This window comes from Chionomys nivalis, chromosome 17, assembly GCF_950005125.1.
Source record: "Chionomys nivalis chromosome 17, mChiNiv1.1, whole genome shotgun sequence".
Classification (NCBI taxonomy): domain Eukaryota; kingdom Metazoa; phylum Chordata; class Mammalia; order Rodentia; family Cricetidae; genus Chionomys; species Chionomys nivalis.
In genome coordinates, this window is record NC_080102.1 from 47,579,884 (window position 1) to 47,724,062 (window position 144,179).

The 144,179-nt window shown below is 39.9% G+C and overlaps 1 protein-coding gene across 19 annotated transcripts; it reads right to left on the bottom strand.

Moving 5' to 3' along the window:
- Positions 1 to 7,251: 7,251 nt before the first annotated feature.
- Kif21a (kinesin family member 21A) lies at positions 7,252 to 119,214 on the bottom strand. Of its 19 annotated transcripts, XM_057792586.1 has the most exons (38): positions 118,926 to 119,214; positions 63,847 to 64,069; positions 63,561 to 63,743; positions 61,650 to 61,799; positions 60,503 to 60,637; positions 59,884 to 60,051; positions 58,603 to 58,718; positions 56,664 to 56,859; positions 56,130 to 56,319; positions 55,683 to 55,746; positions 53,299 to 53,502; positions 49,159 to 49,197; positions 45,134 to 45,224; positions 44,319 to 44,445; positions 43,744 to 43,932; positions 43,326 to 43,525; positions 42,506 to 42,613; positions 40,945 to 41,013; positions 40,529 to 40,743; positions 40,236 to 40,389; positions 39,855 to 40,049; positions 39,191 to 39,292; positions 38,297 to 38,462; positions 37,798 to 37,818; positions 34,458 to 34,518; positions 33,798 to 33,852; positions 31,526 to 31,740; positions 27,913 to 28,020; positions 26,463 to 26,591; positions 24,337 to 24,375; positions 23,480 to 23,494; positions 18,818 to 18,954; positions 17,661 to 17,841; positions 16,853 to 17,017; positions 15,634 to 15,751; positions 13,858 to 14,028; positions 11,966 to 12,165; positions 7,252 to 8,478 (listed from the first exon to the last, which is right to left on the bottom strand). In XM_057792586.1, the coding sequence occupies exons 1-38, from the start codon at positions 118,967 to 118,969 to the stop codon at positions 8,385 to 8,387; spliced, it is 5,037 nt and encodes a 1,678-aa protein (XP_057648569.1). In that variant the 5' UTR covers positions 118,970 to 119,214; the 3' UTR covers positions 7,252 to 8,384. The 19 variants fall into 19 exon arrangements, with proteins under 19 accessions (XP_057648569.1, XP_057648572.1, XP_057648571.1 ...); XM_057792589.1 differs by lacking the exon at positions 49,159 to 49,197; XM_057792588.1 differs by lacking the exon at positions 37,798 to 37,818.
- Positions 119,215 to 144,179: the final 24,965 nt, after the last annotated feature.

Consider the following 144,179-nt stretch of genomic DNA (forward strand, 5'->3'; position numbering starts at 1 on the left):
CAGCCCTGGATGCTCAGCAGAACCGTTGGCAAAGTTGGAGTTTTATCATTAGTGTTAGACATTTTTGTGGTTTAATTCAGACATTAAATCAAGATTTCAGAGAATAGGAATTGAAATTGTTTTTATGAATGAGTAAAATTTTTAAGTAAACTGTTAATTCTTGGAGAACATTTTCTGACCTAACAGACCATAAGAAATTGTTTTTTCTCAATTGCCACTACTTTTTTAAGATTGAAATCATGCAGTGGTCTTAGGTTATAAAAGGTGATTTTACATGGGAACTCTAAGGTATAGTAAGGTAGGTTACAGATTTTTTTTCTTTCTTTGTTTGTTTTGGTTTTTCGAGACAGGGTTTCTCTGTAGCTTTGGAGCCTGTCCTGGAACTAGCTCTTGTAGACCAGGCTGGTCTCAAACTCACAGAGATCCACCTGCCTCTGCCTCCCGAGGGCTGGGATTAAAGGCGTGCACCATTACATGTTACAGTTTTCTAAAGACAACTTAAAACTAAATAGGTCAAGTACACAGTAGGATAGCAGGTCATGTACAAGGTCTTAAATTAAATCAAGGAATATTATTAACTTGGCTGCAAGGTCCAGTAAAAATATCACCCCCTTTGGAGTCAAGAGATATTTTTAGAAAAATATATCATTACAGTTCCTTCCTTTGCCACCGCTTTTGTGTACATGTGATCAGTCGGTTGTTGGCAATATAGTGTGATAGTCTTATTTTTAAATCACCAATACCATAAGTAAATAAGTAAAAGATGACAGATAGATGATGAATAGATAGGTAGATAGATAGATAGATAGATAGATAGATAGATAGATAGATAGATAGATAGACAGACAATGAGGTAATGACAGAAGGAAAAAAGAAAGGAAGAAAGGAAAGCAGGCTATTTTTCTTGTTTATTCTCTGAAAGAACATTCCACAGATACAGTCTCAAATCTGAGCTCTAACTCAGAAATCATCTTCGTTATGGGGCTGTTTAAGATCCCTGCTCACAACAGCACTGTTGAATATTGGGAGCCAAAAATCAGCATGTATGGCTGAGCAATGACTTGCAAAATCTGCTAAGACTCTCAGAAGGAGGATAAGATTAACCTCTTTAATAGAATGAATTAATAACTAATGACCCTTCAAACAAAAGTATACCAGGATCCTGACAGAGAGATGGTTAAGTGGTTAAGGTACTTGCTACGTTTGGACAGAATGGGGGTTGGTTTCTCAACCTGTAACTCCAACTCCAGGACACCTCTTCTGGTCACCATAGGCAGCTGTATATACATGGTGCACACACAGACAAGCAGGCAGACTTACATACACATAAATAAAAGTAAATTTAAAAAATAATTAAAACATATCAGGGTCAAAGAAGGTCACTGGTGAAGTCTGTCATTGCTTGGAATCTGGAGATCATGTTTGAAGGAAGTCTGATAGATAAGTTAGAGCTAAGAGTCTAAAACTTCTAAGCACAGGGTGGAAGTTTATAAGGGCCTGGTAACATAACCCTATAGGCAGACTTTTCTTTCCCACCACCAGTTCCCAAATAACCAATATAAAGACTCAATATTAATTACAAATGCTCAACCAGTAGCTCGGGCTTATTACTAACTAACTCTTACAACTTAAATTAACCCATATTTCTTATCTATGCTTTGTCATGTGGCTTGGTACCTTTTTTCAGTATGTCATGTCAATCTTGCTTCTTTCTGCATCTGCTCATGACTGACTCCTGACTCTGCCATTCTTCTTCCCAGCATTCTCAGTTTGGCTCTTCTGCCTATTCTTATCCTGAATAGCTGTTGGGCAGTCAGCTTGTTTATTAAGCCAATCACAGCAGCATATACTCACACAGTGTAAAGGAATATTCCACAGTGCCCTTTGTCATTGCCTGGAGAAGGATGAAATCCTTTGAATCCTTCTAAGCATAGGGAACCTGGATAAAGATTTACATGGAAAATGCACCCCCCTGGAGAAGTTTGAAAGTGTGACTGGAACAGGTAGCTACTGATGTTTGAATAGGTAATGTTGACCATAGACTCTTGCATTTGAGTGCTTGGCACCCCATTGGTGGTGCTATTTAAGAAGGTATTGGAACTTTTTGGAGGTGTAGTCTTGCTGGCGGAAGTACGTAGGCCTTGAGGTTTTATAACCTTGGCCAACATCCTATTCTCTTCTTTTTCCAGTGCATAGATGAAATGTGAGCACTCTGCCTCCTGGCTTCCAGGTTCCTGCTGTTCTGTCTCCATTGCGTGTTTGCTTAGACAGTTCTCAGCCCTCCACTGTCTTCTTCCAATGGCCACATCTGCCTTGACAACACATTTGAGGATTCCAAGTTCTTAACTATGTATTAATCCAAATGATTAGCACATTATGTCTAAAATAACTACTATATTCTGCTAGGAATGAATGTTTTGACGTTACTCTGATCCTCATCTAAATTTGATGCAAATTGTGGTCTTTGTGGTATGGTGTTTTGCCTTTAAAAACTCTGTGTCCCTGAACTTGGGCCCCAGGTGACTTTTCAGGGGCACAAGCCTGCTCTTGGTCTGGTCATCAGTGAAAAGGACCTAAACCATAATTGTCAGCATGGTTATCAACAACTGTCTCTTGTGAATCATCACACTGCTGCCATGCCTTTCTCACCATGCTGGCATGTCTCTCAGATTGTAAGCCCAAATAACCCCTTTTCTTCTCTAAGCTGCTTTCTGTGATTAAATTCTGTCACAGCAACAGAAAAACAACTAATCCAACCACAGAAGACCAGGAGCCAAGGGATGTTGGCATGGAATAGCAGTGGAGCTAGAAAAAGGATAAGACAATACAAGATCACACACAGCCCTAGATCAGTGGTTCTCAACCTGTGAGTCATGACTCCCAATGAACCTTTCTTAGGGGTTGCCCAAAACTATCAGAAAACACAGACATTCACATTATCATTCACAACAGTAGCAAAATTAGTTATGAAGTAGCAATGGAAATAATTTTGTGATTGAGGGTCATCATGACATGAGGAACTGTATGAAAGGGTCCCAGTGTTAGGAAGATTGAGAACCACTGCATCAGATGCTGATGTCAAGGACAGCTTCCAGACTTCTTCCTCTTCCTCCTTCCTCTCAGGACACTATAATCATCAAATTAAACCATGGCAGAGTCATGGGAGCTTCTGTCACCCTTGTATTCTGAAATCCAAAAGACCGTTTAGAATCCTTTCTCTCTCCAATCATGAACAGCCTCTCTGTTTGCAAGCTTGGCACCTACTTTGTGCCCAGGAAACACTCCAAAGGGACTATTCCAACTGGCTCTAATGAGTCTGGCAACATAAAAGATCTGTTTCCTTCTGTCCATTAGCAACGGGATAGTTTGCTACACAGCAGAAGCTTTCTCGGCTTCCTCAGGGGAAGCAAAGTTTGAACCGCCACCCACTCCACAACCCATCATACTCTGGGATTCCCATTTTCCTCTTCCCTTTGTGCTTTTATGTTTCATTACTACTTCTCTATGCTAGAATTCAAGCATTACCCCCCAGAAAGGGAGAAAACAATCTTTACTCTTCCACTTATTTGAAATAAAGGTAAGGGAAACCTGGGCCAAGAGTTTTAGGCACGGTACTTTCCAGAAAGCAGATTCTGGAACTATTCCACAAATTCCTACATATTACCTTTCAATAAATTATTCCTTGAAGCCTACGTCAACTGATAACATTGAGGTAATTACAGTACCTTAAAGGACAAGAAAGGAAAGCCAGGCCCAGTATACTTACACAAGTGCACTGACTGTCTCACACAATGGGGAAACACGTGTAGGTGTGGTGCCATGCTCTTCTCAAGCTGCTGTCCCTGTCACTATTTGAAAGCTATATTCCTCTCACACATGGCCTCCAGGAACAGTGGGAGCTGCAGGCATGTGAACTGACGTCTCCCAGTCATGGCATGGTAATACTTTTATGCTCAGAGTAGAGGAGAGGCCTGACCATCGACCACTGTTGGGAAAAGCCTGCATTTTAGTGGGTTGTAACTGCTCGTACTAAACTGGATCTCAGCACTGAGCAGAACAGAATTCCCTCACAACTGGGGTTCTCAAGGTGAAGGGTTCTCCACCAGTGTTATCTGGGAAGAAAGTAGCTAGATATGCAGATTCTTGTGAATCAAAGTCAGGGAGGAAGCCGGGTAATGTGCGCTTTAACATGTCCCCCGGGCGAAATGAGAAACTGGGTTCAGATCATTCTTCTCAGCCCTGAGCATTCCCAGCGCCACCTGGGCTGTGGAGAGCAGACTGGATTCCTGAAAGGGAGATTGTGATTCATGTAGTACATGCTTGTGTCTCAGGAACTGCCTCTTCTTTCTCTGAGTTAGACTGCACTTTGGTGTTGTATTGTAATAAGAAACTCTCAAGAACAACAAAATACAAGGCAGTTTACACATAACACAAAGAAAAATTTCAAATATTTATCTAGATTTTTTTTCAGCTGAAGGAGGGAATCTAGTTTTTGCTCACACAGAGGTGGGCACAGTGGGTCATTTCTCACCTCCATTCTATAGGAATGCTTAGACCACGTTCAGTAATTAGAGTTCCCGCCCCATAAAATATTTTGCTTAAGTCAGAGATGTTTGTTGATTTTGGTTTTACTCTTTACTCTTTTGACTTTTGGGGGGCCCACAACCCAGCTCCCAAAAAAATCACACAAGGAGGCTTATTCTTAGCTATGCCTGACCTTAGCTTGACTTGTTTCTTGCCAACTTCTCTTAACTTACATTATTTTGTCTATCTTTGGCCTTAGTGCTTTTATCTTTCTCTATTCTGGTATATCTTTTCTTTTCTTCTTTCTCCATTTCTGGCTGTGTAGCTGGGTAGCTGGGTGAGTGGCCCCTGAAGTCCTCCTCCTTCCTCTCTTGTCAGATCCCTTTCTCCCAGATTTCTCCTTATATTTATCTTCTCTACCCGCCAGTCCTAGCCACTCCTCTTTCCTGCCTCACTATTGACCGTTCAGCTCTTTATTAGACCATCAGGTGTTTTAGACAGGCACAGTAACACAGCTTCACAGAGTTAAACAAATGCAGCATAAATAAAAGTAACACATCTTAAAATAATATTCCCCAACAGGTATTGGTTTCATGGGGAAATCTATGTATCTCTTCACTGTATTTAATATAAAAACAAATAAGTTTAAATGGCGCAGTGGCACAGCCATATCATCCCTGTACTTGGAAGGCAGAGGCAGGCGGATCATATTTTATGAGGCAACCTGCTCCCCGTGGTGAGGTTCTGTCTCAAAACAAACAGCAAATCCCCACCAACTAAAACCGAAACAAAATCCTCAATCTTTCCCTTATTTATTTGGGGAAATATCAAAATCAAATACAATAAATAATGATACTTCACAGAAAGATTTTTAGGTAAGAGATTATAGGTGCAATTGTCCTCAGACCACCAGTCACCAGGTTAGGGTGTTGTCGCCTGGATGAAAAGCATCTTCATCCCAGAAGACTTGGCAACTCAGGCACGTGGAGACCTTTCTCTGCAGGGTGGTTCTTTTATAGGAAGATGAACTAGATGAGGCCACTTTACCCCGAAGAAATGCCTAGAGTAAAAGTTAGACAAGAAAGTCTTCTCAAGTTGCTGATTCTTTGTTGCTGGTATCTATGCCACTTCCAGGGACTGGGAACCCAGTTTCTGGAACTCTTTATTACTTGTCTAAGCTGCAAGAACATCAACCTAGCTGGCCAGGTAAATCAGGGAAAGAACTTACTTATGGATATTAGGCAAAGTGAAAGGTTCCTAAGTCTCCAGATAATGAGATTGGCCACTGTTAAAGATTGTCTCTGTTACTTTCCCATAGCACACACAGCTCTGCTCAAATCCTTGCTCCCTAATTGCCTCCTCTTCCCCTTCTTTCCCTTCTTTTCCTCCATTTTCCATTTTCCCCTCTTCTGCTTTCAAATACTCCTTTAGAAACTTTGCTGCTGCTGTTCTCCATATGAAAGAAAACATCTGATTTTGTCTGCATCTGGCTTCTAGCCCTAGTATGATGTAAACTCAATTTACATCCATTGCCCAGGAGATGACGCGATTTCATTCTTCTTCATGTGTATATATGCTGTTTTATTTCTCCACCTGTTGAAAGGCAATAATCATATCTTAGCCGTTGTGAGGATTGCTGCAATCTCCTTCAGGTATATTTCCAGGAGTGGTATATCTGGATTATATGGTTGTTTTAGATTTCTGTTTTGTGTTTTGTTTTGGTGGGTTGGTGGGTTTTGTGTGGGAGAGGTTGTTTGATTTTTGTTGGTGATTTGATGCTGATTCTTGGGCATGCTAATCTGTTCTACCACTGAGCTAGCTGTCCAGCCTTTAGCTTTCGAAATGTCTGGCTGGAGGCTGAAGGTACCTTTGGACCTATTTCACTCCAGCTGGGCTAGAATTCTGAAGCCATACCTCTGCCTCCCAGTGTTGGGATCACAGGCCTGTACCGCCACATCCAGCTAATTTTAGTTTCTTGAAGAGTTTTCATATTGTTTCCCATTATGGCTGGACTAATGTTATTATTACCAGCAGTTTTTGGTACGTTTCACAATAGCCGTTCTCACACGGGTGAGATGGCATCTCACTGCAGTTTTGATTTATTTTGTTGATGACTAACGTGTTTTTATGTAGTCCTCAGGTAACAACCAAAAACCTGTAAAAACAAGAACGCAGAGGCTGGAACTATGGCTTGGTGATTAAGAGCACTGGCTGCTCTTCCAGAGAACCAGAAGAATATGTCCCTTCATTTAAAAAAAAAATGCTTTCCCTAAAACACCATACACATGCATAAAGGAAGATAAAGAAATAGATGTAGAGCTCAACATAAAACAAACAGGTAATATCTGGGACCTAAGAAAAATTATAACACAGAGTTTGGCGCCCGAAAGCCTCTTCTGCAGCTTACACCTGCCCTGTCTTGTCTCTGTCCATGCCCTTTTCTGCTTGGAGGCAAGGTCACTGCCTTCACATTTATCACAATAATTTTTGTATTATTATCTATATTCAAATCCCTCTGGTTACATCAACTGATTTAATTTCTTTAACTAGCATTTCCATGGTTCATCAAACTGAGGTTACAGCTGGGGCTTTTCAAACTGTTTTCTATCTCATGAACAAGGAAAGAAACAGTTGGACAGCTGGGTCTTTGCTCACACCACACGCAGACGAACAAGTTTTACTACCACTGGAATTTTCTTCCAATTAGAAAAAGAGGAGCAGAATAAAAACAATTCATAGCATCATGTTTATTTAAGCACTAGCTAAACTTTCATTTACAAACAAATATTTTCAGGGCAAAAAAAAACACACAAGACAATCATTTCAAAAGTTATACCATTACATAAAATTAAACTTGCAGAATTTACAAATTAATATTCTGAGCAGACAGATAAATTATACATCCTTTAACAAAACCCAATCAAACAGTAGGTAGAAATTCATACAGCCATAATGCCAGATAGTCTCTCTTTACAATCTACCTATTTACATTGTTTCCCACCACAAAATGATAAAAGTCTACTGAGGTGTGCAAACACAGTATATTTAAAATATATTTAGCAGCATATAAAAAAATCAGAGGAAAGAGAAAGGAGCTATTACTATGAAATAAAAAGAAATTAAAAGATAATAATAGAAACAATTCCATAGGAAAATAGATGAAAATATCTTTCTGTTAGGAAATCAACAGCTCACCGTCACAGAATACAGGCCCAGCACTAAAAGCACAGCAGCTGTGTGGTAGTTCCGTGCTGAGCACAGAGTGCAGAACAACCGAAAGCTTTGGTCAATACAGGTAAACATGAACATTTTAGCACAAACTGTTACCTTTCTTAGCAGACTAAGATCAAGTATGAGAAACCATCAATAACAGTTTCTGATTCTATTATTCCATTACACTGAAAGAGCCTTGAAATTTGGAACGCCTTATAGCCTGACAAAATTCCTGATGAGCAGGATGAATGGTTCCAAGATGTGTTCACAAGGTGTCAGTTATGTGAACACATCGGAACGAGAAAACAGGGAGGCGTGTTTTACTCTGGGTATGCTTCTGGCTGCCACAAAAGCAGACATCTTAGAACTCAAATTACTTGAAAGTATCTTTTTCTAGCTAGGCACAAACATCCAGCCACAGTCAAAGTGTGGTTCAAGCAATACATCAATTGTAAGAAGCATATGTGTTGGTAGATATTAATATTACACATACAAGACAGTACAGTTTGATTAGAATACATTTTTATCTAGCAAACAGGTTCCGATATATTTCCAGTTGTTTCCATTACTAATAAGTGCAGGGCATCCTCTTCCTTAGGGAACGCAGAGTCCTCACAGTGTGGGTTTATGCTAATCTCCAGTCATGTTTAACTGCTGGCCGTGTCTTCGCCCAGATCGCCTGTGTCAGAGATTTGACCGTCTTGCAAATTGTGGGCTTTCCAGATCCTCACAGTCCGATCACTACAAGACAATGAATTTAAAATGGACATATGAGCAGTGGCAGGAACGTCCAAATAGCTCTCGGAATGACTTATAAAAATGACTTTCCTCAAAGGTCTTTCATTAATGCACGTAAAAGTTGTGCGATGTTGCGTAAGAAGAGCAAACACAAATCCGTAGAACACTTCCTGCCTGGAATGTTTCTGCATCACACAGCGCAGAGAGGAGAAAAGTGCACAGAGCACCAAGCTGAAGAGACAGGAAGCGGGATCCGGAGTTACAGAATTGGGAATTTACCCAGCAGAGACCCAAGGTCGCAGGATCTATTCAGGGAAGGACTTTGTAAACCTCTGTAGGAGTCAAGTCTTGTGTTCCATTGGAATAATAGAGTGCTTGTTAGATTGCAGCTCAGCAATCAGTTTTGATTAATAAAAGACAAGTGCCACTGAGTAAAATTATTTTTGTACTTCATTAAGACAATGCTGACTTGGAGGAGGTTGAACTATCACCCATGATTAGTAATCTCCTATTTTATGTTATTTACTTATTAATTTATCTATGTCATATATATTTTAAATGTAGCTTTTAAAATTTAAATATATTTTTATTTAAAATATAAAATTAATATAGTTTATTTATATTATATATTATTATAAATTACAAGATTAGTTATAAGAGCTCTGTTGAGGTGAAATCTTCTGAGACTCATTGAAACAATGGAAAAGTATTCCTACAGGGTCAACACCAAAAAGAAGGGGCTCAAAGGGGCCAAGGCTGCACTTCAAGTGGGCAGCAAACAGTGAGAGGCTGCTGGTGAAGAAGCATCCTCAGGTGCAGTGGAGAACCCAGGATAGTGGCAGATCTGCAATGGGGCTTGCCTGCACCCCTAAAACAAGCTCTGTGTGCCAGGGATGGCAGAGGAGGAGAACTGGGCCTGCCCAGGAATGTTAGAGCCAGAGGACTACTCAGTAAGTCCCAGATATCAGACACTGAGCTACAAAGCCAGAGGACTACTCAGTAAGTCCCAGATATCAGACACTGAGCTACGGAGCTGGATTGTTGTTTGCTTTAATCTTATTTGTTTATAGGCCCAGGTTTTTCCCTTTTGAAATAAGAAAGTTTCTTTATTTTACAGGAGTTGTCTGTTAAGACACTAGATTTTTAAAAGCTTTGGAACTTATAAAAGTTACATCAAACCTTGGAGACAAAGAATTAAAAAGTTACGGGATTATAGTTTAAAATCGTGTGTCTGTGTGACAAGTGGTCAAGGGGAGAGTGCTCTAGTTAGCTTTAACTGTCATCCTGACACAGCCTAGAGTAACATGAGAGGAAAGTCAACTGAAGAATTGCCCGGATCATATTGACTCATGTGCATGTCTATGGGAAGTTGTCTAAATTATTAATTGATGTAGGAGGGTCCAGCCTACTGTCCACAATACCATTCCCAGAGCTGTGTAAGAAAGCTAGCTAAGCATGATCCTGTGAACGAGCTCAGAAGAAGCATTCCTCCACAGTTTCTGCTTCGAGTTCCCGCTTGACTTCCCTTGATGATGGGCTGTAAGCTGTAACAATCTGCTCTAACTTGCTGTTGCTTGGTGTTTTATCACAGCAACAGAAGGGAACCTAAAACTTCTTTAAAAAATGCTTTATGGATAGTAGGCACTATAAAATGTTTGATAGGTAAAATATAAATAGCACTCGCTTTAAAATAGACCTTTGAGCTAGGGATGTAGCTCAGTTGTAGAGTAATTGCCAAGCAAGCATAAGACCCAAGGTTCCATTGTAGTACCCACACACACACAAAAGTATTTAGCTTCTTAGATTTTATTGGCATCTAATAGTCCTTGAGTAACAATGAAAAGTTTAATTCTCAAAAAAAAAATATAAGATCATGTCATGAAAGGTGAGTATAATTAGTTACTCACACACCAATCCCTGGTACCCAGTGATATACAACACTTAGACTTATCTTAAACATATTATCTTCATGGTCTGTGTTACCCTTCATCACCTGAGCTGTCACCATCACCCAGTCAGAGAAGAACCTGCATGGCCTGTGTCACTCTAGGTCACCTGAACTGTAGCCATCACTCATCAGAGAAGAACCGGCATGGCCTGTATCACCCTAGGTCACCTGAGCTGTAGCCATCACTCATCAGAGAAGAGCCTGCATGGCCTGTGTCACCCTAGGTCACCTGAGCTGTAGCTGTCACTCATGACAGAAGAGCCTGCATGGTCTGTGTGGCCCTAGGTCACCTGAGCCATAGCCATCACTCATGAGAGAAGAACCTGCATGGCCTGTGTCACCCTAGGTCACCTGAGCTGTAGCCATCACTCATGACAGAAGAGCCTGTATGGTCTGTGTGGCCCTAGGTCACCTGAGCCATAGCCATCCCTCATCAGAGAAGAACCTGCATGGCCTGTGTCGCCCTAGGTCACCTAAGCTGTAGCCATCACTCATCAGAGAAGAACCTATTTGGTATTTGAGACACCCTAGAGTCAATCCCCAGCAGAGAAACAATAAAGAAAAAGAATAGGGCATTTAGCAAGAAAATGCAAACACAGGCAAGCAATCCGGACTCAGTTGATGATGACTGCAGTACACACTGCATGGCAACGATGGCCGTCTTTCTACCTTGCTCAGGCATCTGAAATGCCACCGCAGGAGGCCTCCCTCCCTCCCTCCCTCCCTCCCTCCCTCCCTCCCTCCCTCCCTCCCTCCCTCCCTCCCTCCCTCCATTACTGCTGTTTTGTAACCCCACCCTTGCTCATTGTCATCATTGCAGTTTTTCCCTTCCTTATTTTCTGCTCCTTCTCGTTGGAATAGAAGGTAGAGTTTGTGTTTGCTCTGCTTCCTGCTCCCTTCCTAAGAATCTAGAATAAGACCAGGCACACAGAGGTTCATTATGAGTAATCAAATAAACAAGACATGAATTAGTCAATCGAACTCTTCACAGGAGGGAGGAAATATGTTATTATCACCTTCTTACATATTAAGTGAAGAAAGAAATGTAAAGACTGTTAAAAAAATAATTTGTTCTAAATATAAATCAAAGCAAATTAGCTGCTCTTCTAAAGACAGAAAAATTCAAAATTAGTCATTAATGCATTTTTTTAAGTCACCAAGAAAAGATCAGATGTCGGATTCATGATATGCAGGGTACTAACATGGAAGTAATGTCCCATTCTCATGCCAGCCTAAACTTGTAATGTATATCAGAAATTATAACTTAGGAGCCAGGTATGATGGCACACCACTACAATCTCATCTCTTGCGTACTAAGACAGAAGGATGATGAGTCCTAAGCCAGTCTGGACTAAAGAGCAAGGTTATATTACAAATAAATCAATGAAAGTAAATCAGTCATCACGAACTAGTTGCTAGGATGGCCGTAAAGAGAGAGGGATCCCCCTCCCTCCCCCCGGGCTATGTTTGCAAATCCTACAGGATTTGTTCAGTCTGAACACAAGCAACGTACCCAGGGCACAACCACAGGAGGAAACTTACTCTGCTGCGGTGAAAACGTGGGTAGAATTAACACAGATGGCATTGATGGGACTGTCATGACCTCTCATCTCTCCAACTGGCACAAAAGTATCCACGTTCCAGAGTTTCAAAATACCGCCTCTGCAGCCGCTGAGTAAAACCGGGTGGCCTGGCACCAGGCCCAGGGCACAGACCCAGTCCTTGTGTGCATTTGGGACTTGCTGGGAGAGAAGAGAGAAAGCAGCATGGAAGAGGAATCTTTCAAAACCAGTGGCCACACCAAAAGTGGTTATAGGACTCTTAGCGGCGAAACTCAGAGTCAGGGATGCAGAACGTTCTCAAAGTTACGGAGGCCAATTTCTACACATTCAGCGATTTAAACAATAGATCTACGACTTGCTTCCCAGTTTCCAACACCGTTTTCAGTATTAAAGACATAGCATTAATAATCTATAGCTTCTAAATGACTCAAAAAACACACAAAAGTTTTCTCCTTTTTCGTTACCTAAAATATCCATAACAAAACAAATTTGAAAACTACAAACTGGCATGCATATTGATTAGAAGAACTGTCTCATGAAAGCAGTCTTACACTTTGCTAGAGAATATGCAGGCCTAAGAAAATGGGAGTTTATTTATTTCATGATTAACACACACAGACAAAAAAAAGTACGACTAGATAATACCATATGACCAGATTTTATGTATAAACATATTTATGTTCACAATATTAAAAACTACGACCATGCATATATATATATATATATATATATGAAAGAGTCTGAAGTGTTCTTCTAATGTTCATGCTACTTGTGCATTTTCTCTTTACCTGCACTCTGGAAGCAGGGAAGGGTAGCAGCTGTAATGCATACATGCAGAGAATTGCAAACAGACTTCTCTGTTTACTAATTTCTTCCCTGATACACTACAGCCCCGCACTCATTCTATAGGAAATGGAAGCACTGCCTACTAAAATAGTCCCAGGACTGAGGAGTCTCTCAACTCCAGGTGATCTTCACGTAGCTTGGGGCAAACGTAAATGTTCTGCCTCAAGGTGTTTTTTTTTTTTTTAATTTATTTATTTAGTATGTATACAATAGTCTGTCTGTGTGTATGCCTGCAGGTCAGAAGAGGGCACCAGACCTCATTACAGATGGTTGTGAGCCACCATGTGGTTGCCGGGAATTGAACTCAGGACCTTTGGAAGAGCAGGCAATGCTCTTAACCGCTGAGCCATCTCTCCAGCCCCTCTCAAGGTGGTTTTTAATAAAGAGATCTACACAAAAATTCTCCGTCTTTCAACCTTCAGTAGTGGCATGTCTTTTCTTACCAAGCGTGTATTCATTGAATGTTTACCAACTTACCACTCTGATGGAAGTAGCTTTATTGGGGATAAAGTACAGAAAATACATTTGATATTGAAAGTGGAAAATTTAATGCGAATCTACACAACCTCCATTCTCAAACTGAGTCACAGCCCATCGGGGGGGGGGTTCAAATGACCTTTCACAGAGGCCACCTAAGGCCATCAGAAAGCATAGATATTTACATTACAATCCATAACAGTAGTAAAATTACAGTTATGAAGTGCAATGAAAATTTTATGGCTGGGGGTCACCACAACGTGAGTACTATATTAAAGGGTTACAGCATTAGGAAGGCTGAGAACCACTGATATAGAAGACCAATGAGATTTTTTTGGATCTAGTTGAATTTGGTTTGTGATGTTTAAATTTATTTGCAAAATGTTTTATAATAAAGACTGTAATATTATATTGAAAAAATTTTTAAAAATCTTTAAGAGAGACTCATGTTAAAGCAATGAGAATCTATATAGAACCCCCTGTCCCCCAAGTTGTTGGACTGACTCCTGTGTGGTTTGGTCACTTCATACCATGCAGTTTCTGAATTACCTGAAGAAGACCTTTCTGAGCCAAGTCCCACTTCTTGATTCCATTGTCTCTGGACCCACTGAATAGGTTATCCCCTTGAATGGTCAGTGCTTCTATGCCATCATAATGAGGAGGCTCAAAGTTGTGGGTGGGGCTTACAGTTCCAAGAGCCCCTCCGGTCACATCAAACATCTACAGGAGAGAAACAGAAAGACAGCAGTCATCCCGTGCGACTTTTAAACACACGTTTCCACGTGCCCATTCACTGGAAGACAAAGGTGCATCTAAGTGACCTGTTAGCCGCACGAACTTTGCAGGAATGACACGGAGGGATACTCCGAGCCCCATTCACACTGACTTCGTTTGCACATCACAGCCACAAACTTCACGAAAAGCAATTGGATTTTTTCATGTATGGTAAGGAAATGTGACATTCAATACTAAAGATGATATATAATATCAATACATTTGAAATTGAAATAATATCATGTTATTCAGTTAAAATTAGGTAGGTTTTCAGTTCCAGGTTCCTTCTCCACCTTCCCAAAGGTATCCTTCAAACCTTTTCATTTTTCTCTGTCACTTGGCTTAAAAGGACAACCTTTGCCTGAATAATATCAAAATCAGTCAATTAGCTCAGTTGGTAAAGTTCTTGCCTAGTATGCATGAAATCCAGTGTCAGTCTCTAGGACTAAATAAAATTGGATATAATGACTAATCTTGGTTGTCAACTGGACACATCTGGGAAGAAGAAACATCAGTTGAGGATTTGTCTTCATCAGATTAACTTGTAGGCATGTCTGTGGAACATTTCCTAGATTTACAATTAATGTGGAAGAGCCCAGTGTAAGTGGTAGCATCCCTAGGTAGGGAAGACTGGGCTGTATAAAAGGTAGCTAAACTTGAGCACTGGAGAAAACTCATAAACAGCATCCTTCTGTGTTTTCTACTGCAGTCTCTATATCCAGGATCCTGCCTGGAGTTCCTGCCTTATATTCCCTTCATGTTGGACTGTAACCTGTAATCTAAATAAACTCTTCTTTCCCAGATAGGCTTTGCTTAGTGTTTTACCATTGCAACAGAGAAGCAAACTAGGAAGCTGGCATGTGATGGTACAAGTCTATAGTCCCTGTGCTTGGGAGCTAGAGGCAGGAAGATTATAGGTTCAAAGTGATTTTGACCACAGAGAGTTCAAAGCCCAGCCTGGACTACATAATACCCTCTCTCACAAGAAACAAAAACAACCAAATTGGTAACTATAAATAAAGATTACGAAAACCAAAAAGCAAAGGGGAGAAAGGCGGGGAGAAGAGATCTGGTTAAGAGAAAGTGACCTTGCAAAGGGCCAAGAGTAAGTGACTGCGGAATGCTCTCAGCCCTAAGCAGGACATCTAGGTCACACCTCCAATGCCCAAGTGACATGGTAGAAGAGGCGGGCAGAAAGAAAGAATCAGAGGATGGGGAGCCCTACGAAACGCTGTCTTCCATACGTGACGTGACCGGTGCACTCAAGAATTCACAGCAGCCACGGTTGACTGCTGAAGAGTGGGGCCTGTCAACGCTCCATCACGGATGGAGAAGGCACACATGAGAACGCTCCCCTCCCCAAGGAGAAAATGACAGCCAGTATTTGCAGGAGGTGGGGGAGTTCCTGTTCTCATGCAAAACAAAACTAAGATGCTTAATCAACCTCAATGGTCACAGGAGAAAGAAAAGAGATGTGGGGCAGGGCTTAGATTAGTGAATACTTTGAAGCTATCACTCAAGAAAATGCAATTCCACGTCTATAACACACACCTTGATGTAGTGGTCCTTGGAACCAGTGATGATTAGGTCTTGCCCATTGGAGATCTGGTCTACTGTAAGGCACATAACAGGGCCCAGGTGGCCAGTTAGCTTTCCTGTAGACTGAAACCTTCAAAGAGAAATAAAAATGGCTGTTGAAAGCATTTAGAGCATAATGGAAGACTCATATAATCTATATTAATTCATGATATTTTTATTAATTTTCTTTTAGACTTGAGCCCTGCCTCTTGAAACCCTAGACAGAGTAACTAGAAATGACCAAATTAACATCCTAAGGTGGAATCTGGGAAATACTTAGATCTTATTCCAAAGCTTAACACAATTTATGAGATAAGCAAAATTCTGAGAAATTGTGAAACGATAATATTAATTCCTCCAAGAAAAGTTCAAACTAGTAAGTTCATGAACTCAGGAAAGACATGACTCATCCCTTTAGACTCAATTTGTCTTTGAATAAAACATTGATATCACTGCTTATAACATCAATGAAGCTATCAAGGAAGTGAGGTTATTTTATTCTATATATACACCTATTATATAACACAAGCACATACAGCATGCGTCTATGTACATATATACATTTATGTGCAGCTATGTATATGGGAAAATAGGCGAGCCCTTCATTAGTCCTTATAAAAACTGAACATGGCTAGAACTGGTATCTGACAGGTAAGAATGAACAACACCACACAGGCATGATGGCACACAGCTGTGACCCCAACCTTCAGCTGAACTATGAAGTTCGAGGCCAGTCTGAATGAAATAGCAAGACTTTTTTTTTTTTTTTAATGTGTGCAGTCAGTTGTCAGAGGGTAACAATGACCTTATGTTGCAGTCCTATCTTAAAGCAAGCTGCTGGAATACAGTAGTGCCTTTCACTTCTAGGATATCAATATTATAGCACCTCAAAATATGTTTTTCAGTCACTTTGTTAAGATAAACCTATATTTAATCCTGCTATTAAAAAAGAACACATTTACATTAACAAAGTAATTAAGAGAGCAGTTGTTTAAATTTTATCAAATCACTTTTTTTCACCCCATTGAATATGTAAATTGTACTGCTATTTGCAAAATAAAATATAATTGTAACAGTTTTCTAAATGGGAGCTAGAGGGGCATGTGGAAATTAGATCTCACAAGCATTATTGGTCTTGGTATTTAGAGCTGTATTTGATATATGCAAGAGATGCATTTTCTAAAAGTTCTACCTTTTCAGGTCCCACATCCTGACAGCATTTCCAGAGGCCGCGTAGAGGAAAGTACCAGTTGGGTTTAGTGCAATCTGATTGATCTGGCTCTCTCCAGAGGGAATAGCTACTGTCCGGCTGGCACTTGCAGAACAAGCTTCTCCAAGAGTAACTTGACCTGAAGATCTAGTAAGGAAGTAATAACAAAGTAAAATATATAATAACAAAGCAACCTAAGTCACGCTTTCTGCCACAAGCTTGGCTAGCAGCTCCCTAAATTCTCAAGACCCTGGCTGTGGACAATAGCAGAAGCCTGTGTGCTTATGGCCACATTCATAGTACCTAACACTAAGCAGGTGGTGACACCATGAACAAGTACTGGCCAATGAAGAGAATACGTGAATGAAGGTACCAAGGAGATCCCGCCTAAACTCTTAATGTGTGTGTAAATCCTTCCTCAATACTAACAATACAACTAACTGACAAATGGTCAGTTTAGTCATTTTCCAAGGACTGATACTTATAGAAATCACTTAATTCCATAAGGTAATAAATTGTATACTCAAGCATTGCCTTAGCATTTGGGAAAGGGAAACTATGAAATCCATACTTAGTGGCAGATTAATCCAGTCTATCTGTTCCTTTTCAGAATCCAGTCTTTGTTGTGCTCACCTTTTCCCTCAGTATTTTCACAGTGAACAATTAAACATCCTCTGAGAAGTAGATAAGTATCTTTTAAAAACTAAAGCTGTCAGCAGTTATTTAAAACTGTAATCAGTTTTATAAAAAAAACAGAGCAACTCTTGGTGTGTGTTTTCAAGGTACTTACGTTAATGTTCGAATGCACTTTGCTGAGTCTCTGATATCCCACACCTTAATATAAGATGTTGACACCGTGAAGACCAAACTGGTATAATTGCAGTATTTTACAGATACAACGTTGTTAGGGTGAACCCCTAGTGACATAATTTCCTGTCCAGTCACAAGATTCCAAACTTTACAGGTACGATCTACAACAAAAGAAATTAAGAAATGCTGTTGATATAAAATATTTTAGGTTCTTTTAACAACAGAAATTATTTTTTAAACAACATTCCACCATGGGAACAAAATTGCAGAAGATGGCGGTCTTCTCCAACTATCCGGCTTTAGGCATCATTGTACATCCTTCAATGTCTATGGAAACTTCATAGGCAAGAGAGGTAAAGTGGATCTAACCTAAGTGAGGTGTGTCTGGTGTCTTATTGTTTTAGGTTCTTGTAATGTAGCAAAGGGGCTTGTAGTGCAAGATTGGAGGTTTCTCAGTCTGGTTTGAACTACTAGCTAAATTAACACAGGAAAAACATTTTAGTATCTTGAGTTTATCTGTAACATGAAGCTGCAAGGTGTAGCTCATGGCAACTGTTATACTGAGACACATTTGTATCAAGGCTCAGTATCTCTGACATGTTTACCAGAAGTGGGGGTTGCTACTATTTTTTGCCACATTATATATTTTAGTGGTCTTTGATAAATTTGTATACTGTCCATTTCGAAAGCTAGAACACAGTATGCAGTAAGGGTCAATCACTGAAAGGAGGCGCGCTCTTAACACTGTGTTCACAAATATAAACAGTGGATTTACTGCCTTACCCACTAAGCAATGATTTTATATTTTATGCAATTTAGGAACTTGATTTAAGTAGTCTTTTAATTATTGTGTTTTAAAGCTATTTTTAAGTATATACATATGAGCATTATATGATTGCTAGCATCTTTCATTTTTAACTTTATTTTTAATTATGTGCATGGGTGTATATTTATGTGGAAGTATGTGCACGTGAGTGCAGGTGCACATGAAGGCCACAAGGGGTGCCAGATCCCCTGAAACTGGAGTTACAGGCAGTTGTGGGCGGCATAGCATGGGTTCTGGGAATAACTAAAATCCTACAGACCAGTACTACACACTCTGCACCACCAAGCCATCTCTCCAGCCATGGCTAGCACCTTTTGATCCAGTGAAGAGGAGATCGTCGGTAGAATCCACACAGAGCACAGCTTTCGTGTGCCCTTCAGCTATGTGAACACACTGGAGTGAAGACGGTCTGATTCCTTTGGAGGCAGGAAATGGGTTGATTATGCCCCTATGGTGGGGGAAAAAGATTGACTTCAGCATCTCTATTATGAAAGGAGGCTTATCTTTTCCTACCATTTTCAAAAAGCCTTTATAAATTATTATTAATATTCTCCAGACCGTCCCCTCCATTCGTTTAGTCAAAAGCAAGCTGATAAAGTGAGACATAACCGTGGTAGAGCACATATATTAATTAGACATCCACTAGTAACTAGTTTTGCAAGCAGTGAAAGGGACAATGTACCTGGTTTTCTTATTAACGATTTCATCTCTCTGATAATTCTTCCTTGTTATGACCAAAAGGGGGCAGAAATGACTGGCTGAAAGACCTGGCTTCATAGCGGGCAACATGGAATTCTATGCCTAAAGAGAACATGCTGGAGAATGTGTCACACATAACTCCTAAGCTACACAGAAAGCAGTATAAAGATGGAAAGAAGTTACAGATATCGGATGAGCAGAAAATTAAGGGAAGATGATGTTCAAGGACCAGCAACTGAAAGGGGTAGAAAAACCTTTGATGATCTCAAAGATTTTAAAGTGGAAGATGCAGGAAGTCAAGCTCCCTGGGAGCTGCTTACAGATGCTGCTTCTGCAGTGTCTGGGTTGTGCAGCAGGCCATGCGCTGGGGACTGCAAGAGTTATCAAATTACTGCCTGCCCCTAACTGGAAAGGGGTCTAAGGTAAGCTAAGAATGAAAATGAGTGTCAGAAAGAGTAAGGACGAGAATAACCCAAGAACAGAGAGAACCAGTCACTCAAATGCACTGCTAGTTTTTCTTCTTCCTGTGAGCTACACCATTAAATGTGTCTGTCTTTAAATTATTAGCGTTACTATTCATAATTCTCCGAAGGAAATTCCAGTGAAGAGGGAAAAGCATTATCAGTCCTTAGAAATCACAGAGGTTAATAAAGGGGAAAAACCAACTCAGACACTAACTTGTTGAGTCTCACATATTAAAAAAAAAAATGGGAAACTCTTTATAAACACTTTTAAAAGTAAATGTTCATCAGTACTACATAACACGGGCCAGCCAATCTCAGGGGGATGCCCCCTGTACGGTTATTAGGTGGTTAACAAGGGCATATGGTGTGCACATTTTACATTGACTCTAATAAAGTCTGAATGCCAAGCCTGTCAGAGAATATTCTTGAGAAGAGTGAGGTGAACTGATGTGTCACAGTGGCTGCACAGCACAGAGTTGCTCTAGAAGACCTCCGGCATTCAATTAATCTTTCCCTGACCCTCAAAACAGTCATGCCTTGCTAATGAAACCGATAAATTTTTTTTTTTTTTTTTTTTTTTTTTTTTTTTTTGGCCATCCAATGTGTCCCAGGCTTTATTTAAGAACAAAATGAGTGACAGGCTCACGATCAAAACAGCATCACTGAACTTCATCTTCCCCACCCTTTTTGTGCTTGCGACCCCTCCTCAGTAAAGGAGCTTCACCCCAAGGCTGTGGTGGCTCCAGGTTCTATCTACCTCTCTCCCCCTCGCCTCAGCTCACCTCATCCCCAGGCAGGGCTGGCGCCTCAGTTTGAATGCATGGGAGAGCCCAGAGCAGCGACGGGAACAGTAGGAAAGGCCTCGCCCTCAGGGAACGGGACTGGAGAGTAGAGTGTGGTAAAGTGGGGGCTCGCATAGCTTGGGGCACCAAAATGGGGCCCTGGGGGTAGAGGAAAAGATACAGGCCCCCCTGGGAAAGGGGACCCGGCAGCCTCATACTCTTCTCGTTGGGAATAATCAGCGCTTGATCGTTTGCCCTTCTGGCGACGGTTACAGAAACCGATAAATTTGATAGCTGAGTAATGTCCTGTGTTGCCTGGATAACAAAACTCACCCAAACAAGAAATTTATATGTAGCACTAACATAATAATTGGGTAAAAATTTAAACCTAGCACTAACGTCAAAGACAGAAGAGAATTATATAAGAGAAAAACAGAACTAACTTCCAGAAAAAGGGCTGTGTCTGTTCAGTACATAATCAAAGCTTAGCAATGTGTGTTCCCTGTACCAAAACTGCCAATGGCTTCTGGCAGAAGTAAACATCTCAGCAGGATGTACCGAGTCCATCCACATTCTGCCCAGGCCACGTCAGGCCTTAGCTCGAGGAGCTGTGTTTTAGGAACACTGAAAGTTAGGGTCTTTGTGAATTAAGGAAAAAGGAGAATAGAGCTGACAAGACAATAAAAGAAGGCATGCCGGAGAAAGGATGCAATTGTGAGATTGAAATTCTAAACATTTAGAGGGTGTCACACACACACAAAAAGATACTAAATCAATTCTCATGTAGCTGAAGACTTGGCTGGCAAAAAAAAAAATATGAAGAGACATGTAAAGGAAGTAAACAGGTTTATTTTTAAAACCATTATAATTAAGGTCTTTTTATACTGTAGTTCTTTTGGGTTTCTTTTTTTTAACTTAGAGGTGAAGGAAATTCCAAGTCACTAAAAGTGATCCTTGAGATTATCTCTGGATATACAAAGACAAAGATTATATACACATATATGCATATATAGATATATATATATACATATATATTCCAATTTATCTGCTGTGTGCAAAATTCCAGATTGAAATTAATAACAATAACTTGTTTATAATATAAGAATTTATATTTTGGTGCCAGACAGTGGTGGTGCATAACTTTAATCCCAGCACTGGGGAGGCAGAGGCAGGTGAATTTCTGTGAGTTTGAGGCCAGCCTGCTCTACTAAAGCTAGTTCCAGGACAGACTCCAAAGCTACAGAGAAATCTTGTCTCAAAGAAGAAAAAAAAAAAAAGGAATTTATATTTTTGATTGTGAGCCTAGCCTTTAATGGCTGAGCCATCTCTCTAGCCCTGTAATATAAAAATTTAAACAAAGTAAACCTAGAACAGGAGAGACACTATTCTCAAAAGTATGAGTCTGCTGTTTTGAAACCCTGTTGATACAAAATGCATAGCTATGAAATAATTCCATTAAAGTTATAAGAATCACTTCAAATATTTAAGAGGTGTTATTATTCTGGTAAAGGCTACTACTATAACTGTATAAATAGATAAGAAATAATTAATTAAAAACTGTATCAGCAGCATAAGAGCTGCTTGGAACCCAATGACACAAACCCTCCTCAGAACCCAAGCGCAATCACTTAAAAACCCTATACTTCCAGATTCTCTTCCCATGGGGCCCAGTTGTCTCCTGATACAACATAAAGCCACCTTCCTGGAAAGCAGGAAGTGTCTGTTATTCTCACACAGTCTTGCTGCACATGGATGTGTGGCATACATATGCGCATGCATGTTCCCACATAAGTTGGCCTACGTGAGTGAGGGCAGGTGCAAGTGCTTCCCATGCAGACAGATTTAGGCTGCTTCTTCTCAATGTCTGCATTTTCCTAGGCCGTGTTCTACCTTGTTTGTTGAGGAAGGTGGCTCTCCAGAATTTCAGCTACTCTAGCAGGTCACCTTACTTCCTAGTGCTGCCCAGCACAGTCCTCCATTCTTGCCCAGGAACAACAGTCCTCCACACCTGCCCAGCACAGTCCTCCACACCTGCCCAGGAACAGTCCTCCACACCTGCCCAGCACAGTCCTCCACACCTGCCCAGGAACAGTCCTCCACACCTGCCCAGTACAGTCCTCCACACCTGTTCATGACAGTCCTCCACACCTGCCCAGTACAGTCCTCCACTCCTGCTCATCACAGTCCTCCACACCTGCCCATCACAGTCCTCCACACCTGCCCAGCACAGCCCTCCACACCTGCCCAGCACAGTCCTCCACACCTGCCCAGTACAGTCCTCCACACCTGCCCAGTACAGCCCTCACACCTGCCCAGGAACAGTCCTCCACACCTGCCCAGTACAGTCCTCCACACCTGCCCAGGAACAGTCTTCCACACCTGCCCAGGAACAGTCCTCCACACCTGCTCAGTACAGTCCTCCACACCTGCCCAGTACAGTCCTCCACACCTGCCCAGGAACAGTCCTCCACACCTGTCCAGGCATCATGTAGAATCCAAACTTTAGTCTTTCTGCATCTACATCAACCACTCTACCCTTCGAGACATCTCCCCAACCCATTCTATTTTATTTCAATACCACTGGTTATTCAATGCTCTGAAGAAAAATAATCTTAATATTAAAAATTAAAAATATTAAATACTACTAGATAATTAAATTCTGAAGAAATATAATGTCAGTTTTAACAATTAAAATATTAAATATTCACTAGATAATTAAAGTGTTCTAAAATAATCATCATATTAGAGTCGGTAATATTTTTATAATTACCCTATACCTCTAAAGATGACAGGGAAACATGGGTATGGAAAGCATACGCATAAGGTGTCATTATCATATTCTAATTAAATCTCTTCACATTATGAAATATAAAAATGGCCTTTAAATCAGTTCTTTAAGTAAAATTAAAGTATATAAATTTGTACAACAATGCTGATCTGAGTGGAGAAAAAAACACTTATTTTGTCCCATGCAAACCAGTAAAATAATAACACTGTGAGGTTGATCTTTCTCCCTTCCCCTGCCTACCTTCTGGAGGATCTGCTGATGTTCAGAAAAATGGCCACAAAAAAAGGAAAACAAAGGGAAAATGGGGAAGAGACAAACGGGTAAGTTTGGGAAGAGGAAGAGAGAAAGAAGAAAAAAATTTAGCCCTTCCCCAAATCCGTAACATGAAAAAAAAAAGCAATGCTATTATTTTTTAAATTTCACTTATCAGTTTAAAATTTTTATTTATTTATTTATTTATTTATTTATTTATTTATTTATTTTGATTTTTCGAGACAAGGTTTCTCTGTGGTTTTGGAGCCTGTCCTGGAACTAGCTCTTGTAGACCAGGCTGGACTCAAACTCACAGAGATCCGCCTGCCTCTGCCTCCCAAGTGCTGGGATTAAAGGCGTGCGCCACCACCGCCCGGCCAGTTTAAAATTTTTAAATAAGTTTCTTTACTTTGTAATTTTGTTTTAATTTTGTCAGGGTAGTATCTTTTTTATAATTGAGTATACTGTTATGAAATGAACTTTTTACTTCAAATTGCTAAACCAACAAGGAAAGCTATGTATGCTATTCTTAGACTTAGAAAGAGGAAGCCCTCCTGATGGCGACACTGGGAAAATACGAATATCTTTTACAGACAAAAAATAAGATTAAAGACAGCAACAAACAACCAGCTTCTAAGTGTTCATAAAAAGTGTTTGCTACTACTTTACAAGATATACTCACAAGACACGTTAAAATGAATGTTTTATAGTATGAGTGCACTTACACGGCTTACAACAAGTTACGCATGCAATTAAAAAAAACAAACAGGTTTGCTTAGAATTTCTAGGAGGTGTTTAGGACATCAGTGGAAGGAAAGAACGTAGGGGAGACAGGAAGAAAGTACCTGTGCACCTCCGACAAAGAGGAGTCACTTTCATCAGACCTACGGTGAAAGAGTCATGAGGAGAAGAACAGATATCAAAACAGGTGAAGACATCAGACTGAAAACCAACAGTGTGGATAACAGAATCTTGTAAACACTGCCTTTGTGGCGTCTGCTTTTCTGTTTGCAAATTTAGACAAAAAATTAGACCCAGGTTTTCCACCGATCTTGGGGGTAAGACTGTGTACCTATTACTGACCCTGAGACTCCACTTTCACCTTGAAAACTCAGGCCCTGGCAAGGAAAATTATCAAGTATCTGAACTGCATCACATCCAGGCTTCACTTTATGACTACCTGAAAGAAAAATCCCCATTCCAGTAACTGCATGAATTTATCTTGAGAGTTACTGTTTTAGATGGATGCTAATGCAGAAATTTGACAAGTACATTCTATATCTGCACAGAAAGTAAATCACTCACATGTTTAAAGTTTTAACTGATTTCAACAGCAGAGAATTCTTCTGATGATGTGGTCCCTTGGTAAAAGCTAGTTGGGAAAGACACTGTCAGCCCTGTGCTCTGTACCCAAGTCTGCAGTGACTGTGTCTGTTAGGAACTTTGATTGTGCAGCTTTCCTGGGGAGAATGGGGAAGGTGATGGTGGCATGGAATGTAAGAACTGAACTGTGAAGGCTGCATGTCACAGATGAAATACGACAATCTCCAAACAGGACCCCAAAGGGAAGTTTTCCAAAGTGCAAATACAGTTGACTCAATGTATCCCTTATGGGATTACAACAGCAAGATTAGTGTAGTCCGTAAAACATATGAGTCACAAAATAGCAAACTAGAATGAGAGTATCAAGATTATTAAGCCTGGCAGAAAAACAATTTGAGACACGTTCTTGATCTGTAGCTCAGACTGTTCTGAAACTCACTATGTAGCCCAGTCTGGCCTTGAACATGTAGGTCCTCCCCCTACTTCAGTGTCTGAGGTGCTGGGTGACACTCGTGAGCCACCATACCCACCTTGTGACAGAAAATATTAAAACTACTGTGAATGAAAAATAAACAAAAATGAAGCAACTGTTCACATACTAGTGAAAATGGACTTTGAGCATCCTACCTTCCTCAGGTCATGGAACACATTAATAATACTAAGGTCTGTTTTGTTTAATAGGATATTTACCTTTCTAGATCAATTTAAAGGGCATGTCATCTACTGAATACATAAAAAAATTAATGAAGAATATATAAATAGCTGATATATGAATTAAGCAGATTAAAAATGATTCCCAAATGATGAGTGTAATTACATTTATAGAGCCATTTAATACAATCTACGTGTATTAGACAGATCTTTTAAATGGCGTCCTATAAATTTCAGAGCTGTTACATGCGGGAAGATGACAGCATAGGAAGCCAGCGGCTGCGGCTGGGGGAAGGGATGTCAAGTGCATGCGCTCAAAAAAGTGTTATTCATATTCTAAAGCAGACAAGCCAGGGCTCCTATCTATATTATGACAGTCATATTAGTATTGAATTTTTAGAAGAAAGATTCTGGCTCAATACAGGATACTTTTTCACTTCTAAGTTAGTGAAAATTATATTTTCCACCTCCTAGCCTCTCCCCTCAATTCCCTTCCAGTCCCACATCCTCTCTCCATCGGGTGGCAGTTTATTGCAGTGACAGAGTCAGTGAAATTTGTGGTAGATTTATCTGGAGCCACCGAGGGGCAGGAGCATATGGTCTTTGTAAGTTGTCTTATATACCAACAGTAACACATTTGCCACTTTTCGGTGTAGTCTATCATGGTCCGATGCCTGTGTGAGCTTACAGAAGCCGGAAAATTCAAAGACGTTTTAACACCTAATGCTCAAAGATCCAACTTGACCCCTACCAGAATAGGAGAGATCAGAACCGAGAGTACAGCTGTGCACAGCTACTGCAGGGAGCAATGTTCAGCAGGAAAAGAATCTCTTAGGTTTGCCTACATGGTGCCTTTCGGTTTAAAAATACAAAAATATGGCAAGAGTTTACTATTCAGACTCCACCTCCCAGACAGAAAGGGCGAAAGGTCCACACAGACTGTTGTGGGAGGTGCGGAGTCCTGGGTGAGAAGCCAGGGCTCACTTCCGTGACTTACTTATCCTGCTGAACTGACGTGTTTCCCTGAGAAACAGTAAGACGATTAAACACGTTCAGTTCGTTACGGGGCCGGCTTGGTGGGGAGGAAGGAGGTGAGAGACTAGCCTCGGAAGCACCAGAATCCGAGCTACAAGAAAAAAGAACATTAAACAGGTGGCTTTAGTTGGTTATGCTTTGTTAGGAAAGTTCTAGAAACATGCTTTTAAAAGGCTTTTTTATTAGAGGACTCCTTCTTTTCTTCCTCTCTTATTTATTTATTTATTTATTTATTGAGATCTTGCTTTCTGAATAATTTAAAAAATAATTTTACTGGATTTTGTCACATTGGTCACAAGATGGCACTGTAGAAAAAGAGTCTGCCTAGTGAGATCCAAAATCCACATCTAGAAGGCAAGCCCAACTTAATTATAAATCTAGACAAAATTGAGAGCTATTGCTTGCTTTGCAGGAGAAGCAGCAGGCCCAAACGACTCAGGAGCAATTCGCCTTATCAGTCGACTTTTAAATAATTTATTTTCTCCAGGCTACCATTTCTCAATGATTCCTGAGACACTGGATTCAATAATTAAGGCAGATTACTTCTTGAAACTATAAAAAACAAGGATGAATAGAAGGATAGTCAGTATGCCAATTAAGTCAGCTCTACGGATGGCCAGTGGAGAAAATGTATGAGTTATTTCTTTGCACAAGGGAACAGAGCGGTAGTACAAGACTGTCCACTAAAGGACAATCTATGAACATGTGTTTATGTTAAAGGAAAAAGCACACTAGTGTTTACTGATATTAAAAGGCAAATGGGCATGATTGTTCTCCACCATTGACACACCTGCCCCAGCATTTTGTATGAGGAAGCAGGGTGGTGGTGGAAGTTGGGGTGCTTTTATATAATGTCTTACTTATTTAAACCATTTAGCGTCTACATGTTGTGGTGGAGCAGTTTCTAAGCACCCTCGGAAGGGGTCAGCAGACTGCACTCTGTACTGCTACTTAAACCCTCACAGAATATTAAAGAAATGCTTGAGGATGATATCAACAGTCCAAACGTGAGTCGTAAGAAAACGACCCACATGCCACACCTTATGATGTGACTACTCAAGGGGGAAGGTCAAATTAGCTTCAGAGGAGAGGCTAAATTAATTTTGAGTTTTTATAGAAGACCATTTGCAATAGAAGCTTGATAACTTTTAGTTCGAATGCAGAGGAACCCTTTTCAGGGCTTTATGAAAATAACTGAAAACCGTTAGTGACATGAACGGGGAGACACGTGCTCAAGTGTATTAAAAGTGTATGGGTGATCATAAAGCCGGAAACCACTCAGCCAAGCCAATAGTTCACTTAATTGTCTGAGAAACAGGTCACGAGCTAACAGCAACTTGCAGCTGCCCCTCAGCGCCTGCTGCAGGGGACCTGCAGCCTTCTGAGTACGGAAAAGAGCGTTAGGAACTTACTGTTTATGCTCCTTGGCCTTGGGTTTCTCGGCTTTCTCGTATGCCTTTCTCCTTGCTACAGGGGAAGGCTCTGGCATTTTTTTTTCTGATAGAGATGGCTGTCTGGAACTAAAATAGGAAAACATTTTAATTATTTTTCTTATTTATTTTTCTTATTATTAATATTTTTTAAATTTAAAAACTTTGGCAGCTAATCTAATCTAAAAGTTCCAAATTTATTTTGGGGGGGAGGAAATAAAAGTAGGATAAGAAAATAATACATGACTTATTTTTAGTGGATAGAAGCCTAATAATCACAAACTTTTAAGTTACAATTTCGTTAATTACATGTGTTTATTATCTTTTAATGTAAAAAAATGACACTGCCAGACAAACAAAATAAATATTTTAAGTATCCAAATTTTATTGGAAACTATTTGATCTGGGGGGAAATTATCTAAAAGTTTTGCAAGAAAAAAACTATTAGGCTATGAGAAGTAATACAATTTAATAAATAAACATTAAAAAGTGGCTATAGCCGGGCGGTGGTGGAGCAAGCCTTTAATCCCAGCACTCGGGAGGCAGAGGCAGGCGGATCTCTGTGAGTTCGAGGCCAGCCTGGTCTACAAAGGGTAGTTCCAGGACAGGCTCCAAAGCTACAGAGAAACCCTGTCTCGAAAAAACAAAACAAAACAAAAAAAAAAAACAACCAAAAAGTGGCTATAAACCACATGGTTATAACATAGCAATGTAAGTAATAACACAAGCCAAGAATGACAACTATTTTTACTGAACTAGATTTAGACACTGATTAGTCATTTCCTATGTTTTAGTAATAAAACATTCTTGTCATTAACTTTAACTAATAAAAGTTAGGTGTGGTGGCTCAAGTCATTAATCCCAGCACTTAAGAGACTGAGGGACCAGGATGTTTAAGTAAAATCTGAAGTCCACACCCACAAGGCAAGCCTAATTCAAAATTATATAACTTAAGAGTTTAAGCCAAACCGCTCACTTTACATGTAAAGCAGCAGACTTAATAATCTTGAGAATAATTTTAAATTATTTATTTTTGCTAGTCTCCTATTTCTCAATTATTCTTGAGATATTGAGTTCAATAGAGACAGGGGATTATATTTCTGGATCCTGGGCTTCACACAGTGATTTTTCAAGCCAGCTTGGGGTCCAGTGAATGAGACCAAATGTCAGAAACTTTTTAAAATTAAAAACATGGAGTAGTTGATGAATAATTAAAACTTAAAGATATGAGTTTTGTGGATGCAATGATGAATATTACCATTCTCAGCGAGGAACACTGCTTAAAAAACCACAGAAAGGGTTTGCAAGCGATATTCAAAGGTGGAAACTACATGTGACTGAAGAAACCATAGTGTAGCAGTTCCACCCTGTGCACAAGATAAGGGAATGAAAGCCGTGTGGCAGGAGCTGCGGGTACTCCTGAACCAAGCGCAAACCTTCAGTCTGTGAGGACCTGGACCTGACAAAGTGATACAGGTATGAAATCTTAGCACTCGGGAGGTGGAGGCATTAGCCCTGACTACGTAGTGACTTTGGTGCCAGCCTAAGCTCCATGAGACTGCCTCAAACAAGGAAAGGAAGTGTCAGGAATTATAAATTTAGCCCTCTAAGTTCATGAAAACTTAAAGGCAAATTGTGTGAAGAAGCAAAGTCTAAGAGACATTTTCCATACTATGTCATAAAGGATACATTTATAAATCAATATATTACCTGAATGTGGATTCCAGGCCACAGCCTTAGTCTTGAGGTTCCTAAAGTGCCTGTCATAAGGCGGACTAAAGCTGAGCACACACAAGTCCCCGATAGTCCCTTATCTGTGTCACTATCCTGTCACAGCACTGAAGCCTTGGCTACGCTGGTTAGCAGCTTCCAGTATTAATCACATAAGCTCCTTAAGCACATGCAAGAAAATTCTATCATTAAAATTAATTCTGCAACTAAATATCAGTAGATGGGACTGATAAATGGAAGATAATAGAAATGCCGTCATGAAATGGAGAATATTATGGGAAACAGACATAGACAGCAAGCTTATTACTTGGGTATTATCTGTAGAGTTGCTTATTGCATGCTGCTTTAGGGGCAATATTGCCATATACATATATTCATATCAGGAACCATTCGCTAGATTATAACTTGAGAGTTAGTTTGCAAAAACATCACTGAAAATCCTTACAAGTGAGGGGCTGAAGAAATGGCTCACTGGATAAAAAAGGACTTGCTGCTTTTTAAAGGGACCCAGGTTCAACACCCAGCACTGTGGCTCACAGCAGTCTGCAATTCCAGTTTCAGGGTATCAGACACCATTTTCTGACCACCACAGGCATAACGCACACACATGCAAAACACTCAGAGTCATAAATAATAAATAAAAATCTAAAAGGTAATGTTTAAAAGAGAAACACACTACACACACACATGCACACACACACGCATGCACGCACGCACACACGCACGCAGGCTCACTAACAAAAACAGGGAAAGTATGCACATATACTATCCAGTGCAGGGAAGTCTCTCTTTGTTCTCAAAACAGAAAATGAGGGGCCATGGGGCACTTGTTGTAATAGAAGAAGAGCTTTGTTGTTACAACTGCAGCTCCTCACAGGCTGTGAAGTTCTTTGTATGGGCATTGGCCCCGACACACAGTGAGCTTCAAGGTGAAAGGTTGGAGGGGTGGGAGTGGTAGTGTACATCTTTCATATCAGCACTCAGGAGCCAGAGGGCAGTCTGCTTTACACAGGGCTGCTACACAGTGAGACCCTATCTCAAAAACAAAACAAAACAAAACAAAACAAAAAAACTAAACTAAAATAGGAAAACCTGAAAGGCACAAAGTTTATAATTAGTTTTAGCTTTTTTCCTTAAAGGGGTCAGCAATGATTTATTATCCTACCAGGTTATGAGAACCAGATCCTAGATAAGCTGGAGTAAACTTGAGTCTTAAAAGCTTATATTGACATGTAATTATTTTATTTGTATAACTTTAGCCTAATGGAAGTGTTTCTAAATAAACTGTGCCCATAATCATTACTCAGAAAATGGTATTGCCCTTAGAGCGATCCTAAAACTTAGAGATTAAAGTAAAAAGATAACATTGAATCTTAAGTTATTTTGACTTTCCAGATCACTAGGGTTAGGGTGAAAAACTTCCTTTTGCAGGGAAAGTATTTCCCACACAAACATGAAAGAATTTGGATGCCTAGCACCTACATAAAAAACAGGTGACTGTGGTAGCCCTCCTGTAATCCCAGCCAAGTGCAGGCAGAGAAAGGGAGTTCCAGGAGCAAGCTCGCTGGCCTGGAGAGAGAATTCTGGGTTTGGCAAAGGACCATGCCTCAATATGTACATTCAGAATGATTGAGCATGACACCTAACACCAGCTTTAGAGCCCCGCCCATACAGAACACACACACACACACACACAGCACATCTTCATACACAAACAAAAATTGGGGCCAGCAACACCTAACAGAAATTGCTTTGAAAACCAGAGACTGATTATTTTTCAACAGAAATAAGAAATTAGAAACATGCATATTAATAAAACAAAAAGCCAAAAGGAAGGGAATTAGTAGAGCCAGGTCAGACTTACATGCTGCCTATCTTAGAAGGTAAGCCAGATGGGGGAAGAAGCTCTTTGTCCCTAGCAGAAGTACCACTGGTCTCTGTGTGCATTCCAATCTCTTGCCCTTCTGCAACAGGTGTAAGAGAACCCGGCAAGGAGGCCTCTCCTGCACTAGTGTCTGAGGCTAGTTCACTGCTATCTGCATACAGCAACTCCATCTGAGTGGTGGTTCTCCTTCGCGCCTAGAGATGGAAAGAGAAGCAATCAGGGCCACACTTTTGCACAGAACTTGATTAGGGAACAGAGATTTTTTTTTTTTTAAATTAGTCTGCAATAGATAAAAACATTATGCACATCTTTTCCTTGCAGGTATGGAGTTTAAGAGATGGCTCAACAGTTAAGAGCACTGCCTGCTCTTCCAAAGGTCCTGAGTTCAATTCCTAGCAACCACATGATAGCTCACAACCATCTGTAATGAGATCTGGTGCCATCTTGAGGAAGAGGCCTGGTCAGTCATCCTTATCAACTTAGACCACGAAACCCAATATGGACAAGTTCAATAGAACCGCCCTATACAGGCTGCCCATGTATGCTTCAGCACTGCAAGGCATAGATTTCAAAAAGTTCAAAATGTCAAAGACAGCATGTGTGACAGTGACAAGGCAGAGTCACAGCCAGACAAGACCTTACAAGGCCACAGTAATAGCCAGCATTTGGATTGCACATATGTACCAGGGGCATTTTTAAATATTGTGATATCCGCAGTGGAGAGGTAACTTATTCACAAGAGAGGATGAGAAAGCACAGGATGCTGGACATCTCTCTGTGGTAACGCAAACAGAAGTGACAAAGTCAGCCGAAGGTGAGTCAAAGGCCACTAACACCACTGTGCTGTCCAGCGACAAGTGACCAGCTCCCTCAGCATGTAACTGCTTTTAAAGAGAGAAAGACAAGGGAATGAAGAAAGGAAGTGGGAAGGAATTAAGCCAAAGGAAAATCCATTGCAGTGAAGTTAACTAAACTCTAACATTGTTCATCTTTAAATACTTTGTTAATACAAATTTTTCATTTTTATTTTCAGTTAGTTTTTTGTGATATACTAAATAATGAGTTTACGCTACTCATTGGAAAATTCACTATGTTGTATTCTGTTGTTTATTCTATGTCATTAACACAGTACTGCTGTGGCCCTTATTAAAATCATGAAATGACTTCACTATTCAAAGGAAAAAAAAAAAAGAAATGAGCCCTTTGTCATATCTTTCCAGCTCAGAAGCAGCAAGTAAAAGAAAAGCTTTGGTGATTTGAAATGAGAAGCCCTGGGGACACCTTTTACCATCTTGGTTCTTCCCACCACACAGGTGGGAAGGCAGAGAGCCCTTCTCCGGGCAAATTCATAACCACAGTGGATTATTTTGTGGCCCTCACTTCCCAAGTCTCTTGGGCATCTCACGTAGGCTCGCTGAATAGGCTAGGCTTTCACAGAGCCTAAAACAGGAAACCCTGCGAGATTCTATCTGCTTTCAAACCACCAAAAAGAAAAAAAAAAATCTGAGTTTTGGTAGCTTGTTTGATCATTCAGAACAAAATACAAACTATATACTGGAAAGCAAGTACTTCAAGACCATACAAAAATCTACAGATGTATTTTCATCAGACTCATGAGTATTTTTCTAAAAAAAGAAAGAAAGAAAGAAAGGAAGGAAGAAAGAAAGAAAGAAAGAAAGAAAGAAAGAAAGAAAGAAAGAAATTTTACACTAAAAATCCATATTTAAGACTTATCATGGGGAAAATGGAGGATCTGATAGCCTTGGGCTGATATTCCTACAAAAAAAGAAAACTGATCAACACTTATTGGTGTTTATTGCTGAGCTAGGGCATGGTTCCTAACTCCCTGTCCCTAAATTTCTATTTTAAATAATCTCAGAATATTTAACAAGGAAGAAACACTTGAAAAAAAAACCAGTGCTAGAGTTTCACAAATCGTCACTTTAAGTGCCTGATACTCACACCATTGTAGAGTTTACTACTTCACTAACCAATTGTTAAGACTCTGCTTCCATTCTACATTGTATCATGCAGAAATAGTGTAAGAATTTAGGTAAACCCTAAGTCTCAAGTGAGAAGCTTTTAAAATTTTTTTTGAATTATTCCTTATAGAGAAGATAAAATAAGTTCCTTACGAACGAGAGAAGTTGAGCTTCCGCTCTACTGAGAGCCAGATAGGAAGCCGAGCAGTCCACCCGTGAGGTAGAGAACAATAGGAAAAGAGGTGCCTGACATTTGCGATTGTCCTTACCTTGTTCTTTGATTTCACTTCACCACAGAGTTTCATGAGGTCTGAAGACAGTGTGCTGCATATAAATAAGGACCAATTAAGAGATTAAATTCAAAATCACTACACAGAACTGCATGTCCTTTATGTGTACAACTATGAAAAAAATAAGTCTATGGAAATACAGAAAGGTAATCTTTAAAATCCAGATAGATTTATTAAAAATGAATCCATTTTTCTTCCTTAAATATTTTATTTTGAAATTTATGACAGGCATGTCTTTGGTTTTCATATTACTGTTCCTAGGGCTATTATTGACCATAAAATTAAAAATTATTTCTATTTTAAGGTAATTGCTTAATGCAGTAAGGGCTGAGTTTTACCAGTCTTAGATGATGGCCTGGAGGGATGGCTCAATGGTTAAGAACATTTACTGCTCTTAGAGAGGATCTGAGTTCGTTCCCGGCACCACAATGAGTGGCTCACAGCGGCCTGTAGCTCCAGATCCAGGGCATCCAATACCCTCTTGTGACCTCTGCAGGCTCCTACACTCATGTGCGCAAATCTCCACAGGCATACACATACATAATTAAATACACAAATACACATAGTTAAAATGAAAGACAATCATAAAAGAGAACGCTATGGAAGTAAGCCAAGTGTGGCGGCCTCTGCAGGTCTTACCTTCCCTCCGACCCTGGACTTTGTAAAGGTGCCTCTTCGTCACTACTGTCCTCGTCATTTTCTACAAAGAAGGGAAAAATGCAAGTGTTGCACAAGTTGGATGGGTTCTCATCCCCAGGCTAGACATACACACATCAGCTCAGCGTCTCAACACCAGCACTTTGGTTTGGATTGCTAAATCAAAATAGACTGTAGAAAAAAATACTTCCAAGAAGCGCCTTTGTTTGCATGTGTTAGGATGAGGAGAAATGTACGGAACGTACAGGAAAATCATGAGTTTGAACGGTGAAACATGGAAAAACGGTATTTAGAGAATGGGGATTTGGTTATATATTTATCTGATGAGTATACACTGTTACTTTACATGAATACTTTTTATATATCAGTCTTATTCAAACACACAGATTCACTGATGAAAAACAGAAGCTCACACAAAGGCTGCATGAGCTCCCGTCAGTGCACTTGGCCAATCACTAGCCTTCTGAACACATAAACATTCTAATACTGTACCAATTATGCAAGCTTAGTAAGGTACCTTCCCCCGTCTCAAAATTTCGAGCAGAAGGAGCATATATGAAGATATTCAGATGTCACACAACAGCATGCATGTCATCCACAGGGACACGGAAGACAAAGACAACAGGTGTGCATGCAACAGCTATGCCAACTACTGTAAAAACTGCCACATCAGCAAAAACTGTAGCAGGCAAGGGAAAACAGAAATAACTAGGAAATCAGCAGCTGAGGCCGCTACAAAACATAAACTAGTTAACTGTCAGCCATCCCCTAACACACATGCAGGTTTTTAAAACTCACATTTTATAACAAAGTCATTCTCAAAACAAAATAATATCGTGATGTAATTTAAGTATATAATGTATGGCGTTCACACATTTACACTGTGTAAGAATACTACGGACACGGATCAACTAATTCCTTCCTCTCTTCTAATGTTTCCTTCCTTCAACCACCGAGTACACACCTTGGTGAAAGTTTAGTAAAGATTGGAAATAATATCTAAAATGGAACCAAGTCTAGGATTCAGAGAGGGGAAGGAAATGGTGGTCTTGAAGACAATATGCCTCTCAAACCCTTTTCTTCAAAAGAGTCCTCTGTTTGAGGACTTAATCCTCAAACAGAATATTGAGTGGCTAGACAGTTGAATTAATTAATAATATAAAATTGGGGTTATAAAGAAATGGCGAGGTATGGTACTTTCCAATGAGAAATATCCCTTACAGGCTCAGGTATTTGACACTTGGTCCCCAGGTGGTGGAGTTGGATGGTGAGGCAGTGCTGTCTTATGGGGGAAGAATGTCCCTGGGGGTGAGCTTGGGGCATTTACAGCCTTGTCCTGCCCCCTTTCCAGTTTGCTCTCTTTGTTTGGTGTTTGCAGTTGGATGTGATTTCCTACCCTTTACCTTACAGACAGTGGGGGATATGAATAGAACTTGAGACATAAGGGAGAAGTTCAAACTCAGTTTTAAAGAATACTTAGCTCCTACTTATGAATATACACCTTCCAGAGAGATAACTTATGCTTTGTATATACACAACATGGTCAGAGTTAAGAGAACCCCACCCCAGTCGGTCACCAATTTAAATACGTCACCGATGTGAAGTACTTGCTCTGGGGAGCTAGCACGCAGTCCTTAGCATGAGCACAAACCCATCAGATGTGCTTCTCACCAAGCAGCACTCAGATTCAGGCAGACACAGAACTCCCAGGTGTTCTGCTTACCCATACCAGGGTAGAGACTTTACCATCTACCCTGGAAGTGAACCAAATGTTTGTGCTTTTCCACCATTTCTTATTAAGTTTTTTTTTTATAAAAGGGCTATGTTGGCATTCAGGAGTCGTATATGAAACAGAACTAATACAGAAGCCCTGTGGCTTCTTCCTGTAGAAACACCTACTTGCAAACCTATACACACCTTGGCTAACTTCCAAAACACCAACTCTCCCAGTATCCCCGGTCAACGACAAAATAATAAAGGATGCTCACGAGGTCTAAACTATACAAACAATGGTTGATGCTGACTTAGTGCTTTCTATATGGGGGCCTAGAATCTGGTACAAGTTAGGCACACATACTAAAGTCCCTTGGCCCCAACAGGAACCTTGGGTGGTGATGACCGTCCAGTACATTTCCCTGGCTCAGCCCACTGTGTTTGTTTCTAGGGCCTGTACTCTCTATGGTCTCTCACGGACAGAAGCAAACAAAGAAACTTGAACGTGGACTCCTGTGGGCTCATCTGTGTGCTTTCCCTTATACTACAGCTGTATATTCTTATATTTTCTCAATAAATCTTAACCACAAATACAACTATATGCTAAGTTCCGTGAGGCTCCTAGAAAATCTGTAGTAGAATAGGGGTACAGTAGAATATATGCCCCTAATAAAGACAGGAATAACGTGAGAAAAGCAAAAATGTTCCTCAAAATTTGTAGGATCCCTAAGTGTAGTAAGGGGTGGTGATCCCGCCTTAGCCTCTAACGTTGTTTCACCATTATAAGCCATGTACTTTTCCTTCAGAGCACTGATCTGCTGGTACACTTCTTCGCTGTGTGACCCCTCATCCTCTTTTTGTATCATATACCAGCTCAAATCCCATGCCCTCCCATATCTGGCAGAGATGGCTCAGAGGTTAAGAGCACAGGTTGTTCTTCCAGAGGTTCTGAGTTCAATTCCCAGCAATAACATGGTGACTCACAACCATCCATAATGAGATCTAGTGCCATCTTCTGACATACAGGAAGAATACTACACATAATAAGTAAATAAATCTCTAAAAAAAAAAAAACTTCTATGTACAATGATCTCTATAGTCTCTTCTACATTAAAAATATGATGCCTATGATTATAACCACGATATTAGTGTGCTCAAAGTCCTTGTATTTTATTCCATTTATAAAAATATATATTCTTAATTTTCTTTTTTGAAGGACTAGATAAGACCATACTAAAGAAAGTTATTTATGAAGTTAAAACAATGGATGCAAGTTAATACATATATTTTAAAAAATTAAAAAGGAAAATATACTGCATGTTTTCCTGTAGGAGAGAAAGCATTCAGAGAACATATCTAATCCCACAATTGAGCTCAAATGACGGTTAGCTCAAGCCCACCTCTTTCAACATCTAGAGATTTCAAAATCAAGAATGTTTAACACAAAGATTTAGTGGGTTTTGTTTTTTAATCATGAATATGTTTCAAAGAAGGTCATGCAGAAACAGTGGCTACCAAGGAAACGCTGTGATCTATGTGGCACAATTAGTGCACAGGACAATTAGTGACTCATGCAGCTGTCGATACACAGAAAGCTAAACATACTCACCTAGTGGGGCGCTATCTAGATCTGGATAAACAACAGCAGAAGGAAACAAAAAGCAATACTCCAATCAAAACAAATCCAACGTTAAAACTCTCACATAGCACAAGATCACGCTCCAATGTTAAGATGCACGGAACAGATGCCATAACAAACACAGATGAATTTTAGCACAGTAGGTACGCGGTGTGAAGGGAATGAGAGTTGGTTAATCTTTTAAGTCATTTAAATAACCAATTCAGAGACTTTCCTGGTCTCCTTTATCCATAAAAGCCAATGGTTTAATAAGGTTAAGTAACCTTAAGTGGGTAATTTTCTTGGAATGACAGTAACTACTTTCCCCCGAATTTACATACACATGCAAATTAAAGTAAGAATATTTATTTAAAATCTAAGTAAGTATAGCATCTATTCAAACAAGCCATAGAAGAAGGAGATATAGATACAATGTCCAAAGAGCAAAGCCACCATGCAAGTCATCAACGTAAAATTTAATCCAAATTACCTTGCAAAGCATGGCCTAGTAAGGCATCCAGCTCAGGGTTTAACTCGGCCTTCTCCTTTAACATATGGAATAAGAGCTGGTTTTGTGTAGCACTGGTGATTTCGGTTTGCTTGAGTCGACCTTCAAGGACTTTAATCTGAGCCTCTTTCTGGGCAGCCTGAAGACCCTGAAAGAACCAGAAAAGCAAACTCTTACATCATAGAAATCAAAGCCCTCTACATTAAAATGCTTAGGACACCAGACAGACCTTAATGCAAACCAGCTCCTCTGCTTGCTTTGTTCAGAGGTCACAGAGCAGTTTCCCTGTCCGAGATTGCATCATCCTCCTGACCCTCTGTTCCTGTGTGAAGTGCTATGAATCAAGACCTCCTTGGCTGGCACATTGTAAGGATGAAGTGTGAGAAGGCTGTGTAAGAAGGGTCTAATGCAGGTCCAGAATGGGGAGCAGGTGACTTAGCTGTCACCGCCTTCAGCAACTGGGAGTAAGTGTCCGACCAGTGACAAATTAGACCAGTGACATTCAAAGGAGCAGGGTGGTATTTCTCCTCTCTGATTTTCTTTTGAGGTATACAGAGCTAGCAGCAAGCCAGTTGTGATTAAAAAAAAAAAAAGAAAGAAAGAAAGAAAGAAAAAAAATCTGTTTTCCCTGAAAACCTTTTGTTAAAATAAAACAGGCTTTATTTCTTCTTGGTTTATTTGTTCTGATATACAAGTGTGACAGAGCCAGTAGAACACCGATGCTCATAACATTTTACGTAGCTCTAAAGAAAAATATTTATTTTTCAGTTAAGAATTTTATTGCACTCTACTTTCACCAAGAGGAGGGTGACTGGAAAAAGACATTCAAAACCGAAATGGTCAAAATGTAGGCTATCGAGAAGAGTTAAATCTCACCTTATTGATGCCCATTGACAAGAAGTGATCTAGCAGGTATCTGGCTTCAGTAAGGGTACAGGCATTAATGACAGCAGTGATATCCAACGTCTCACCTTCTTCCTACATCAAACCAGTGGGGAATGATCATTACTTATCTGGATTTATTTAAACAGAAGACAACAGGCTATGGAATTGACTTGACAGTATGGATAAATCAATGAAGCTACTCAGGAAAACATTACATGATTCTCACACTAATAAACATGTGTTTCAGTCAAAAGTAGACATCTATGAACAGCTAAAAATTCAATGCAAGACATAATAAACGACACATATATAATATAAGAACATCACAAGGTCAGAATAGAAATCAGGAGAGTAGACTATCTGTTCTATGCGTAAAACCTAAGAATCAGATTAAACCAATAAATAGAAAATGACAGAATATAAAACTCAATGTGTTCTTAAAGATAAATAAGACAAAAGTTCTTATTCTTAATTAAGCTATTAAATAGCTTTACCATCCTGAGCATCATATCTACTCATACTTCCAAAGGCAGGAGGATGAGAAATTGAAGGACATCTTTATTTACACACACAGAGTCTGAGGACAGCCAAAGTGAGAGACCTTCTCCTACAAACAAGTGAAAACAAGAAAAAAGCTGTCTTTTACAGTACACACCTTTGCCTCCTCCATCTGCATGATGTTAGCTTGACAGTCGGCAATACTATCATTGATGTAATCTATATTTGCAGTTAGGGACTCCACCTCTTCACTGATGCTAACCACGTTTTTATCTCCCTCTCCACTCTCTTTGACTATCTTCTCTCTCCTTTTTGAAAGTTTCTCTCGTCTTTTTGTGAGTTCTTCCCGTTGCTACGAGAAAAGGAAAAAAAATCAAAGAAACCCACATTGGAATTAAGAGTTTTAAGAGAACTCACACACAGTGCATTCAAGACAAGAATGACACTATAGAAGCAGACAGTGCTTCCAAGAACAAGTATGGAATAGCAAGACTAACAGTCAGCTAAGGAGGGAAGGTCTAGTTTCTATCTCCCATACCCTGAGGAGTCTGTTCATGTCGGCCTCCATGTTGGAAATGGTCATTTTCTGCATGATGATGTCAGTCACCCTGCGTTCGAGGAGCTGCCATTTCATGCGGGCAGTCTTGGAAGTGAACACCCGGCCAGTCAATCCCTTCCTCTGATATTTATTCCTGTAATCAGTTGCAAAGACAAATATAACTACTTATGATTTTATTTGATTGTGTACAACCAATAAGGAGACCTATTTACATAGCATTCAATATGAACACACACAAGGACCGCATCAGGGCAACTCAAAATCAGCAGGACCTGGTTCCATTTGTTGTAGGTGTTGGTAACGCCTGGACCCTTGCCACAGGAACCCTCATTTTCTGCTGGGTGCCCGCCCTGGATGCATCTGCTTCCCCTGCAGCTGCACTGGAACCTGTGTCCTGGACAGGGCTGTCAGATGAGCTCAGCTTCCGAGTGACCTTCCCAGCTACTTTATCAGACATGGGCCTTACTTGCCGACGGAGAGCTGTTACCTGGAATAGCATCAGAGGTTGGTCTAGGCTCTGTCTGTAGAAATGTGTGTTACAGGGACAGGGTAGAGTGGTAGAGGATTTGCCTATCACATGCAAAGCTCTAGATTTAATCCCCAGCACCACAAAGTAAAAAGAAAAGGAATACATGATTTTTCCCAAAGTCAAAATGCTCCCTCCAAATGGTAAGCTTGCTTACTGTACCTCTTCAGTTTTGCGTCGCAGAACTACTTCTTGATTTCTTTTCTGGGCTTCCAGAAGTCTAAGCTGATGCTATAAAACAAGATTCAGCATGCTGAAATGGACAACTGAAGTACAATGTAGTGTCCTGCTCTTAGACTAACACACTCCCTCTTACTGCCAGGAAACACAAGTTCTTCGCACAATCTGGGTTGATGACCTCATACTCATCATATGGTTATTGCTACTTTAATACAGCAAACGATGTTGAAACAACCGTCTCTGGGCTGGTGAGACAGCTCAGCAAGTAAAAGCAAAAACCTGAGTTCAAGCCCCTGAAAGTGCATGGTGGAAGGAGAGAACTGCCTCTTGAAAGCTGACCTCTGACCTCTACACTTGCACCATGGCATGTGCATGCCTACACCATGCCATGGGGGTGGGGACAAAAAAAAAAACCAAATCAAACAGAAAGTCATCTGCATGCTTACTGTTACTAACTACCACGGTGGTGCTTACTAGGTGCAAGTGCTTTACAGACGCTTCTCATCCAGCTATTCTTAGACATTTTAAGGACTCACTGAGGCACAAACAGTAGCAGACCTGACTGTTTTCAAGAGTCATTTTAAATACATACAATAAGTAAAATTGTTTTAAACACAGGAAAATGTGCACTCATGCAATTAGCCCTGGACAGTAACTTGGGTGTGCTGGCTAGTTCTCGTCAACTTGACAGGAACTTGAGCCACCAGGGAAAAGGAAACCTTAACTGGGAAGTTATCTCTAGCAGACTGTTCTGTGGGCGAGTCTGTGGAGGTGTTTTCTTGATGAATGATTGATGTAGAAGGCCCCAGTCTACTGTAGCCAATGTCATCCCTGGGCAGGTGGTCTTGAGTTGTAGAAGCAAGCAAGGTGAGCAAGGCATGGGAACGAAGTTGGTAAACTGCTTTCTCCATGGTCTCTGCTCAGTTCCCACGTTCTAATGTCAAGCAATATTTTTTTTACATTCATCAATAAGATTAAAGTGAAGATGTGGGGCCAACAAGATAGCTCAGGGGGTAAAAGGCATTAGTTGCCAGGATTGACAACTGAGTTCCATCCCCAGGACCTGCATGGTGGAAGAGAACTAACTCCTGAAGGTTGTCCTCTGACCTCTGCTTGAACACCGTATCACCTGCACTCGCTCTCGAGCTCCTGCTCCCTCACTTCCTCTCTCCTCCTTCTCTTCAACTAACCATAATAAAAGTAAAGATTTTAACAAAAACAAGGGTGTTTTTAATGAATTAGAATACCTTCAAAATCTGAATTCATGAAAGTAGAATTCTGAAGGTGAAGACAAAAATGCTTTGCATTCTCAGAAAATTATCTTTTATCAAGGACCAGTTATCATCCCAGAGGATACATCCTGGTCACCTCGCTTGGCAATAAATGAGCCCTAAATACTTATACTGAATTACTCTAATCTAGATGTGATAATAATTATAATTTTATATAACTAATACTTATTGCCCCCAACCTATACTTATGATAGTTAAAAATTTTTTCCTCCATTCATAAAACAGTCTTGCACAATGCAGAGTCTACTCACATCTCTTTTGCGTTGATCCTTTTTCAGCTGAGCAATTTCCCTGTTTCTCCTAGACTCTGTCAGTCTGGCTTTCTCTTGTTCTTCTTTCATTTGTTTCATTAGACGAACCTAAAGTTAGAGATATACATTATTGAACTTACTCCATCACCAGATACATTTGGTAAACTCCATGAAAGCATGTGGAATCCACAGTGTATTTCAGTCAACTGGTGTCTTCAGATGATTCTATTTTCAATGAACTTTTGTCAAGTTAGCTAGTGCTCTATGTATGTAATTTTGATACTTAGTATCAGTAGCTGAGTGAGCCTGAAACAAGTTCTATAACCTCTGTAGGCTTTGACTTGCTCATCTACAATGCCCTTGTGTACTGTGAAAACTCAATGGATTGATACTGGAAGGTGCTTATAGCAGAGTCTGGTACAGGGAAAGAACATAATAAATGTGGCTATGGTTATTACAACAACCATATAACATAAATTATTTACTTCTTAAGTCATGTCCATGTGATTATTTTAAAGGAACTGCCTTGATTTTGGTGCAATATTTAAGATAATCCTACTCAAAAATGGATGTAAACATGAAGTTTCCTTGGTTTTGCGTTACTCTACGCACGGAAATAATACAAATCAATCTCTAGATGTTACCTGTCGGTGAATGAGAACATGATCAAACAGACAGACACAGGAAGCTGAGTACCTCTTTAAGCTGGTAGGAAATATGGGCTACTCTTTTATTGACTTAAGAGAGAGTCACAATAATAGTTCTGTTTCAAGCTCTCAAGCTTGCCGTCCCCTGAGCGGAACAGGGACAGTACCAGTACCTTTGTTTTCTTCATTTCCATGACATCCTGCTGCAGTTTCTTTAGCTGTTTCTCATACTGAGACTGGTTTTTCAGCAGCCTTGCATGCTCCTTCTGGGCTGTTTGCAGTCGCTGCAACTCTTTGTTCATGGCGTGGAGCTTCTTTTCATATTCACACTTCACTTTCTTTGCCTTTTCTTCTGAGTATGACTCCACCGAGCCTGGGTGCAAAGGGGTAAAATGCAGGGTTCTTGTAAGGCACGGCTTTTCATTTCACAGACTTGGAACACCCAGTTCCCAGGACACGATAATGCCCCAGCTCTAATCTCCTGGAGGTTTGGGCTCATTTGCTTTATTATCTACTCAAGCCATTCAATGATTGCTAAGCTTTTCAACCGATGTGCCTCGAATGCGGACAGCGACGCCACAGAAGACCCACCTAAGTTCTGGAGCACCTGGTCTCTCTCCAGCTGTGTGTCGCGGATCTTATGCTGCAGCATCATCAGCTTCTCCTCGTACTGCTTCTTCAGCGTCTGCAGCCGTTTCTGGCTGTTTTCGAGCTCATCAATCAACTTCTGCTTAATGGCAATTTCACACGTGATATTCGCTAGGTCGGCTTGATAGTTAGCTATTCACAGAAGACAAAAATACTGAGAGTAGGCCAAAAGATCATCATCATCATACCAAGCAAGAATGTAAAGCCATTATCTACATTCATGTAGTCACTCGTCAGCTGTGTGGGGAAGTTCCCGGCTACACCATACTGTTCACGGTGGCCAATGGCGGGTGCCGAGTGCACCGAAGAAATGTGGAAATCACACAGTGACTAGATCTAATGTAGACAGGAGCAGGTCTTTGGCCTAGAGCATGCACGAGGCTAGAGTAGTCTTACAAGTCATGAAAATTGCTTTCATCTGAGATAAAATAGAAAATGTTGAGTTTCCCACCAACAGCTTCCCAATGTGACCAGCTGAGCAGCTTCCTGATGTGAGCTTCCTGCTAAGGAGTAGGTACCTTTTTCATCTGACTCAGAGTCAGATTCATCAGAGCTCTCTCCTCCTTCAATGTCATCCTCTTCTTCATCTTCTTCTTCCTCTTCTTCCTCCTCCTCCTCATGATCACTCACCTCCTGATTGTCTTCCTGCAATGTGATTTGGGTCTATTAACAGCACAGTATTGGCAAGCAAAGTCATCACCTCAGTAGGAGAGGTGCGGAAAGACAGACCTGTCATTGTGTATGTTTGTGCACGCTCCTGTATGCTGTGGACATCAACACTTAGCCATGCAGATGCCAGAGCAGGATGTCCAGTGTCTTCCTCTGTCACTTTCCACCACACTCCCTTCAGCCGGGCCTGTCATTGGATCTGAACCCAGTGCTCAGACTGGCTGGCTGGTGAACTCCCAGACAGAATCTGTCTGTCCTGCCATGCCAACTCGATCACAGGCCACGCTCAGTTTTTACACAGATGCCAGGGATCTGGGAAAGTCCTCACACTTTCCCGTGGGGCGTCTACCCACTAAGCCACCTCCCTGGACACCGAATCTTCCTTTTCTTTAATTCAAAACCACTGCAAGAGTTTAAGGTCATTACGCACTAACTTTGTCCTGCAGAGGTCTTCGTTTCTCAGGGTATCTCATCTGCATGCACACACAATTTTCACAATGCACTAGCCCAAGATTTGTCATACTTAAGAGCTGACCACTCTGAAAAAAAGTCCTTAAGCAAGCAGGAAATGGCAGATATGATTTAGTTCACAGATATGACTCACTTCCATCTAGTTCGTGTGTGTTAGTGACCACAATTTATAAGCTTACTCTCCTGTACTTACCGCTTCCAATCCATTATTTTCTTTCTCTGAAATGCCCTTTTCTTCTTTCTTCTCCTGGTCAGTGTCTGCATTATCCTCCTTCCCAGACACACTTCAAAATCAAAAAGAGAGAAAAGGAACATGAGATAAGTACAAAGGAAAGTCTTTACTTTTTTTCTCTCAGATTTAAAAAAAAAAAAACAATTTGTAAAAACGAAATGAAAGGGTTAATCACTTAACTAAGCAAAGCTGCTCTGTCTGATGATTAGAGAAAACGAGGTCTCACCACGTGACCAACAATGTAAACTTTTATAGCACTGAAGCAAGTTTCTCTTCTAAGAAATACTGACAACAGGCCATACACTGACGGGTAAGAGCTGATGAGACAGTAACGGCCAATGAAGTGCAACACACCGCAATCTAAATTCAAAAGAACCCCAAACAGAATGTTTGGGCTCCTGTCTAAATTCATGAAAATTTCTCTCATATAAATAGAAAGCTACAAAAGGATGCTTTCTAGTATCCTAATAAATTTAAGATTAATTTTACAAGTTCAAAATCACTCTCCACAGTGAGTCTGTCTCTATGGCTGTATCATTGAGGCTATTCTTAGGCTGTCTGCATGGCATATGGTGTTTTCTCATTGTATTAGGACTTCAAATCCCAAAATATTATATTAGGACCATGTGGGTCATCAAATTCCAAAATTGACTGAAGGTCAGGCTATCCTCTGACTGACTCAGAAACTGCAGAGTCTGCTACAATTTTCACCATAAGAACTGGAGCCGTTTGCTTCAGTTACCTGACGGCTACAGGCACAACCACACAATGGTTAGGGCTCCGCTCAGTTAGCTCTGGCAGTCAATCCTAAGTGAAGGATGAAGACTATGGTGAGTGAAGTTTTTGCGGACCCCAATCACTCTGATCTTTCTTGGGTTTAGCAGGCATAATAAACTATGCACAGAAGTTATACTAGACTCAGATGTTTCAGTAAAATAATGTTAACAAAGCAAATCTTAATTAATCTATATGGTTTGTGTTATTAGTGGAATTTTAAAATCCTTAAGATTAAAAGGAATAGTCAAATAGAGCAATAGTTCCAAAGAAATATTTTCTAGAAAGCACGTTATGATAGTCACTATTACCATTAGATATTCTGCTACACTAAAGAGCTTCCTGATTGATACCTGGGCTTATATCTAGGTTAAAAGCAAATAATTTGACCTCATTTGGGTTCTGTTATTATTATTTAACTCTAACTTTTAACTCCAGGTCCTATTCTTGCGCATATTTTTATAGTCAGAACAATAATATAAATATTTTTCCTCCTAAGCAGTTTCCTTTTTTAATTTTTTTATTTATGTGATTATTTGATCTGTCATTCCCACTGAGCTAGAAGTCCCTTGAGAGGAAGAATCATATGTATATGGTTATCACTCATTCATCTACAGCAAGCACAGAATAAATTAAACTAGTTTTATTAAGTGAGTCAATCCTTATGAATACCTGTGTTTGAGGATTCCTATGTGTCTCACATACCAGCTAAGTTAGAGTGGAAAATAAGGTTTGAAATATTATAAAGATGCATGGAACACAGTAATGCCTTTGGAGTGAGAAGTAAAGGCCAGTAAGAATAGCAATATGGGGCTGGAGAGATGGCTCAGTGGTTAAGAGCACTGGTTGTTCTTCCAGAGGTCCTGAGTTCAATTCCCAGCAACCATATGGTGGCTCATAACCATCTATAATAAGATCTGGTGCCCTCTTCTGGCGTGCAGGGATACATGCAGGCAGAACATACTATATGCATAGTAAATAAACCTTTTTTTTAAAAAAAAGAATAGCAATACAATAATCATAACTGGAGTCAAACTGCAACAGACTTTCATGAATATCATTAAGTCATTGTATTAGAGGAAAATAAACTGGGAGAAAACTAGGAACCATATGGAGTGAACAACTATGACAAATCGAATCATATTCAAAGGCCAGTAACACACACTCAAATACTACTGCACTAGAGGCTGCTCCCAAGGCTTAAGACACACAGAGGCTGTGTGGGGAAAGAGGATCACATTGGTCATTAGGTTTCTTCCTCCCCACTGCTCTCTTACTTCCTGTTAGTGTATATACAATCTCCACTACTGTGGCTTCTTATATTACAGTATGTGTGAAATTCCTTTCCTCTGGTTTATGGCCACACACCTTCAGTATGAGTAATTGACTACCACACCCTTCTGCTCCCTCAAGCAGTTAGCATCCAGCCTAGCTAATGTTATCGTTGACTTGTACCTCTGATCATAAATTCTCCTTGCATTCTGATACAGAAAAACCAGCATCATAGATATGTATTAACATGCTTCTAATACATACTTGTAAAGCTTAAGCTTTAAAGGTGATATTGATAAATACTGTATCTCAAGCACTCGAGTTATCTTTGACAAATGTTAACAAATTGATACTCCCAAATAGCTATCTAAGAAACAATGGGTCATAATTAAATTTATACTCTATACAAAATCAGAATCTAGAAATTAAACTCTTCATCTGGCAAATAAAAGAAATAAATAAATGTGCCCTTGGGAAGTCTTCTGCACAAAGGACTAAGAGCAGACGTCCCAACTGCCAGAGTGAAGTTCCCACGTTCCCAGGAGCTTGTTAATACGGAATGTCAGGCTCCACCTATGGCTCCTGCAGCAGACTTTCATCCTTTGGAACAGTCATGCAAGTGTATTTATGATGGAGATATAATCCTAGAACACTAAGCTGCCCTGCATCTTCCGTCCTCTATGATCACACGACAGTCAAAAGTAGCTTCAATTCCCTAAGTCTATATGTATATTATATACACACACGCATACACACACGCACACACACATATTTCCAGAACTGAGTAGTTTAATGTAGCAACATGTTTCCACATGTATCTTTAAAGGGTCATTGTATTGTCAGCTTTACAAATAGAAGAAATTTTGCATTTATATTGTTTTACTTCTGTGGATTAATAGACTGTCCCAAACTAATGATGTTTAGTTGGGGCCTGGTGTGAACTATAGACAATTAGAATTACATTCTAGTTGCAGGACACTTTTCAAGTTATAAACTCATAGAATATAAGCTCAGAAACTTCAGACTCAATATAGCATATGGAATACAATTGAAGTGAATTTATTATAGACTAATTTGTGGTTTAAGAGATTTAAAGTAAATTAGTCATTTGCATATTGGGTACAAATTTTCAAGTTCAGCTTTAAGTAAGAGAGGAACTATGATCTGTAATGCAGAGCTTCGAGGATAACTGTATTTCTTATTTAATGATATGATTTGGTGACTTGTCTTAGAAAACTCAATAGAAAGCTCTAATACCAAGGAAACACTTGATATCTTAAGTCATATTCAGGCTCCATGAGTGGGGACCAGCAGCTCACTGCTGGGTTGTAGATGGAAGAAAAAGAACTGTTCACATTTTAGTATTTGCTTGGAATATGTTTGAAAAGTTAAAAACATTTCTCTAGTTTAAATTCCAGGATTCCTTGTCAATCTGACCTTTAGGGCAGCCACAGCTCCTTTTACCCTTTTACCATTTTAATGTTTCCTACCAAAATTACAGCAAATAAGGAAGAGAGGTGTCTACCCAAAAGCTAGCATTTGCTACGACAAAATGGCAATCACTGCCCAGTTACTAATTCCTACTCAGTTCACAAGCACCCCTTAGGTACAAAAATGTTGATGCTTGCTTATAAATCAGATGGTGCAGGTTTGTTTATTTACTAAACAGGGTTAAGTAATCATCATACTTCTAGCAATATTTGAAAGTTAATGAAATTACTTGCATTTTAATTCAATTAATTACGGAGTTCGTTAAACTTTTTCTACCTTTTTTAAAAATAAAAATCATTCCTTTCAGGAGTACACAGCTAATCTAGTCTGAAGCAGCCTACAATTCCATATCTACAATTTCTACAATGTGCTTGCAAATGGAAAAGAAGTATTCAAATGACATTTTAATTTTAAAAACAAAACAAAAAAAACCTGGGAAATATTCCAACCTTCTTTCTTCTCGATTGCTTTCCTCAAGTTTCTGTAGCCTTCAAATCACGAGGCACAGTATGGGAAGGCCAAGCCAATGAGGGCAAACCAGACAGTAAAAGCAAAAGTGGTAAGAAGGTAAAATGATACATGAGCTGGAAGACGTTCAAATAAAGCGTAAAGATATCATTAAAGGACAATACACAGTAAAAAGGCAATACATTTCCTAAGAATACAAAGTAGAAAGTCAGTAGTATCTTATCCAAGAAGAAAATACAGATAATCAGTGGAAACTTTTAGCAGTAAAATGTAGTCTCAGTTTACATGAGTTGATAAGCCCCATTTGGATGTCATTGCTATTTTAGCAAGAAATAGATCAATCTTTACATTTTCCCCCCAAAAGTAAGCCTACTTTCAACAACATCATCTTCCTTTTAAATCTTTCAAAAGGTTTTTAAATAGTATCATTAAAAGACCTTCATTAAGTAATGCCTTTATACCATAATGATACTAATACGACATACAAGTTACAAATTTAAGAACTTGACTTTATTTTACTATACAAATAATCATCACTAAAGCTAAATTAAAAAAACCTCATATCAAAATTATATGAGATGGTATTACAGACGAATGAGTATGGCTGTTATACGAACAGTGAAAAGTACGTTCTTGTTAATTGAAGATAAAATTTTAACAAGGTTGGGATTAAAAATTCACTACTAAAAGGGCTTATAACTACGGCAAAGGTGGAAATAAAATGAGAATTTTAGTACTTTCCATTAGTAACACTATTCTTTAAGTGGAATATAAAAAAAACACTTTAAATTTACAGATATAGGTTTCAAATATAACTTAAAGAATATCCAATATACAAAGCTTAGGGATCTTGACTCAATGGAATGTACTATATATGGATATTTGTCATGTAGGCAATATAGCTGTGCTAGGCTCCAATTAGGCATATTGCAATCTGCATACAGCATACTCTGTCTAGAACCCCAAAATTCCTCTTGCAATCATGAATATCTAAAATAAAGAGAGCTGAATTACAAATTACTAAGTCAGTTCTCTTTTAATCTTATTTGTGGTTTTATGTCATTTTTATTCTTGGACTGCTTTTATAAAATGAGACTAGCAATCTGAGAAAAGTTCTGCAGAGGGATGTTCAGCAGGGACCAGACAGTTGCGCACAATGCCTAGGAAAAGGGAAAGTCTACACGAAAAGATCCGCGTTTCCAGAGTGTCCAACCAGCACCACTGCATCCAAGTGGAGTACAGCCTGAGAGACGATGAAGAATTTTGTTCCATAGTTCATCCAAAGTAGGATATCCAAAGGCACCTGACTAAATGTGTGAGTGGTAAATTTTCTTTATCTGTGTGCACAAAACAGTGCCCCCCCATCAGTGTAACTTAGGCTTGCACTGATAATAAACTACTGTGCTTAAAGTAGATGGCTTCTTGGTAAAGATTACAAATGGTCTACTATTATTTTTATGTTGTTTACTATTATTATTATTATTATTATTATTATTATTATTATTATTATTACTGCTGAAACCCTTTGTTTTGCATTTGCTTTGCTTCAGGCCTTTGCCTATGATGGGAGCTTATTTATATTTTTAAAACAAGAATTTATACTACATAGATATAAAAGTTACTAATCCTAAGTGTGATTGGTGAAATGCTACTAGTTTGAGTTTTCTTTTTCAGTGTGGCGGGTGTGTGTGTGTGTGTGTATGCATGTGTGTGTGTGTATGTATGTGTGTGTAACTGTATGAGTGCAGTATGTATGTGTGTATATGTGCATGTGTGTGTGATGAGGTGTGTGCATGTCAGGCGTGTCTGTGTATGCAGCTGTATGTGTTGTATGTGTGTGTGTGTATTTGTGTGTGTGTGTGTGCGTGAATGTAGCCATGTGAGTGGTGTATGTGTGCCCTGTGGGTGGCGGGTGCCTGTGGAGGTCAGAGGCTGCTTTCAGAAGGTAGTTTTCTCCTTCCACTGAGGGTTCCAGAGACTGAACTCAGGTCTTCAGACTTGTAAGCAAGCGTTTTCAAGGATTTTTGCTCCTTTGTTTCTCACTGAGTCATCTCACCAGCCCAGGTTTTCAGTTTTTTAGTATAGAACCCTTGTCTGCAGAACAAGACAAATATATTCAATTCTATGACTTCAATGTGCAGTTACGTGAGGTCACAGTTGGCTCTCTAGACTTTTCTATGTGAATAGTACACAAAATAAACTCTTCGGTCACAAAAATCGTGTGTGTTTGACAAAGGCACACTGGAGCAAGCAAGTGAAACACACTCAATAAGGCGCTTCCCAAGCGCTCTGGGAGTGTCGCTTTCAGGAATGCTGATTGGTTCTCGGTTCAACTTTCCACTTATCTAGCTGGTTGATTTTGCTCACCAATATTTTACCTCCCATGACAGCTCCATTGTAGTAGGAAGTAACTTCCTTTCTCCACTGGGTTTTATTCTGTCTAGCCTCACGGCTTGGTAAGTCACTGTTTTTAGCATGTGCCATTCCCTTCATCACACTGCCTGAGCCACTTACAGAGAAGCAAGCACAGTAACCTCTGCTTTCTTTCTATTCGGTTTCCCTTACACTGGACAAGGGTTCTGGAATAAAGAAACCAGGACAGACATGAACAAAGTATTTTCCAGTCTTACTACTTCATCTGTTTTATCAGCCAAATGCTTATTAGCATGCATTTTCACAAAAATAATCAACCAGGGGTATTAAGTACCTATAGTCACTATAAAAATATCAAAAATATTTTATTAGGATCTTTATCTTTCATCACTCATATTCAACAAGTGATTAAAGCAGTATCTGAATTAAATTTAAAAGGGAAGTATAGACTCAGCCCATGACCTTGAAAACACACTCCTGCTTACACTTACTTATGAAAACAAGCTACCTTGGCCCTTAAGAACGAGTCACACTATCTACACAAGTGCATTTCACAAGTAAATGATAAACCATGGGAAAACATCTCAAGTTCATTCAAGCACAACATGAACACTGGTTTCCACAATCCTGTGGTCCTTCTTGCAGTGCAGCTGTGCTCCATCAAGGGAGAACAAGTCTTGATCTATGTCCTATTCTTGCCGCCATCATCCATGAACAGCGCCTACAAACACAACTCCTCGCTCAAGAAACCAGTGCCTCCGAGCCATCCTGTGCAACTTTCTGTATTAATTATTTTATCTTTCCTACCATAAAGACACAATACACGGCTAATGTAACAGATTGAAGTTTCTAATAACTTTTGTCAACTAACTGCTCAAGAAAAATAATGCCATATTTTTGAAATGCATTTCTAAGTAAACTGAACGAAACAGCCCATAAAAAAGACTGTTCCGGAGCTTCCCTATAAGACTGCAGAAAAGAAGATGAGTTGGCCTCCTGCTGGGCATGTAGCTAAAGTGTTTACATTGAGTGCCAGTGGTATGTTCAATATATTTTTGGAAATAAATGGACTATACTCTACAATCAATAGGTAAATATGTAAGTAATTTGAGGATTTAACCACTCACACATCACAAATGGTCAAATTTTCAATTTTTCTCTTTTCTTTTCCCAGGTGACTTTGAGGTAGAGAGATTATTGTCATGACACAGGGGGCCTAGTGCAGTGGTAAGAAGCTAAATAAATCCCTGAGAGATGCAGAAATCCTGAAATCACATGAAGAACTTTGATATGATCACATTAGAAACCCTGAAGGAAATGGCAATCTGATGGATTAGTCAGCCTTTAGATAAACTAACTAGTTAGCAGGATTAGAACACCTGGGAGACTATGCAATTCTACTAGAAAATGAAAAGAAAGGACAGCACACTGTAACAATGGGACACAGAAGCTTCACACGAAAGCAAGATGGATGGGGTGCAAAAGCAGCAATTTTAGACACTATACTAATTTCTGCTAGTAAGCTTGCCTTGTGACAGTCTAAACTTAATTCATTGCTACATGCTTACAGCTAAACTTAGTTTCCTTATATCTAAGCAGAGATAAACCACTAGAAAGTATATAACTACAACTGTAAGTCAATTTAAATAGCTTTTCATGAATTCATATACTTATGAGACTATGCATACATACAGCAACTACAAATTAAATGTTTTGAAAAAGGAAAATATTCAGTTTTATAATACTACCTTTTCTTCTTCTTCTTCTCTTTCCTTTTTAGCTTCTCTAAGTCTTTCTTTGCTAGATCTATAATTTCGATGGTTTCTTTGTCTGAAGACAGTATGGAAGGAGAGAAAGCCGAGGACCCACTGAAGTAAGGCGATCGTGCTGTGGCTCTGGTCAGGTTTTTGCGAAGGTTCTCATTCACTGCTTCACTTTCTAATAATTTAGCCCTAAAGAATAAAAAGACCATTAAGGAGAAACAATTTTTATTACAATAAAATATTTTTAAAAATAATTATGCTGGAATCTCTAAATATACCCTACAACATTGAGCTCCAGGACACTACTGTGTGACCACCACCACCATGCACACAGGAAACACATTCACACTGCCGTGTGACCACCACCACCGTGTATACGGGAAACACATTCACACTGCCATGTGACCACCTCCACCATGCACACTAAGAACACACTCACACTGCCATGTGGCCACCACCACCATGCACACTAGGAACACATTCATACTGCCGTGTGACCACCACCACCATGCACACTGAGAACACACTCACACTGCCGTGAGACCACCACCACCACCATGCACACTGGGAACACATTCACACTGCCATGTGACCACCACCATGCACACTAGGAACACATTCACACTGCCATGTGACCACCCACCACCATGCACACCAGGAACACATTCACACTGCCGTGTGACCACCACCACTACCATGCATACTGAGAACACACTCACACTGCGGTGTAACTATCAACATATGCACACCGGAAACACATTCACCTTAGCTAATATGTCAATGTTTTTCTATATTTTCAATGTAGCACAAAGCCTAGACAACACCAAAATGAAAGCTGAAATTACATGAACATATATTAAACCACCTACCAATAATATCGGTTTCAGACCATTATGTAACAAACAGCAGCCAGTTTGTTGCTGTTGTTTTTATTTTCAAGACCTATCTAGTAAGGACTGAAACCCAGAAGCTCATTTCTGTAAACTCCAGCCACATAAACAAAGGCTGCTCTTTTATAGGCGAGAGAGAGAATGTGTCTTTCTCCCACTTTCCACTCCCTGTCCCCCAACACACAAGCACACTTGCTCCTGATGGAGTCTTACTGATTAGACGGCAGTGTGACATAAGAGAAAATATTAGTCATCTCAGGAAGGAGCAGAGTCAAGGCTTGGATTTCATCTGCACTCATTAGGTCTGGGCCATCAGTCTCTAAGAGCCCCTACTGCTCCCCGTTTAAAACAGAGATTAAAAGAGATACTTTTTCTAGGGTTGCTATGAAAATCAATTATCTAATAAATTCCAAACTTGTCAAATTGCAACTATAAATAAAAACAATAAAAATTCTCATAAAAATTAGACATAATATTGTTATCCAACAGTAGTAAAAAAAATTAATTATAAACACAATTATAAAGATAATGCTTTAGAATCTGGAAAAAAAATGTTCATGATGCATTGTGGTTCTGCAAAGAACAGATACAATGACAGACACATTGTTATGACAATAACTGAATACATGAATATGAATACCACTGAAAATAACCGCCAAGCTTCAGGTCTCAGCTCAGGAAAGAGTGGAAAGAAGATCAATGTTTTCAGTGTTCGCTTCTTATGTTTTCATGCTTCAACTGAAGTCTTCACACCACCAAATCCAGGGGGTTAAATGGTGGTTGTTTCAGTTTATTCAAAGGTCACACTTATGATTTAATAACTTGAATAATAAGATTTAAAACAAATATCTAAGTTGTGATACACTCAGATAAATTTTACTTAGTTTAATTAATCTTCCCAAGAATAAATTTTGACAGAAATATGGATTAATGAGATTAGTGGGTGAAAACAGAACTGGAAAAGATGGGCTAAGTGACACACTCGACCTGTGCAGCATCTTTTGACTTAAGAACATTCATATCCTATTGAGCACAGACAGAGAAAACAGGGACTCATTGAATTACATAATAGCTTAAGGGAGAAGGGAACAGGAAAGAATAGAAAATCCAAAAAGTTAAAGATTATTCATAGATATTGACGTATTTCCAAAGGATGGGGAAAGATCCACAGGTATGAATGGCCATAAGGATAGCTTCACCAATATCAGGTATGCCTGTCCTATATTTGGGTTGGGTGCTGTCCAATGAAGGTCTAGCAGCAACAGTAAGAAGATAATATTGAGAGTAGCATAGGATGGGAGAAGATGAATTTGGCTTGGAATATGGCATGGGAAAGTGAAGTATCTAGTTCTCTAAAGCTACCACAACTGCAGGACTGAAATAGCAACATGAATAGTTCCAGAACAATCATCTCAGCACACAGAAATGCTATAAATGCTGCAAAAACAGACGTGCATTACATGTTCTGGAAAACTATACCTGAGATCTTCAATTTCTTTGATATAACTATGAATCATATTGCTAATCTCTTCATTCCCTTCACCTGCAAGATAAAACATGAAATGAAACTTTTATTTTAAAATGAGGACTTCAGCATTGGGAGTATAGCTCAATAGAATAGTACTTGCCAGGCATGCATGAGGCCCCAGCTTTGAAACTTAGTACCAAAATAAAACACAATTCCTCCAATGAATTTCCTATCCTGAATTACATAAACAGACCATAAAATAAAATGTTGCAAAGGGCACATTTTATTTATATAGGAATGTCTTATTTTTTTCAATTAGGTATTTAACTTAAAATTATAGGTTGCAGATTAAAAGTTTAATATCTCAAAGTCAACTATTTTAAGTAAATAATCAACAGGAAGATTGGCTGGTGCCCTACAGAAGTTAATCTCTCGCCTACCCCACCCTAAACTCATACCTGCTCTGGCAAGAACTTGGTTGGCCTGATCGCTGACGAGCTGTGTGATTCTGGCCCTCAAAGCATCCACAGTCTCTTGCATGGCTTTTATTCTTACACGTAGGTTATTGTTTTCAGTCTGCAGCATAGCATTCTCGTGAAACATGTCATTGATGCTTTCCACGCCCTCCTCATCAATTATTCTTTTGCCCTGGAGAAGAAATATTCCCTTGTTGGCAGAGGCTGTAAGTGCATGAGAGTCTTCTTTAAAGACACCCCAAGATCATACAGTGCTATAACCAACAACGTCTTTATCTTCCCAGCCCCAAGGCAAAAAAAATCAATTTCCTCCTACTACAATCTTCATGGTGCATTAGTCAGGGGAATTATAGATTGGGTAAGAAGCCTTTTGAAGAATTCTGGATAATCCAACTTCCCAAAGACTACCTTCAAAGACAAATATATTCAACCACTCCAAAAAGGCATGATTACATTCCCAATACGCCAACATCTGGTGTGTCAGAGAACAACACACAGTCAGTCCTGCTGGCTTACTGTTTTGTACTCCATGAGCTCCATCTGAAGGCGTGTGATTTCGCTTCGGAGTGCATTGATTTGCTGGCTTGCTCTGTCTTGATTGACCATCACCTTGTTCTTAATATTTCTAGCCCGGTTGGCATATTTCAGAGTGTTTAATGTCTCCATAAAATCTCTGTCTGAAGGGCTGACACATGCTATCATGATTGTTTGGCTGAAAGTTACAAATAATAATTAGTCATGAAAATAAAAGCAAATACTGAGATGCTTATTTTTAAATCCCTGCTATTTAGAGACCCACAGCCAACTATTAGGTAGAGAAAAGGCCCTAATGGGAGATCTTCACTGGGTCCCTCCCCTCAGAGATGGGGAACCTGGCAGAAGAGGGGGAGGAAGAACTGCAGGAGCACAGGGATCGAGGATACCAGGAGAACAAGGTCCACAGACATTAACTAAGCAGAGTTTATAGGGCATCACAGAGAATGAAGCAACAATCATGGAGCCCACATGAGTTGATGCTAGGTACCCTGCATATACGTTATGGTTGTGTAGGTTGGTGTTCTTGTGGGAATCCTATCAGTGGGAATGAGGGTGTCTCTGACCCTTCTGTCTGTGCTATAGACTCTTTTCTTCCTACTAAGCTGCCTCCCCCAGCCTTGATAAGAGGGTTTGTGCCTAGTCTTATCGTATCTTGTTATGCTGTGTTTGGTAGACATCCCTGGGAAGCCTGCTCCTTTCTGAAGGGAAACAGAGGAGCAGTGGATCTGAGGAGAGAGGGAAGGTGGGGCTGGGTAGAGTGGAGGAAGGAGAAATTATGATGGGGATATAAAGAAAAGGAAAGGAAACAAAAAGAATGAACAAAACACCCTGCCATTTAAATAGCATCTTCCCTTGAAGCAGAAACTCATGGTACAAACTTAAAGTCAAGTTTAAAAGCCCCCATGCTTTAAGACCATCTTAACAAAAGGATTTTGTTAACCTAGGTAACACAAGGGAGAAGGAATATATAATATGTTCTTTGATACCTTGAGAAGGTGTGAGTACATACATTGGTCTCTCACTTCGACGTCAACTTTTTGAGGCAGTGTATGCAATAATTCTAAAACTATTCTAACTACAAATATGGCAGGTTGAAAACAAAAATAATTTCATTACGTTAATTTAGCATTTTAAAAAATTCTTCCAGGGTTGGAAAGAAGCCTCAACAGCTATAAATACTGACTGCTCTTGCAGAGGACCTAGATTCGATTCCCAGAACCCATGTGTCAGTTCACAATCATCTGTAATTCCAGTCCCACAGGACCCAGCACTGCCTTCCAGCCTCCAGGGTGCTGCACGTGTGTGCTCTACAGGCATTGATGCAGGCACTCGCACACACATAGAGAAACTAAATTCAAAATTTCTTAATTGCTTAAAAATTTCTTCCCTTTCACTGATGTTTTCATTTGGTTCAGCTTTGAATTATCTACAAAACGTAATCATACTCAAACAAAAGAAGCATATGGTATAAATTTTTCCACATACAAAACAAGTGCTGATTTTAGACTTTGTACAAACTGTCGATAATATTTGAGCTACTTCGTACTTACTTAGAAAGTTTCATTTCTTTTTCAACAAAATTCTTTTAGGCATCTCCTATGTGCTAAGCAGACACTACACTATTATAGAATGAGCATGTATTATAGGCTTCTTAAAAAGTTATGTGAATTTAAAAAAAAAATTACTTAATGTCCCTTTACTTTAACTCATTATTGATTAGACAGAAATATTAGCACTAACACAAAGAATATTCTAAGGACTGCTTAAAATATTATATACACATTTTAGATAACTAATACAGTTATCAGTTTTTCACCCTATTAATTTGTTTTTAAAATAAAAGCAGTTCTTACATGTTCTTAAAGGTACACTTAAAAATAACGAAGACTCAAAACTCAGAATAATCATGACTGCATACCTGTTACCCCCAAGGGAGTCCTGCAGAAGTCTGGTCAGCTTGGAATCTCTATAGGGGACGTGGGTGGCTCTCTTGCTCTTGTCACCCAAGGCACTGATCACATTTCCTAGAGCCAACTAACAAAGCAAGAGAGAGAGAGGAAAATCCTATGTTTATTAATTATAGCACTTTTAAAAAATAAGAACAGTCTTTAGGAAATAAAATAGAAACAAAACAAAATTAAGAACCTATGTTTGTTCCAGGGCTACTAGGGCTAGACAGAGAAACAAGCAAACATACAAAAAAGAACCCGGGTTTGAATTTAATTCACATGTCTTTTTAATACATGTAAGCTTAGTTATGTGTGTTACTCATAACAGGTATATGTGTGCTACATAACCCTTTCACAGGGCTTAACAGTCTATTACTTACATGAGAACAAACTTACAATTTTACAATGAGGACACAAGAAGACAAGTCTTGGTATGCAAAAGCTCACCCTAAAATGTTTTCTCTTTTTTTTTTTTTTTAGATTTATTTATTTATTATGTATACAACATTCTGCCTCCATGTATGCCTGCAGGCCAGAGGAGGGCACCAGATCTCAGTACAGATGGTTGTGGGCCACCATGTGGTTGCTGGGAATTAAACTCAGGACCTCTGGAAGAACAGCCAGTGCTCTAACCACTGAGCAATCTCTCCAGCCCCTGAAATGTTTTTTTTGCACATAGCAAAGCCTTATGCTAATACAAACACGGGTGCTTTCCCACCAAAATACCACTAGGTGGCATAGTATTAAAATTAATTCCTAATATAAGAGATTTTTTTTTTAAGAAATCATTGCTAAAAAACTTTTGAACAATCCATTCAACAAAATGATCATCACCACATTGTCAGTAAAAGCTAACTTTATGAGACAGTTAATTCTAAGCGTCTGTTTTGAAAGTACATTTTCAAATGTGGAAAGAAGCTTAAAACTATATTCCCCATAAATAACCTTTCACACATACTATAAAAGTTGAGCAAGCCAAACTAACACAGTAAGAGAGTCTACCGTGTGGGGGCGGGGAGGTGTACACCCTGGTTAGAGGCTCAATGAGTTACCATGTACTTCATTCCTAAATCAGCGATGAAGGGGAAAGCTGGGCCTGATAACTTACTCTGTAATCCCGGTATGGCAGGAGAATCATTGTGAGGTGAGTCTAGACTACATGCTGAGCACCCAAAAGACAAAAACAAACAACACTAAACCGAGAAAGGGCAGCAGAAGGCCCAGTGTCTCTGTACAGAGTTTAGCCTTACCAGCCCACAGTTGATGGATATGCCCTCTTTCGCCCTCTCGCCGGTAGCTCCCGTTCTTTTCAGTCTTTCCGATCCTGCCAGATCAACAAAATGAAACTTCGCAGTCAGGGTTTCGAATTCATTCATCTGCGACGATTCGGAAATCATCTTATTATCAGTTGCATTCTCCTATGATCACGAAAGGTAATTGAAAACGCCTTATTAACGTGACATCAAACACCCTGTAACCTCACTCCCGCCCACATCTCACTCCCTTATACAGCTAAAGACACAGTCACTTAGCCATACAAACTTAAATGACCACATCAGAAAGAGGGTGGAAGGCTAAATCCAGCTATCCTGAACTCATGCTCTCCCGATGAAGGGAAAGGTAGAAACAGGTCTCCCAGCAAAGGTCAAGAGGGCAACATCTCCACTAGTTCGCAACAAATGGATATTTAGTAATTCTGCTTGTGTCTCAAAGTCTTACACACTTGACCACCTTTGGCTAAACAAATGAGAGAGGGAAATTAAAAGAAAGAAACACTAAGGTGAGTTTAAATCAAACATCTTTCCCGAGACCTGTATGATTGAAGAATCTAAAGGCTAAAAGTTGAAGAAACAAGAAGGTTGAACTCACGGCCTCTATCTGGGGACACACTCTGGTCTGACACACGTGAATGGTGAAGATGGCATGTGACCGAGAGCTCTGTACGTTCATCTGGGTACTAGCGGTGGTGCGGGACAAAGCACCCAGCTTCAAACACTGCATCATCTGCAGAGCGGAAGAGAGGCTTGAGTTAACGACAGCTGAACAGGTACCGCCCAGTCTACAGTCGAGCTGAAGCCCACTGCAGCAAAGGCTAGGAAGGAAGATTTCTCAACCTATTGTTTCTGTTACAGACACACGGGAGCTGAACTTCTCAGTATAATGGTGCATTCTTTCTTAACTAGGGGAAAACACTAAGTTCCATTGTCTGTCGTGTGCTGACATTTGCAGTCTCCATTCCAAACTGTTATAAACGCTTTGGTACAAACTCCACAATAATCTGAATTAGGCTATGCTATATCTTGTTTAATGTTTTTTCTTCTCAGTTTTTTTTTTAGGTTTTTTTTCTTAAACATTTCCCTATATAAGCCAAAATACAATCCTAAATGTCACAAACAAATAGGACAAATGGAGAGTTGTCTATATTTCATCACTAACTATTTAGCCTTCTTTACTTGTGAAAGAATATTTACTATACACAGACTGCTCTGGGCTCTTTTGGTGGTATGGTAAATGTCATGCTATGGTATTAGCATAAGCATCATGTTAAATCTGTTTTTTGTGTTCATGTATTTCAGCATGTGCACGTGTGCCATGCTGCATGTGTAGGATGAGAAAACATCCGGGAGTTTGGGAGTTGGTTTGCCTTCCACCATATGAGTTCTAAGGATGGAAGGCTCAGCACCAGGCACCTTTACTTATAGAATCATCTTGCTAAGTGTACAACATTTTTAGAATGATGTTCTTTTTGGAAAAAAAATACAAAGAAAGTAGACTTTTTGGAGGGAGGGATAAGGAGATTCAAGACAGCATTTCTCTGTGTAGCCCTGGTTGGTCCTGGAACTTTGTACTCTGTAGACTAGGCTGGCCTCTAACTCACAGAGATCCACCTGCCTCTGCCTCCCGAGTACTGGGACTAGAGGTGTGCGCCACCAGTTCTCAGCCAAAGAAGATTTTTATCTTACATGTGTTATAAGTAAGGATGGTTGTCAAAGCACTATTTTAAGGACACAGTCACCTCTGGCTCCGTATTCACAGTGCGCGTTGTGACTCCCACAGTATAAATCCCTCCAGTTGAATCTTCATGGATTCTTATATTTGATTTTTTATTTTTTGCATCAATATCCCGAGTGGTATCAAACAAGTCAAGGACCTCTTCATTATAAAGCTGTGAAGAAAGCACATTCAAGGTGAGTTTTGTAGGCGTGGGGCGTGAGCCTCTAGCATGCTCCACATAATATATAGGCCACATAAATGCTTGACCACCCTCAAAATGACATCTGTTTCCTCCAAATAAAACACTGCTATAAATTACTATATTATCACAAATCATGAATATTAAGTGAATGCCGGATTTAGCTATAAAATAAGAAGAATAAATGACTTAATCATGATAAACAGGATAGGCACGACCTAAGAAGACCTAAGACCACTTTGCAAGATATAAGCAAAGAGAAATAAGAAGCCTAGAACAGTTTGTACCATATGCCGGCAGAGCTAAAAGGTCAGGACAGAAGACTTGTGATTTGGGGGAGAAGGTCAGGGGGTAGGATCTCACTGGGTAGCCCTGGCTCACTAAATAGACCAGGCTGTCCTTGAACTCACAGAGGTTCTGCTTCAGATGCTGGGATTAAAGAAATGTTCCAGCACACTCAGACAAAGGTCAGAGATTTTAAGAATTTTAAAATTTCTACAATTTCAGCTTAAAACTGTATTTCTTTAGCCTTATAATTCTTCCTTTAGTGTCTTTTCATTTTGTTTTCTTTTTCATTAATGCGCAAACAATAGGCTTTCCATATGTATACAATGTACTTCAGGCACAGATATGTCTGATAAACCACTGGCTTTTGCCCTCTTTAGCACCTTCCCCTCTTCCTCACTTCTATTTCAATGCCTTCCTGTCCTTTCCTGTCTAACAAACATCTGTGAGTCTGGCTCACTTCACTTGACATGATGATTTTCAGTTCCGTTCATTTTCTCTCAAATAACACAATTTCATTCTTATAGCTGAATCATACTCCGCTGCGCATATATGCGTACGTATGTATGCATGTATCACATTTTCTTCGTGCATATATCTGTCAATGGGCATCCAGGCTGATTCCATAACTTGGTCATTGTGACTATGCTGGGGGGTTCCAGCTGGCGAACCGGCTGATAATTCTATCTTTAGTTGCTTACTTCTATTTTATGTTTTACTGCATGTATTTAGTTACGTGTATGTATGGGGACACTCATGCCGTGGTACACGTGTGGAAAATTGCTTCCTTCAATCCGGGGGGGTTGGGGGGGGTTGCCAGGGATGGAACTTGGCTCATTAGACTTGGCAGCAAGCACCCTTACACACTGAAACATCCATTGTCCCTCTCTTTAGTTTTTAAAGAATCTGTCTTAGCGTGTGTACAAACACAATTTAGAATTATAACACTGCAGTCCACAACTATTGTATTATACCAAAGCTCACATTTTCTTCCACAGACATAACTCCCTACAAGGCTAGGCTACTGTAAATTCATCCTCACTGATGACCTTAGGACACTTCCGAGACTCCATCAGTCTCTGAAGCTGTTTCTCAACTTGTCCTCTCTCGTTTGATCATAATTTCTAAATTCCCAGCACTTTATAACATTTATTACCCATAATAGTTTCTTCCAGTCAGTTTATCACTTGGTAAGGAAAGGTTCTGAAATAAACGATATTAATTGTACTTTTAATGTATAGATACTGTAAAGCATTTATAATATAAATGTAAACATTATTACATCCAAGAGGAAGGTATATTTATTATCTGTTAACTAATGCTGATTTACTCAAACAGCATTGACTGAGTACTATATGACAAACTCTCTACTAAAGGCCAGCAGTAAAAAAACCCTAAGTATCTGGTGTTATGGATGAATTTAAAGAAAACTGACAATGAATCTACTACCTCTAAGAATTGGGCATTCACTTTAAATTCAGGAGGAGGAACCCCATTTTTAATCGCAGTGGATTTTTTTTCTTCAATGCTCCTGAAAAGGTGCTTAACAGCACGAGAGATGATCCCCTGCTCTTCCTCCATGATGTTGACGTCAAATCCTGTTCCCATTGTGTATGTTTTCCCAGCTCCAGTCTGAAAAAAAGAATGAGAAGGAAAAAAATTTAACAAGGCCATAAGACATGAAAATGGAAATGCAACTGAATTACAACTCTTATGCAAATAATAAGGCATTTACTTGTCCATAAGCAAAAACTGTAGCATTGTATCCTTCAAAACAGCCTTCAATTAGCTTCTCAATGCACTGTGTGTAGATCTGCTCCTGCTGGGAGTCGATGTCAAACACATAATCAAAGGTAAATGCCTTATCTTTCCCTAGGAAGACCTGCGGTTCTCCTGGTGTCACTGATGTACAGATATGGCATCCTTCGATCTTCTCTTTGGCAAGCTGTGGTCTTATCCTGTGAAGAACAATCAGAAAAGAAATTATGGGCAAATCAATTCTCAAAAAATAGGGGCTTAGATTCTTGATCAACAACACTGAATTAAGTTCAGTATGTAAAATGGCTTGCCTAACAAACCCAATGAGTTACTTAACAATCCAAAAAACAATGAACAAGAGTATGAAGTTTCTCTTAAAATTAAATCCTTATTGGGTAGATGCTTTTCATCAACTATAAGAAATAGACAGTCAAATAAACACGACTACTCAGTTGTCACTTTCTTCTTTATTTCCAATGATCATCATAAAAACGAAATATTACAGAAATAATATACATATATATAATCATTTGTTAATGATAAGCATGTATATACAACTTTACTGTTTGGTCATATACTAAAACATATCAGAAGCAAGAGTTTTCAAAACTAAATTAAAAATTAAAAATAGATACAAATATAACTTCCAATATTTTCTCTCCAAAGCAAATCTAGTGACATTATTACATGGGGTGTCCCCGTTGACAGCACGTACCCATCCCACCTGCTCTAGAGCCCAGTAATTCCCTGTTCTGTATTCTGTTTGTAATTTCAAGGCTTGTTCTCAAAAAAGGAACGTCAGTATGGTAATATGTTCATAACAAAACAAACTAGAGTGCAGGTCCATTCTGCTTACTCTAGACACAACATCCTGGACGTATGCACCAGTGGTCACTAGGTCCAGATCCCTGCTTGCTGTGGAGAAACAGAAGCAGTTTAACAAAGAAAAACAAGACAACCAGGAAATAGAAAATGTTAAAGACAGAAGAAGTAGCAGGTTTTAAAGGAATTAGTGCCACATCCCTGTTTTATGAGGTCAAACTCAGGTCTAGTGATGGAGAAATTCATCTGTTTACTAAGCATAAACTCAACCATAAGCCCAGGCATGATTTTTAGTTCTTTCTCTTTAAAGATGGAAAACAAGTATAAGGAAAACAATACTGAACTAAGTACACATTAGAATTACTTACGCAGCAATATTTCTTTCCTTGTGGTCTTGTTCTCCTTTGCTAGAGTGATGGACTACAACAGTCAGCAGGTAGCTGGTTAGGAACTAGGGAATGAAGAGCTCATAAACGAGCATGGGCTCCAGTTCTCTCACTGGAAAGCACCAATATCCTCACTTGTCGGGGGACATTGACATTCCCGTACTTCCTTCTAGATCTAACACTGCTCAACTGTAGGATACAGCGTTATAGGAAGACAAAGAGGTCCTGGGAGATGGCTCTGTAGTAAGAACATTTGCTGCTCTCTCAGGGGACTGGAGGTTGGTTCCCAGAACCCACCGTAGGCAACTCCTAACTGGATATAACTATGACTATAGGGCTCTGACAGTCTTTTCTGCCTCTGTGAACATGTGTGCATATATACACGTATACACACAGAGAGAGACACACACACAGATATACACACACATGTACATACATAAATAAAAACAGAATAAAACTTTTATTTTAAAGGAAAGGCAAAGAAATAGTATAACAAAAATTCCTTACTAGAAGCTATAATTATAAACCATAAAATAGCTCATGGATGTAACTTTATGTATGTATGTATGTATTTATATAGGTATATATGGACCATAAACTGAGGATCATGAAGCTGAAAAAGAGACCTTAAGATAAATAATAAGAAAGCAGAAAGTGAGACTAAGTGAAGAAAAGAAACAGCTTAAGAAGGAAATGGGAGAAGCCAGTGGGAGAGAGGAACAAATAAGAATTAAAAAGTCTGATAAAACATAGTCTAAAGATGACAATGACATGACAAAGCCTGCTTTGCTAACCTAAAATAATAATACATTTGTAGATGGAGGTTGCTTGTTCATCTCCAGCCACCCAGACCCAAAATAATCACACAGAAACTATTAATTACAACACTGGCCTATTAGCTTAGGCTTCTTATTAACTAACTCTTACATCTTAAATTAACCCATTTCTATTATTTTGTATTTTACCACAAGGCTCGTGATGTACTGATAAGGTTCCCAGATGTCTATCTTCTTCAGCAGCTACATGGCAGCTCCTCCACTCTCCACTCTCTCTACATTTCTGTTTGGATTTTTCGCCTGACTTTGCTCTGTTAAACCACTGGCTGAAAGCAGCTTCTTTTTTAACCAATGGCAATAAAACATATTCCCAGCATACAGAGGGAAATCCCACATCATACATTTGTACAAACAGCCTATGGAAGAGCACCTTCGGCTTTCTAGTTCCACGTGGTTAATAAAGTGTCTCAAAATTAATATCCTCTTGTTTCCAAACACCTTGCATCCTACTCTTCTTCACGTAATTATACAAAGGAAACCATATCAAACACCAGCTGTCTTTGGGAGAATAGCTCTTGATTGTGGTCAAGACCCAAACAGAACAGTCTGAAGAACCTCAAGGGGATATCGGTTCCACCCTCTTCTCTATTCCATCTAATCTACCTCAGGAGCCACCAGTTTTTCCTGAAATAGCTCTTCAGTCCACAGTGTTCTTTCTCACCATTCACACCACCCTAATTAAGGCCCTCACCATCTCCTACTGAGAATATTGCACACATCTCCTCCTCCCCAAGCCTCTACCCTGTCTTACTCCCAGAAGTCTGTTCTGCACAATGCATATGGATACTAGTAAGACAAGCAGCTGATGGGGTCACCAACCTCCACCACTGTAATTCTCTGCTGCGTCATGCTAGTCCTTGCATTTTAAAAGGACTCCTACTGGTAAGGAAAGTGGTGAGGGTTTTCACCCTTTCAGGAACAAGATGGACTCTCCCTGCCTTTGCTCTCGACCAGCTTTCAGACTGCCAGACTCTCTGAGAACATAACAAATTCCCTGTGACAGAACAAAAGCCCAACCCTGTAACACAGCACTGTGCTCGCCTTTGAAATCAGGTACTGGATTTTAAGTAAATTATTATAACCATAAACTGATTTACTGGATTATTTACTATCGATTTTGTTTCAACATAACAAAGCAAAATTTGGTGTCATTTGAATTGCAGATCTGCCAATTTTAGAATGCCATTGTCACTCTGTCTTTACATTGACCTCCTAACCTACACTCACCCTTGCTAACAGAAGGGAGGATCTGTTTAAATACAGACAATGATGCCCAATCCTCTTCATTTGCATGGGTGGAGGAGAAGGCATGGCTTTAGTTGTCAACAGGACATGCTGAACCCTCTTTCTATTAGATGCAAACAAAGGCACTTTCTGAGATGGTCTCCCACAACACAGAGAAGGAGGAACTAGCTTCAAAGGCTTCTTGTGTAACTCTCTTTCAACCCTTCTTCAAAATTAGTCTTTTAAGCCAGACAAATCCTTAAGCACACCCAACTGAAAATTTTTTGTTTTAAGCTCAAAAGTCAATTTGTTGCCTTTAATGAGAAGAGCTTAACATTTATATAGCTACAAACTGTAACACTACCTGAGATTATACAAGGAAAAAAATAATCCAACGTCAAACCTTACAAAAGAAAACAAACAAAAAAGAATCTGAGATTTTCCTCTGCACATTTTCAAACTTTATTTCTTAATAGTTTTATGTAAAATATTAAACCATTAAATATTCTCATCTAACTCCACAACTATGAACTCTACATTTTGTAATAAAAATATTTTGGTTAACTTTTAAAAATTTCTTGCAAGTTCTTAAAATATATAATCATATATAACTCATATTTTAAGTGGCTTCTTAAAGAAAAAATTTGTGTAAAACAAATGGCATAACTATTTAGGGTAAATTATTCTAATATTGTACATCAAAATTATATTGTATAACTATATATAACATATAAATAATTATAGATAAGTAATCTATAATTACTATATCTATACATCTGAACTATTATAAATCTATAATTACACATATAATTATGCTACATATATAATTATAAAGTACTGAAAACTATAATTTGTTGCAACTGGGTTGAAAGTGTGAAAGAGAATACAATACAAGGTTTTGGATTTTGCGGTGAGGAAACAGGAACAAATGCAGCTTCCATCTCACATACGAACATTCCCTTTAGCATCAACAGAATGCAGGTCATCTTATCTCATCACTCCTCAAAAACTGTTTCTAGACCAAATGTGGTGACATATACCTTTAATTCCAGCAATTGGGAGGCAGAGGGTTGAGGATCTCTGTGAGTTCCAGGCCAGCCAGGTCTCCATAGCATGTTCCTGGCCACCCAGGGGTGCACTGCAAAAGCATAACTCAAAAAAAGAAAGATAGGAAGGAAGGAAGGAAGGAAGGAAGGAGGGAGGGAGGGAGGGAGGGAGGGAGGGAGGGAGGGAGGGAGGGAGGGAGGGAGGGAGGGAGGACGATCTAGAACCTCATTCTACCGCAACTAGCAGTTGTGACATCCGTGTTTTCTAAATTCCAGTTACAAAATCAATTGTGCGAACTACCTAAAAAGGTTGGTCTTTGGCAGAAAAACGTCAATATTCTGCCTGGGGTCTAAGAATTTCCTAATTTGAATTCTTTCTGCTTTTCTGTGTTCCAATCCAATCACCCTGAGCTACTATAAACCTTCTGTCATTACTAGATCTCAACTTATGTCCTTCCCCATATAACATATGTAGATTGCCATCTGCATGGGTTGTCGATCTCCTATTCATCGGCAAACTGTAATCTTTTAGTCTCCAAGTCTTTGAAGTGTCTCTCTTTCTTCAAGCTGAATTATTTACCCCTCCCAAAAACCCATTCGTGATTTTAGTACAGTAGGGATCCAATTAGATTATTGTTTCTCCACCAGCGAGTCCTGGCAGATAAACAATCTATCTTACAAATATATAAAACAGAGTAATTCTATAAGTATTTCCTAGTGGACTCTGATAGGCTACATCAGCTAAAAGGAGTCTGCTTCAGTGCTGTGCACTGCTCTTGCTCAGTTGTCAGAAGCTCATTCTTGGACAGTAGTCATTGACACGCTATCTCTAATTTTCTACACTATAAGATAAAGAGTCTAGTTTAGTGTGTCTCTAAGGTTTACTACAGGTTCAAGTCGTAGTTTAATTAATCAAGATAACAAAGCAAAGGTTTTCTATGTGGGAAACTACAAGCTACTCTTCCCTGCTATACACTATACTATCATTAGCTGTAAGTCTTCTGCCTTCGGCCTTCATTTCGTTTACAAGTTCCAGCAGAAGACAGTCCATGTCCTGGTGGCCACTGGGGAAATGACTAGGCCTCCAGAAGTGCCATCAGAAAATCATAGGACATTCTGAGACTGAATCTAGTAAGTTTGTCAAAATTGTGCCTTGCTTCCTGTTATTTGCCTTCACAATAACCAAGCTATTTTTATAGCTGAATATATTAAATCAGCCAAGAGGCCTAGTTTTGAATTATACCAGAATAAAAAGATAAACACAATTTAGGATAAAAGCTTATACTTGCTATCTTTCCAGCTAAAATTTCAGGAAGAAAATTCAGCACATTTAAGTTTGCAGTTCAACCCTGTCATGTGATTTCAACAAGGTATGGAGGGACCTCAGTACCACTGCATGGAAGGCAAGGCCCTCACCGCTCTTTCATGGGGTCATCCCCCAAGCCTTGTTTCCAGCATGCAACCTTAAAAGGGAGCATCCTCCATCAGTCAAAGGCTGCATCACTCCAGCTTCATGTCGAAGACTCTCCAAGCTTTCTACTTGCACAGCATCCATAGAATAAGTGCATCTGCCTGCACCTAGCGGATCAGGAGGGAATGAGAAACCAGCTGAAAATATGCAAAGCCCAGTTCTGATGGTACTGTGAGTAGTAAAAGTGCCTAGCCTCCAACCTGAGTATCGCATCTTCTGCCAATACTCATGAATGGCCAAAGGTTAGCTGGCCCCCTTGTGAACAGAAGAAAATGTTAGATTCTTCATAGGTCTTGACCTACACTAGCACTGACTTTTGACAAGTTGCTCTCTCAGCTTCAATTAACTTACCCATAAGACATCATTGCTATGTCCACATTGCAGCATCTTGAACAACTGAGACCCCGTGTGGCAAGGAAAGCCTATGGGAGGTATATATAGAGTACCGGGAATACTACTACTACAAGGTCACTTGAAAATCCCCTAAGCCAGTGACCTCATCAATCAGTGTAACATCTCAAAAGAGTCTGGGTCTTCTACAAAGAATGTATGATTTAGTTTTGGGGTCCTTTAACTATTGCTTTTTTTTAAAGCATAGTTTAAAAGCCCTGAGTCTTTGAGGAATTTAAATGTGAAACTACTCCTCTAAAGAGATAGATAGATAGATAGATAGATAGATAGATAGATAGATAGATAGATAGATAGATAGATAGATAGAGATAGATAGATATAATACAGTACTAAACATTATCTGCATCTCTATGCATATAGACATACAACTGTATCTATACGTGTTATATACATAGTGCTAACCAAAGATGATGAAGTTGAGCACTTTATACCTTCATTTGCAAAGAAAGGCCACAATTACAAAAAGATTTTTTCATAGTAATGATTAACCACATCTTATTCACCCTGTCACTCATGACAGTATTGGATACAACAAGTGTATTTGTGTGTGTCTACGTGCGTTATGCTACATGTATGTGGCTGCCTGCAAAGACCAGGTGAGGGTGTCAGATCCCCTGGGGTTGGAGTTATAGGAGGTCGTAAGACACCTCATATGGGTTCTGGGAGCGGAATTCGGGTTTTCCACAAGAGCAACAAGTTATCCTAAGTCTATCTCCAACCCCATTAGGAATTTTTGACTTTTTTTTATTCATTGGCAACTTCAGACATATCTAGAATGAACTTGATAATTTTCACTCACATCCCCATTCCCTTCTCTCATTTCTTCCCTCTCCCACCAAAACCCTTATTCCCAACTAGTTCCCCCTACTTTCAGGCAGGTTTTATGTGTGCTTGTGTGTGTGTGTGTGTGTGTCCATGTGCATGTGTCCGTGTGCATATACACACATGTGTGTATGTATGCATAAGAGAGAGAGAATATGTGTGCGTGCTGCTGGAAACCAAACTCAGAACCTCTTGCATGCCGGGTAAGAACTAAGCAATTGAGCTGCATATTTAGCTTTAGTTTTCCATTATTATTTTTTTTTATCTCCCCCTATATCCGATAAGAGAACTTCATTCAGAAAGAAACAGAACTCCCCAAGTAACTAGTTCAGTTTAAAGGGGAACTGTAATTATTATGGTACAGTAGGTCCTTATAGCAAATCGTGTGCTATAAAGATATAAGGAATCAAATGCTAGAGACTGGAACGTCAGTGACTTGCAGGTATGGGGGAAAAATGCCTGCTAAGAAAGAATAAATAATACCGTGCCACTGGAACTTAAAGCATCCCGTTCTTGTGTGCTGGAACCCGTATTTCCCTTTACAACTAGACAAGCAGCACATATAACACAGTGCGAAGATACAGATGAGCAAATCTGTATTTTCAGAGTAAAATTTTCACAGTGGTTTTCTCTTACACTATTTCCTCTCTAACTCCTCTGTTTTGCATTTTATTAAAAGCATCACAAGGGATAAGCTTTTCTTGTGCTAGTTCACTGGTCAAGATACACACAAGACATACACAATCTTTTTGCAGTTGGCCACTGTTGTTTTCTTACCATGCTAGAGAGAACACTGATGTCCAGTTTCACGGATTCTGTGAACTTCCTGGGGCTCGCATGCCTTTGCTAACTCTGCTTCACATTGCTTGAGTTACACTGATCTCATCCCCCACGCCACGATGGTAGTTTTCCGGTTCACTCAATAACCTGACCTGATTCCCACTCTGTGAGGTCCTTCTACTCACACCCATCTCTAACCAGCTCTTCTGGCCCCCTCTAGCCACCACTGTTCATCCTCAGAGACTGCCACCACCCAAATCCGCAGCTCTGATCGCATGCCTTTCATGTCTGTCGTTATGCTAGACAATCATCATCACTGGCTACTACTTACTGGGTCTCCATCTGATGCTTAATGTGAATTAGTTTTTATTCCATCTGATGCTTAATGTGAATTAGTTTTTATTCATTTTTCGTCTTCTAAAAGTCAGGACAACTATTGTATTGTCACAATATTAAGCCTCTGAGGTTTCTGATCCCTTTTTAATTTTTCCCTAGTCCAATCCAATAAATAGACGCTACACTAAGGTAACCTCGATCCAATTTTAACTTTCTACTTTCTGTTCTAGATGTTTCTAACACCCTATAGGACCTCTAAGAACCTGACCCCTTTGTTTCCTTACAGGCAAGCCACCAGTGCCTCACATCTGTAACAGCAGCACTCAGGAGGTAGAAGCAGGAGGATCCAGAGCTTGAGACCAATTTTAGCTATATAGAAACAAGCTGAAGACCAGCCTGGGGCAAAGGAAACTATATCAAATAAAACAATAAAATGCCTCAGTCCATTACAATTATGCATGGAATTTCAAAAATTCTCTTGTAAAGTTATAAATGAAGCTATGTATGCTTTTGGGAGATAAATGAGTATCTTATCATACTACCTCTTGATACTGCAATCTTACTAGACTCTTTATAAGAGAAACTGATGTGATTCTATAAGAATAATAGATCAAAAGCATTAGATACATGTAGCTTCTGTAACCTTGCCAGCCTGTTTTATAATTTTGATCTCTAGGAAAGAATCTGTGCTCTTCAAAGTCACTTGTTCACAACAGTTTACTGTAATATTAAGGGAAACAAATACTTGACCCTCAGCTTCCTAAGAACAGGTCGTGAATGTCTGAAAATGTCAGAGGCAGAGTTACAACCTCTACTGTTCAAATTAGGTCACTATTGAAGGAAGGGGACACCAATAGCGATCCTTCCAGGGTAACAGTCATAAATTAGGACTGTCCCAGGTACACTGTGAGGGATAGTCGGTCTCCTCGTGGAGCACGAAGAGCAGGTGATCAAGTGAGACTGTGGAGAGGCATATCTCAGTCAAAACTGGGGGGAAGCTTATTACTAACCAGCAAATCAAAACCGGTTGAAGCTGTGGAGAGAGTGCTGACTGTAGCTACTGACAACAGATAAGAATAGTACCAGTTCTCAAGCCTGGCCCCATGAAGGAATTGCCGGGGAAGTTCAGTGTGTTTGTTTTCATTATACATTAATGCAGATTCCCAGGTCCCACCCAGACATGGTAAATCATAATTTCCCGAGGTGGAACCAGATTCTATATTGTTAATTTGCTCTCCACATGACTCTAACACACTGCTAGGCCAGCACCAGATTTCTGAAGCAGTGAGGAACAGCAATGTTTTGAAGTAGATCCTGACCCCACTGGTTGGTTCTGCCCTAAAACCAATGCCACTTTCTCCACCGAATTTTTCCCATTAAATACAACCTTAGTCTGGAAGAGGACCTGGGTTCAGTTCTAAGTACCCACGTGGCGACTAACAAGCAGCAGTTAACTCCAGCTCTAAGGAATCTAACATTGTCTTCTGACCTCTAGGACCACTACACTCAAATTACACTAAATTACACGCAAGCAAGACATCGGTACACACAAAATAAAAATAAATAAGTCCTAAAAAAATATATGGCCTTAGTACTGTGGTCTAATACGTCTCACGCAACAAGGTGGATGGCTTCTGAAGAATGACACTCAAGGTTGTCCTCTGGCCTACATACTCACACATTCACGCACACACACACACACACACACGCACACACACACACATGCGCACACATGTACGCTCATTCACATTGAAAAACAATCAGCATTGACTTGATTAGTGTTAAAACCATAAACCGTATTTAAGTACTCTTAGTTTTCCACATCACTGTATATTTATTTACTTTAAAGATATGTACTAGGGAAATTTCTAAGAGGTGTAGTACACACTAGAGACAATTTTTAAATTACTTTCATGCTGCAATGGATTCACTACGAAAAAAACCTGGTATCTTGAGCTACCATCCTTGTTAAGTGCAATGAGGTGGGCCTGACCTGAGGAATATCAAGAAGACACAAGAAACAAGTCAAATTTTGTTAAATAATAATAATTTTCAAACACCTCCGAGGTGATTAGAATATCATCCTTTCAAAGACATGTGCACACAGACCGCACAGCAGCATGGGAATGGAACGACTTTTAACAAAACCCATCTCTTCAGCAGCTCGGCTGCCATACACTTGCTCTGTCTTTCAGAGAGCTTGCCATTTAGGAAGTCAGATGAATATCTTTCATAGAACTTGACATTAACTCCTGAGGTCTGTAAAAGGAAAAGGCAAGCAGCAAGTCTTTTGAGTCTAGTCTATCCAACCAGGTCCATTACCTTTACAAGGCCCATTGTGATCGACTCCAAGTGAAAGGGAAATGAGTGAGGTGACTCTCCCTCCTGAATGCCCTAAGGAGACATTAGAGAACAAGGTGTCTTTGATAGATGTACTGGATCTTCCTCTGAATTGAAGGTCTGAGGAGGCAGGTGATGTCATCCCTTACTTCTGCCTCTAAAGGTCAGACCTGAGTCTCAGACACTGAGTAAAGACTCCATTAGAGATTTCCTTTTGTTCTTTGATACTAAGAGCTATCTAAAGCCATTAGCGTCCCCTTAGGGAAAGTGACTATAAAGGGGTTCTTGCCTTATCAACAAAATGGCCGGCTAAACTAGATGAGGCCAATTAGAAGAAACAATCATTTTCAAAAAGGAAAAAAGGAAAAATATCCCCCCAGAATCAAGCCCATTAAACAAATAATGTATTAACCCTATATTTGTATAATACTATGCTTGGTGTTATAGGAGAAATAAAGGATGAAGTAAAGTTCCTACCACCTGGAACTTTGTTATATCACATAGGAAATAAAGCAAAAACAAAACCAACTATAATTCGACATAACACTTGTCTATACAAATCGTAAGGAAGCTTTTGAAAATACACACTGTGACGCTGAGGACCTGGGTGGGACAGAGATCTCCGTCTCTAATAGTCTGCAGGTAATACCGGTGCCACAGTTTCAAAACCGTAGATGGAAGATAATCACCCAAATCAGGAGAAGGAAGAAAAATGCCACGGGAGGCAGAGCAAGGCAAAGAGCTGTGTGGTGGAGGCATGCTGAAGAAACAAACAAAATGAGTCAACTAAGAAAGGTGTACTTTCTTTCCTCACCTAAGAAAACTTCTGATTGCAATTACTAAATCTACCGTTTATGCAAAGCTGTTGGGTGGGAAAGAGGACCTGGTGGGTAAAAACCAATACATTTATACACAATTTCAGTGTGGCATTAAAATTTAACTAGCCCACGTCTAAGTTTGTCTACAATCAATCAATCAATCAAACAAGCAAGCAAGCAAGCAAGCAAGCAAGTGGTTTAAAGGCCCAGCTCAGACAAGAAGATGAAAGAGAACTTGAAATCTGTAGATCCATCTCTAGGCTGTATTCTCTAGTCCACCAGTATTAGATAAGCAGTTCCAATACTGGTGGCCACATGTGATATCCTACACAGGTAGGATGTGGAACAATAACTTTTGGTTTTTGCCTCTCAAACAGCCAGGACTTATAACCTTCATTCTTATAGCTATGTAACGAATTAATCTAGACTTTAGACCCAAGAAAACACAGGCACTTTTGAAAGTTCAGTTGGTAAAATGTTTGTCATGCAAGCATAGGACCTGTGTTAGATCCCTACAACTCACATAAAGAAGCTAGGCACAGCAATGCATACCCATAAACCCCGCACAGGGGAGGCGGAGACAGGAGCATACTGGAGCTCACTGTCCAGCCAGACTAGCTGAGCTGGTAAGTTCCAGGCTCAGTGAAAGATCCTTAAGAAAAAAAAAAAATCTGAAAAAAAAGAGCTCACACCTTTAAGCCCAGCACTTGGGAGGCAGAGGCAAGTGGATATCAGTGAGTTCAAGGCCAGACTGGCCTACAAAGCAAGTTCCAGGACATCCAGGACTGTTACACAGAGAAACCCTGTTTTGAAGAAAAAAAACAAACAAATAAACCAAACAAAAAACAAAAAGAAAGATCCTGTTCCCCAAAATAAGGCAGTAAGTGATAACACAGGCCTCAACATGTACATATCCACAAGCACATATACCTGTACACAAGTACACACACATGAACATATAAATACACACAAACAAAACACACACATCAGACCTTAGTTTCTATAAGTGGAAAGTCACAGCACCGCTAGAATTTCTGCTGAGTCTCACCGGGCTGGAATGTCGGCATTAGGCTTGGGGTTGTTCTTAGCTGGCGTTGTTGAAGAATTCAGTGACTTATTGTGTGGAAGTGAGAGCGTTGCTTTCTTGATGGTACAAAGCCAAATCTCACCTCTCAAATGCCATCCTAACATACAGCCTGGTAGACCCACCATGGGGCACTTACTGCAGGAGAAGCTTTTGTTCCAATCTGCCAAGGCTTCATCTATATATAATGAGGAACAACATCTCATCACTTTTGACTATTCTACTAATTACCAGCAAGCCACAGTTACTGTCCAACTCAAGCCAAGGGGATTACATGGAGAAAGGAACAGGGGGCAAAGGTCACCAGATAATCACGTTGCTTCAGGCGCTGTGCGCCACAGACAAACTGTTCTTTGAAGATGGGGACAAAGAGAAATGTTTGATTAGGCTTGAAGAATGGGAAACCGACTTACAGATGGGAAAGCAACAGCCTAACACATCGGGGAGAGGACAGGTAGCCTTAGGATGGCTGCCACTAACAGCCACAGTAGATACCATCTGGTTCCCCATTAGGTGCTGAAGAACACGAGTTAAATACGGAGTGTGAGTTTTTGTATAAGAACTACCCAGTCTTTACAACCATTCCCTCCAGACCGAGTGCTGCGTCAATGTGAAAGAGAAAAAATTCTGCAACTCCTCCAGGAATGTCAACTTTACATTGAGCAAAATTAATAAACACTTTAAACCTTACTAAGATATGGAGCTAGAACACACATACCAAATGGAGAATATAAAATGTACACTATTTTTTTAGATACGACTCGAAGATTTGGAAATTTCCAGATGAGCTATACGTTACCCATTTTATGTCATTGTAGTTAGGGTGATCTTGACGTAAAAGCTGAGACTCAATGCTAATTTGGGTCTGCTCAGTACTTATCCCCCATTAGATATTAATGAGAGGAGAAACTCACGGGTAAAGTGATACATTTTTAAACACATGGTTTCAAATACAAGGCACGTGTGCTTGTTCCCCGAGGTCTCTAGAAGGTAAATTGCCAATGAAACTGATCTAAAGGCAAACTAAGTTTCTGTATCCCACAGGCAGGTGCTAGAACCTAGATGACCATATCCTACCCAACCATTAATCTTCAATACGGGAAAGACTTTCTCTACATTTTGTGCCATAAATTGCTAATCATACTCTAAAATCCAGTCTCCCATTTATCATTGGTTTATTTTGCTTTATCATTTGCTAATTAATAGCATGTTTACCCAGTTGCCCTGCACATTTAGCCTCCTTGCAGCTAGATGGTCAAGTCCAGTTAAAGCCAATGGTCTATCCTTATGTACAAAGGATGAAGCAGCCCTTTCCTGAAAACGAAGTGTAGTGATAGACCACCTTGAGTCATGTGACTCTAGCAACAACACCTAAGGAAGAGTGAAACAACAGAACCAGATCCTGGGTCCCCAACACAATGAACTGTTAACAAGTTACCTGCAGTGCAGAAGAACAGCAAACTTCTATTCCAACTGAGCCCTTGCCCAACCTACGCCTTAACTAACATGGAGCTCTGGCAGCTGGAAGTAGCTGCCGCCCTAACATTACTAACTTGGCCAGCAGACAGTGAGGAAACTTCCAAATGAAAGGCCGTTGAGCTTTACAATATCAGGACAAAACATCCATTAACTATCACCATGGCCACTGTGTAAGCCACGTTAATGCCAAGCACAACTTTCTCCTCAACGGGACCAGGAGGTAAGCCAAACAGGAGTCAACACAGCCTGAGAACTTGGATGCAGGTTCTCTAGAATAACATATTCCTAAATGAAAACCAGTTACAAGAGACTTTAATAGTTATAGAACAAAGAACATGACATCAAGGCATTTACCAAAAACACTGTTGGGGGACCACAGTGTCAATTAGAATAAAGTAGAAAGTCTACTATAGGCCTCAGATGCTACTGATGACAACCCTCAACTTCTGGATGGTTGGAAGCTAGTAATCACCTAAGACTAATTCTAAAGCCTCCACCTGGTAGTCAGAAAGTTGTTAGATCAGACACAGGGGTGGACCAGGGTGGTTATTATGGGAAATAGAAACAGCCAACGATAATTTGAATTTGGATCTACACACTGCTGTTGTAGGAGGTCCTTCTGACTATGTGTTGCTTTCATTGGTTGAATAAAGAAACTGCCTTGGCCTTTTTATAGGGCAGAATTAGATGGGTGGGGAAGAGAGAACTGGATGCTGGGAAGAAGGACAGAGTGGCAGCCGGCATGGTTCTCCTGCCTGAGCCGGACGCTGGTTAGACTCATGTCGGTAAGCCACAGTCAAGTGGAGATACACATTAATGGAGATGGGTTAAACTAATATGTGAGAGTTAGCCAATAAGAGGCTAGAGATAATGGGCCAGGCAATATTTAAATGAATGCAGTTTCTGTGTGATTATTTGGGGTGTAAGCTGGGGGGGGGGCGGATAGGACCAAAAGCAGGCCCGCTCTTCCTGTTACACACTGTAACTCCAGAATCATGCATTTCTGACTGGGTACTTAGCCTTGTAGAGTCCTTACACAGTTATGACTTGATCCTCTTTCTGAGAATGTCACTTGACACTTTGTCTTGGCTACGGTTCTATTGCTGTGATGAAACACTATGACCAAAGCAACTTGGGAAGGAAAAGGTTTATTTGGCTGAGACTTCCATATCACTGTTCATCATCAAACAAAGTCAGAACAGGAACTCAAACAGGGCAGTAACCTGGAGGCAGGAGCTGAGGCAGAGGCCATAGACAGATGCTGCTTACTGGTTTACTTTCCTTTGCTTGCTCAACCTGCTTTCTTATAGAAGCCAGGGCCACCAACACAGGGATGGCACCACCCACAGTGGGCTGATCAATCACTAATTAAAAAAAATGACCTACAGGCTTGTGTACAACTGATCTTAGGCAGGCATATGCTTTTAATGAGATTGCCTCCTCTCAGATGACTTTAGGTGTGTTGAGCTGACATAAAACCCTTGAAGAATGAACTAAGGCCTCTAGCTTAAAGGGAAATTGTTAAGAATAATTAATTAAGAAGTAAAATACCAGTATGTTTCATTTTGGTTTCTTTTTGATGTTTCAGAAGTCCAACAACAAAGGTCAACTCTATGTCTCCAAGGGCTCCACAGAGAATTCAGCTTTGCAGAGCCACATACCTGAAGCTAAGTCTGCTGAATATCCAATAAGAAAAACCTTCCTAAGGCTCTGCTGGCTCCAAGGAGAACTTTGTTCTGTGCAGGGACATGAGCAACCCTACAACCGGAAGCTAGATGACTGTGTAGTAAGGAAAAGCTTCATTGGTTTAAATGTCAGCTCTTCTATTTACCACATTAGTAAGGTTAAGACAAGAGGGTCAGAAGATACAGCTTAGGGGACATGATCCTGGAATGCCAGCATTTCCTAGTCAGACGAAGGAAGCCAGCCTAACAAGCTATTACCTCTTTACCTGTTCCTCAATAAAGTTAGAGATTTGCAGAACACACAAGTCAACAATTAAAATTCAGAATTTTTACTGTGGGCTTGACTGTGGATACTTAGAGATAAGCCCCAAGGACTTTGAAGAAGATTAGTACTTGAAAACACAGAGACACAACAACTGGACTATGAAGCCTCAAATTATTCCATACAAAGTCCAAACCTTAGCCGCCCTTAGGCAGAAAGTTTGAAAGATATCTATCCTTCAAGAAAACAGCAGTTTCTGGTACCCACTTTAGATCAGTCCAAGAAAAATAATATACATTAAGAAATTTCCCTCAAGATGAAGTCAGAAACCATGAAGAACTGAAGGAAAAAAAAACTGATACAGTCGAGTGGTGATGGAACACATGTTTGATCCCAGGCAGAGGCTAGCAGATCTCTGAGTTCAAAGCCACCTAAAGCTACACAGAGAAACTCCATCTCAAAAAACAAAACAAACAAAAATTTTATATAGATTAAAATTATTTCAATATTTACTTAAAATTGACTCAGTAAAAAAATGTATATACATATTAGTATCTCCTGAAAGTCAGAGAACAAAAAGAAAGTAACAAAATCAAAAGCACATGTCTTTAGCATTTCACATTTCCTATGATGCTTTTCATGTCTCTAAAACCCAGAAATATGCTTTATACATTCAAGAATTATCTCAAAACAGGACATATTCTATTATATACAGTACAGACTTCAAAAGAGAAACATGTGACATCAATTCATAAAGAATGTGCCCTATGGCACGTTATCTGGATGTCCCAATTGGCAACTAAAAACAGGTTTCTACATATCTGTTTGCATTGGATCTGTTTGCCATTGTCACATGCACAAAATTCCCAAAAGCCAAATAATATTTGTAAGCAATTTAAAAGGCATAAAGGAGTTTGGAGGGTTAAGATACATTTATTCTAATAGGTACAATCATTCTAAGGATTCTAATTCTAACCTGGGCAGGCCAGATTGCTAGCCTAGGGACCATCCTCTGCTGTATTCCCAGCCACTACGTATCTGGTATCATAACTCTTTAAATGCTTAATTCACAGCACCTTAAATAAATTCAGTTCATAGTCACTTTGTCTATACATTTTTAAATGTTGTCAGTGGTTTCCACCTTCTGCTCCGAAGTCTGCTGGGATATTCCACAATCCTGGATTTAGGGTTTTAACATCCTCCTCCTCTCCCCCCACTATCTTATCTTTCTCTTTTGATGTGTTTGCCACTCTCCCACCCACGCAAACAAGCTAACTAATTTGTGTTTTATGAGACTGTAAATGAATCTCTAATTCATCTTTGTATCCCCTCTCTCATACACTGAATCCTCTCTATCTAACACTATTCTTCCCACCCAGTATGTTCTTAGGAGAGAGAAAAGCTAATGGGAGCTGCAGAAAGGGAAAACCACACACACACACACACACACACACACACACACACACACACACGAGCACTCTCCCAGTTGTGCAATCCATTCCCTGTGCAATCTTTCGTAGAACAAATAATAAAAACCCAGAGACAGATATTGGGGTTCAAATTGAAGATCAGAAAAGCAAAGCAGCCAACCACTAGAGAGACCTTTTACCTCTACCAAAATCTTCAGACCAAGAGGGCAAGATCAATCTCCACGTATCCTCAGACTCCATATTCCACTGAGTTCCTGTTTCTTCCCCTTTATGTTCCTCTCCCTGTCCAGTCATATCGCTCCTGTCTCCACCTCCCTAGTGCTGGGATTAAAAACTTGTGTTCACACGTGGTGTGAGCTGTTTCTCTTCTAGCTGTCTATAAGATTCAATCTTATGCAGTCCAGGGTGGCCTTGAGCTCACAAAGACTTGTCTGCCTCTGTCTCCCAAGTCCTGGAATTAAAGGTGTGTGCCACCACTGCCTGATCTGTATGGCTAACTAGTGTAGCTGCTTTGCCCTCTGATCTTCAGGCAAGTTTTGTTTATTTATTAAAACACAATATACCACTATAATGTTTACAAAGTATGAATGCTCAGAACATCCTACACTATACTCATGTACCTAAGGGATATAAATAGGAGTCTTTGAAATAGTGTTCATTTTGTTTGAAGTATACAACAAAATTCTAAGACAAGAGATATGGAGTGTGATTATTAATGTGTGAAATAATTGAGGTCCATTCTAACAGGATGAAAACCTCATCTCTACAATGAAAGGCAAGCAAATTTTCTTTTCTTGGGGCCTGGGGAGTTAGCTCCATGGCTAAAAGCACTTGTTGCTTTTGCAGAGGACCCAGGTTTCACTCTAGCCCCACATGGCAAATCACAACTGTCTGTAACTCTAATCCAGGGGACCCGATGATGTCTTCTGAACTCTGTATGCAGTAGACGTAAATATGGAATACATAGACACATGCAGGCAAACACTCGTACACATAAATAAAAACACATGACTCTTTTGAAAATAATATAAAAGGTAGTTCTTATTGAAGAAACTAGAATTTATTCAAAAAGAAAAAGTAAGACAAAGAAAACTCAGAACACACAACTATGGTATGAATTTCGTGTGTTAAACCAACCCGCCATTTGTGATTCATATTATATCATTTAAAAATTAACAAAGAGTAACATGTGTAAAGTAAGACAGTTTTCATCATTAAATCATAAAACTTAGGACTGGGAATGGTGAAATATGCTTTTAGCCCCAGCACACAGAAGACAGAAGGAGGCAGATCTCTGATTTCAAAGGTCTACGGAGCAAGTTCCAGGCAAACCAGAGCTTTAAGGAATGCTGTGTGTGTGTGTGTGTGTGTGTGTGTGTGTGTGTGTGTGCGCACGGGCATGTGTGTGTGTAGAATCTAGCATGTGTGTAAATGCTAGAAAAGGCCAGAAAACTGTGTCTGATCCCCTGGAGCTGGAGTTACAGGCAATTGTGAGCCATCCAATGTCGGTACTGGGAACCAAAGTTTAATCTTCTACACGAGCAGCAAGCCCCTCCTAACAACTGAGCCCTAGCCTGGCTGCTTTAAAGAAATGAAGCACTGTACTTGTCAGAACCAAATGAGATGATTAATGATTCTGATAACACCAACGCGACGCTCATTTTTCATTAAGTAATATCTACTATACCTGCAAACATTTTCCATATACTGTTTTCATGCTGTGCAGCTATCTGAAGTAGGTATTACTTTTCAGTATTTAAAAGGTGAGGAAAGAAATAAACTACTGAGAGCCAGAACCCAAGCTGACACATGGTTCTTCTCCAAGACCTGTAACATTCCCCAGGTTACGCTGCTTTCCTGGCTTCAGCCCTGACAGTGGCGGTAATAGTAGGATCAGGTAATCATCACTGTAATGATGGAGTATAATTATCTACTAGATTCAAAACCGAAGGAGCCATGGCTAGGATCTCAGCACACCACATGCTGACCTCATCTCTGAAGCATGGGTCTGGAGGATGAGTGTCTGATATTATCTAAACACGTTTGCCTCCTGAGTTGGAACAGAGCTCCGACAGCAAACTTCAGGAACAAATCTCAAATCTTATTGGCACTCAGGTTTAGATGGTAACAAAGAGCGGAAGTGTGTAGACTGAAGGACTCATTCAAAGATCATGAAAATTATCTTTCAATTCCTAGATTTGGAGAGCCGGAGCTCATCTGAGCAGGACAGAAAGACTTCAGTCATGCTTTGGAGTTCACAAAGGGTGACAGCTTGGTTGGGAAACCCATAACTTACATCACGTAATACACTAAATGACAGCAATGTCGGGATAACACAAATACAACAAACAGGAATCATTCCAAAAAAAGAGACTAATAAATATGAAAATAATCCAAAAATCAGGGAATAAGATACATAGTAATAAATAAACAGGACCTGGAGGTTTGTTTGTTTGTTCTGTTTTTGTCTTTTTAAGGTAAATGAAGATACTGGTTATTTTTGGTGAAGTGAGATCATAGACAGGCATGGAAAAGTAGAGAATGATCAGGCATCCACACACCAGATTTCACATGCCCATCACATCATCCATCAATCACCATTTCTTGCAATTGCCACCACCTACGCAACTGTTGGCCGGTGTCCTCTGATTGCAGTCACGTGGACGATGCCCGTTGCTGCACATAAAGGAGATTACGTCTGGGTTGCTTAGCATTTCCTCACAGGCTCACTCACGAGACCCGCTGCCTTTCCAAGCAGTGGCCTATTCCTTTGTTTCTTCGTTGAATCATGCAATTCAGCACACAACTTCTGTCAATCATTTATGCTTGCCAGGAAGTAACCGGCAAGTTGAAAGGCCAAACTGACCACAGGAGGAGCTCCCTTCAGCTGGGGACAAAGAAGCAGTTGGTGCTTTTGTCAGCTGAGAGCATTTGTGTTCTCATATTCCCGGGGTCAAGAGGATTTGGAACAGTCCTTTCACTGCTCTCAATGCTCAAAGAGTAAATAAGGCAGAGCTCGTGGGAAAATATTTCCTATAAGAATGATATTAGATAAATTTACATTTTAAAAAATGAACATTGTCATATGAAAACCTTTTAGAAATAAGTAATATCAGAAAGAATCTGCTGTGGGCTAAACTCGGTCTTGACCCTCCACAGAGCTCTCTGCCCCTCCGGCTGCCTACTTCACCATGTAATCTGTCTCGGCCTCATCCACGGGCTGCCAGTCCACCTAGAGCCTCAGAGATCCTTGAACCTCCTACCACTTCGAGACCCAAATGCAACCCTGCTTACTCCATGGGTTGCAAGAACTGACTCCCCCACAGCAATGCACAGATGCCCAAGTACCGGGACCCATGAGGGCCATGTGCAAATGCTGACCATTGAAAATAAGAGGGTAAGAAAAAGAGAGAAACAATTCCCCTTTCCTTCCTCTAGCAGACTGCTTTAAAATGAGTATTTCCATGTGGTCATTCCGAGGCTACTGTGAGCTGTGTTTACAGATAAATAAATAATGTGCCGCCTTGTACTCGTCATCTCCTCTCTGCTTGGCTTCATTTTTCCCTCAGTCTTGCTGCACCGAGTCTGCGTTCCTGCAAGAGCATTAGATCCTGGCTCTGTTGTCTAGGAAACCAAAACGAAGCTAAGCATTATCAAGCTAACCGGGTAAAGTCTTTGATACTTTCTCCAAAGGACTGATGGAAAGGACTAAAACTTCAGTATCACCGTGCCCAGCGTGGAGTGAGGACAACGGGGACGACAAAGCGAGGCTGGGCAAGGATGAACACCTAAACATGTGCAGCGTACAGAGCTTTCGAGTTACATCACATAATGCCATTTCAGTCTCACAGTGAACCACCCACTTTGTTACGAAGAAGATGGAAGAAGAAGAAAAGTGGAGGAGGCTTCAAGCCATGCAATGCTGAGCCTAGAAGAGCAGCAGAAACATAAAGAGCTTGGATTCAGTGGAATGGCAGACCAGATAAGTGCCGGCTCCAGACCTTGAGTATCCAACAATAAATCAATCTGGTGGAAATCATGGTGCTCCTCATTTGGGAATGCTTGGTTTCAGCTCTTGTCATTCCCCCATTCAGATGCTAATCAATGCTTAGGGGCAGCCAAGCAGGGCTTTTTCTAAGCCAATTTTTTTTTTATAAATCTGTTATAGTCTGCAATGCAAATGCCATATTATTGTCAAATGTTGTAGTCTTGGTCTACTTATCTTTTTGACTAATTTAAATTGCATCTCATTAACCATATCTTAAAGGAAATTATATGCGTTTCTTTCCACAGTCTCCCTTGCTACTCTGGGCAAATCCCTTTTGCAAATAGGCACTTTTTAATTTCTTTAATTTAAACATAAAACTCTGTTTTGTAATTTTGCTGTCTGTGATACTAAATTGTTTCACAATCAGTATTTTTTAACCTAAAGAGGGTCCAAGGTCAACAAAAACTACAAAGATTCTATAGATCTTCTTTACAATAATCTGCATAATGAATATGATATGATATGTGTTGTTTTACATTTATTAAGCCATTCATACTTAGGAACTTGAGCCACAGAGAAGCATCAGCAAGTAAAGGTACCTGCCACCAAGGCTGGTGACCTAAAGTCAGTGATGGAACCTACATGGTGGAAACCATGAATGGATTCCTGCAAGCCATCCTCTGACCTTGACCATGAAGGTGTGTGATGGGTTGCACATGCATGCGTGGCATGCACATACACACAGAATGAATTAAGTGCATATATATATAAATTGATATAAATTTTGTTTAGGTACGGTAACGCTTAACTTTAATATCAGCACTCAGGAGGCGGATTTAACAATATGTATAGTTCTGATAATTCTTAAGAAATCAGGAGCCAAAATATCTAAAGTGTTAAATAGCCATATATTTCTCTGAGTTGAATGCCAGCTATAGAGCTACATAATATGACTCTGTCTTTTAAAACATAATAATTAATTTAAACTGTATGCAACCAATGGCTGCTGAAAGAGGGAGAATCAGTCTTCTCCAGAAATGAGTACCAAAAGATCATCTAATCGCAAGAGGTCAGCCCTAAACATACAGACATATGCACAACATTAAATGAACTCAGCAGCCTGTGTTGTGTGTATATGTACTATACATGTGTATATATGGTTCCTTTTATTTTGCATGTACTTACTTTACTTTGTCTCTTATAAAATGATTTAAAAAATTATTTTTTTCCTCAAAACACAGAATAAATTGCTGGAAACAATAAATCTTCCCGGTCTATAAAACAGTAATGATCAGTATCAAAACTGACTTTGTAGGCTGTAGTTCAATAACATTCAGCAATAGGGTCTTATCAGATTGTCTCTTAATATGTGATCAATTTTTTAAAAAGTTCCATACCGGGAGCAAAGTATATTCTTTAGAGTTTGGGTGAAATATTCTGTATGTGTCTGTTATTCTAGCTGACATGATATTAGTCAAATCCAGGGTTTGTCTACTTAGATTCTTCTGGATGATCTGTCTATTGGCGAGAGTTGGGTATTGAAGTCATCCACTGTTGCTGTGTTGGGGTCAGTATGTGACTTTTAGAAGCAGCAGTAAGTAGAGGTTTGTGAGATGTGGGCAGAGTTCACAAGCTGTGACAAACAAAAGGGAAGCCATTCTTAAGCATTGAGTAAATCCTTAGCCAGAGGCATGACAAAGGGGACCAAAGGAAGCCCAGATTCATGAGGCCCTAACTATGCAACTACAATTAATATTCATGAAACCATAAACACAATAAAGCACCCAAGGCACTAAATGTCCACAGTACATTCAGTGGACATGAGGCAGAACTGCCAATCTGCATATATGAGGTCTTTATCTGGTATCAAGCATGTTCATTCTCTGCTTATGCAACAGAACTGGAGCAGCTTATCGGGACTAGTTTCAGCCGAGGCCACCTGTATTTGTCCCTGTGTTGCCCAAATACACCGTGTGTGTCAGCTCTGGACATCTCCCACATGCTAAGGCCCCTCACTCATCTCAGATTTACTCCTCTCTGTTGGCATGGCACAGAGAAACAAATGAACGCTCTGTACAATGGTTCGGGAGCACAGTCATTCAGTCGCTTGTGCGCTACACCAAGTAGGCTAAGTTTATTCCATCTTTCCCTTCTCAGGGTGCATTTTAAATTAGTATCTCTATGCCTAGCTATCTACATTTGGTCTATGAGGTTATTATTTCATGAATTCGAGGACAGATTGCTTGGTACTCTACTTGGTGACCTGATTCCCAAAACAGCAGGCTGAGAAGGGAGAGCTGGGGTGGATATGATCAATGTGGGCATGTATGAAATTTTCAGCAAATAAGAAAAAGACTTTAAAAATTCGCTAGACTACCCAATCCAGAAAGGAAGAAAAGTCACCGGCAATCCAGGCACAGCCGTGCCCGCACAGGCACAGGCTTTGCACGGGTAGTCAGTATTGCACTGGGCTGAGGAGCACAGACTCCGGTGTGAGCATAAATGATCAGGCTGTGAATCCTGGCTCTGATCCTTCACAGTCGAATGAACAAAGGCAAGAAACTGGTTCCCTGTGCCATTGTTTCCGTGTCTCAGAAACAAGAGCATCTGTTCTCTGTGATCCTCAAGAGGACTAACTCCATGTTCAGGCCTGGTTTGGGGTACAATGTGGTCAGGATCAGCCTAACGAAACCAAAAAGACAGAAGAAAGACAAGTGAATGCCGAAGCCTTCAGCTTCAAAGGCAGCTCAGCTTAGCCTCAGTTTGGTATTTGATAAAAAGAAGCGAATCCTCAGAGCTGCTAGTGGTCAGCGACTGTCGTAATACTAACCCATTTCTGGGCAAGATAGAAGACAAGATATAAAAAGAGATACGAGACAGATATGCCTAACCAGGGCATCACTACTGCAAACAAGGAAAACCAGAATATAAATCTAGGCTAGGGAAAGAAGACAGGCCCTATGAGGAACCCAGTGAGCATACCCTTTATAACAAACAAGGAAACTAAAAATGTTGAACAATTTATCCCAAGCTACTGCTGACCCGGATTTCAGCTGTGGTGCAGAAATAGATTCAAAAACAACAAAGCCTTTAGCAATAAAAAGTCAAATTTCCCATTAAGACAAAATGAGTATGAGATGTTGATGTAAAACGAGGCAAAAGAATTCATGCCATTTTTTTCTATCAATCACTTGTTAAGTCATAATTGACTCACTTAAAAAGACAGACTTCATGTTTGAGAGCCTCAGACAGAAAGCACAAATTTAGTAGATATTGGAAGTAAAGGAATTTAAATATACTTTGTGTGAATCTACCACAAATAATTTATTCCAAATATCAGGAGGATCAAAGAGAAAAGGGAGGAGAGAATTAGTATCCTTATCATCCTTTATGGACTTATTACATTTAGCTCTGTGTGTCCTGTGTACAGCACAATACACACAAGGCCTACTTGGCAGGGAATGAGAACAACAAAGTTAACATTTTCTAAAATATACTCATGCTGGGAAAAGCCTATGTCAGTTCTCCGAAGCTCTTAGCCAAGGCTCACACATCTCCTTGCTCAAACAGGATGTTCCCCAGGTTTAGGCAGATCTTTACAGGGCAGAAAGGGAGATCTTTAGATAATGTTATTGTTTTGCTAATTCTAGTAATAATCTAGAGTATCAGTCACTATTATTAGACACAAAACTAGAGAAAAGATAGATTAGGATGAAGCTCTGCTACTTTGTTCCTACATGAACCGGGGAGAAGTACATCACGATGTAGACAGGGCTCTAGTAAGCCATCAGAAATCAGGACCAAAAGGGCCTAAAGTGTTAAAAGGCCTTATATTCAATTAGAGAATCATCTTTTCCTAAATCTCATAAGAAAATTTTCTGAAACAAGTGATTTTTACAGAAACACATTAATGGTAATTACGAAGCAGAGATAAGTAACAAGAATTTATTCTAACAGTTTGCATTTCATACAATGTCAACATGTTACTTTAAAATGCACGATAAAAAGAAGTAGAAAAAAAGGAATTCATAAATGCTCTGGAAACTTAAAAAAAGAATATTTTAAAGATCAAGAAAGAACCAAAAAGTACATTATGGTGGATCCTTGCACAGAATAATTGCTGCAGTAAAAAGTTCGCGGAATTCTCATTAGAGCTAAAAGGTTAGAAAAGAATGCCAAAAACAGAATTTGCTCCCAGGTCAAAAGTAACAAGACAAATAAGGGCAATGGAATAATAAACAAAAAACAAAAACTCAAAGTAAAGTCTTTATCCAATTGTCTTTAAGAATGAAATTTATGGAAAACATGTTTTAGTGTGGAAAATGCTTTAGACAAAATCTTAGGTTGTTAGCAATTAAAGACTGATCACAATAAAATGTTATCAAAAGAGTAAAGGTTAACTTCCCAAGATTATACAGACACTGGGGCAAACCCAAACCAAGGCCAGAAACAAGTTGAGAGAGGAGGGGAGGAATTCTTGGCTAAGCACCAAAAGCTGAATTAAACCAGTGCGCAGAATATTAAACAGGAATAACTTCATATCTGCATGAAGAATTTCCTCTTCTTAAACCCTTCCCAAATATCTTTCAAGAAAAATATATTTGAATAGACACACACCTCCAAGAAGTAACTTGCGGGATTGTCCTTACATGTAAAAGGAGAGCTAAGGGAATACATAGAAACCAGTTTATACAGAACATCATTGGAACCACTGATTCATTCTCAAGCTGGCTGCGATAGGCAACTGTACATCAAAATCGATGGAAATAAAGAGCTTATCAAAACACTAACGCACTGCGAACCACTGATAAAGGAAGAGTAATGTGCCTTCAAAGGGATGTTATACACTTTAGGGAGAGAGACTAAGAAATCTGCATTACACATTAATAAATGGATCGCTACCAAACACAGAACAAAATATAAGAAACAATATTGTATTATCAAACCACTCGGATGTGAAGCAATTTCTAGAAACAACAGAAATGAAAAACTCACACAAAAGTCAGTATACTCCTGTGGTTAGGTTTAGAACTATGACCTTTGCAGGTTTTCTGGAGAGTTCTAAGATGTTTCTAAAATCGTGCTGCCTTAAATTTAATTCTCTCCTGATTTGTTGCCTTTCTTTCTACTGCTGTGATAAACACCATCACTAAAAACAACCTGGGAGGAATAGGATTATCTCACCTTTCACCACAAAAGGGAGGCTCTGCGGGCACTAGGCAGGAACCTAGAGGCAAAAACTGAAGCAGGGACCTTGCTGATTGGGTTACTCTCCATGACTCTCACTCCCCTTCTTCTTTTATACAACCCAGGACCACCTGCCCAGAGGTGACACCACTCTTGGTGGGCTGGGTCTTTCCGCAACAACCCTTAATTAAGAAAATAATTCCAAGCTGGGCGGTGGTGGTGCACGCCTTTAATCCCAGCACTCGGGAGGCAGAGGCAGGGGGATCTCTTAGTTCCAGGCCAGCCTGGTGGTTTACAGAGTGAATTCCAGGACAGCGAGGACTACACAGAGAAATCCTGTCTCAAAAAGAAAGAGAGAGAGAGAGAGAGAGAGAGAGAGAGAGAGAGAGAGAGAGAGAGAGAGAGAGACAAGAGGGGAGGGGAGGGGAGGAAGGGGAGGGAGGGAGGGAGGGAGGGAGGGAGGGAGGGAGGGAGGGAGGAAGGAAGGAAGGAAGGAAGGAAGGAAGGAAGGAAGGAAGGAAGGAAGGAAGGAAACGACTCAAGCAGATTGATGTATAGAACAATCTGTGAAGCCCTTTCTCAATGTTTCTTCTTTCCAGATAACCCTAGCTTGAGTCAAGTCGATGAAACTAACCAACACACCTGGTAATATCTTATTTCCTGGAGAAAAGTCTCCATAAGACTTAAAATCTGTAAAACAATTCTATAATGCACTGATACATGTCTATATGTCAACATGATCATGTGATCATTGTGCTCCTTCATAAATAACTACTTTGCCTGCACCTGTAGAAATACAGGGCCGCGTGCACTCATGATCCAAGCATGTGTGTCATCCCCACTTAGAAACTGAGAGTCCAGCAATGAGCCCACTTCGGTACAGGAATATGGGTGTTTCAAATGCTCCTCCTCGACACAAAAGCCTGTGGGTCCTTCCCTCACCCATGTACTTATTAATTCATTAAAGATTTGCTGACTGCCTGGCCATTCTCTACAAAATACCAGACAAGGCAACAAGAAAAAAAAGATGCAAAATACAAGGAAGGCCCTTGACCTCATGGCAGAATTTGTTTTCTTGATAGTTACATAACATTCAATTTAGGAGAATTATATAATCTTGAGTGCATTTTCTTGGCAAATTGACATGATATCAATGATACTTTTACACCATTTTAACAATGTCTACATTATCCCAAGTATGACGCATTCCTTACTATTTCAAATAAATGTACAATGTTAAACAAATTCTGCCTATTGAAAAAAAATTTCTCTAACACCTTTTTTCCAAATTAAAAAAAAAGTTAAAGGTAGCTATTAAAATACACAATAGAGAATCTGAAACTATTTATATGGCAAAAGCTAAACCTGACAATTTAGTTTTTAATTTTCCTCAAATGGCTGTCTTTCAAAGAGATTGAGTAGAAAAAAAAAACAAGATCATTTTTAAATCTTTACAAATTAAACATTTTTAAGAGTATGCACTTTTTATTTTAAAGAAGTTCACATAAAACAAATCAGTGATGTTGCCTGCAATGTAAGCACCTAGTAAAATTGCAGCATAGTGAAACGGTGACAGTCAGCAAGGCAGCATCGGAAAGTTTCCTGCAGTTCGCTCACTATTCCTGATCCAGGATCAAAAAGCCATGCGCACTTTTCCTTGCAGCTGCTTCAGAGAGTGTACACACACTTTCCACAACCGACGGCTAAGAGAGTCCCACACCATCGTCACATGATTCCTCCTAACAGCGCTGTGTCTGACACAGAAGACTGCCTATTCCCCTTGGTGACTAAAACCATGGAGCTGGCCACCCTGAACTCAGTCATGAGGGAAAAAATATGCAGTAAGAAAACTACGAACTCACTCAGTGACAGACAAAATAGTCACTGGACAGTTACAAACTATCATTATGTGGATGACTAATATTTTATTTTGTGTACAGAGTCCCAGGCTTCCTGGACACCCATCCTGTTCAAGTCAAACCGAGAACACCCAAAACCCTTGTAGACTCCCAACAGCAACTTGAAGCTGGAGAACACGCTGTGTTTAAAATGGAAAGATCTGTTACGGCACTTCCAAAACATACTAGGGTATTTCCGAATGTCAACGCTTTTTTAAGTAACATAGTTTTAGATAACGTGGTCTTATGGTATTTCAAGTTCATTATAATGTGACTGCATCTCATTTAGAGTGGCTAGCTAGAACAGTCTTCTCTTGTAGACATTTGGTTCCAAGGCCACAGAAAGTAGAATTAGCTGGTAAGGAACCCAAACACCACACTGAGAAGGGAGATACTGGGTGAGTTTCTGTATGCACTCTATTGCCCGGTCTATGCTCTGTCCGTCCTTTCTCTGAGTGGGCACAGCCTATAACACAGGGGTCTGTGGACATGTGCCATCATCTTCCCCATGTATTCCTTCAGGCTTCTATCCCCTAACTTGGCAAATGATTACTTACTGATTGCTTGGCTTCATTTTCCTAATTGATAGTCTGCTGTTATACTCAAGATATCTTACAGTTTCTGATCCTTCCTTTCTTGCCTCACAACTTTCACTTCTTTAATGGGTGATCTCTCACAAATTCCCATTTTCCTCAGAGAAAGTCCTATTATTTAACTGGATACATTAAGTTTAACAAATCGTGGTGATTTGAATAAGGTCATCCCCCAGAGGCTCATATATTCGAATGCTCGGTCGCCAGTTGATGGAACTATAAACTGAGAAGGACTAGGAGGTGTGATCTTGATAGAGGAGGCGTCACAGGAGGTGGGTTTTGAAGTTTTAAAAGCCCACACCAGGCCCTGAATCACTTCCCCGTTCTGTCTGCCTGTGGCCTTTGGATCAGGATGTATGCTCCTAACTACTGCTCCAGAGCTATGCCTGCCTACTACCACACTCCCCATCACGATGGTTGTGAACTAACCCTCTAAAACTGAAGGCAAGGCCCCCAATTAAGTACTTTTATTTATAAGTTGCCTCGATCATAGTGTTTTGTCACAAATATCCCTCTACTCAATTCCCTTACAAGAAAAAGTCTGTGATCTACCATATGACTTAGAATGATTTTTCATTCTCACGGATCATGCCCTATCCTGAAATTCTATAGAACCTCCCATTGTTATCATATTTAGAGAAAATTAACTTCTTTTCAAGAATAAAAAAAGAGACAAAAATTTATTAGAACTACAAAGGATTTCATCAATACTATTACCTGCATTGTTCTGACTGGCACCTACAGAACACTAAGCCCAGCCACTGTGGAACACACACTCTTTCCAAGTATATATGTAACAGGCTAGCTAATAATACAGTTTTTAAAGAATGTGGAACCTTTTGGGCTTGGCATCTAGCTGTCAAAATAGTGTCAAGGGAGCAGGCTTGAGCGTTCCAGGTTAGCCCTTCATTCAGCCTGAACTCCATGAGGCAAATAAATTCTTTCCCTCTTCGGTTGTTTTGTGTGACAACGGCACAGTGTCTTCATTTGGGTGACTACTGTAATGATGAACCACCATGATCAAACCGGGCTTATTTCAGCTCACACTTCTGTATCACTGCTTATTGCCTAAGAAAGTCAGGACAGGAGCTCAAACAAGGGAAAACTCTAGAGGCAGGACCTGAGGCAGAAGCCATGGAGGGGTGCTACTTACTGGCTTGCTTTCCATGGTTTACTCAGCCTGCTTTCTTATAGAACTCAGGACCAGCAAGCAGCTCAGGGATGTCCCCATCCACAATAAGCTGGGCCCTCTCACATTTATTAGTAATTAAGAAAATACCCTAAAGACCTGCCTGTAGCCTGAATCTTACTGAAGCATTTTCTCAATTTAGGCTTTCTCCTCTCCAGTGACTCTAACTTGTGTCAAATTGACATATATATCTGACTCTTTTGCTGACTTTTGGGGCCCTTATCTCTATACTGGTTTGGCTCATCCATCCTTCCGGTTGATATGCCATGTTTGGTTGGTATCCATTGAAGGCCTGTCCGCCTCTGAATAGAAATGGAGGAGTGGATGGGGGAGACAGAGGAAAGATGGGGGAGGGGGGCTAGAAGAAGAAGGAGAGTAAACAGCAGTTGGATTGCAAAAGTAAATTATATATATATATATAATTAGCCAGCACAAGTGGAGTATTTAATCCTCAGCTTACATGATGGCTATTACGAGAACTGGAATCACCCCACTTCTGCCACATGGTACAACTGAAATGTAAATCAACCACAGAGATAACAGTACCTTCTACATAATAGAAAGCTAAGAAACCATAGAACTCTCTCCCTCCCCGAGAGAGGGTGCCCTGGAAGTCACCACCCTTACCAGACCAGTCAGTCTCTGTCTTTGATACCGCTCTCTTCTCTGAAAAGCCTTTCACCTTTCCCAATTCTTCCCATCTTCAAGGCCACTCTTAAACCTACTTTGTCATGAAGCGGCCCCTGATTGCTTTCTGTCTATAAACATGTCACCATCGTCTGATTGCTTTCTGTCTATAAGCATGTCACCATCGTCTGATTGCTTTCTGTCTATAAACATGTCACCATCGTCTGATTGTTTTCTGTCTATAAACATGTCACCATCGTCCAACGTCCAGCTCAAATGCCGCCCACACCTCCATCAGCTCCCAATCACCTCTTGTCATGGAGAATTGTTTAAAGTCTGATGCATCTGAATACTAGTTCTTAAACAGAAATGTCAACTCTTTGGCGGTATAATCTATATCTTATAGCCTCACTATCCACTGGTTAACGGACAATGAAGAGTTTATTAGGCAAGAAAGTCTCAGGTCCAGTACCAGAGGCACTAAACTATATGTGTGCCTTTTTTAAAATTTATTTTTCCATTTGCAGTAGTGTCATACTGTACAGCCCGAGTTGGCCCCATCGTCACATCATCCGGCACCAGTCTATTCCCAGGGCCAGGACTACAGGTATCTAGCACTAGTCCCCTGGTTAAAGACCGCACTGTAACAAGAGCCATGGGTGAATAGAGAATAGATCAAATGTTCTGCCTCTTGTGCTTCTTTCAACATCATCATAAGATACTTTACATAGATGCAACTTAATAATGACCATTCAAGATTTTCTAAACATGAGCTGACTTTCGTTGTTTTATTTTGATTTGATTTTTTGAGCTAGGATCTCACTATGTAGCTTTGGCTGTCCTGGAATTCGCCTGTCCTGAAGTCACCAGGTTGACTTCAAACTCAGAGATATCTCTTTGTCTCTGCCTCTGCCTCTTGGATGCTAGGATTAATGGGATACACCTCCACATTCAAAATGGTATCATTTTAATGGTATCATTTTTAACAATCAAAGAATGAAGAACTTAAGGCCAAAAAAAAAAAAAGAATTCTTTTCAAAAATACAGTATTTAATGGCGCATTGGTTGGTAGGCAAGCCTAAAATCTAAGCACATGGCAACATAGTATGCCCATACAAATCAGGGTTTATGTCTTTACTGCCTACTCTACACATCTGACAATAGATAGTGATGCCTAACCAGTCACTAACAATAATGGCACACCACAGGAAAGAGAAATTGAATAGTTGTTTGAGCTTCTTCCACCATTAAGTAGAGGAATGTTGACATTACAGACAAAACTATTATAACTGGTGTGTGATATAATTAGGTAATTTTTATACGTTATGTGCTTTTAAACTGCTTCAGTTCCACCTTATGTCTCAAGACGATGCTTTTGCTTAAAAATGCTATCCTGTAACATGAATTCTAATTGATCTTAATAATAAAAACTCTGGCTCAGATATAGAGGTGAATACTGGAAGATCAGAGAAGCAGAGCAGTCAACCACTAGAGGGTTCTTACCTCTACCGATGCTCAGACCAAAGGGGCGATCCTGTATCTCCAAATCATCAGACTGAATCTCTCTCTAAAAAACCTCAGGTTGCATGCTCAGACTGCATCCTCAGACTGCACCCTCAGGCTGCATCCTCAGACTGAATCCTCAGACTACATCTGAGCTCCCATCTCCTCCTGCCTTCTATTCTTCTCTCCGCCCAGCCATATCACTCCTGTCTCCACCTCCCTAGAGCTGGGATTAAAGGCACTGATCCCAAGTGCTGAGTTCACCTTTGTGTGAGCTCTGTTTCTTTTAGACAGATTCAGTCTTGTGTAACTCAGGGTGGCCTTGAGCTCACAGAGATCCATCTGTCTCTGTCTCCTGAGTGCTGGGATTAAAGGTGTGTGCCACCTCTGCCTGTTCTCTATGGTTAGCTTCGCACTCTGATCTTCAGACAAGCTTTCTTAGATAACAAATAAAATATCACTACACTATCCTGAAACTACTTCTACAAGTTTATATGGTTTATAAGAATATTAAAAACTTGCATATTTATAAAATAAGGAAAATGCAACCTCTTGTTTAAAACAAGCAAGGAAGAATCACCTTTCTATTATCCTGGAGGACCAGGGATATAGTTGAAATGGAACCCAAAGGTATCATCATTCACTGTGCTTTTTTCAAGATGATGCTACAATTTCTCTTCTACTCTTCAATGCAAATACAAATCTAAATTGCCTATCTAAATTTCATCTTGTAAAAGAAGAAAACAGTACTTTAGAAGGCATCATACAGAATAACTAGAATTGGGGATGGTGCTATTTGGTAGAGTTCTTGCACATGCTTACAAGGCATGTGCAAGAGGGTACGGGAGACAAAACACACGAAATTTTATTTTTACACAGCAGTATTTAAAAGGTGTTTCTAGGTTAAATAGGTAAATTAATAGCTTGTATTGCATGCCCAGTTTCTTTCTCCTACTTTGGAAACAACTGGTCAATTCTTCCCTCTTGCAGCTACCTATTCTCTGCTGCTCTATTGAAACAAAGCATCAACACCTAATCCCTGGTCTCTTTGACATGAAAAAATACTTTCAAAGAGGTCTCTTAAGGACAAGCAAAAGGTGTCTCCAGATGTCCCTATCACACTGCATTTCTTTGTTCTATGAAAACTAAAATCAATTCTGACAGATATTAAACACTACAAGGAATCACTAACACAAACTATTTCAAAACTGACCGTGACATAGGAAGTAAACACTCATACATGCGTCAGGGTTACACGTATTCAAGCAGTCTTCTATTTATCCATTAATTGTGGACTATGGGACTAAAGTTATATATGAAATTCTATACACGATTCTATTTTACTTTGAAGATGCAATATTGGATGTTAATTCCTGATAAATAAAATCAACAAAGTACCATAAAACAAAATGATAAATCTGCTTAAAGCTAATTAAGGTTTCCCACCAATACACCAAAACGGTCAGAATTATCCTATGCCTTGACTTCACAAAGGATTCAAATTAATAATTAGGTTGTTTTCTTAGCTTGTTTGCTGGATCAAACTTAGGGCCTCACAAATGATAAGTATGTGCTCTACTACTGAGCTATATTCCCAGCATCTGTTTAAAACAAAAAACAAACAAACAAAACACCCAAGAGGACATGGGTACAGTGTGTATGAAAAACTGACCAGAGTTTTAATAAGATATTCCTCGGTTTATACCCTTTAAAACATGTCATTGTCTTTGGTGACTTTCGGTGGCTCAGCCTCTCTAAAGAGCACAGAAACTGGGACTTGTATTTTCTTCCCTTTGTGTAACAACAGAAGCTTTCAAATCCCTTCACTGAGTGACTTGGATATGCTACTCTTCCTGTTGCAAGGGATCGTGACAGAAAGTTTGTGTTTCAACTAAAAGGATTTCATTGTCTCTTGCACTACAGTTTACTCAGTGACACTAATGCCACACTGTCATGGCTCTGGGATCATTAACCACTTTTATATAACTGTTGCTGTTACCTTATCAAAAGAACTGTTAACATCTGTGTAATACAAACACAGTCAGAAAAATCAGTCTTGAAAAAATGACTTCAAAGGCTTTTAAATAGTTATTAAAGAATTTTATAAAGGCATGATAAACATCTGATCCAACTAAAGGTGGCACCTAAAGGACCAGATAGTCCCACAGAGTCAGACAATTAGCATGTCACCAAAAACACCCAGAGAAAGAAATCCCCTCAGGCAGGCAGGTCAGAACCAGTAGACTTAGTAGTAAGCAAAGGGCATTGAGAACAGGAAGGAAAAGTGTCAATAGATGTACAGTTAGCCTCAAGCAGATGCTGCCAGCAGCTGTCACACACTCCACAATGGCCTGTTCTGGCTGACAGCAAAATTTTAGTCAATTCAACCAATAGTAAAGGTCTCTCCTGAATTGATCACTGTCCTGGACACTGTGAAGCTTGTTATTAATTGATAAAAGCTGCTTACTTTAATATATGGAAGTCTGTGCTAAGCACGTCATGAATACAGTGATGTTTTGTTGTTGATTTAGTCTAAGACAAAGTTCAATGATGAACCGAGCAGTAAACACAGGCAGTAACTAAGACACAGTGGATGGCAAAACAGCAGAAATTACTGGAACAGTGATACAAGGCAGGGCCAAAAGTTCAGTTCCTGGAATCAAGCTACTGAAGGGCCAAGAATAAAGGTTTAGTTCATTCAGCAAAATAGATTTATGTCTGCATTGAGTACAAAAAATTAAATAGAAAGACTGTACTGTTCTTCTGAGTCTCTGAAGAGTGGGGTGGCCCTGTGTTTAAGAAGAGGATCAGGCTAGACGTGGGAGTCATTATAAATATGTTAGTGTTAACTAACTTCAAAACATGGGCGATCTCAGGAGAGAAAAAAAAAAGAGGCAAAGAGTCAGTAGAGTCTATATGTTCAAAGCAATAGAGGAGATTAAAAAAAAAAGTCTGAGGACAATGAAATGGAGATAGGAGAAGAGATGGACACGTGACTTAGCCAAGGCAGAAGAGCAGACATAAGTCCTTGACTTCTAATTCTTGATATAGTATCGAGATGAGTTAACTCATTCAACTCATCCTGTTTGTTTGTTTGTTTGTTTGTTTTTCTAGATAGGGTCTCTCTGTGTAGCCCTAGCTCCCCTAGAACTGTAGACCAGGCTGGCCTCGAACTCAGAGAGAACCACCTGCCTCTGCATCCTGAGTGCTGGGATTAAAGATGTGTGCCACCACCACCCAGCTCTCATCATCTTAAAAGAATAACATAAGCGTATTAGAGATTCAGATATGAAGTTACGAGCATTAACTCTCTAAGCCACAAGGAACCACAAGCTATACAAAATTTAGCTATGTCTGTCCCTGGTTAGCAGACTGTAATAGTAAGTCAGTCACTACATAGTAAAAACCAAAGCTAGAGCAAAAGTAATATGAATTGCTAGCACAGAGAGAGCAGAAAAACACAGTGCACAAGACTTTGCTACAGCAAAATCTACAATATTTGGCATCGATGGGGTATAAGAGAGAGAAGTCTTTGAAAAACGTAAGAATTAGAGGCTATGATGTATAGGGAAAGAGAGAGAAAAATACTATCAATACGATGGCATTAGATTGTGACAAAGGACTTGAAACTATCAACTATAACATCACACGGTATCTTAACCGCATGACAGGAAAAAAAAACTTGAGTGAATACAGTTTTGTCGCACTATATTTTTAAATGTCAAAAATATTAGCAATTGTTTAAATCTTACTAAACGCTCCTCTGTTTCTATTATATCATAAAGCTGGGGTGACAATGTCTGAGCTCAGGGTTACTTTTTATTCAAATGGACAACATTTATGACAGGTCTCTTTGTATTATTACTTTTCAATGTAGTGGGCAGAGAAAATGAATTGTTTTTTTTATCCTGTGGCTTGATTATGTCTTTAAAAAAAGGCTACAACCAACGAAAAGAATTATTAAATTCTGGATCTACCTCGGAGACACCCCAGAGGGAAGTCTGCACTTTAGAATGTTCATCCGTTCCCAGTCCACATCATTATGACACTTGATTATTCAGGCATTGATAGGGCTGAATAAGCGCAAACAATGTAGATATTGAAGACAGCAACACCGCATCTTACTGTGTAAGGACAACGTAAATACTGAAGGTGGGAACACTACTCCCTACACCATGCATATGGAATGATAGACAGCTCGACCACCTCTACTAGACTAGAGAGTTAACATGTCCCTCTTCTGAACAATGTATGTCTGCCGTTCAAATGAGCAAAAGCTAGTTACAGGCAGAAGAGCCGGCAGAAAACTAACATGAACCTGGACATAGATAATTAGTGTTAAGAGCTGCCAGGTCAGCAGTTCTATAAAAATGGCCCATAAATGTGAAGGGGCATGCTGAGTGATTGAAACAGCCAGAGATGGTGTTGTCCAGCATCCTCCTACACAGCAAATAGCTCTTCCTTGCATAACTGAGATACAAAAGAAAGAGCCTCCTACAATTTTCTGCAAGTTGTTGATCTATAACTTTTATGTGTTATACCAGCCTAGACATATACGGGTGTTTGAGAAATACTGGGGTACTTACGGCACAAATTATAACCTCAAGACATTTAACTTGGAATATTCTTTAATGCGTGATGAATATGAAAACATCTTTTCAGCATCAATGAGAATTATCCATTATCAAGTTCAAGGACAGTTTGGCATTGCAACCAATACAGGCCACTAATTGCCCATATCAAATGATGATATATGTGCTTATATTATGGTGACATACTAAGAGTGCCCACAAATCCCCAGAAACTTTGCATTAACATAAAAACGTCAGTTCAGCCCAGGAACATGTTCAAATCATTTAACTGACTTGTGTTTTAATGCAAACAAACATTTACTGAGCAATTCCTATATACCAAGAGCTGTGGTATAATCTTCAGTTAGGAGCCAGAGATTTGGCTCTGTGGTTAGGAGCGCTGACTGCTGCTCTTGCAGAGGACCTGGGTTCAATTTGTAACACTTACATGGCAACCCCAGTTGGAGGGGATTCGAAGTTCTCTTCTGTCCTCTACAGGCACCAAGCATGTACATGTGCACAAACACAAATGAAGGCAAAACACTCATTAATAATAATAATAATAATAACAATAATCAACATAATTTTTAAATATTTCACAAAAAGACTCTGCACATGTGATAACTAATCTTGGTTGTTAATTTGGCTAGATCTGAAATTAAGACCCAAGCAGCTGGGCACACCTGTGAGTGACTTTTCTTGATTGGATTATCTGAAGTGATTAAAACTCACCCTCAGTCTGGATCATTTGAGGTCAGAAGACACATCCGAAATCTAGGCCAGACTTTCTGGTGGCGGTCTACATCAAAGGTAGCCTTTGCTTTCTGCCTGCTTGCCACCAATCTCGCTGTCCAGTTCATCTACCTTGCTACTCAGACTCCTCAGACTTCCTCACTGGCATTAGAACTGACTTCTTTGAAATTCCAGTGAATACTGAAAACAGCTGATACATCCAGCCTGTAGGCCTGAACAACAATTAGATTATTGGCTTTTCCATTAAGAGACACTCACTGTTGGGCTAGCCAGATCACAGCCTACAAGCCACTGTAATGAATCCCCTTTAATATATACAGACCCGTTCTATCATGTTTGTTTCTCAAGAGAACCTTGAGTGATACATCAAGTTACTGAATTTCTCCACTACAGTCTCTCAGTGTCTTGGGTTTTATTTTGGCATGTGGGGGGGAGGGTGTTTATTTTGTTTGGGTTTCTCAGCTTTTGAAAACAAGAGTAGTAAATGTTATTAATTATCAGGAAAAAGGATATTAGATTATGTCTGAGTGTGTACATGCATACTCAGACGTAGGTGTGTACTCATATCTTTGTGGATATGAATGAACAGTTGATAATAAATCTTTGCAATCAATGAAATTTATAGAAAGAAAATGTGGGGAAGACAGAACTAGCTCAGAAACTGGAAACACGTTGAAAAAGTTTAAGCATGATGCTTAAGATTAGGAGATTGCAAAGACTAGATTTCATGAGCCTTACTCATTAGGTGTTACGTTGCCACTATGGAAAATATGTAGTTCTTCCTCCTGCCTACAAAGGAGGCTATTGTGATTCCAGTGACGCTGGGGCAGACTCCTCTGACAGGCTGCAAATCACATGTGCACATTCGTTTCTGGCATGCTTCGTGGAATAGCCATTAAGCCTTGTATTCACATGCAGATACTCCCAACAAAACTGAGTTCATCTTTTCCTTCCTCTCTGTTTTCATCTTCCAGAGATTAAACCCAGTGCTTCACACATGCTGTGCATGTAGTTATCCGTGGAACTACATCCCCAGCTCTTGGACTAAGTTCTTTAAGGGCAAAATTCATATCCAGTTCATCTTGTACCTTCCTAGCAACGTATGTTGAATGACTCATTCTTAGCAGTCCTCAATAACTAATAAGCCGAACTGAACTAAAGTGACACACTTTGGTCTGAGCCAAATTTAAGAGAGCTATTACTGTCCTTACAAATTCAATTATTTTGCTAGCAGACTATGTCTACGTAATTCCTGCTATACCATGAGCCTTTTCTGAACATCTTTACTAAATGTAATGTACACAATAAAAGTGCTATTCACTTCACACTCAAGATCTGGGTCATAAAGAGGGGACACCTCATTTTTCCACAGGATTAATTTTACAATATCATCATCACCTCAGAATGAATCCGGGGAACTGACATGAGTAAATGTGGACTCAAAGAAAAACACTGACAAAGTCATATTTAAAAGATTAAATTATAAAAGAAATTCTACAATGTACAAATAACCATATTTAATATTCAAAAGTACAAAGGCGATAGCTTTTGGAAGCAGTTAGTACTTGTTTTTTTCCAGTAAATACAGAATGACTCTGATGAGAATCAACAGAAAGCAACTGAAAACACTAAAGCATGGTCTGGAGTATGTACGTGGAGGAGTTAACTATGACTGTGGGCGGCAGTAATCTTCCCTTACGTTATACGATTTCTAACATGGGCGCTCATTATCTCAGGAGCTTATATTTGGATGGTTCTTCTGCCTGTTAAGGGCAGTAAAACACCTTAGTTATCTAAAGCAGTGCGTTTAGCTTTCTGCTGCATATACTCATGCTTCACAGAGATGAGTCAGCCTGGATTACTGACACAGCTCGAAGGCTGAGTTAGGCTTGATTGAGTTTAGGTGGTGTAAATGAGAACGGTCCCCAGAGGCTCATATTTGAATGCTGATCCCCAATTAGTGAAACTTTCTGGGAAGGATTAGAAGACATGTCCTTGTTAGAGGAGGCGTGGCATTGCTGGAGGAAGTGTGTCACTGGGGAAGGATTTTGAGGTTCCAAAAGCCCATGGTAGGCCCATTGTCTCTCTCCCTCTGCCCACTCACTGCCTGTGGATCAGGATGGAAAGCCCTCAGCTACTGCTCCAGCAGCAAGACTGTCTGCCCCCCAGACTCATCCTTTCAACTGTAAGTGAGCCCCCAAAGAAAAGCTTTCCTTTGTACAAGTTCGCCTTGGTCATGGTGTCTCTTCACAGCAATATAACAGTGGTGAAACAATCCCCAATACCAAGAGGGGCAAAGTAAGTTTGCTTTCTACACAGGTTCATTTTAAAACAAGGAAAAGAAATTCAGGATCATTTAAGTTTCAGACTTCATTTGTTGACATATCACAAGTTTGTTTTCAATGTAAATGAAACAGGCCAAGTAGTCAAAATTTGAACAGTTTATACTATATAAGCATTGAAGATCCAATTATTGAGTAACAACAAAAAAGGAAGCAAGCAAGCAAGAAAGAACAGGGAAAGGAAGGGACAGAAGAAGGAAGGGAAGGAGGAAGGAAGTCAATCAAGAATACTTGTTCATTTTACATTTAACCATGGTCATCAAAATTATAAAGCATTATATGTCTCATCACAACAAAGAGGATGAGCAAAATTAACCACATATTTTTTTTAAGTTAGCAAAGGAACTTTGAAACCTCATCACATCTTCAAAACATCAAGGTGTTTCACACAGAAATTATTAAGTGTTGGCTGAGGGATTAGTAGAAAATGCATGTGTGCATGTGATCTCTTTGGGGTTCTTAGCAATAAGACGGTTGATGTAAGTAGACATGTGCTCGGGTTAACAGCATACCGAGGAATAAATTTTAAGAGGTTTAGGGATTAGCATGGCAGTCAGCTCACTTTGCGAGACAAGCGGCTGGAAATTGCTGACTATCCCCTGCATGCAGAGGAAAGGAGAACAACAACACAGGTCTAACCAATGGTGCTCATGACTGATAGGAGACCAGGACAACACAGGTCTACCAACTGTGCTCACCAACAGAGAGCAAACTCAGGAAAGTACTTTTCCCAAAATGGCCCCCAAAGTTAATCATCATGATCTTGACTGTAGAATTCGCCTGGTCAGAAAAGGAAAGCCTAGGCCCACTGTGCTGGATAAGCACAAGCTGTATTCCAATGGTGTTATCTAAGTCATTACCTGCTAAAAATGGTACATTTTTCTCATCATCAGAGACAGACAGAATAACAAGAAAAGGGCAGCCCAAGTAAAGACCTCGAAGTCTCTATTAAGAAGTACATAGTTATAAATTAACCTAAGCTTATATTTATTGTGGATTACCATGTGCCAGGCACTATTCGGGTACTTTATCACTCTGTCAGTTAATTCTCATAACTATAATCATCTTCATAGATAGACTCAAGTTGAAAGTGGAAATTAAAAAACAAGAGCTCACCAAAATATTATCTCTTGCTTAAGGTAAGCAATAAGGAAGCTATATGGAATTATTGGATATTACCTAGAGGAGGAGAAAAAATAGAATTGTCTTTCTAGGAAAGAGGAAGAAGAAAAGAGATAGATATGACAGGAGAAAGGGAACAGGGATGAAGCTAAAAAGAAATCTAGCATCTCCCAAATATTCCTAAATGCAAAGCACCTACAACATTATAATCCTGACTCTCTAATACAGGTCTTAAAGTCTATTTCGTCCATGAGAAAATTAAGGCTGCCAACTATTAAATTCTGAACTCATATCTTTCTGAATCCAAAGTCTGCTCTTTTCACTAAGCTATGCCACAGAAAAGAAAATTGAGGAGATAAGAGGTGGGAAGAAACAAAACTAAAGGGAAAACTGATGACTCAGCAAAAGGTGGAACAGCAATCTCTGAGGGTGAACAGGGAAGGCGGAGAGGGCAGGGAAGGGCCAATGGCGACTCAGGCATAATTAGGGAGCAAAGTAGTTCCAGTGCTGGAGGGCATCAGACATGTACAGTCTACAATTTACTCTACAGAATAACCAGGAAGAGTTGGAAGGTTCCAAACACCATGGTTTAATGACTACATGTCTTCCAATTTGTTAGATTATAGTACTGTATTATACACCTCATAAATAAGCATGATGATGTAAACCTTACAAAGAAAAAAGCTGAGGAAACAGGGAATGTAAAGGAAACGCAGAGAAGTCAATTAGCCCTCAGAAGTTCCTCAGTGGACACTATGTTTAGATGACAGCAATGCCCGGGTGGTTTGAATAAGAGCGCCCCTCGTAGGTTCACACATTTAAATGCTTGGCCTGCAGTTGATGGAACTGTTTGGGAAGTATTAGGAGCTGTGGCTCTACTGGAGGAGGTGTGGCTATGCCATTCCATTCTGTCTTTCCCTGTGTCTGCCTCTCTGTCTGTCTTGTGGCTGTGGATCTGTATGTAGGCTCTCAGCTACTGCTCCAGCACCAGGCTTGCCTGTCTGTTGATGTGCTTCCTGCCATGACAAGCATGGACTTTAATTAATCCTTTGGAACCGTGAGCCACAATAAACTTTTTCAAAAGTGACCTTAGTCACTGTGTCTCTTAAAAGCAACAGAAAAGTAACTAAGAGATATTCCAATTCTGGGATGCTTCTGCGAGAAAAGCAAAGACTGGCCTAGACATGCCAGGCTCCTGGTGAAGAACTGTAGTCCATGAGTAGCTTAACTCAGTACTGTACAGTCTGTGGGCGGCTTTATCAAAAGATGCCCAGCATCAGTGGCAAACACATTATAAGGCCACAACAAAAGCCAGGCAGACCATTATTTTTATATTTACGCAAAGGTAAGCAAGGTTAAAAAATTACCAAAACTTTCAAAGTCACTCAATAGACTCTAATCAGTGAATATTAGGAGACAACTATCAGTTTATGTTTTGTATCAATGTTAATACATTTTATACTATATTATCCAGGTTCATTCAACTGCTTAGTGAGTTTTGTTTAGGAATATGTGTGTATGCCTGTGTCTGTGTGTATCACATTAGTTTCATATCAAAATCAGAGTTTCTTGGCTTCAAGAAATTTTAATCTCAAAATATACTGCAACTTCCAGTCTGTCATGAGATAAAAGAGAAAGCTGGACAAGCCTGGGTGACATGGAAGTGAAATGATGGCAGAGGTGGCCAGGGTTGGATTAGTACCAGCACAACCACACAAAAGCAGCCTGAAGGCAACGTCCCCTTTTGAGGATCCCAGGTAGGTTGAAAAAGATCCCCATTGGAATAAAAGAAATTAAGTTTCTCTCACAGATAGGAAATTTTCTAACCTTCCCTTAATAAATTGTGTTTGGTTTCTAAATCCAGAAAAAAGTCATATAAACCAGCTAGACAAACACCAAGTAAGAACAAATAAGTCTTAAAATCTAAGCCCCTAAAAGTACAAGGATAATCAGCTGTAAGTTGTACTGCTTGAAACAAATTTTAAAATAATAGCTTGGTACGGAAAAATGATCACTGCTCTGGTTTCCCTGTGGGTCGAAAAATGAACCACATTCAAACCCCACGAGATGATGGCCCCACTCAGGACCTTTAAAGACTACCTGTGAGCATCAGATACAAACTATACCCAAGGCTCCTGGTTCTCAACACTTCTGAGATTATAATCAGTTAAGGAACTTAAAAAACAAAAACCAATGGCCACCTCTTGCTAAAGACTAGTTAACTTAGGGTATAGGATAAGGAAGAACTACACAAGACAACTGCCTTGACCAAAGTATGTCATCCCTGAATAAATAGTTCCTCTGACAAGCTATTTGTCTGCTACTGAAAAAAAAAATGGTAATAGCAGTAGTAACTGCCACTTACGTCATCATTGTCAAAAATCAGGCATATATAGCTACCAAATATATACACATATACACATAAATACACACACATATATATACAATTACATATAGAAATATAACACATAGACACACATACCTACATACATGTACCTGCTCATATATATACACACAAACATCCAGACACAGACACACATTTTACTAAGTGTCAGTAACATAAGCGTTTTAATACATTATCACTTTAATTCTCGTGACAAACTATTAAATAATTCTGTTTATTTAGTCCACATAGACTTTTAACATCGATTGAACTGCTATAGCATAATTTTCACCTGAAAGCGAAGAGCACTCGGGAACATGGGTGAAATAGTTTTCACCGATGATGCATTGAGTCATTCTCATTTACCTCCAAGCCCTGCTTCTGAACAGGAACAGCTGTCATACATTAAAAATGAGTAAGGCTGACAAGTTCATCGAAGGATGACGGACCTCACAATCTTGCCTACGAGCATGACTCTGAAATCAGCTGGACTGACAGATCACAACCACCTACAAGATCTGACAAGATCTTGATGTCATTTTTTTTAACAAGAATAAATATGATCCAAGTATGAAAATGCTCTAAATGCCACAAATCTAGTATCAAAATATGGTCAAACTTAAAAGTCCAAATCATCAAAAGTCTTTGAATTGTTCTATGTTGAGACCAACAGTCACAGAATATATGCAAAAAATAAATGAAAAGATATGATATGCCATAACAATATAAAATTATGAACTAAAGCTAACTAAGCAAATTTTACATTCAAAGACAAGAACTAAATGGGGGGGAGTAATAAGGTCTCATTGTGTAAGAAATTAGTTTAAAAACAAAACCAAAGATAACTAGAATGTTCTGCCAATTAAAGGGCAAGTTTGTCAAATGAAAATTCAAATACAATGCATTATTGTATTGTATTGCAGAAATTGACAGTCAAAGATGTTGTAGAGGTCACATTTACACAGCAGCCCAAAGAGCCAGGAATGAGATCTGCAATCTCAAGTTCAATGGGCAATTCACAGCTTCCACTCTAAGACAGGATAGATGCAAACTAGGTGACCAGTAGGCTGCTGGAACCAAAGTTCTCTGGACTGAACTGAGATGCAAAGTGAAAAGAAATGCCTTTAAAAAGGTTCTCATTTTCAAGGAACGTGACCCAGTTATAGCTTTGTATTTAGCTCACCATCAAATGGTTAGAATAATATTTGGGGGACAATGTCTACAGTACTCTAATACAGTATGTCTTGATCTGGGTACAGGTGAAAAGTTCAAAGTAATGAGCCCTATATCTCTCTCTGAGAAGCATGTCCACTCTGAGCAGCAACCCCAACCTCTGACCCCAGGAAAAACTCACCTGTAAAGTCACTACTGGTGAACAGGCATCACCAACAATAGCAGGAGACAGCACAGTTCTTAAATCTATAGCCATAAGAAACAATTCTTGTTGATTAAATTACTGCTTAATTTACTGAATTTAACACCTATCATATTCAATTTTGAAAGAAAGATGGTAATATATATTTAAAATATGCTTCTTTAATGTTTCTGGAAAATACATAAGAAAATGTTTCTTATATACCTCAGGCTATGCAGGATGTGTGCTGATTTTAACTGTGATGGAAAAACACAGAATCACAATAAAAATAGATCAAAACAAATAGACCAAAAATCTAATTGTGGTTGTATTAGACAGTGCACTGCAGCTGGCTGTTGTCCTCATCTGCTCGACTACTTCTGTTAATGCCCTATTATTTCACTAATGGGGGAACCTGGATAAAATAATTTTCTTATAAAATTAAAAACTGACTTAGAGATAATCAGACTTGACTTGAAAGAGCAAGTAATGCATTTCCTGTTTCTAAGAGCCAATCTCCTTTGAAAATGTCCCCAGATAAGGCCTCACACAGGGCTCTATCTGTATATCTCACTACTGTGTATCTCATTACACCATCAACGAACACAGGATACGCACATTGCTCAGAGGCCAGAGGTACTTGCTGGTTAAATGTCATTATTGCCCAATCCTGGACCTGAATTTGGTTCCTTGATCCCACTTAAAGTTGGAAGAGAACAATTTACCCTACAAAGCTAGCGTCTAGATCCTGTCCAAGTGTCCAAACACATCATATACATACACACAATAATAACAACAAATGCATAAATTAACTGTACCACTGCTATCCCTGGCCCTACTCATTTACCCCTAAAGTATTCTTCAATCCACGCTACACATTAGTGACTTGTTGCCAACCTCAGTGAGAAAAATCACGGAAAAACATTAGCTATAGTTTCAAAGTATGTAAGCAATCCATAAAGAACACTCACAATTTTAGTATCAAATTTGGTCCTTATCCTCTTACATTGTGTGAAATAAGTAAACAATCGTTCAACTCAAAAACTAATTATTAGTATAATAGTAAACCCCCCCCCCCATACACACACACACGCTGAAAACCATGCCAATTGAAAGCCTGTTTGGAAAAGAAAGAATTAAAATGGTAGATTCTACTAAACTGTAAAACGAGAAATTAGGTACAGCAGAGTATGGTTGTATGTGGTTTACATATGTAAACCTGAGCAGCTCGGCTGGGAGGGGTTTAGGATGTATTTATACATTGTCGTACCATTCGTAGTGATAAAAACACAGTAAGACAATCAAAAACAGACACAATGGGTCACACACTGAAGAGGTTGACGCCAATCACATGAGTTTATAATATAACCAGCTCACACAGTCTGCCAAATTCATCTCTAATACTACTGTCGCCATCTACAGCAAAACCACTTTCCACGGGCTTCTATACGGCCATCTCTTTTCCTGAATCCACTGACGTAAGTGAAGAAGCTACCTGGTCGAGACCAAGTTTATCCCAGGCAAGAATCCATCCTTAACAGGTATCTGACCATCTATCCAGGGCTCACCCTATTGTTTATTGTCAATATTTACTATCACAGTGACTTATGTAGTTTGGGTACATAATTGGCATTCAATAATTATGTGATAGTTAAGTGAGTCTTGATCCAAAAAGTAAAGATTCAAATGAATACTGTGGAGAACAGAGACGGTGTGTGTCACGCGAGCACACTGTAAGAATAGACGATAGCTTTTATTCCCTACCACCTCTGAATCCTGCTTATTGGAAAAACAGTCTCTCTGGCTTAGAATACTAACTGACTTTGTAGTAGTGTCAAAAAACATGATCGTCTATTCCAAAATATTTATATACTTCAGATATTATATGTAAATCCATAATTTCTTCACCATATCCAAAGATCTGTGATACTTTCATGCCTAGCGACAGGTAAAGCTTTCCAAAGTTGAGAAGGACCTCTAATCCAAGAGCAAGGAACAAACCTTGCCCTGCCATGAGTCTTACCTTCCCTCATTCACAGCGGAACGTTTTCCTCGTTCTTTCCTCTTCCTGAAGCAGAGGATGGAGTGGGACAGTCATCCAGACAGACTAGCCCTGAGATCAAATTGTGAATGACCTCTGGACATTTCAATATCTATTTGCTTCATGTCAATAATAGCAATGACCTTTAGATATTCAATTATAATAATGCTGTCAATATAATACATTACCACCTTCTTTATAAAAGAAAAAAAGCACAAAGTATTCTATTGGAGAGAAAGGAAGGAGGCATAATATAAAAAAAAAAAGGATTGTGACCCTAAAAGTCAGAGTAGTTTAAAAGCTTCTATAAAGGGGTGCGTTTTAGATGGCCAGCTTCCCTTACGTCTAAAAGCATGTTCCATTCTGTATTTCTCTAAGAAATAAGGTTGAGAAAAGCTGAAATGACCCAAAGCTTCAGGACCATTTGTGTAGTAAAGCAACCTGCAAACAGGGCCCTGAAAATCTGACTTCCATCTCTCTATTTCCTCTCTGATCTCTATAAACGGGCCTTTCCCATTCCCATTCCGCCCTTCAGTCATTTCCTCTGAAGCAAGATTATTACTAGAATATGTGATAACCCTTTAGTATACTGAAGGAAAAACAGTCGAGAATGAAGACTGGGCTTAGGAGGTGGTCACATGCCCCAAGTCTAGAATACACAGGAAGAAAGAGGGAATAGGTATGCTTTAAATTAATTCATAATTAGCCGGGTGGTGGTGGCACATGCCTTTAATTCCAGCACTCGGGAGGCAGAGGCAGGCAGATCTCTGGTCTACAAGAGGTAGTTCCAGGACAGGAATCAAAAAGTTACGGAGAAACCCTGTCTCGAAAATCCAAAAAAAAAAAAAAATTAATTCATAACTCTTACCCACTGCACTTATATGCCCACTGTGAAAACACTAATATTTTATATGTAAATACTGAACTAGTTTGTATGATTTTTATAGCACAATCTTAGTTTTTCATATTTTAATATGTCAGAATCCTCAAAATTTTAGAGCCGGGTTTCTGTCACTAGGGTTTTAACTAGAATTACTAGTCAAATCCTAGAGTTGAAGCATTCATAAAGCAAAACTAGTGAGCATCAACAGTGAAGACATTCACCTCACCACCAATTATAGTTTCAATATATGTCCTTAAAGGGTTAAAACTACAGGAACTTAATTTTATCAAATATATGATATTCTATTTCTAGATGTTGCAAGAAAAACATAAAGTTCTAGATTCACAGTACAAATCAACAGAAGAATGGCCTCAACTGTGTGTGACCTCAAATAATGCTTTGTGCATCTCTAGGCCTCTACTGTCAACTCTCTGAATAAATCCTTGAGCAGCTAGCCTCCTGAAGGGGCCTTTCTGCTTTAAAGTCCATTTTGCCAATAATTCTAGGAATACTAAAATTATGTTGAACATAAAATTTCAATGATCTTTAAGAAACAAATGACAGGGGCTGGAGAGATGGCTCAGAGGTTAAGAGCACTGCCTGCTCTTCCAAAGGTCCTGAGTTCAATTCCCAGCAACCACATGGTGGCTCACAACCATCTGTAATGAGGTCTGGTGCCCTCTTCTGGCCTGCAGACATACACACAGACAAAATATTGTATACATAATAAATAAATAAATAAAAAAGAAACAAATGACAAGTGGATTTTAAATGTAACTCTTAAACATTAAGCAACATTTCATAATAATCACGGAGTATCATGACTCTATTCTCTGACTTGACAGTGATTTGCTTGAAACAAAGTTGCAACCACAGGCCAACTATTTGAATACTCTGAGAAGATTGAAGAGTTAATCCATTGGGAAAACCAGATGCAATACAGTTCACAAATGCGCTGTTTAGAAGGGAACACTAACATGCCAGCAAACGTGCTACTTATGATTAAAATTGATCTAGTGATTCACCGCATATATTGCTTTTTAACTAGTATGCATCTTGCTTCCTAACCTGCAGTTGGATGATGTCAGATCATGAACGATTTTGACTTAAAATAATTTCTAAGTCAGAGCAAGAATGACTGACACATTGTAGTATGTCTTAGGGAAGAATATTCACAATAATGAATAATTACATAGTTTGGAGGACAAATAGACAAGAACTGAATGGGGAGATTATATTAACCTCCAGGGTAATTTCTGTTTTCATGACTTCACTAAAACTGAAAGCCCTGGTACATATTCACTACCCCATAATTATGCATCAGAATAGTAACCAATTAGCAACTCAGGAGTACAAGAAGCAATGATGATTAAATACGGAACTTGAAATCCCGAGCCATTCTAAATGATAATCTTGCTCCAACGCACCTTTTACACATAGGTACTGGTTAGTTTTTGTCAACTTTACACAAACTCTAAAGTCACCTGGGAATAAAGAACCTCAGCTGAGGCAATGCCACGAGCAGGCTGGCTTGTGGGCATGTTCATAGGGCATTTATTAATGATTGACACGGGAGGGCCCAGCACACTGTGGGCTGGTCTACCCCTGGAGAGTTGGCCCTTGGTTGTGAAGGAAGCATTTTTCCTCCATAGTCCCTGCTTCTCTACATTCTTGAGTTCCTGCCCTCATGTTCCTCAATAAGGGATAGTGATCAACGTGGGTAAGGCCCCCCGAGTTATTTTTGATCTTCGTGTTTATCACAGCAATCAAAAGTAAGGTAGGACAGGTATTAACCCACATCTGAAGGAAATGAACTAGTTCATGTTTTATAAAATAAGTTTTATTTTTTATAAGATAAGGGTTTCATTGACTCTGAACTCATATCACCTTTTAGCTTTGAAAGGTCTCTTCTCTGTCATTTCTATTAATTCCTAAACCAAAAGCATACAAGGAAGATGCTCATTTTACCAAGTAGGATGCCTAACAGACAATGTCCTCCTAGCAGACAGGCTTTGGGGCTCAATTTTTCCATGAGGTACTTTTAAAATCAAAATATGCATGTCAACTGTTTTTGAACAACAGATGAACTTTTCTAACATAATGTTTAAAAATGAGGGAAATACAAACCTTAATTATGGCAACTGCCTTTTATTTTTCCAGTTTCTGCTGTTTCCTCTACTTTGTGATGGTGTTAACGCATTATGTGTCACATTGATACTTCTAAGTTCTGTGAGAAACAAGAACTATGTGAACCAGGTATATTAGTGCGCCGTGCTGAATGCACGGGAGGCACGGAGGACACGGTTACTGAATCAAAGACTAAGCAAAGGAGCAAACACTGAATGATTATGTTTCCATGCAGCAAACCTACCCAAGAACCTTGCACATCTACATCTTCTAAACATGAAATTGTTTCAAAATACTTACTTCAAATGTTATTTCATGTTTCCACTAGGAAAACCTTTACTGGAGTTAGTCAGTAAAATGTAACACGTGGAAATACATTGGATCATAAAAAAATCTGGGTTTGAGTTTCAACTTTGAAACTTCACAGTTACCTAGTATTTTCCAGATTCATTTTAGTCACACAGAGTAAAATATCTATCCAGGGTTTCTCTCAAAATTTTATTAGCAAGTAAACAACGTATTTATTTTTTATGATAACTAAAGTAAAGAGATAACAATCTAAAAGTGTCTCTTTAGCAGCAAAAGTAATTAAGTAAATAGATTATTGGGAAAAAGCAAGTTTGAAGTTTTTAAACGGTTCTTTCCTGTCAATCCAGAGGCATCAGTAGTGTCATTGTATCATCACCAATAAAAATCGCATTTAGCAAATGACACACAAAAGAATCCTACTATCTTCATAGCTTCAGGTCGCCACCTTAGTGTGAGGGAAGGATGCAGAGGAAGAATGAAAGATGACGTCCACCCCAACCCTTAGGTCAGTTGAGCAATAACCCCACTTCATAAAAGGGGTTCAGGTCATATGTGGTGATGCATGCCTTTAATGCGGTACTCAAGAGAAGAGCCTAATGTAGGTGGATCTCTGAGTTCAAGGCTGGCCTGGGCTACAAAGCCAGTTCCAAACCAGTCAGTGCTACATAGTTAGACCTGTCTCAAATGAACTAAAGAATAAACAAGCAAACAAGCAAACAAAGCAAGCTTCATTAAACTGAAAAAAAAAAAAAATTTGAACCAGGCATGGTGGCACACATCTTCAAGCCCAACCCTAGGGCAGCAGATGCAGACAGATCTCTGAGTTTAAGGCCAGCCTGGTCTACAGAGTGAATTCCAGGACAGCTAGGACTATACAGAAAGACCTAGGACTCGGGGGAGAAGCGGGGAAAGAAAAGAAACCCAAATTTGATATTATACACTAATCCAATCTCACTGTCAAGGATATTAGAGCCTTGCCAGAGCTTGACAATCTTAGCTGCCAGATATGATTATATGAAAATCTGAAGGTCCTTTCTGAATCTCCACTGTTAAGCAGTCCTTAGAGGAATTCTGCAAGCTAAGGTTTTTGAAAAGGAAAATGTCACAATTTTTTTGGGTCAAGTCTTAGGAAAGGAAAACAGAAAAGGCCATATCATCTCATAATGTCTCAAGGTCTTAGAGGAAGAATTTAAAATGTTTAACTGATTTTACCGTTTTTAGTTAAGCGAAGAATCAATTCAGTGTAAGACAATTAGGATTAGAAGAGAATGTGTGCTACATTCCAGTGTTAGCATTTGTAAATGTCATCTGCTGAGCTACACATTCAGCTTAATTGCTCTGAAGTAACACTTTCCATGTCTACATGTTCACATGGGCATGCATGAGAACCACACACTAAACGTGGATGCTCACTATTTGGTACATGCTCTGTTCAAGGGTGCAGTCAGTCTGTGTTCTTTCTGTGTCTGTGAGCAGTTGTACTTGTTAATTCTTCCTTACGTTGGCGCTAGAGAGCAGCATCACCTGTAAACACATGCTTTTCAAGTCTCTACTAGCCGCATTTTGTAAAGAGAAAAATCTAGATGAAATTAAATTTAATATTTTACTCAGTAAATGGATGTCATTCAATAACAGTCAAAATATTTCAACATGTAAACAAGATAAAATTATTGAGCTAAGTGCTTTCATTTTTTCAGACTAAATCCCAATGTATGTACATTAATGCACATATTAACTTTAACACAAAATTTTCATCATAAATACATTACCAGCATTTAGATTTCATGAACTTTCCAGTCGAAAAAAATAAATTCATATAACAAGATATTCAAGCACACAAAAAGTTTCTAATAACTGGATCAAAGACCAGCTTTTAAATTTAAATTTAAATTTGGGCCAATAGTATTGCTCGGCAGGTAAACAGGCATTTTGCTGTCAAGGGTTAAGAGATTGATCTTTAGAACCACATGACAGGAAGGAAAAAAATAAGTCCCACAGATTGTTTTCTGATTGTAATAAAGGTGTGCATGTGTATGTGCATGTACACACACATACACACACGTATACACAGACACACACACACCACAAATAAATGGAAAAAAAGATTTAAAATAAATTTTACTGACATAGCATTAACCTTATTTCAGGTCTTCACCAGCCACATGAGATTGAACATGAGGATTGTCTTCTGAATCCATAGCCTTCCTCAATGAAAGGGAACCTTCAGATAACTCAAATGCCAAAAATATTCTCAGAACGGAGTCAAAAGCATTCTTCTTAAACGAGAAACTTTCTGTTTAGCATCTCCCCCTCAAAGGCTTACACGTCTCAAGCACTCATTTTGCAAAACCTCTAATAGTACAGTAATGACCTTTAATAAGACCACACCTCTGAGGCCCATAACACACAAGTACCTTGAGAATGCGTTGGGTTTTATGAAATACAGCCAAGTCTCCATGGCCTGTCATTTCAGTATGCATTAAAGGGGAAAGATAGGCCAAAGGCCTCTGTTAATTTTGTGTCTAGACACAATATTTCTGTGGACTAACTCCTCCTGCTGATGCAGTTTGCCACAAGCTGAAGAACAGACCGGATTGGAGGACCCTGGAAAAGTCAAGTTCTGGGCTTCTCTTTGTGAGCTCTTGTCTCCTCTAGGATGTCAGGAGATGAACTATCTGCCAAGGCTAGTCACTTGTCATTGAACTAGTACAGGAAGGAAGCAAATGACCTTTTAAGCGGAGTAAAACTTGGCAAGGCATAGTCTTATCTCTCACCTGCACAGGCTTCAGGTTTAAGAACCTGAGCCATAAATTGGAGCGGTCTGGATCAGAAGCCTGTTTCTATCATTTGCTACCAGTTTAATTGTGGAAGGTTGACTTAGAGATCTTCCTGTTCCCCGTCAGTAAGATGGCCATAAAAATAATGGCATTTAAGTCACTGACTCTGAGGGATGGGATTTTTACTGGATACAAAACAGGTGAGCACTGTCTTGATTTTAATATATGATATATATTGCACCATTTATTATTAATTTTAGCTCCAAAATCAGAATAACTGACATAGGATAGAATGTTCAATGTATGCTTGCTATAAGTGACTATGTGTCTAAACACTTTATAAATATTACAATGTTATGTGAATATAAGCCACTTTAGCCTATATAGAATAAGTTTAGACAGTTTGAACAAGAGAACAATGTATTTAATGGGAGGAAAAATACCAGTTTCACCAAACTGCATCTTGATAAGGTAGGCCAACAAGTTCTGTCAAAGTTTTGATAGCTACCCCTGGTGGCTCATCATACCTGTTATCCTGGCATATGGAAGGCTGAAAGACAGATAAACCTTTTCCTCAAAAATCAAACTCTTACCATTCACCTGTGCCACCACCCAGCGTAGCGTAAGGTATTTACAGGTTATCACCACCATAAGCCTGTCTAGTCATGACTCTTCACTTCCATTGGAAGACCAGATTTAATACAGTGGTCAACCAACCAGACAATGACATAGAAGATGCCCACATGAAAATCTCAAATCTTTATTTAAAAAAAAATGGTTTCTCACAAGGAAATTTTTGTTTTGGTTAATAGTTTGTGGTTTGTTGTAATCAGAGCTTCTAGGAAACTGGGTCTGAATGGCCTTCCTGTCTTTTCCTTCCATTTATTTCCCTGGCCCTGGTGCAGTCACTAATTCATATTTTAAGGTCAAAAAAATACGTAGTAGAGCCGGGCAGAGGGGCCAGCACTCGGGAAGCAGAGGCAGGCCGATCTCTGTGAGTTCGGGGGCAGCCTGGTCTGCAGAGCTAGTTCCAGGGCAGGCTCCAAAGCTACAGAAAAACCCTGTCTCGAAAAAATAAATAAATAACTATAAGGTAACAGAATAAATAGGAAAAACAAGCTCGTCTAGTAATGGAAAATAGCTCAGGAATAGCCAAAAGGGAGAACAAAATTTTCAAAGTTTTACAGCTGTTGAGTGTAAAGAATTGTAAAGGTAATTTCACTACCTGCAAAATAAAGGAATCAAAATACCTTCCAATTTCACTTGATTCTTTAAGACAAAGATCCAGGATATCCAAAACTGCCACTTCTGTGCCTATCAAGATTTGTCACTAAAATAACCATAGGAATGATTACATTATGTAACTTTCAGTAATTTTCAACATAGACATTGACAGCGGAGGATGTTTACGAATTCTGGATTTCTTTGAAGACAGGTTATCTTCATAATCTTTAAATTGCATATGAATTAACAGCATTTGATCAGAGCGATGGAAGCCATGCTCTTGGTCTAGGATGAACGCTTCATTAATTTTTCAGTGTGATGATGCTGCAGTTTTCCAAGAGCAACCGCCAAGAGTTCTTGCGATGCATCCAATCAACCGAATTACATCAAATATCCATGTCACCGTCCCTAACCACAACACAATCACGTAACCAGGATTTCAAAACTCAACCCCAGGCGTGTGTGATGTCACTGTCAACATTCACCGCGCTTAACTAACCTCAGGTGGTTTCTCCCCGGCGCCCACCTAACCCTCAGTCTAGTCGACGTTGTTTGCCTCTCCAGACCTCCCGCGGGTGACTGTGTCCCCCCCCATACACTCTCCACCACCACACCTGTGAGATCAGGTGCACACTGCGGGGACCCGAGTGGGCACGGGCCCCGCGCTGTCACCCCGACGCTTTGTCTGCGGCTCCAGGCCGGCGCGGCGGGCGCTGGGGACGGACACCTCGGGCCGACCTGCAGGGCGGCAGCGGCGGCGGCTACTCCCGGGGACCCGAAGGCCTCCCGGGAGGCGACCGTGCAGCGAGCGGCGCTCGACCCGCGGGGTGGGGCGGGGGGTGAGGGGCGGCCACCGCGGTTCCCAGAGTTGTCGCGACGCACGGGCCCGGGTCAGGCTGCGGGGGAACGCGCCGGCTCTCCTCCGCTCGCCCTCCCTACCTCCCGCAGCTCACCTGACAGCCACGCGCACAGAACTCTCGTCCGCGACGCCCAACATGCCTGCTGCCACCCAGGTCTCAGCACGGTGCCGAGCGCTCCGGGCAGGCTGCTGCTGCTGCTGCTGCTGCTGCGGTGGCGGCGGCGGTGGCGGTGGGGAGGACTCAGCGCTGCGCTCCAGCCATGTTGGGCGACTGAATGGAAAGGTGGCGGCGCCGAGGCGCGGGAGGGGGCGGTGACTCGAGACGGCGCCGCCCCTTGCCCCCACTCGCCCGGCTCCGCTCTGCCCTGCGTCAGCCGCGGCTGGTCCGGTGTGCCCCGCCCCGGCCACACAGCCAGGCGCGGCCCCGCGCGGAGACGAACCCCCCCTCCTCCCCGGGAGGCTCGGCTGCGCGCCCCCGCAGCCACCTGCTCGGGGGTGCAGCACGGACCTTGACCAACCCCCCACCTCAGCTTCCCTGGCTGGGCGCTGCCCTTTGCCCGCTAGCGTGGGACGTGGGTCGAGACACGCGCACGCACACACACACACACAGAGCCTTCTCAGTGCATTACTGTTCAGTCATGTGCACACTGGTAAGCACACCGGACCCTGGTACTGCCAAGTGTTCCCACAACTGTTTTCCATCTAGACGTGCTGCGTGGTAAACCCTTGCAAATGAAATTTCTTTCCCTGCCGGCCCTTCCACAGCACCTCCCAGGATCCCAGGATTCTGTCAACAGTGTTCTATTGTGTGTTCTTCACGACATCATTGTCCTTCCACATGCCTTTAGATAGCACTGTGGAAACAGCCTTTGTTAGCTTTGCCACAGAGTATCTTTTGTGGACTGCTGCGTACATTTCTATAAATAAACATGTGGGTTCGCACAAAACAGTATAAAAGATTAAATGTCACTATCCAAATAGAAGCACTGGACCAAGCAGATATAAACTAAAATCAGACACCTGATAGTGTACTTTGGGATAGGAATGAGTGTGATAACCTTCTACACCCATGGGAAGACGGCCCATAGGGTATATTCTTTATACACAGTTCTATGCACTCTGCTTCTTGTCTGATCTCCCTTAAATTGTTACAGACAACATTGATGGAAGGTAAAGAAGGTTATAGGGAAGCAGGGCAGTGGTGGTGCACTCCTTTAATCCCAGCACTGGGGAGGCAGAGGTAGGTGGATCTCTGTGAGTTCGAGGCCAGCCTGGTCTACAAGAGCTGGTTCCAGGACAGGCTCTAAAGCTACAGAGAAACCTTGTCTCGAAAAACCAAAACCAAACAAACAAACAAAAAGGTTGTAGGGTCTCTCTGTGTGCCAAATTGGTGGCAAAGCTGTCCTCTGACTTCCGTCTGGAGAGCTAGCATTAGCCTTGATATTTATACACCAACATAAGGGAGCCACATTTCGCCCCAGCTTGACAGGTCCAGACCTGGATGAATCTGGTTTGTCCACCTTACTTCTGTGATAAATGCTGCATAAAGGACAAGAATAACAAAGCGTATTTGGCAACAAAGCAACATATGTAACCTTTTGTAAGTCTTCATTTTAAGTTTCACCAGTACCTAAGTGTCTCAAAAAGAGTTGTCATAAAACATGTGCTCCAAGAACTGGCGAGGCTGTTTAAATGAGTAGAGGAAGCAAAGTCAAGAATATAGAAAGAAAAACAGAGAAGAGATGCAGGGCCCTTCCTGGAGTGGTAGCTGTCCTCACTCTGCCTGGGCTTGCTCAACAGGAATGCAAACCCTTTGCTGCTAGATTTTGATTCAGTCGTATATTTGTTGTTCCTTGAGTGAAAAAGATCAACCAGATCTTTACATGAAAATCCTTTAGTTTTAAAGGTGAACAAATCCAGCCCGATATTTACATACTATACAAAACCACCCTCAAAATACGTCAGGCTAGCTTCAGTACCAAGCCACCAGACGGAAATGTCTGGCCAAATATTAACACCAATAATAGCTGTGACTTTGAGATTTCAGAAAAGGCCCTGTAAAGCTCGAAGATCCTAAATGCTGAAAAGTTGATGGCCAAGTTTGTATACTATTTGCCTGGGGTTTCTTTTTAAGTTATATTTCCTGGCGGTTCCTGTAATGAATAGCCTTACATTAAAGAAAATCCCAGAGTCAGAGCTTCTACCGTGCAAGCGTCTAAATACTGTTCTGAATATTTGTTTCCTAAATATCTAATAGATGGGTGCTGTGTCAGAACAATGCCAGACACCAGCGATGTGCAGAAGAGCGCAATGCCATGACCTTAAAGAATTTGCTGTTTAGTTCTGGGAATTTCGTAAGTACGATTAGAAATTATGATAGGCCTAGGAGGGCAAACTCTACAGTTATAAAAAGCTCAGGATGGTCTCCCGGAGTCCACTGCATACGAGCAGGATGACATGAGTCATTCCTGTCATTTTCCAATGGTTACCTAACACAAACAGCATAAATTCTTCTGGACGTAAGCCCTTCCACTCTGACCTCATCGTTAGCCTCGCTGCTCCTTAACCACTGCTTTTTGGTGGCACGGGTCTTTTAGTTGAGCGACACAGACATTCCTTTGTTTTCTGGGGTCTTTGGAAAAGCTTATCCCTTTTCCTGCAATGTTCTTTCCCTAAATCTTTTCACAGGCTCCCTTTGAACATTTCAGTAGAGGCCTAAGTGTAGGTTCCCCAGAGAGGCTCTCCTGCCCACTCACCACTCAGCAAGAGCCAACTACATACTTACACTACTAATGCACAGCTATAATGGGTAAAGGGTAACTGTGTTAGAAATGTGTATAAAGTGCTATCAAATGAACAAAATATGAGACTTTTCCCTTCTAAGGTCTCCTTTGCACTGCTTTATTTGCAAATGAGCATAATTCTCTATACAGTGAACTAAAAGATTATTTCCATGAATTTTACTATTCATCTTCATATTGTACAACGCCAGTTCAAATGTGTATACAAAATCATTTAATACATGTAAAATAAAAATTATATAATTCGTATTTATAAACCCACACATGAATATACATTTCATTCATTCTTAAGTCAACAGTAGGAAAATTACACAAAAAAAGAACTCAGAAATGTTAATATCACCTTGGGATGGGGGCGATCCAAGCCAGAAAACAAACCCAGGGCGTGATACTTGCTGTACAACTGCGTTCTCATGCTTGCACTTCTTGGTACATAGTCAGTCCATTAACTCAGGCTCATGATGAACCAGCCTACCTCCATCTTAGGCTGGAAAGCCATTTTATAGTAAAGACAAACTAGATTCATTCCTGCTTATGATTAAATCTGTTTCTCAAGGATTGGGCTATGCACCGCCTTAACTACAGATGGTTCTGAACTGCATGTTCCAGAAAACAGCAATCATGTCTTTGTTTTAAAAGTTGGGGGGGGGTACACGCCTTTAATCCCAGCACTCGGGAGGCAGAGACAGGCGGATCTCTGTGAGTTCGAGGTCAGCCTGGTCTACAAGAGCTAGTTCCAGGACAGGAACCAAAAGCTACAGAGAAACCCTGTCTCGAAAATCAAAAAGAAAAAAAAAAGTTGTTAAAGTGACTTGCAGCCCTCTCTGTGTTTCAAAGGTTGTTACCTTATGACCACCTTGCAATCAGGTCTTTATTTCTGGAGGGGTTACTACCAACTTGTTATGTTTATGTCCTGCTCCTATAATCCCACTTATTTTGCCAGTCAAATCCCCCATTTGGAAACCCTGTACCCCTGAGCTATTAAAGCAATGACTTCTACAATGTCCAAGGCTAATGATCTCTTGAAGCCCACCTTAGTGGGAGGCAGCCTGTGGACATGAATAGAAGAGCTTGCTTTCATAGTTTGGCCATGATGATTGGGTCGGTGGTCTTTCTCCTCAGATGTTTGGGATTAACATTTGTAGATAAGAGAGATGAGGGAGCAGGGAACAGGCTCAATGGCAAGGAGCTTAGATTGTTCTTAGAGAAAACTAAAGTTCTTTTCCCAGCACCCATACCAGCTGTCTCACGACTGCCTGTAAATCCTGTTCCAGGAGGCCTGGCACTCTACCTCTAGGGGTACTGCACTCAGAAGCACTCATACCCACCCCCATCCACACATACATATGTCAAAAATCAGAACTTTAAAAAGCAATTGACGGACTGTGAAGAAAAACTATCTTTCCCTGTCCTTTCGTTTTCAGAGTCAGGGCTTGGCTCCCTGAGAGTCAGAAAGGACAGGCTGGCTTCTTTGGTGGCAGTTTTTGCTGCTGATGCTGATTTGGAATGTCACAGGTGCCACCTTCCTTGTTTCCTCAACTGCAGACGCGTTAACCCTTTATTCTCCTTGACCATGAATGTCAAGGAACTCTCCACAGGAGTTCTGGTACATCCAGAATTCTATGTTAGGGGGATGATGAATGCTAAGAATTAGGCCACAAGAAACGGGGGGCATGCATATTGTGCTTGTAAGTTTTCACGCTATTTAGCAAAACACAGGACTATAAAGATAAAATCAAAACTCACAAAACAGCTGGGCGGTGGTGGCGCATGCCTTTAATTCCAGCACTCCAGAGGCAGAGGCAGGTAGATCTCTGGAGTTAGAGGTCAGTTTGGTCTACAGAGTGAATTCCAGAACAGTCAGGACTGTTTCACAGAGAAACTCTGTCTTGAAAAAAAAAAAACCAGGAATCCCTTCTAAGGACAGGCCTCTCTGCGACTGGACAGATCCCTTGCCTGGGGGAGTTGATGCTAAGCCCCAGCATACCCAAAGATTTTATTTCTTGTTTTTCTTGTTGACCCTTATCAACAGATGACATTCTTTTGGTGTTTGTCATTGTCTTGTCCCCTTCATTTCTAATGTTGGTTTCAAGATAATAGTGATGGTTTTATGGTACTCATCCATCTTTCTGTGTACATTTCTATAGATCTTCACCTACAGATGAATGTGAAATGGTAAGTATCATTTAATATTAGCTGGATAGTTATGTGACTTTGGGCAAGATATACAAACCTTCTTAATCTCAGCTTCTTATGCTAGCTCTCTAGATCAGGCGCGTTCAGGGTCGTATGGCTGTAGACAGAGGCATGCTAGCTCTCCATAAAGGCACAACAGACTGCTAGCTAATTTTATTATGAGCATCGTTTCAAATACAGAACTTTAATTTATAAAGAACAGATTTATGCCGAGCAGTGGTGGCACATGCCTTTAATCCCAGCACATGCCTTTAATCCCAGCACTCAGGAGGCAGAGGCAGATGGATCTCTGTGAGTTCGTAGCCAGCCTGGTTTACAGAGCTAGTTCCAGGACAGGCTCCATAACTACTGAGAAACCCTGTCTCGGGGAAGAAAAAAATTTTTTTCCTCCAGTTGTAGAGGCTGAGATGTCCAAACGAAAGGTGCCGTCCTTTGGGCGCATCTAGGAGCAGGTCAAGTCAGAGAAGATGCACCTGCCCAACGCAGAGAGCTCCTTCCAGTGCACCCTGTACAGACAGCCACAGAGAAGCCCCAGCGTGCACCGCAGCAGCTGCCTCACGAGATTTCTCGCTCTAGGCCATCTACTCTGTTTTTCTGGTTTCCACACTCTAATCGCTCAGTAAAAATTATTCAACTCTTCCTTTTTGCTGCAAGCAAAAGGATTTTTTTTTTTAATTTCTGATTATAACTCCATATGCAAACAACTGGTTTTGAATGAACGTGTCTAGACAACCCTCTGCCCAGAAACACTTTGGGGGAAAAATGTTTAACAAGCTAATGTTTAATGCTACAACAACAGCCCCGGCGAACCTGCTGTCCCTGAATGATTCTGTTTATGTAATTTTTCCATAACAATACGTACTGTGCTAAGTACTGACATGCATGACTTTATTTAATTTTTTCAATGACTTTTAAAAGTATATGCAACTGTGTGATATGCACCTTACATATATACAGGAAAAGAAAGTTTTCCAACAACTTTTATTTATAAAAATCTTATCTAAATTTCAGGTTCACCTGAAAACAAAAGAAAAACAACACTCAATTCCATCTTGGCTTATTCCACGCCTCCCCTGGACCACACCCAGGACTTTTCTCTCTGCCAAATCTGTACTGTGCTTTACTTTTGTCTTTGTTGTGGTAACGATCGTTTTCTAAGTCTTCAAATGGTTAACAATTTATAAAGGGTAGAACGTGTAGGATACCCAGGAGGGCAGCTGGTACTTACTGTTGAATAAGTAAATCAGTGGTTTCCAGCAGAAGGACATGGAAGGCTTTGATCTCAACACAGAACAAGTTTTCAGAGTAAATAAGCAGTTGCCTCCTGGTTATAGTTTTGAGAAGACTGCTTCCAGACCACAGTGTCTGCAAAGGGAGTGTGCACACACTCAGGAGTGAGTGCCTGAGAGTCTGTCAACCAGCACATTTTAGAGACCAAAGCCATCTTAGATTCCAGTCAACTTCCATTCATTTAACAGTTACAGAGAGAACCGAGGGCCATTGCCAGTCCCTGACTCCTTACCCAACACAGGCTCCGCGCAAAAAATTAGTGGTAGACAACGCTAAATTAAAATTCAGGTAACACAATTCTTTGCCCAGGGCTCTTTGTTCCCCAATGTTAGCTTCACTATACATCCCCCCCTTTTCTTTTGGGTTTAGAAAATCATAGCATACATATGTTGTTTGCGTTGTGAAGATTGTATGCTGAAATTTAAGAAAGAGGCTAGCATAAAATTCTTGAAGTAGTAATTTATTTTATAGGAAGGCAATTTGTTAACATGTTTTTGTTGCCTGTTTTTGTGTTTTTGAGTCAAGGTCTGGGATAGACAGGCCAGTATAGCTTCAAAGAACTGATATAGGCAAAGTCACCTTCAACTCCATGGCCTCCGGGCTCCACCTCCCAATCGTGCTAACTTATTTTTAAATGAGTCTTACCATCACTGAAAATTATTTAACCATATGCCGTCTGCACATTTTCTTATTTCTGTCTGTTTTTTAAATATTAATGGGGTGATTTCTTGTTAGGACAAAAAAATTGAGGTTTCCTTTTTTCCTTTCTTTTTATCTATTTATATTGCTAAAAATGTGTAAATCACTTTTGCTAAAATCATTCTTCTAAGGGAAAAAGTGGCAAGTAACTAAACATCTTTTAACTGAAAACAAAGAAACAGATAAAATTTGGATAATTTTTAAATTGAAAATTATACCTAAGATACCACATCTCAGGGAAATTCAAAGAACAAAAACCCCTCTAAGGCCTTTGGACTTTTGTTGAGTTTCCAGCATGTGTGTATTGCAGACAGCTTGATTACACCAAAGCACTGGCCCAGTTAATTGCATTCAAATGCAAATTATAGCTATTGAGTCATGCTGGCTTTGAGCCAAGTTCTTGAGAGAGGCACGCTTTTTTTTCCCTCTTAGTAACTGTGCAGGACCAAACTTGACTGACAGTTGGCTATAGTCATTCATCACAACTTCGTTCTTTGTGAGTTTGGAAGGACAGGGGTTGTTTGTTGGAGGCAGGGGCTTGAGGGGGAAGAGCAAAAATATAGAATTGAATTAGTAAAAGATAATTATTTTATCTGTGTTTTAATAGAAAATTTCCTTTACTTCTTATTCATGCATCAATACCATCGTTCCTTCCCCATTGTTTTGGTTTTCCTTCTCAACTTTCTCTTTTCTTATTGTCTCTTGAGAGAGCTGGCCTGCTTTGGATTTACACTGCGGTATAGAAGCATGGCTTTCAGATGGTGCCTGTCCCCGAGTTGTTCATTTAAAAAAAAAAAAAAAAAAAAAAAAAAAAAAAAAAAAGCAATGTTTTTTAACTCAATTATTCTGTTTTGAGTACAAGCACCAAGGTTGTACTCTGCATCTGCACTAATAAATAATTTTATCAATGAGTATAACCAATTGCAGCAGGTACTGTGGGAGCCCATGTGTGACTCAGTTTCCATCTGAAGTCAATTCTGACTTAAAGAAATCATTTTGAGTTCAAGCTTGCCTGCTCTGCCGGCATCCTTGAGGGTCATGAGAAAATTCTCATTAAGCCCATGGGAAATAGTCTGTCTTCTACATAAAAGCAAGTTCTGAAATAAACCTGGGGCTAGTTGTTATTCACCTTCAGCCCCCCCACCATCTATCCTGTGTTTTCTCTCTTTCTCTCAATCTGCCATTTCCTTAACCTCACAACCCCTCTTAGGTATCCTGCTGATTTCTGCCCAGCGGTTTTATCAATCATGGTACAGATTTACCCTATTCATCTGGGACTATAAAAGGAGGAGCTCTGCAAGATAGAAGTGGAAGGCATTCTGACCTGTCACTCATTCAGGAAATCTGCCGAAGGGAAGGGCCTTTGCTTCTGTCCTGGGGGCTCTAGCACAGGAACACCACTCACTTCAAAGTGATCATGTAACTGCTTGTCACCTGTCCCTTCAGGTGACAACTTCTTATCTGGCCTCTGCTTTCCTGTCACCTGTGTCAGCTGTCTACCTGCAATTCTAGTACAGCCCCCAGGGAGCCTCTTTAACCCCTTCTTGGCCTTTTGTATAGATACACCCATATGTAGGTGTAATGTGTGATAAAATTATTGGAAATGGCAATTAAGGTTACAATGGAATCAAAGCTGTTGAGTTGGGTTATACCTACTCTAAATCCACAGAGAAAGAAAGAAATAAAGAAAGAAAGAAAGAAAAGAAAGAAAGAAAAGAATGAGAGAAAGGAAGGAAGAAAGAAAAGAAAGAAAGAAAGAAAGAAAGAAAGAAAGAAAGAAAGAAAGAAAGAAAGAAAGAAAGAAGAGGAAGGGAGGGAAGGAAGGAAAGAAAGAACGAAGGAAAGAAGGAAGGACAAGGGGATGGAGTCAAGGAGGGAGAGAGAAAGAAAGGAAGAAAGAAAAGAGTGTTTTTCAGGCTGGGCCTTGAAACATCGTTTTCATAAACATTGTTTTCCTGAATTTGAAAGAGGAGAATTGTGCATACCGGGATGGACTAACAAACCACACTGTCTGTCTGGCACCACCCAAGCAAGACTAAGTGAACGACTTGTCCCTTACAGTAGAAAGGAAGCTACCATAGAAGTTATCAGGATGAAGTGTGACTGCAGGAGCACATGAGTGACTTTAAATCGCATCAGGGGGCCAGCCCAGAAACTTGAAGGAATGAGGAAGGGTCCCCATAAAGAGGTGACTTGGTCATCTGATACCCAGTGTGAGTCAAGGACCAACAGACCAAGAGCTCCCTACCCTCCTTGAGACTTTTGCTCAGTGTTCTCTGTTGACCCAGTATTTCCCATGGCTGTCTGCTTATCCCACCCTTTTGGACCTGAAGCCCACATCTTGAATGTGTGGTCTTCTGCTGGGGTGATGCCAGCTTTGCAGGGCTTATCTCTCACAATTCTGGCAGCTAAAAGTTGCCAATGGCTCCACAGGCAGGATTAGGATTTCATGCCTGACTTCCCTCCCCATGTTAGGATTTGGCCTGGCTTGGGCTTGCGCGGGCTTAGTGTCTGCTGCTGAAATTCCCACATATAATTTGCCCTACTGTGTCTAGAAAGCACCATTTACCTGTCGTCTCTCATCATTAATTTTACAACCTATCTCACAAAGATCCCTGACTGTGGGAGGGGGTAAGGGGTGACATGTCCATGTTTCATTTGTGGCTGAGAATTCTGCAGTCTCATCCTCTGTACCTTGGTCAGCTGTGGATCCATCCTAATCATAATCTACTGCAAATAGAGGCTTCTGAGATGACGACTGAAAGATGCATTGATCTATGTGTACATGATGTCAGGAGGAGTCAAATTTAATACGATGTTCATTTAGCAAAGTAATAGTAACGGAGTCTACCTTGGGGCCTATGATCTGTCTAGCCACAGGTTCTTGGCCTGATAGTGGTACCAGATATGGGTTTCATCTTACGGAGTAAGCCTAATCCAATTAGAAAGTGGCTAACTCCTCCGGTGGTGTTTGGACCACCACTGCACCCATGGGTGAAGCTTGCAAGGCCCATTACTATACCTTTCAGGGTTCTCAGCAGAACACAATTGATTACTGCCCATCCCCTATAGTGCACATAGCACCACCCTCAACACCATGAAAGCTAGCCAATGGGGACGAAGGCTCCAGATCAGTACCAGTCTGGTTTCTCTATGACTCAAGTATGTGATATGTTCAACAAGACAAGAGAGTCTTCTCCTGGATGGTAAATAAAAGCAATGCAGTAAACTATCATAAGAGCTCTGTGACCATCAACTCCAAAAGAAGTAACCTGTTCCTAACACTCATTGGACTTTTTATTTACTAGCTTTTGGTGTCTACTGGGGGTCTTGTTGTCCTAGTAGGATGGGATAACACCATTTTAACTGTGTGTATGTGTTTCTACAGTAATAGATTTCCATAAGTATTTCTTGAAAGATCTTTACTGTTATTTCTCCCTCTCCATACTCTCTCTTCTACCATATCCTCTGTTCCCCCATCCCAATTTCACAAAGTTTTCCATTATTCCACTTTAACCTTTTGTACCAGTGCATTCTATCTCTCTTCTTTTGAAAGCCCTTTCCCATGGCCCCTCATTAATTTCCTAAATTCTACAGGCATTTCCAAAGAAACAAACATATTTGAAAATTCAAAGCCAACATCCAAAAATAAGAGGAAACATGTGACATTTGCCTTCCTGGGTCTGAATTACCTTATTCAGAAGGATTATTTTTGACTCCAAACATTTACCTGCAAATTTCACAATTTTATTTTTCTTAAAATAGCTGAATAATATTTGATTGCAGACATATGCCAGATTTTCATTACCTATTCGTCAGTTAGTGGACATCTAGGTTGTTTGTTTCCTGGCTGTTGTGAATAGAGTCATAATAAACAGGGATAAGCAGGTGTCTTTGGAGCAGTATATGAAGTCTTTGGGGCATATACTCATGAGTGGGATAGGTAGACTTTTTTTTTTAGCTTCTTGAAAAACTTCCACAGCTGTTTCCATAGTGGCTGCACTGTTTGCACCCTGGTCAGCAGAAAATAAGTGTCTCCCTTCCCCCACGTGCACACCAGCACTTCTCTCAGAGTTTTGTTTTCTTTTTCTGACCCTTCCCGTGCTAACTGGGAGGAGATAGAATCTCAAAATACTTTTAATTTGCATTTCGCTGCTGGCTAAGGGTGTTGAACATTTTTGAGCTGTTTTTCAGTCATTTGTATTTTATCTTTTTTCCCGTAAATTTTTTATTTGAATTCTTGAATTTTTCATTTCCAGTTTTATTTCATATTGGTTTTCCTCAGAGATTCCATTTCTATTAATTCTGTTCTCATATCTTAAATTGTTTTGATTCTTTCACTTAACTGTCTCTTTGTGTTTTTGCATTCTTCATTCCATTGTTTATTCCTATCCACTTTGAGTTCTTTGATCATGATTTTTATCATTATTTTTAAATCATTGTCTTGTAAGTAACTTTTCTTGGGGGACATTACTATGGGACTACTCATTTTTCGTATAGACTTGTTTTGCTTCTTGATGTTTACATATTTGCAAAGGAACCAAGGATTATGGAATTGGGTCATTGATAAGTGGGTTTTGGCAGGGAGATATTTCTTTCTTTTTTGACTGGTGTTTAGAGAGTTCTGTTTGTCTACGATCTCCATTTGTAACTAATTGATTAACCAGTTGTATGGCACTTAGGTCTTAGTCTTTGGGCAATTTAGTGGTAATGGGGTATCAGTAGTCTAGACTCAGATCATGCTATGTGTGGTTTCCATGTGAGAAAACACAGCTTCTGTAGAATTAAATTTGAATAGCCCGTCTTTAGAAGTCTCTGAGAGATGCTCAGAGAGTTTCCTCAGGCAATGGGTGTTCATGGAATTGGTGTTGTGAGTCTAAAGTCCGTTCAGGAAGAAGTGAGTTAAGTGGATGCAAAAGTAGACAAGGATAAGTGGTTTTAAGGTAACTTCCTGGTTAGGTGGAATTGTTAGTATGGGTCTAATGCCCCTCCCTTGATACAAATTATCATAATGTCTTGGGGATGGATGGAATTGGAAACACAGCTTTAATGTCTGCCTAAAGAAGGGTCATGTGTGGAGTGGGGTGGATCGGGTTAGGAGCACAAGTCAGGCCTCCCTACCTGAAGAGAGGTGCTGGAAAGAGTGCAGGAAGGTAGGAGCTCCACACGTTTTCTTCAAGAAGATTTCAGAGCTGAGTGGGGTTGTCAGTGTTTGTCTAGTACCCATTTCTAAAGAGGGGTGGACCTTGGGTCAAAGACATGTGTGGAGCTGGTGGTCCTCAGGCAGGTCACTAGGGAATCCTCACAACAATTGTAAGGCTAAGTGGTTTCCATATTTTACAGTAGGAACAGGGAACAATAAACTATAATGACTTACAAAAGACCCCACAGCTGGTAACTCGAGATAAGTTAATAATAAAATAGGACTAAAGAAGTATTCAAATAAACACAGAAACATAAACAGATAAATCTTTAATGTGATATTCCCTTCTGTATGCTGTGAATATCATTGCTTAATACAGAATCTGCTTTGGGCCTGTTGCAGCACAGTATAGGGCAAGGTAGGAATTCCAAGCATAGAGAGGAGGAGAGAGAAGGCAGAGTCAGAGAGAAGCCATGTGGTCACCAAAGATGCCTGTGGTAGCCCACTGGAACCTTGCCAGTAGGCTATGACCTCATGGTGATGTACAGATTAATAGAGATGGTTTGATTTAAGATATAAGAGCTAGCTAGAAATAGGTATAAGCTAATAGGCCAAGCAGTGCTTTAATTAATATAGTTTTTGTGTGCTTATTTTGGATCTGGGCAGCCAGGGAATGAATGAGCAGCTTTCCTACTACAGATTGGTGCCCAACATGGGGGCATGAACCCACAACCCTCAAATTAAGAGTCTCATGTTCTACCAACTGAGCATGGCTGACTACATCCACATAAAACCTGAGAATGCTTGGGAAGGAATTCTAGACACAAAAGAACAGAGTTTAGTATAGCTTCTTGGTAGCTGGCATTTTTTTTTTTTCTGGATGGGGTCTGTTTGCTAGAGATGAGCAGGAGTGCCGCGGCTCCTTTAAGAGAGGTGCAGTAAAACTGCATGATTTGTTTAAGAAACAGTGGCTTCCTGGTTCATGATAGTTGCACCTACAGCTCTGGCTCCTTCAGGAGGCCAAGCACTTAAATGGGATCTGTGAGCAGCATGTTACAAATTGCTTAATGGTGACACAGACCCACTGTGGCCCTGGGTCTGGGGCAGATAGAATGGATCTAAGACACAGTGAACAAGCCTCCACCTTGTTGAATTGGGAGGAGCAAGCAAGCAGGACCTTGGAGTTGGTCTTAGCCATGCCCACTTAGCATTTAAAAAAAAAAAGCACTCTTGGTCAAAATGATTACAGATACACAACAAAGACAGATTTAGACAGAAATAAACCTCTAAATGGGTCATAGTGTGTTTTTTAAAAAATGGATGCAGGCTTGGGAGAGGAAGAAAAAGAGTATTGATTATCTAAAAAAATTAAATGGTTTTAAGAAATAAAACAAAGTCTTTAAAGAGACAGATTACAAACAGTCATAGATTAAAGGAGTAAAGAAAAACAAGACACATAAAGATGGAAAATACACAGAAAGTCTGGATTATGTATATTATTGTGTTTTCTTTGAATTTTTTGACTACAGAGAGATATTTGATTCTGGGGGCTGTTAAGCTAAACTTTAAATGAATTTTGACTACAAAATTTGGGTCTAATGATTTATTCCTTTGGAAAAGAGGTTCTGCTTTTGTTTGCACAGAGGATGAGAGCCTGTGGATTCCTTCTAGACTAATGTGCTCTGATTGACCAAGATCCCCCCGAAAGATTGCCGTGAACACCCCCAAAATACCCACAGAAGTCAGAGAGAACTGTAGAGATGTTTCGTTAAGAGCATTTTACTCTCTTGCAGAGAACCTGAGTACAGTTTCCTGTACCCATGTCCCATGGCTTACAAACACCTGTAACCCTGTAACTCTAGCTCTAGGGGATCCGATGTCCTCTTCTTCCCTTTTTGGGTACCCCACTCATAGCACCCCACTCACATGACATACACTGATCATCTGAAATTGAGGTGTTTGTGTTGCTTTTGTTTTCTTTTGAATTCTGGCAACCTCTATGTTTCTTTCCTTGTTAGTCTCCCAACATTCTTTCTGCCCTTTGAATTACAAAGAGTCTGGCATTATTGGTAGCTTTTTGAACTAATTTAATTATAAGGCCACTACTCACAATGCTCTGGAGACTTAATTATGTACCTATTCCCTAGAGTAGTGTCACGGACAGACACCATTGACGATGTTTTACTGAATATAACTTTCCAGTTCATAGTCTGATTTTGTACTTTTCCTCTAAGGTTGTCTAAACGTTTTCAACTTAAGACTCAGTGTCAAATTGGTTTGCCTCTTATCTCTAATAAAACCAAAGCTAAACGGAGTTTAAAAATAAAAATATCTATACATTTCCTACTGACTTTCAAGCATTTTAAAATTTAACTCCTTGTTCAGTTGCATCCTGAAAACTTGACAGACAGTAGACTTTTAAGCCCTTGTTCTTGTAAAGAACACTTTCATTCAGTCCAGGGACCACAAAGTTTCCCAGGCTTCCATAAATAGGGATGTTTCCCAACCTTGAGTGACACCTGAATACATGTCATTCACAACAAAAGAAGAGGTTTGTTTGTGTGTGTGTGTGTGTGTGTGTGTGTGTGTGTGTGTGTTTGGGCCGGAGATTAAGATGAACCACTGCAGCCAGGAGTTCAGCCAGGGGAAGCCATCAGCAGATTCCTTGCTTCCGGGCAGTCAGGGGGAAGCCATCAGCAGAGCCATGGATTCCTTGCATCCCAGCAGTCAGGGAAAGCCATCAGCAGATTCCTTGCTTCCGAGCAGTCAGGAGGAAGCCATCAGCAGAGCTATGGATTCCTTGCATCCCAGCAGTCAGGGAAAGCCATCAGCAGATTCCTTGCTTCCCATCAGCCAGGGGAAGCCATCAGCAGATTCCTCGCTTGCCACTCCAAACCACACTACAACCTATAACAGAACCATCAGTCAAGTGTTTGAGCTCCTTTGCTTATTCTTGGAAAAAAAAAATCATTTGCCTTTGTATGGTTAATAATGATATTTTGAATTACCTTGAAAGTCTGTGCTCTCTCTATCTCCTGTTTATATAGATTTTTTTATAAGAAAATGAATTAAAAGACTTTCAAATGAAAGTTTAGGAAACTGTGTATAGTCACACATAACTAAGAACTAAATAATATAAAACACCTGGAGCTTCTTTTTGGGAAATCGCTGTAGAGTAGAAAGAGGAAGCTGAACTGAATATGTTCTAATGCTTTGTATTTTTTCAATTTAAGTTGGCATAGATAGAATTGCACTGGTAAAACATGCACAAGCAGATAGGTGGGAACCTCATCTTGGACTACATCTGGAAAGTACAAAGTGTGCTTCTCTGTGTGCGATGGAAGGGAGTGTTGGTTGAGAGCTAGAAGATGCTGATGTTGGGCCACAGGTGCTGCTTGGACAGAACTGGGGAGGCTGGCAGCAAACGACGGTTTCTAAAAGCCTTGAGGTAGAAACCAAGATCAGAATCTGAGGCATCTAACTCAAACTGGGTGATGGTATCTGAGAAGACAAATCTGATTATGTCATTCCCTAGCCTAAATTTCTTTCAGAGTCCCTCGCTAAAGTCCCACAGCTTAAAAAAAGCCCTATGTACATTTCTACATCTTACATATACAGGACCTTACCTTATTATTCTTCTGACCCCTAGAAAGACTGTATTACAGCTACTCCAGATTTGCCCCTGCCCTGTTCTGTCTGTGTGCTTTTGTTTCTCCACATCTTTCCTGCATGGCTTGGGCTGCTGTTGTCTCCTTCTCAGCCCAGCATCTTGTAAGTTTTTACTCATCAGTTCCAATCTTTGTGATCATGCTAGTCTCTGAAAGATGTCACCCCCTCCTCTATTATAGTGCTATATGTTGTAACATGATTCTCTGTGACAATAATGGCTTGTTCCCTTTCTACTTGAAGTTGTGCAAGCTCAAAAAACATACTTGTAATCTATACTTGTATCTATAGTTTGCTTTGGGTCCAAGTTGTGACAGATAAAATTCCACAATGAAGTTGTAGTTTATGATGGATTGTTAAGGTTTCCTATTGAGCTTCAGACTGATAAGGTGATCATTTCTTTCAGGAATATAATTTCAAAATTATTTTAGAAAAGATAAAATAAATAATGTAGGTAAAATTCTGGAAACTGTAGGGCGTAAACAATAAGCAAACTGGTAGTCTCTGATTGGAAGCTGATGGATGCTTAGAGGATTAAAGATATGCACAAAGAGTAAATAGGAATCAGGCATGTATGGCAGGCAAACTCACAACAAGGAAATGACAAGAGTAAATTCATAATCTTTAGGTCATACCAAGATAGATGGGGTTAATAAAAACTCTGGTGAGAAAGTGCTATATACAAACAGACAGAAAGACATAAAGACCAATTCCCAGTCATGATAGTCACGGACTGCGGTAACACTCTGTGACTGTTGGCACCCCACCTGCTCTCAGCCCAGGAGACATGAAAGAAAGCTGCAGTGGCTCATAACTAGGCTGCTGAGTTGTGTCTGGGTGCATTTGTCTGTGAGTTTCTTAACTCTGATTTTCTTATCTTTCTTTTTAAAAGATTAGATAGATAGATAGATAGATAGATAGATAGATAGATAGACTAATTTGCTAATTTGGGTAGGGGACAGTATGGCACACATGTGGAAGTCAGGGGACAGTTTGCAGGAGTCAGTTCTCATTTCAATGACCTCAAGCTGTCATACTTGACAACAAGTGCTTTTACCCACTGAGTATTCTCACCAGGCCAACTTTGATGTTCAAAACAGTAGAAAGAGCCAAGATTCCTAATGCAGCCAAGCAGGAGAGGGGCATTTTACAAGGGATTCGGGTAATGTGGTACTCCTGTAACATGATTTAACAGTGGCAAACTGTTCCCTTTCTTTTTCCTGGCTCCACACTGTATGTATGACTCAATACACCATAATTTGAGTATCTTAATTTTGTCCATGCCAATCACGTTCTTGATCTCTGAGTTAGCTTTCGTGATAGGATGAGGAAACCGTTGCATCAGAGTATGTCTTCATGGGACAAGTGAAAGTCTAAACTCTGTAGGATTCTTTGGAATCACGTAGGTGAGATGGAGAAAACAAATGACAGGCCAATAAAACAATCAAGAAAAAAAGTGGATTCTTGATAAATAATCATGAAACATTGAAAGCAAGTCGACTGTGGTTAAAAGAATTATCCTTTTAGGTGGTGAGAGCCCTCCTACAAATACTCAAGAGAAAGACAATGAAATGGAATTGGTGATCTCTTAGATGAGTGACTTCCTGGATTGCATAAGTTTGCAGAACTGCTGTTTTATCCTGTGGTGCATGAAGAAAACCAAAACCAAACCAACAGCAAACTCCGGATTTTAGTTTTGCAAATTTAGCATTTACAAATTACTTGACTTTAAGTGAAAGCCCCTTGGTATTGTATATGGGCCTCCTCTAACGTTTTGGTGTCTTACAATCAAAACACAGGGTTTCTCTGAGAAAAAAAAAATCTTTCCAAACCAGAAATTATACTTGATTATATTCATCTACAGACCAGATTTATCAGTCCCCAGGAATAGTGTGAGCAAGTTTTTCAAAATACAGTGTAAATTCCCCTATTGGTTTCTTTCCCTGTAGACTCTTGACTGCCTTGACACATATCCCCTGCTTCCGTTTCCAACTATCATGCAATATGAAAGAGCAAGCTAGGATGACATTGCAAGCATCACCCAATTCTATCTTAAGAAAATACTTCGACCTGATAAACGCAATGTACCTTGTTATGGGTTATATTTTTGTCCCTTCCAAAATCCATGCTGAAATTAGACTGTCATTGTGACAACTTTATGAGAAGGAGCCTTTGTTGGGTGTTCAGGCCAGTGGCTCTGCCCTCATGAGTGGATCCGTGTTTTCTTTGCATAGACAGGTCCATTACAAAAGAGTGGATTTGTTCTTGCTGTACTTTTGAGAGTCCCCCTTTCTCTTCTCTTTCTTGGCCCTTCTGATGTGTGAGGCCTTCATCATATTATGACACAGCAAGAAGGCCCACACCAGAAGGGGCATCTTGGTCATATACTTTCCTTCTGTGAGTGTGGGAAATAAATTTCTATTTGTGCTAAGTTATTCAACCATAGATGCTTTGTCACACTTGCAAAAACAGATGAAGACATGCTTGTTATGTGATTTTCTTTTTGACATTCTTCTTACCAAAGGGATTGTGGGAAGATTCAGAACTGAAAGGGTAGTTTTCTAAAGCAAAGCCTATGGAGCCAAGCCGAGTGATGCACATGAGAATGCTTCTAATTACTTATTTTATGAGTCTTAATAATGAAATTAAAAGGAAGAACAATGTTACTATTTATTTCTGCTCATCTTACATGTAATTAAAATAATTGCAAGTTTTGGGGTTTTTTTGCCAAATGCTCCTGGTCTTAATTCTTTTGGTCAATGTGATATAATCACACTATTTGCTTAATCTAAAGCACACAGGACCTTCCCTTTTGCCAGCATAATAGCCCCATTCTTCTCTTGTCTTTTCTTCTAGTGATGCCTTCCGTTGTGATCAGTCCAGCCTGGACAAGCAGTAGTTGCTCCACCACGATGAGTAAGTCCTTAAATGAAAGCTTAGCTTTGGATCTACTAGTTCTTCGACTGAGCTCACCGTGAACAAGTCTCTTCCACCCTCAGTTGGAAGCTCAGCTGCCCAGGCTTTCGGGCTTATTCACCTACACATTTTCTTTTTTCTTTTTTTTTTTTTAAAAATATTTATTTATTTTATGTGTACAGTATTCTGCTTGCAGCACCAGAAAAGGGCCCCAGGTCTCACTACAAATGGTTGGGAGTCCCCATGTGGTTGCTGGGAACTGAACTCAGGACCTTTGGAAGAGCAGTCAGTGCTCTCTTAACCTTTGAGCCATCTCTCCAGCCCTCACCTACACATTTTCATTACAACATACTCCACTTATCTTTAATAATCTGCTGTCCAGAGCCCAACATCAAAATGTCTGTTTTACTTTAAAAACAGAGATTTGTGGGCAGGGATTTTATTGAGAAAGAATTTTCCTCTCAGGCTGGTTTAACACTGACACCAATTCCCCTGCCTCATCCCCATGAGTGGTGAAAGAAACCTAAAGTGTAAGCCACCAGGCTCCTCTAACATCAGTTACTTTATATTGTTTCTAAAGCTCTGTAATGATAAGACTTGTCTGAGTGGCTTCAACTTTACCCTCTAATTAAATCCATCTGACAGGCTGAAGTTTAGGTAAATAATCGAATGGTTTCAATGAAATGAAGAACTTGAAAATTATGCTCAAAATAATTTTCCTGGGGTTGGAAAGATGGTTCAGCAGTTAAGAACACTTGATGCTCTTGCAGAGAATACGGGTTTGAACCCTAGCTCCCACATGATGGTTCACAAACATGGGCAGCTTCAGTTCTAGGGGATGTTCTTACTTCTGGGAGCAGCAGGCACTCACTCAGTGCAGTGCACATACGAACATGTAGGCAATACCCCCACTCACATAACGTAATAGGTAATAATAATTCTAAATTCTTTTCTAAAATTATTTCTAGCAGTAATGTCAAGAGATCATTTGGGATAAAAATTTAGATCATAGCCAAGTGGTGGTGGCTCATGCCTTTAATCCCAGCACTCATGAGGCAGAGACAATAAGATCTCAGTGAGTTCGAGGCCAGCTGGGCCTACAAGAGCTAGTTCCAGGATAGCCAGCATTGTTAACACAGAGAAACCCAGTCTCAAAAACCAAAACCAAAAATCAGATCATAGCTCAATTATCATATGAAAAAAGAATATGTATTGAGTGTTTATTGATGAACTTTGTAGAGAATACTAGAAAGTATACTCCAGACTGAAGAGAAGTACACCAAGAAGCTTCAAAGGGAAAATGTTGCTACGATGGTGTCTGCAAAGTAGGAATGAGATAACAAACACCACAAAAGTCAACAAAATGACAGTAATTAATGTTCAACGTTCAATAATAACACTGCATATAAATGGCCTGAATTCCCTAATCCAAAGATATAGACTGGCTTTTTGGATGAGAAAACATTATCTATTTTATCATTGTCTACAAGAAACATGTTTCATCTTCAAAGGTGTTTGCGAAATCCAGCCTCTCTCTATGGTAAAAGTTCTAGAGAACACAAGGTTGGAGGAGGGCAGAATTCAGTGTACAAAGGTTATTGTGATAAACCCAAAGCCAGTAAACACAATGTACATTCTTCCCGGCAGCCTGTGCAAATTCCTCTAAAATAGACCAAATATTGACACAAAGAAAATTTCAACACATTTACGAAATCCAAAATAACTTTATATATTCTATCTGACTACAGTAGAATAAAGTTTGGAATCAGTAGTGAAAGAAAGCCTCACGAATACACAAACTCATGGATACCAAATAACACACTCTTGAACAAGGTCATTGAAGAAATGAAGAAGAAAGTTTAAAAATTTTTTGAAATAAAAATGCAATATACTGAAACTGCTGGGATATAATAGAACTACCTAAGAGAGAAATCTATAGCTCCAAGTGTCTGTATTTAAAAAATCCGAAAGAGCTAAAATAGTTAAATGATTACCTCAAGATTTGTAAAGCCCAACAACCCTCCATGGTAAAAGTCCTAGAGAGTGCAAGGTTCGAGGAGGTTTATACTTCAATGTATAAAGATTATTTATGTATAAAGATTATTTATGATAAACCCAAAGTCTTAATCAGCTGTGAACGCTATGAACTATGATAGCAGCATGACCAGCAAGATGTTCGCACCTGTGCAGTAGTCATGCAGTTGTTAGGAGGAAGCCAACACTCTCTCCACTTGGATTTGAAGTCTTTTCTGTAGAGAGGAATTTGTAGCTGGTACTATAAACCCAGTCAAAGGACCAAGGCAGGGGAGGTTACAGGCCCCAGGTAGGATCTTAATCTTGTTTAGGTAAACTGAGGTAGAGTCAAACTGCCTTCTGAATATGTGCATTTATTCCTTCAAACAATTACCAAACTTTAGTCAGGGAAACTTCTCTATCTAGTGAAGTGTGAGGAACATAGAAACTAATGGCTGCAAAAGGTGCCGGGAATAAGTTAACAATGGAGCGCTCAACTCCACACAATACATTTACTCAATTGCCTCCAGGGTTTAGGGAGCATTGTGGAAGAGGGAAAAGAAAAGACAGAAGCTAGAGGAAAAGTCTGCAAAACTCCATTCTTTGAGAAAGCGCAATTGTTGCAATTGTAAAATTTCAGCAGCTATTGGTGGCTACACTAGATCTGGAGGGAACCCCCACTGCTGAGCTATTTCCTATGGCTGTATTCAGGGAAATGGGGAGTCAGTGACTTCAGCTGTATACCCACAGGTTACAAAACAAAACCAAAAGTTATGAATCTGGTTCAAGGTAGGTAAGTAAAAATCACAAATCTGGTTTTTTAGCTATGCAAAAAAAAAAAAACTTCATGAATCTGACTCTAGGGTGGGAATGGAGGAAGGGGGTGGATAGTGGTGGGAAGGAGAGGAAAGAGAATGGTGGGAAAGACCAGCAGAATGCCTTATACACATGCATGAAATTGTCAAAGAAATAACTTAATTAAAAAATTCAGTCAAAAATGGAAAAATGTATAGTATCATCGATAACATCATACAAGTATAGTTATTTTATAATCCTTTTCGTGATATTTGTTATAACTTTTTAAACTTGTAATTTGAGATCATTTACCTTTAGTTTTATATAATTATCTATTTTTAAGCCTAAAATATACATACATATATATATATATATATATATATACATAAATACAGAAAAAGCATGGAGGCTCTTTGCTTATTTTTGTGTGAAGCACAATTGATACTTTTATATTTTTAAATGGTTAAAGGGTCTAAAGAAGAATAATATATCATGATTTGAAATTTGCATTTAATTGCCCAGGGATGGTAATGCAAACCTTTAATCTCAGCACTCGGTAGGCAGAGGCAAGCAGATCTCTGTGAATTTGAGGCAAGCCTGATCTACAGAGTGAGTTTCAGAACAGTCAGATCTACACACTGAAACCCTATCTGGAAAAACCAAAAACAAATTTTGTATGTAATTAAAAATTATGCTCATAAATAAATTTTTATTGAAAGACACTTTCAAAAAAATGGAATTGGAACAGGCTTTTCTCCACAGCATTTTTATAGTCTTGGAAATGTAAACTTTATGGATTATGCACGAAGTATTAGGTTCCAATTGACAAAGACAGAGACCATGGGCTTCCTTGTTGTATTCCCAGCATTCCACTCGGAGCACTAACCATAAATGAGTTAGAAAATGAAAAGCCAAGAAGGGATTTATTCTCTGCTAAGTCTAAAGGCCTGTAGTTCTTAGACTTCCTCTACCTAATGTTCAGTATCTTCTAGATTATCAATAGAACAAGGTTTCTAGAGTCACATCTTACTGTACTGTTCCTTAGTGAAAAGTCTTTCTTTCTTTTCTTCATGATTATGCTCCCAGAACTTTTTGAGATAAAAATCATGAGTAGAACATTCCCGACTGTTAGATCAAAATTTGGGCCCAGCTTTGTCATTCAGTACAAATATGACTTTAGAGAAGCTTCATAGATTTGTTTGGTTTCCTCATCTGTAGAATGAGAGTAATATAGTCTGTATACTGTGCTCCCACAAGGAAATAGGGATGGTTAGATAGGGCAATTCACCCAAAACACTTACTTAGTGATTCATGGCACTACAGAAACTAGAGATTGTCAACCTCATCTCTATTACTTTTATAATTATATTCTTATTAACCTTTAAGATATAATCATTATAAACCAGCATAAAGTTTAGAACATGTTTATTTAACTCTACTTTCCTTATGATCTAAAGATAGAAATCTAAAATAAAATCCCTCATACTTCAAGAATATTCCTCATATTCTATGAATTTTTGCATAGGGGTAAGTGTTCTTAGGGAAGAAACAGTGTATTTGGCCTGAGAACCATGAACACTGATCCCATCAGTATTTCTAATCTGAAAATCAAATGTTCAGATTTCCAAAAGGGAGAAAAGTTGGCTTGCAATTTCAACATGAGAACAAAACTCTATTCAGAGCAAATACCAAACAAAGACATTTTCACTTGTGTGATCTGTTATTCTTGAATATGTTTGGTTTTAAAAATAAAGCAAGAGAGAAATAGCCCAGGAGAGGTGGAGTGCTAGAGAAATGTGAAGTTGATTTACTTTTGCTTTTCCTCCCTGCCCTGTTTGCATATTCAGGAATCATTCCAGAAATCTACTTTGTATCAAAGTGATTTCCTTCCTGAACACGGATGATTCACTTGGTGGTTCTTCGAACATGACTAAATGCAGCATGTCCACATTAGGCAGAAGAAGTTTCCAGAAGGCTTCCTTAAAGACTCATCCTGTGATTATGCAGTACTAACAAGAGCTGAAATTTCCCTAGGACCCTCCCCTTGCTGATTGTGAATTCTTCTTCAGCAAGGCTTTATCTACACAGCTGTATGCTTTACAGAGCACAGACCCAACCACAGTAAATGCCACTGGTAGGGGATAGATAGACAGTGATATTTTTCATTCTCAATGTGCTATGATGTTAAAATGTAGATTCTCCCCAAATTCCTTGTACAGTGTAACTAATAGATTCTCACAAACCACTTTTCTTTCTTTCCTTTACTTTATTTCTTTTTTCTTTCTTTCCTTTTTCTTCCTCTCTTTCCTTTCCTTCTTTCTTTCTCTCTCTCTATCTTTCTTTCCATTCCAAGTTGTCATCCAAGAACTCAACAGTTAAAGTGATCTTACCAGAAAAAGGTGGAGCCTGTTAAAATATTACATCATCTGAACACACTGAGCCAAAAAAAGATCTTCTCCTCTGGTTCTGCCAAATTAGCTTGTCAGTAACTCAAACTACTTTAGTGCTGTCTTTGCTCGAAAAAATATTGATGAACTGTTCATCTTGTTCTCAGGAAATTTAGAAAAAAATTAGTTATGAGTTGCACAAGATGTTTTATGCTAACAGATTACATCCTTTTGCTTTAAAACTTACTAAATATCTTTATTAGCCTGTGTTAATTATACTGAAATTGGCTTGTTCCTTTTAATACAAGTATAGAATTTACTGTGGTCAGATTATTTATCTCCATTATCCTCTTCTATCCCACTCCCACTGATTCCTTTTTTCTTCTCAATTAGTCTCCCTTCTACATTTGTGTCTTTGTTGTTGTTAATGTTCATTACAGGAATCTGGTTGAGGCTTTATTTATAGGAGCGTGGAAATCTCATTAGTGATTCCACCACTAAAGGAAGTACTTCAGAAGAAAGGATGAAAAAATGTACTAGGCAGAGATGCATCCATGAGGTGATTGCTACTAGCCTGAAGCTTCCAAGGAGGTCAAGAACTTGAATAGGTATTAAAGAGACGGGATCTCTTTTTGGGTCTGGGATACCTCACTCAGGATAGTGTTTTCTATTTCCATCCATTTGCATGCAAAATTCGAGAAGTCATTGTTTTTTACCGCTGAGTAGTACTCTAATATGTATATATTCCACACTTTCTTCATCCATTCCTCCATTGAAGGGCATCTAGGTTGTTTCCAGGTTCTGGCTATTACAAACAATGCTGCTATGAACATAGTTGAACAGATACTTTTGTCATATGATAGGGCATCTCTTGGGTATATTCCCAAGAGTGGTATTACTGGATCTTGGGGTAGGTTGATCCCAAATTTCCTGAGAAATCGCCACACTGATTTCCAAAGTGGTTGCACTAGTTTGCATTCCCACCAGCAATGGATGAGTGTGCCCTTTTCTCCACACCCTCTCCAGCAAAGGCTATCATTGGTGTTTTTGATTTTAGCCATTCTGACAGTTGTAAGCGGGAGCAGCGAAGTATATATCCTAACTAAGGGAGCCATCTTAGGGTTGGCAAGAGACTTGACTCTAGAGGGGCTTGCAGGTGTCCAGGGAGATGTCCCCAGCTGGTACCTTGGGAAACTGAGGAGAGGGAACCTGAAATGAACCTATCCTATACTGATGAATATCTTACATATCACCTTAGAACCTTCATCTGGCGATGGATCGAGATAGAGACAGAGACTCAATTTGGAGCAACGGTCTGAGCTCTTAAGGTCCAAATGAGGAGCAGAAGGAGGGAGAACATGAGCAAGGAAGTCAGGACCACGAGGGGTGCACCCACCCACTGTGACAGTGGAACTGATTTATTGGGAGCCCACCAAGGTCAG

What these genes read in the sequence shown, in the direction of transcription:
- Kif21a (XM_057792586.1), bottom strand. Translation starts at nt 118,969, where the DNA reads ATGTTGGGCGTCGCGGACGAGAGTTCTGTGCGCGTGGCTGTCAG. An exon ending in CTGTGAATACGGAGCCAGAG is followed by an intron (nt 60,638 to 61,649) that starts GTGACTGTGTCC and finishes TCCGCTCTGCAG; the next exon opens with ATGATGCAGTGTTTGAAGCT. An exon ending in AAGTGCATTCGAACATTAAC is followed by an intron (nt 17,018 to 17,660) that starts GTAAGTACCTTG and finishes CTTCCTTACTAG; the next exon opens with ATCTTCAGGTCAAGTTACTC.